Below are 141,542 nucleotides of genomic sequence, written 5' to 3' on the forward strand. Positions count from 1 at the left end.
AAACAAATTAAATGAAGAAGAAAGGAGCACAGGAGAGACAGAAACAAAGAAAGAAACAGAACAGTGGTGAGGTGTTATTGTAGGTATAACATCACATTTGATAAATTTTGTTCTTCATCATCATCATCATCAACAACAAGTATATTCAAGTTTTCACATTGGAATTCAACGGAGTGAAGAATGGATTCAATCTGATATTTTAGAAATTTTTAGTCGCCTATCAGCCATTGATCAACATCTGTTCACAACTAAGACATTTTATTTGATTTGGAAGCAAGACTAACTTGGCTTGGAAATTTTTTATTCCTTTCAGACGGCTCTCTGCATTGCTTTTCTTGACCTTCACTTTCATAAGTGGGAAAGAAAATAACATGGGCAAGGTGTTCATAAAGACTAATTGTATGCTTTATTGGTAAAAATGAAGAAAGTTCCCACGAAGACTTTAGACCTAGGAAACTTCATGCGATCTAAATCTTCAATTTCCAAAACTCATCCCTTTTTGTTTTCTTGTCTTCTTTGTCACCTCAAATAGAACAGTTAAACAGATGGTTGGATAGCTTTCTCTAATGGATAACTAATTTGCGTAAAGTGGCACAGATTTTCTTGTTAAACTCCATAGTGCCACACAAGTTATTTATTGCTCATTAATAATCGAGTGTTAAGGAGATAATTAGGAGAAAAAAATATTTTTGTTTGAATTTCATTACTTGCATTTCCCAACCCATGTGTATGTATGTGATTAACTTGGAATCTTGAGTTGACCGGCTCTCCCTTGTAGTTTGGTTTTTGAAAGTTATCGTTCATCTATAGATCATGTTCAGGAGTGTATCCATGATATAAAAATAAAGTTATTTATTAAATTATCTCTTCATAATTTAAAAAAAAAAGTAAAAACATGATGTATTTGGTTTTGATCGGTGAATCTGTCATAATTAAATTACATGAATTACCTAGCAAGGTTTTTTATAAACTAAGGAAACATGGTTAAACCCAATAAGATACTTGGGTGGCATAAATTGATCGACTTAATAGAAAGACCCATAATTTTTGATAAGTTTATTGAATTGTACTCAAATTTATCTAGGATGTTCCATATACCTAACTTTACAAGGGGACGACTCGCTATAACATGCTGGTGCTCGAAAGTCCTCCAAATTAGACTTGGAGTGTGTTATTTAGGCTAATTTGGTTTTTTTAATTTTGAATTTTCTTGTTTATTTAGGATTTTTTTTATTATATTATGATTAAAATTGTTGTTTATATTGTTTTTTTAGATTTATTAAGGAGATACAAATCTCTAGAGAAATAAAATACTTGAAGATAAAATATTTAATAATAAGATCTCAAATTAGAATTTTAAAGTGATGATTTTATTTAATAAAATTCTATATTATTTACGCTTCTAGTTTTTCTTGTTTTTCGTGTACGTCGGGAAACAGGTAAAGTTGAAGAGAGAGAGTAATCAACCGTTGACAAAGATCGGTCACGTTATGTAATTGAATCATTAAAATGTTGATCGGAAAAAGGTATCCATAGATAAATGTTGCTTCTCCTTCGCAACATCTCCCGATGAAATTGCCTGTGACTCGCATTTGCGTAGGCGTACCTGCGTGTATAGTTTACTGCTTTTGTTTTTTTGTTTGAAAAATAAAGATTTTTTAGTGTGTTGGATGCTATGGGTGTATGTATTTGCATTTATTTACATGTTAAGAATTTTAATTTTGCCTTCAATTATTTTTTTTAGGCATATTTGTCCACGTCAAAAGTACTGAAACTCCATTAGAGATTAAAAAAAAAAATTCGTACTATTCACAACAAAGAGTCACTACAGACCTCCACCAACACCGCAAACCCAAACTAACTGACCAATAACTGCTCACCAAGTGGCATTATATGGTGTGCAACCTGAAACACCTTAGATCCCCTCTCCCTTTCCAGCTCATCTCCATTAGCCACCAAGATTCTCCTCGTCTTAGCCGAGCCACTATCCACAGCCGGCAAACCCGTCTCCGGCTCTCGACGCTTAGTCGTGACCCTAACTGGGTCCGGCTCATTAGACCCAATCTTATGTGGAAAATTAAGCAAAGCCTTCGAGCCACGCATTCTATAAGCCGCCCTATCATAAGCCAAACCCGCTTCCTCCGCGGTCTCGTAAGTCCCAAGCCACACTCTTGCACCATTCTTAGCCGGGTCCCTAATCTCAGCCGCAAACTTCCCCCAGGGTCTTTGCCTCACTCCTCTATAATGTCTCCCCTTAGCCACCACCTTCTTAGAAACAGCAGCTTCATTCAATCCAGCTTCTTGAACCAGTTTCATGGGCTCGGCTTCCGGCTCCGGCTCATATCCCGGCTCGGCCTTAACGACACTTGTAGTTCTTGTTATTGTTGCTGTTGCAGTGGTGGCAGTGGGTGAAGTTAGGTCTAACGGTGACCATCCAAAACGAACAGCATCTCTGAGGGAATTGTAAATGACCATATCTTCAGAATCATCCACTCTTAATGGCAAGTCACCCCATGTCTCGGTTAGGCAAGAAATGAGAGAACTAAAGCTTGGACTTCTATGCTGACGATGATGAGACAGAGTACTAAACTCGCACAATGAGGTAACCTCGTTCATTTCTGTTTATCTTTTGTGGCAATCGAATTGAGGTAGAAGGTGTATGATTAATTTGTTGTGTTAGTTTCTGCAAGCGAGAGAGAATTGTGATTGTTTTGCTAGAGGAGAGGAGAAGGGATGAAAGAAATCATAGACTCCAATTTAGAAGAAGATGGGGGATTTGATAAGGGGGCGGTATATATATGTAGTCGGAGAAGGAGGGGGAGGGTGAGGGGGGTGAATGGCAAGTTGGTGGTGATATTTTGTCGTATTTATTTTAATTATTCTATTGCTAGTTGCCAATGTGCACTTAATTGCCTTTTTTTTTTCTTTTTTGTGTGTGTTTCGATGAAATTTCATTGCACAAGTGGGCAAATGGAGAGGGGTGGTTGTCCCTTTGTTGATAATGTGGGAGGGTGATGCCATTATCTGACGTCATCCCTTCGCCATAACCCATGCTCGAGGTCATCTAGAAAAAGAATTTTTGTGTTACACATTTGGCTGAGGTGGAGTGGTTATGTCCAAATAAAAGTTTCACTTTGGTAAGAACTGGGTTGTTTCTAAGCAATGAAGCATGAAGAACGAAGATATAATTCCAAATTAACTCATAATTATTGGGGCCATTCCTCGAGGATTATGGGGGCAATTCCATAGTAACTCATAATTATTGCTCGTTGATATTGTAGGATGAATGGAATTGACCGCAGTGGACAAGTAGGAGCGTTATCAGACCATTTGGCTTTAAATATCGCTCCGTACAAATGGCAGCAACTTGATTCATCTAAAAGAATGGACATCGCAAAAGGGAAGGGACAAAGCGTGATAGGGACGTAGTGTAGGTACATTAGCCCTAGCCATGATTCACGACTTCCTGAGGATAAGAGCTACAAAGTCAATCTTAATAGTAACCAACAACCACTATAGATTTCTGTACAATGTTAACATCCAAAATGGAAAACCATGTCCCACGTGTTTGGCTTAAGAAAACATCTTATGGTATTGTTTTTAAATTAAGAAAAAAATACAACAAATATCAATAAAAAAAAAACATGATTCTATGATTTTTACACGATTAAAGAAAAGAATATTAATCTAAGAAGATCATTTAAAGACTTTAATAAATAAATAAATAAATATTTGTTCTCATTGAATATTTATGAGGAGTATTCTTTAAAGAAAGAATTGCATGTTAGTTTATATATAATAATTCACCAAGTAATTTTAAATATCACCATAAGAAGTATAATCTTGTTAAAAAACTATGGAACAATTGGATAAATTTTAAAATCTTATTTTAATTATTTTATTTATAGTGAATTTTAATCCAAACAAAAATACAACTTAAAAAAAAACTAAGAGATCATTTAAAAAGAGGTTATGCACTTGAGCTTGAGAGAATGCCCCTGATGTTTGGGCTAAAATAAAAAGTCATAGGCGCGCTTGGCTTTATTCTTCTTTTTTAAACAAGGGATGGCAAGGTTTTTTTTAAAAACAAACAACATGTCGTTTATCAAGTCTGTTGATGTGTCCTCCACTAATGTAGTTTAAAACCACCTCTAATATCTAGAAAGTTATGGTCCGAATTTCAGGATCTTAAAAACCTAAATCTCAACCTATTTTCACCTAAAATTACCTCTAGAATATCCTAAAAACATTAATAAATTTATTTTCTTATCCCAAAACACCCCATGTCACTTTAAAAATAAAAAATCAAATTAAACAAAAACCTTAATAAATTTATTTTCTTTATCCCAAAAACACCCCATATCACTTTAAAATTAAAAAAATAAACTAAATCCAAAAACTTTAACGTATCTGATCTTATTTTCCTGGCATATTTGAAAGAAAAAATCATCTTAATTGAACATACAAGATCGATATCTTTTTTTGTCAAATTATGGCTGACCAGATTTCTCTCTCCTCTTTCTTTTTTAATGACTTTCCCTCTCTTATTTCAACATATAAGATCTAAATCGTGAAAAGAAATTGAAGTTTTGGATCAAAAGGTAAAATCTTGAAATAGCAGGTACCAAATATATAAAAAAGTCCAATTTTTAGGTACCGAACTGAATATTTTCATGCCTTTTGAATAGTAAAAACTAAAAAGAGCTCTATTTTTTAAAGGTGCTAATTTTGATCCTTATTTTTTGAATCTCTCAAACTATAATCTAAAATTTGATTTGGTCATATTAATCTTTAATTTAACGTTAAAATGTCCTTGGACACATAACACACACAAAAGCATGCAATATAAAACAAAATTCAAAAAATAAAACCATGATTGCACCACTTTTAAGAATGAAATTGTGAAGAAAGAAAAATCAATGACCGAATTGAAAAAAAAAGGGACTTAAAAGGGAAAAAGTGGCTATAAACAATAACATGAATAGGTTAATTATGGTTGATGAATAGTGTTTTACTACAATAAAAGAGTGATCAAACTTAGTTTATCAGTAGTAACGACCTGCAATCATTTAGCCTGTATTATTTGGCACAGAGGTTGGTGGCGATGGTAGTGGACCGAGTTTTTGGAGTTTTGAGATTTTAGGAGTGACGAAGCTTTTGAATTAGTGAAAAAATTGAGAATGTTTGTTTAAAAGTGAGATTTAAAATTAATGTATGGAGTAGTCAAAGTTTCTTACACGCATAAGTTATACACTATGTGATTGTGATGCTATAAAGTTCTTTTGCAAAAAACAAATATCAGTAATAAATATTTTTAGAGGTGCACTCGTATATATTATAATTATAAAAGAAACTAAAATATAAGGTATTTTTCTACAGTGTTTTGTACTGTTTACAATAAATATAAAATATTGTAAATTGCATTGTAGTGAATAGTGCAATTATGACATGAAAAGTTTAATTTGGTCCTTGAAGTTTTTTTTATTTTTTTATTCATATGATTCTTATAGTTTTAGGAGTTTATGTTTCACTTCTAAAATTTCTACCTTTATCATGTTTCATTTCTTGAATATTGAATGAATAAAGAGAAATTTGTCAAAAAAAGAAGAAGAGAGAAGGCAAAAAGATTTTGAGTGACCATATTTCATCCATAATAAAGGTAGATTTTAATGTCCACATATTCATTTTGAAAAGGAAAGTTTAATAAAAATGATTTTATCTTTTAATCGTGCCGAAAGAAAGTAGATTAAGACCCGAGCTTTTTTTTTCATTCATTTTGATTTTCAGTTATTTATACTAATTAGATAGTATTATGAAAAATAAAACATGGTTATTGATGTTCTTATGATGTTTTAGAGTGTTTTTAGATGAAATTAAATTTAAATAGGTTGTAGAAATCTAGAAACTTAAATCTTATTTATTTATTTTTAAATAAAAAACTAGGCAAACAAGTCTATTAGGCATGTCTGGCTTGATTTTTTTGGCCCCTCACCTTTATTTAAATTAATTATATTATTTTAAAAAAATAGAATAAGATTCACTTTAAGTTGAATTACTAAGATAATATTTACAAATTTATCCTATTATTCCATGATTTTTAAACAAAATTAGAGCTTCTATGGTATATTAATAATTATTTTATTAATAATTAATATATTGACTTGATATCTAGATTTTTTAATAAAAAAACATTGCTCATGAATATTCATTGAAAACAAAATATTGATGTTGTTATTGTTTTTTGTAAGTTTTTTATTTAATTGATTTAAATTAATTATTCTTTTATTATTTTCATACGGTTACATAAAAATTATTGAGACATGGTTTTTTTTGTTTTTTTTATAGAAACTTGCTTTTAAAATCATAATAATTTTATATTTAGAAAACCATGCTTTTCATAAAAAAAAATTTATCAAAACAAAAGGAAATACATGAATATAAAAACCATTATAGTTTTTATGAATATTTATCTTAGAGTTATTGAGTTTTTCTTATATATATATATATATATATGTTTGAGATTTTTATGAATATTTATTAATTGTCCTAATGTTTTATTCAAAAAACCATGCAGTTGATAATAAAAAAGGCATGGTTTTGTAAAAATAAATAAATAAATACATGAATATAAAAAAAGGAATTTTGACTAAAAACACATTTTTCAAGAATTTAAATCTTTGAATTCCTTAAAAAAAAAATCTAATTGCCACAAAATTAGATAAAAATAACCTCGCGTCATTGCGCAGGCATAATGACTAGTGTATAAAGAAAATAGTAAGGGTGATTATCAGTTTAAACGGATTGGTTTGGATAAAAAAATCTAACTAAACTGAACCAAAATGAATGAAAGAACTAAATTGATGCAGTTAGTATATTAATTGTATTTGTTAAAATCTAATAAGTTCAAGTTGTATTTATGAGCCTTTAGTTGGGCTCTTGATTTAATGTGTCTTTAGTTTATAATATGCTTTTTCAGTTTGCTTTGATTTGTTTTTTCAATTTGGTATGGGTCAGGTGGGGTTTTTTAGTTTTTAAAATCTAAAATCAAATGGAATGGATCCAAATATTTTTAAAAACATATATGTAATGGAGATTATTCAAGAAATTTAAAAAATTATTTGGTTAAATTAATCTCAAGTCAGTTTTGTGAATATTCTCAATAATTTAATTTGCTCACTCGAAACCTATTTGTTTTTACATTTTAAAAAAGCTTTCAAAAAAATTGAATTTTTTTTTTGTTTCAAATTAATATTTTTTTTATGTTTTCAAATCATTTTGATGTGCTGATATCAAAAATAATTTTTAAAAAATAAAAAAAAATTTATTATTTTGATACATTTCTGAGTTAAAAACACTTTAAAAAACAATCGTAACCACATTTTCAAACAGACAAAAGCCTCAAAGTTTCTCAATAGAATGGTGGGGTTTTGATAGTTTCGATATTAACATGGATTTGGACTTGGGTGGGATCCGAATTATTTACTTAAATTAAAAGACCCAAACTATATAAATAATAGAATGTGCTGGTAGTGAATCAAAATGATCTAATAATTTTCAAAACACAAACTATAAATAATATGAAGTCAAATGTGTACCTTCCGAGCTGTAACTTCAGAACTCAACCGTTGTTTAATGCTGAAAATTGAAGATTTGTTAAGAATTGGCATGTGGTAGATCAAGAACATGATCTTGTTCTTATTTTTATAACTAAAAAAAAGGCTTGAAATTCTAATTTCATGTTTTAAAATTGAAAATTGATGGTTTTACGTTGAAATATTAGTCGTCGAGAAACCTGGGTGCTGCGAGAGATGGGTTTGGTGGGCGACAGATTATCCATGTAATGTTATTTATACCTTTATATTGTTGAAAGCGAAAAGATAAAATTCTCTTTATGAAATCACAGCTGAAAATTTAGACTCTCCCTGGTCCTTGCATGGATCATTAATAATAATAATAATAATAATAATAATTCAGTTTGAAACATCACATCCCAGAACAAGAAGCAATATTCCAAGTTGCAAACTAATGGTTGGCGTGTCAAAACTCAAAACAAGTGAGATAGCCAATAACGTACAGCCAGATGCAATTAATTAATATTCATTTTTTTCAAACATTTGAAATTGAACAATCTTTATTATATTACATGGTCTTGATGTTTGATTCAAAAGTTTCTCTGCTTCCTGTTTCTGTATATATATTCTCGCCGTGAGTAAGATTTCTTTTTCATAAAAAAAAATATATATACAAACTTTTTCAACGTATTTTTGTAGTAAAAAAATTTCTTAATAAAAATTAAAAAATTTATGCATATATATAATTAAATAAATTAAAAATTATATGTGTTAATAAATAAAAACAAATTACAAACAATAACTAAAAAAATAAAAACTATATGTAAATCAAGATAAAAAAATCACAAATAAAAATTGCAAGCAAAACCTCAGCCACATAGATCGGCCTTCAAGCCTAGGCTTGTGTGTCTGGGATGAGTTTGCTTTTTATTTTTTAAAAGGAACAAATGACATATTTTTTTAAAAAAATATATGCAGTCGACAAGCTAAGATTTTGGCCACCACTGTGGCGGCTGGAAAATCAAAACAGTGCCTATTTTACCTAAAAAACTCAATTTCTAAGTCATTTCAACCAAAAACACCTCACTAACACCCGCGAACCAATTCATCAGCTTAAAATACCCAAAAAAGGGTAAAAAATTCAAAATTAAACTGGTTTAGATTCATCTTTCTTGGCTTAGATATGTTTTTCAGACAATATTAAAGTTCTAAACAACTACCATTAAGCCTTTATTATGTCATGGAACCCGTGGACATAAAAAAAAAGTCATTTTGGTGATAAAAAATGGCTTAAACAATAACTTTCTCTCTCATCGATGGAATACATGAACCTCTCTCTTTCCTCTCTCTAATGAGGGACTACAAAATAATACAAATAAACTTTCATAACAAAACTATTTTTTTTTAATTTAAAGGGATCTAAATACTATAATTTGTGTTATTCTTAAAATTTGAGGACCTAATTGTATTTTTCATAAAATATCTGGCACGCCATGCATGTTAGCGTCTTTTTTATTTTGACCTCTTTTCTTTCAATTTCACTTTTTGTCTAAAAAATAAAAAATAATTGATCTTTAATTAGAATTAAATCATTAAAAAATTGAACTTTGAGGACTAAAATAAATGATTAAAAAATTCAAAGTATATCCACTCTGCCTGTTATATAAGGTCCTGTTTGTTTTTATGTTTCAAAAGCACTTTTGAAAAAAATTGAAATTTTTTTATTTTTTATTTTACTTCATATAAATATGTTTTTGATGTTTTTAGATTATTTTGATGTGCTGATATAGAAAATGATTTTTAAAAAATAAAAAAAATTATTTTAATACATTTCTGAGTGAAAAATATTTTAAAAAACAACCACAAACACGTTCTCAAATAGGCTTTTATGTGTTAACAATATCAACTACAATTAAAAACTCACAAGAGTGTGTTTGGTATTGTGGTAGTTTTTGTGGTTGTGATTTAAAAAAAATTGTTTTATAAAAAGTACTTTTAGTTGAGGTTGGTTTGATATTTATATATGTTTGGTTAAAACTGTGGTTAAAATTGAGGTTGAACAAAAAATAGTTTAATATCTTTGATTAAGAATGTTTTTAAAATTGAGGTTATAAAATAAGTAAAAATACATATATATTAATATTAATGGTTTTAAATTTAAATATTGTAGATTTAATTACTACTAGTACATCATAAAATAAATAGTACTTTATATAAGATATTTTTTATTATTCTATTAAACCATCTACAATTCTATTATGTACAAAATTCATTCAACAAGAACTACAGTTTCCATGATTTTTTGAGTGTGCAATAAAATTAGATAAAATATTATTAGGAATAAAATTGAGATTACAATGCTAGTGAATTTAATTTACTCTACACTAGTTTTTCGAGAAAAAAAAATATTGTTCACATGACAGTGCAAGTAAATTTAATTCACTCTAAACTAGTTTTTTTTTAAAAAAATTATTGTTCGCATCGATATGAACAGTGCAAGTGAATATTAATTCACTGCACTGTTTTTTTTTAAATAAACTGTTCACTTAAAAAACAGTGCGAGTATAATTCACTGTACTGTTTTAAAAAAAAATTCATTTAAAAAAATATACAGTAAAGAAAAAAAGCATCCAATAGCTGCTTTGATAAAACCTGAATTTTAAACATGAAATGCACTGGTCCTCATAAAAAATAAATTACATTTTTAACTTTATCAAACATTTGTTTTGATGTAATTACTTCAAACGCAAAAGCAGCACGCAACGAAACAGCTACCACAGCTACCGTGCGGTTGGTGCTTCTACACGGTCGGTATTCCATAAGTTGTTTCGTGCCGCAGAGTTTTAAAGTCAACTACTCAATGAAAGCTGGAACCTATGAAGAGAAATGAATAATTCTCGATTCACCCAAGAACGAACACTTCTTAACTAATAAACTGAATTCTCCTGCAAACGCAACTTATTTACAAATTAATTCAAGATGAAGATTTAAAAAATAAAATTGATCTATAAAACTATTAATATCACATCATTTTGAGTAAATGTAAGATATATATCTTTTGCTATATTAGCTCCAGTAATTAGCGAGTTTGTTTTCCATATTATTACTTGGTCTGAGTTCAAGACGAGTTTATGAAAAATAAAATCTTTCTTATATTGTATTTAAAACTCGATTAAAAAAAATTCGATTTTGATTTATAAAAGCTAACTCAAAAAAGTTGCCATTGCTGGCGTGGAAAAAACAATTGTCGTTTAGGAATAGCCCAAACCACAGGGACCAAACCAAAAAATAAAAGAATAAAAAAGCCCATTATTAAAGCTAAAGGTGAGCCATATCTGTCGTTCACGTGCATTGTTTAAATTCGATTGGACAACTTGGAGGCTAAGAGCGTTTCACGTGCTGGCGCGTCTATTACACGTGCCATCCAATCTTTTCCTTTCCCCTGCCTCAGTCCCTAGTTCAATCTCCAAAGTTTAATTAACGGGAAGAAAGGGAATAAAAAAGGAAAGAAAGGGAAACAAGTCATGTGCAGAACATGCCATTCAACTTTCCAATTGCTCTATAGCCCAATGAGCCCGATGGACTACTCTCTACTACTCTCTTGCCTAAATAACAGTTTAAGAATGTATTACGATTGCTTTTCAAAATGTTTTATATTAGTATATTAAAATAATCTGAAAACATTATAAAAAATTAATTTAAAATAAAAAAAAATTAATTTTTTTAAAATATTTTTAAAATACAAAAACAAACAAAATCGAACTGACTCCAAACATAGGCTCGTCCCAACAGCTTAGGAATCGAACCCTCTTAAGTAAATTCCCAAGAAGCCCAGCAATTAGCACACACTCTCATGGCTTCTTTCAAATTATTATTATTATTATTATTATTTTAGGGGACTGAAATTATCTATAGACTTCAGTATTCCATGCCATGGGCTTCGAATTGAATACGGGCTGGGCTGAGAAGACAAACTGGGCCTTTGAATGACAGATGAGCGACAACTCAATAATGCCAACCCCATGATTATCAAATATTTTCTCTTACGTTAAGCAACCTTGGATTGGAGGGTCATTATCAATGAGTTGGTCTCCACAAATCACAGACCAGAAAGCGATTAAGCTTTTAAAAAAAAAAACATCAACCTAACCTTGAAAAATATATCTTAATTAACTAAATTTTAATTTTGTTTTTTAAAAATCACCGGTTCGAGTGCCATAAATTTTAAAGTCATTATATATTTATATAATCATTAATTTTAGAATCTTGGAAAATTAATTGAGGTGTACGTAAGCTGGTTTGGATATCTATTATTAACAAAAAAAAAAAAAAAAAACAAACACCAATGATAAGTATGGTGGATAAAATCTTAAAGAAAACATGGCAAAAAAAAAAAAACACTAATGATAAACAAAGAGTGTTTGTGTGTGTGTGTGTGTGTGCATGTCCAAGTTCATCATCGAGGGTCCACACCATGGCCACAAATTTAACACCAACTTGCTAGCAAGTTGATGTGGGTGGGGCTAAGAAATTTGCAAGTGGAAGCATGTTTGCTATGCTTGCGGCCATAAACAACAAAAAGATTATTGAAAAGCTTGCTCTTTGGGTGACCATAAAGTCAATATTCAAACCACGTGGTTATTTGAATTTGGTCTCAAGAGCCACAGTTTTGATCAGCTTACGTTTCCCTCAATCTGGTTTACATATGCATTTGGGTTGTAGATAATTTCATGAATTATTGTCAATAATTTTTCCAACTGGTAGCACACCGACTCTATAGATTATTTATTTTTCTCGAAATAATATTAATTAATTTAGTTCCGATCATTTAAAAAAATAAAAGAAATATGTAGAAATCCCCCCATTAATTGCTCCCTTTATCAAAAGAGAAATATAGCAAAGCAAATTATAACCCTTTGTGAGGAAACCTGGTTGCCTGTTCAATGAAGGAGAAAGTGTGAGATCCTCCATTGTAGCATTGTCATCTTCGCTCGGCCGATAAGTTAGAAGATTTCCCGTGCTCTCCAGTGATCTGATCAAATTAATATCAAGTATATATCTTCTCATTCCACGTGTAAATAAAAGTTAATTTGTTTTCTTCAAACGCAAGGTTAAAGCAGTCTTGAAACATTGTCGTCAAAGAAAGAGTCAATAAGTTGAAGATTAAAAGGCAATAAAAAAAAAAAAAAAGAGATTCTTACAGCTTACGAAGACGTCTATGATCAATGGACGAGAGAAAGATAAAAGTATCCATGCCTACTACTGCCTACTACTGCCTACATCAAATATTTTAATGTTCTTATCTTGAAATTGTAATTCCCCTCGTGGGATTTGAATTAATCCAATTAGCCATGTCGACATGGAATATTTTTATGATTCAATCCTGACCAGACACTAAACTGGTAAACACAAGTTTCTTTTTTTTAATCTTAATTAGCTGTTGTCATTAGGTTATACAATCCAAGAATTCAAAACGACGCTTCGAGAACATTAATTTTAAATAAAAGAGTTGTGTTTCTTTTGGCAAAGTAGTATTTATTTTGTTTTTTTCCTTGATTTTTTTCATTAATATATTTTTTAATTTCATCGTTTGTTAATTGTAAACTAAAAAAGAGGGATTTTACTATATCCTTCCTTGCGAAGACCTATTCATTAAAATAGTAATTTGTTTTTTTTATTTTATTTTTTTTAATTAATATTGTGTTTGATTGAGAATTAGACTTGATAATTTGTTTCGGTTTGTTTTTCATTAGATTATCTTGGTCTCGTGACCCGATAATAATGTTTAAAGGTTAACTCGGGCTGGCTTAACTTATTTTTATGTAATTTTTTTAATTAAGACTGTTACATTAAGTTCGACAATGACAATAGAGAATCTTAATTTTTATGTGATTTTTATGTAATTTCAAAACCAAAATCACAGATCTGACAGGTTAACTTCGATTACATCAGATCATTTTTTTTTATTTTTTTTCTATAAAGTTATTTCAGTCTAATGATCCAGGTTATGAGTTTGGTGGATTGACTTATGTTGTTTTTTATGTTTTTTTTTTAATTGATTTTTTTAAAATTTCATCGTTCAATATTGAATTGGTTTGGGATTGAAATTTGTAATTTGTTTTGATTTGCTTTCATAGGGTTATCTCGGTCTTATGATCCGAGTTACAAGTTTAACATGTTAACTCATGTTATTTTTTTGGGTTTTTTTAATTTTTTTTAATTTCATCCTTCAATATTGAATTGATTGAGAATTAAGCTTCATAACTTATTTTGATTTGATTTCTATAAGGTTATTATAGTCTCATAACCCGGGTCATAAATTTGACACGTTGACCTCAGTTATCTCAAATCAATCCAATATGTTGTTATTTTAATATTAAAAAAATATATCATCTTGAAATTTTGTTTAGTCAAATATTATTTTTACGAGTTGTATAGATTATTTTTTAACCAGTAAAGTCGATCAAGTTATATCGAGTAAACCCTCACATGATTTAATATATTTTTCTGCTAGAAAAATTTTTTAGCAACATTTGAATTTTTTTAACATTTAAAAAAAAAATTAACTTAACCCACAACTAGTTAATTGCATATTCGGCTTTCCTTATCCTATTCGTGAACAATTAAATTCTTTATTTATAGAAAAGCATGGATTTATTTGTTAGAATGGAAAATTACATTCTTCTTTTCTTTTTTCTTTTTTCTTCTTTTTCACATATTAAATAAAACAGAGTTAAAGAGTCAGATAAGCAGAGTTACAGTGAACCTCACAGTAAGAAGCCCATAGAAATGTTGTCGCTTCACGGCTTGTGGATGGAAGGAGCCAGGAAACACAGTTTACCAAAACCACAGACCCTACGAGTAATAAAAAAATACTACAACGCCCACTACAAGACAAGACGATCAACCTAGCTAGACCTCCTGCTCTAAAATTCCACTTTGGATTTTGCCATATGATGCTTCCTCTCACTGGCCAGGAACCTCAAACGAAACCTCCCTCCCCGCTGTGTCTTTCTTGCTTCTTAAAATTCTACCCTTTATATATATACGCTTCTCACTCCATCATTTCCACTCTCAAGGAAATCAAACCTTCACTTCTCTCCCATTCTTTGAATTCAATTTCCAGTTTTGCAGCTTCAACTCTTTATTTCTGATCTTAAATTTCGACCCTCCTCCAATAAGTACCCCAGAAAACAAAAGAAAATTAGTAGAGAAATTAACCCCTCTATCAATTATGGCATCTTTTGATGAAGCTTCAGCTTTGGAACTCATTAGGGAGCACCTCTTGACTGACTTTGCTTCCATGGACAGCTTAATCACCAATCTTGATGATCTTTGCAGTACTTCCAGCTCCTGTATTACTACTGACTACATCAAGACTGAATCAACAGAATTCGACCCCTTTAATCAATCAGAGCACCCACAACCTAAGCTGCAGAGTCAATCTAGCATCGAATCCAAGCCCCAATCCTCACCAAAGTCTCCAAGCACTCTAAGCCAGAGAAAACCATCCATGATCAAGAACATCGCAATTCCTCCACCAGCAACCTTGAACATGACCCCACAAGTAGTACAGCCAGTGGTGATCAAGGCAGATGTTTCAAGTGAACAAGAAAGGCATTACAGGGGCGTTAGGCGTAGGCCATGGGGCAAATATGCAGCTGAGATCCGTGACCCTAACAAAAAAGGAGCTCGTGTATGGCTTGGAACATTTGATACAGCCATTGAAGCTGCAAAAGCTTATGACAGTGCTGCTTTCAGGCTACGTGGAAGTAAAGCAATCTTGAATTTCCCTCTTGAAGCTGGAAAGTCTAATTCTCAGCAACCTGAACAATTCTTGGAAACTTCAAGCAAGAAAAGAAAGATTGAAGAAATAGAGAGTAGTATGGAAAGTACTGGTTCTGTGATCACTAATAAGGTGGCGAAGAGGGAAAGTTCTTCGCCGGAAACTGAGGTCAAAGCAGCGGCTACGGAACCATTAACGCCGTCAAGTTGGAAGGGGTTCTGGGATGGTGAAGTCATGGGGATATTTAATGTGCCACCATTGTCACCGTTATCTCCCCATCCTTCATTTGGGTATTCAAGGCTGATGGTTGTTTGAATGATTGACGGTCAACATGTCGTTTGGATGGTTGGTTTGCTGTTTACTCAATTAGGAAAAATCTGATGGCCAAAAGTGTCGCCGATTAAGTAGAGATTAGGAAGTTTCTATACATAGCTATATATAATTAGTAGGGTTCATATACGCAACTATGATTGCGTTTGTTGAAGATGATAAGTTTTGTAAGATTGCATTTCTTCTTTGATTGCATTTATTCAATGGAATGGATTTTGTATTTTGTTGTCTAAAAGTCACAAAATGATAAGTCCATTTATTTAGTTTATAATAAAAAAAAAATTACAAAAAGCTAAACTTGTAAAAGATGGAAAAGCAATCCTCAAAACACTTATTTATTCAATGGAATAAAATTTTTAGATTGAATCTAAACTTGACAATTATTAAAATTAAACTTTATCAAAATTAGTTAAGCATACTTGTAAAAAATATTCAATCTAAATTTTTTATTGTTGTGATGGATTAATCCCTCTTTTACTTGACAATTCTAACATATTTTTTTTAGATATACTTTTAAACAATGTTCAATAAATTTAAATAAATTATATTTAATATTTTTTTTATAAAAATTGAACCTAAGATTTTTTTTTTAAAAAAAGAATGAGTAGAAAAACAAATCTAAGAAAAATCAACAATAAATGAAGGAAAACATTCAAGAAAAATCTAGACTCCTTTACACCTATACAAAACACTTATTTATAAAACCCGAGAATCAAAACATTAAATACTTATAATTAATGAATCTTCATAACTAATGAATGTTTATAATTTGTGAATTAGTAGTAATTATATTTGATTATTATTATATAATTAACATATTAGTTCATGTAATAAGATATTTTAAAATCTAAAAAAATTATTGACCAAACAATAATTTAATAATTTAATAGTAAAATATTTTTTATTAATCAAACTTAAATCCAAATTCATAAACCTACAAGCTTAGAAGGTATTTTTAGTGTGAATCTTTAACTTTTGCTATTTAAATGTTTTTTTAGATAATTTTTCATTTATTTTTAATTGATTTTCAAAAATATGTTAATGTTTCATATTAAAATGCTTATATGGTTACAAATCTAATGATCTTAACTCTAAATATGAGTAGATCTTGTTTTTTTTAATTTGGCTGTAATAGACCCATTTACGTATTTTATAAAACCAATTCTAACATATTTCCCTAAAGTTAAAACTTTTTTGGCTTATCTATCAGAATATCTCAAGCTAGAATTATCTCAAGCTAGTTGATTGAAACTAACCATCTTAGTCAGGTTTTACGAAAGTGTCTCACACTGAAAAATTACATTCACAAAAAAATTCTTCACCGCTAACCTCTCCATGAATTTATTGACATTGATCAGCAATTTTCTGTATACTCTTATGCTGGAGATTTTTCTTATTGGTTTGACTGACAAGGAGAATTTCTGGAGCAGATATGGAAGCTCAGGTGAATGTTGCCTAAACATCTTGGTAATAGCTAATTGCTTTGGGAGTTTATGTATTTTGAGAAGGGAAACATGCCATTGATGATACTTGGCACAAGCAAGTATTAACTGAAAAAGAAAAATTTATCTGACTGGGAAAGTGAGGAACCAAGTTCTGCGTTCATTAAACCAGGTTCTGCACAATGAATGCAGCATAGCAGCTTTTTTGTAGCTTCATAAATTTAGCTCACTGACAAATTTACTTGACTTCCCTCAAGTATGCAAGCAACTAAAGTTTCTATTAATTCATGTGTGCCTTGTATGCTATTAAACTAGAAAGAAAAAAGAAAAGAAAAAAAGTTGACTAAAAGCTACCTTTATGAATATGTTACCAGAGAAAAGTTTGACAAAATAGTTGAGAAATTGCTAAAAGCAGAGCTCTTCCTTTTCTGTACGTTTCTAAACTAGAACTTGTTTAGCTCAATTGTAGTACATGAACATTGCTTCAAAGGACATTTTGCCTCCCCTTGCGCATCATCATCTCCTAACATTTGGGGTCTTAAAATGACCACAGATGGAGAGTCTCTTTTCCTTGTTTTGTCCTATTCTTGTAAGGGTTTCGAAGGTAGATGAACAGAGTAAATTGGACCTCAAGAAGGTAAAATTTTGGGAAGTTACTTCAACTGTACTTCGCTATTTACATCTCCATTACTCATCAACTAGACTGATCAAGAACAGAAGACTAGTAAACGGACCTAATTTATGCAGGTTCATGAATGCTTATGTTGGCCCAGATAGCTGATGAATCAAAGGGATACCATCAGCCTTTTCACAGCCTTGCATCTGGTCAATTTACTTCAAATTTGGGAAGGCTGACAGAGAGAAATGATGTGGGATCTTTGATGAGCTTAGTTCATAGTGGAACCCACCATAACTAGCCTAGTTGCTAAATCTGCCCCCCTCCTAAACAAGTCAAGACGTAAACAGACAACATGCATAATAGACACCAAGCACAAGTTGTGCATAATAGACACCAAGAACTCACACTAGACCAAAACTAGATGATATTTTCCTCCCGGCCCAATTTGAAACAAGCCCCAGTCCCCCCCACCCTCAACTTGTCCCCCTTAATGAGGATTTGGATAAGATGACCCGAATCCAGCTCCAAAACTTGGGTAAAAACCGTGTGCTATAATGCTCCACGATGCAGTAAACCTGCTGCATCTAATAAATTCAGGGAGTCCCATTTGATGTTGATTTTCCGATGCAAAGGTAGCAACTAGGATCCACTCCCTATATATAAAAACTAATTGATTGCCACCCATATTCCATATAACAACTTTTTTGGCTCATTTTTTCTGTCTCTAAAAAATGGCAACCCCGGAAGAATCCTCAACATTAGAACTCATAAGACAACATCTTCTTGGAGACTTCATCTCCACAGACGAGTTTATCAGTAATCTTGAGTCCAGTATAGCCAGTGTCTCTGTCAAACTAGAGAGCTCCCTTTCTGGGTCAGAACCCAACTCCCCAATATCCGACCAAAGTTACCATAGTACCCCAGAAACCTATAGCTTTGAAATAAAACCTGAAATCATAGACTTCACACCTCCTGAGCCCGTGTTTTCAGGTTCAAGTAATCAGTACCCACCACCTGAGCCTGTAAAGATGACAGATAAAGGAGAAACAGTAAGGCATTACAGGGGGGTCCGAAGAAGGCCATGGGGCAAGTTTGCAGCAGAGATCCGTGACCCTACCCGGAAGGGAAGTCGGGTTTGGTTGGGTACTTTTGACAGTGATACTGATGCTGCAAAAGCTTATGACTGTGCTGCATTCAAAATGAGGGGCAGGAAAGCAATCCTGAATTTTCCTTCGGAGGCTGGACTATCCATCCCGCCGCCAGCCACAGGCAGGAAGAGAAGAAGATCGAAGGGAGAAGAGGTGCTGCCGGAATCTGTTGATGTGTCAACGGAAAATTGGAATTTAAAGTGGAGTGGAGAAGTAGAGGAGGGTGTTTCAGATGAGGAGCAACTGTCACCGTTAACCCAAGAAACCATGTTGGCAAGGCTTTCTTAAAATGAACAAAAGCTCACCACGTCAGCCATGCTTATGATCAGAGAAACAAAATCTAATCCATAGTTGGCTTGGAATCAAAACTCGTCCACCTATCGAATCCCCTCAGATTGAATGTATTGTTTGTGTAAATAATCGTTTGATTAGGGTGATGTCGGAGTGTTAAAATGTAAATGTTGGCAGTACCATGAATGAATGAACAGAATTTTGTCAAAAAATCTAAAGCATGGGTGTGCCACACACGCCTGGAATCTCGTGCCTTGTTCTATCTCTTTCCATTTTGATTTTCGTTCCGTGACTCGGTCCGTGAAAATAATCGCAACGTTGTCAATTCTAATAATTCCATCATCTTTAAGTAACGCCCCATCACCTGAAAGACTTCTATGCCTAAATTCCTAATGTTAATCTCATAAATTGACTTGGATATTTTCTCAAGCGATGTTGTCTTTTTCTTTTCTATCGAGAAAGATATCTACCCAAACAGTGGTGTCTTAAAGTGAGGAATATACCTGTACGTGACAGAGTCAGATATTTTCCCTCATCTCAAGTCGTAGTAAGTACCAAATTACCATAGACGTGGACAAAAAAGTTGCGCTAAGCACTCCTCCAGACCACCTGAAAGGTTTTTGTGCAACTTGCTGACAGAATTTAAGTAAATGTTTGATATTAATATAGTTTTTGTGTGGTTGCCGTTTGATATTAATATAAACCAGGTCGGGTATACTAAAGAACTGAAACCTGCAGCTACTACAGGGGAAGATGATTGTAGGAATCGCTCGAGTTCGCTCGCCTTTAATCTTCTGCTGCACAGACACAATACAATTAGTAATCATACCTCTTCTCCAAAAAGAGTTTTATATAAATGGCAAGTGGAAATCCCCCTCCAAACTAACAAACCAACAAAAAAAAAATCTCAGTCTTGACAATTAGCTAGTAAAGTAACTGAACCTCAAGTCAATTTGCAGTAAAAACGAGGGTCCCACCTTTTTATATACAGGTTCATGCATATACATGTGTCCTATTAGGTGCCAAAGTTTTGGAACTTAATTATGGCAACAAGGTTGTGGTTGGTAATTCCTGTCATGTTTATGAATGCGTTCACAGGAAGGACTCCATGAGCAAGTTGCAAATAGGGGGCCTGTTGGGTCTACCAGCCAGAGTTTTCTTCACTAAATTCGCGTGTGACCATATACAATGTGCCAACATGAGCAACTGATACAAAACCAGTTGTCTAAGATAGGCATAGCAAGCAACTTGCAACTTTATATATGAAAGAACCAAAGATACTACATTTCCTGTTGTCGTCATCCTCTCTCAGCCAGATGATATCATTCTTCTTGGATTCGTTAATGCTGTCTGTCTTTGAATTTGGAGTTTGGCTGATAGAGCATTAGAGCAAGGACCACCGACTCTCGAAGGTTTCTCTTCACGAGAGGAACAAGTTAATTTACTACGAAAAAAAAATCATCTAAGGTGCACCATCAATCACTTGTCAAGTACGGCAGGCATGCATGTAATCATCGAAACTGTCGAACCAGTCTAATGCAAGTTTTATCATCATCAATTCACCCCACATCGAGAGTCAATCTGCTAAACAATCTCAACACAAACGGTGCAAGCATAAAAGAATATTCATTAACTGTAAATATACGTTGACATCATTTGAATTTAGTAAATATGATGGCTGAGTCATTGAGAAACAGATAGTGTCTTAAAATAGCAGACTCTATCAAAAGATACAATCTAAACTGCTGTCTACAACTTAAGAATCATCATAAATGGCAGCCACCAAAAAATATTTCTACTTGTTCTAAGGCATTGGTAAATTTAAATTGGCAGCATCTCGTTGGAATTCAAGAAACTAGGCTGATTTGTTGAAGCAAGAAGTCTGGCCCACATCCTACCTGTTACCTTCACTGTATTTTGTGCCTCTGTCACACGCTGCAATATCACAAAAGTTGAATCTATCATGCATCACAAAATTGTATAGCATTAGCTATACCAATTTTAACAGCACGTCACTTTGTGTATCCCTCCACACTGAAATTGGGTGTGTGCAAGGGAAGGACTAGGGAAGACAATGTCACCAAAAAGTAAAGAAATATTGAAGGTACTAGTACCAAAGAATTTATACACGTTTCCACAGGCTCCAAGACCTATCCTGCTACTAACTGAAAATAATTGTTGTGTTCATTGGAGTTCAATAACCGCTTAAAATCATTCATTCTGGCATATTGCAGCCAAAATAGAATCGTCACATAATTGACAATAGAAGTGAGAATTCAGAAGACACAATGGAACAGGAAATTTACAGAGCCACTGTAAGGTTAGTTCAACATCAAACAGTAATAAAAAAGGCCAGAAACAGTTAGTCATATTCTGCATCATCTGTATCAGTGGGAGGCAACATGGGAACCAGAACAGAGTCTGCACTATGGTGCAAAGAAACTAAATTATGCTTTTGTGCACTCTTGTGCAAAGAACTAAATTAAGCTTTTGTGCAAACTGAAGTAAGAGTGACGACGGATCAGGAAAGATACTAGTTTTCATTTGTCATCAAGCAGCAGGAGCACCCTAAATTAGTTTTGCATTCATGCTGCAAGGCAGTAGTTGAATTTATTCTTACCCATCTTATATGATTTTTCAAGTTGCTACTCCTTCATTGAGATTCAAGCATTTGGGACATATAATTAAACAATCAATCCTAGTAAAACCTGTATTGGCCATCTTATGATGACAGGAATTTAGCCATCATAATTCTCAATCCCCTTCTCCTTACTTACCAGGTCAGTTAGTTTTATTAATCCAGCCAAATCTATGAGAATCTAGCTTTTCCCGGTTAAATGCATAATATATAAAGGCTGTATATTGAATCTTGATGTATTGATTCACACTTGAGACATTTAAATTTGTAAAATTATAAATATAGGAGCCAAGTCTCATATTGTAAAACCAAGGTAAACCAGCAAGTGAAACTGTATTCATAGAAAGTCATGTTAGTCATAAACAAAGATTGAGAAGAGGAAGTACTTACAGCAATGGGAATATAAGCATGTCTGCTGTTTACTGGACCAACTGTGAATCCTGTGTACCCAGCCATGGCCCCATGAACAGCACTTTGTGCTAGAAGACTGCAATAAATGTTGTCTGATGCATTACTTGGGATAGCTCTAATCATGTATGTAGGATCTGCATACGAAAATATAAAAATTTAGATACATAGACCTCCTCTTTCATCAGCACAGGAGGAGATTTTCCACAAGGTTCTCAAGCATACTTTCTTAATTCTTGATCCTAAAATATCAAACTTGATGTAGAACAATTATTTGAAGAGTTACTATTTTCTTGTTTGACAAGGTTCTCAAACTTGACAAGGCCAAGCCTGAAAAGAAGTAAAAAAAAAGAGCATATGATATGAAGCTTGAAGTCACTATTTTCTTGTTTTAATTATTTTCCTAGTTAATTTTAGATTTTAATTATTTGTGTTCTACTTAGCTTAGAACTTTTAATTTAATTAGTATTTTACTATTTAGAAATCCTAATGCTAGATGTATTCTATTAATTAGATAAGTTTTGATTAAAAATCATTTCTTATAAAGGATTTTAGTTTTAATCAGAAATCATTTTCTATAAAGGATTTTAGAACTAGTGTTAATAGGAATGCCTAATTTATTTTATGAAAATGAAGACTATTGTTCAGATTTTTATAAAATTCCAGAGAATTTTCTCTAAATTTCTCTACAACTTAGGTTTGTAATTTTAATGCTTGAGAACTCTAGTTTTATCTTCACTATACACTGCATTAGGTGGTATCAAATAAGGTCAACATCCAAATTGATAGCGAATCGTGAAAAGAATCGTGGAGCAGTTGGAGGCAACCATCTTCGTGATGGTGATTAGGAGATGTAGGTTGTTAATCAACTAGATTGTCATTTAGTAGCAATAGAAGCTATAAGGAGCAAGTGCAAAATGGGTTTGGCGACATCAACACCAAATTTGATGACCTTAAAACCAGGCTTGAGACACTAGGGTTGCGCGCAAACATGAACCGGGAAAGAAAAGAGGCACGCACTGGGGATGAAGCCCGCGGCCAACCTATCATTGAACTAGTTCGTACAAATCCTCGTGGTCACTATTACTACGAGTATTCATCTAATGAAGAAGATCTATTTCGGTTGATGGAAGGCATAAATAGGAATCGCAAAGAGTAGAGGAACATGTTTGGAGATTTGCCTCGAGATCGACCTTACCTTAGACCTATTCCTAAAATTCCACCTAGACAACCACTTGTCTATATGATGGTTGTTAGTGAAGATGAACTTGATAGAGGTCGTGGAACCTTGTCAAATTAAGACAAACAACCACAACCTGAGAGACAGAAATCGATCATCGTGATTGAAGGTCAAAATAAACAACAATCTCTCGATGACGAGGATGTTCTATGTGAACTTGATGGAGATGATGAAAGATTTATATGATAATGTAGATCTTGCAAACAATGACATGGAAGTCTCAGTAATTTCTGGCAAGTCTTTTGGATATATTATGGATGATTATTTTGGTGCTCACTTAAATACAATGGTTGAAGTATTTAAGGACATAAATGATGATAAACTCCAAGTTCGAAGTAGAAAAATATTGGAAGAAACTACAAGTAGACTTCATAAAAATTAAAAAGTATATCAGATATGGATTTTTCCTTATTATACCCATATTAAATTTTGAACTTCAAAAGTCAAAGGCATGCTACTTCGTGAATAAATTAGTTATGGTATTGTACTCAAAAGTATTTTTTTTTCTATGGAGTGGAAGAGTTCAGGTTCAGTTTCTGACAAATAACTCGAGGATGAGTATTTTTCAAGTGGGGGAGACTGACGTAGAACAATTATCTCAGAGGTTTACGAACCATATTGACAAGGACAAGCCCGAAAAGAAATCCACAAAGAAACCCAAAAGCATATGATATGAAGCCTGAAGTTACTATTTTCTTGTTTTAATTATTTTCCAAATTAATTTTGTATTTTAATTATTTATTTCCTACTTAGCTTAGAACTTTTAATTTAATTAGTATTTTACTATTTAAGAATCCTCATGTTAGATGAATTCTATTAATTAGATAAGTTTTATATAGGAATCATTTTCTATAAAAGATTTTAGTTTTAATTAGGAATCATTTCCTTTAAAGAATTTTATGACTAATATAAATAGAGAAGTCAAGTTTATTTTATAAAGATGAAGACTATTATTCAAATTTTTATAAAATACCAGAGAGTTTTATCTAAATTTTTCTATAGCTTAGATCTATAACCTTAGGGTTTGAGAACCCTAGTTTTATCTTCGCTATACGCTGTGTCAAAACTCGATGAATATTACAGAATTTAACCATATGAACCTTTCTGGTCTAGCCTCAAATCAATACGTGTTTTTAGGACAAGATATTTAGCATGACCTCTCATTACCTACAAATAAGCATATGCCAAGTGCATTGTTTAATTTATATTTTCCCTAAAAACAATATCCAAAATTAGTTTTCTTAAAAAAGTCGCCCTTGAAATAGGATAGTGTTTAGCAGAAGTTAGAATCATCAGATGCAACAGTTTCTAAACCAAAGATAAAATGCTAATGCAATCATTTGGAAGGTACCTATATATTTCATATTTATCTCCATCTTCTTCACCTTTGTAAAATGATCCTGCAACACGAGATATTAAAAGTATAAATGGAATTAGCACTAACACTAATAGTGCAAAAGTAAATAGATGCGGTGACAAAAATGAAATAAATGGTCTATCTCAACAAAATGATAGATACAACAACATAACTGTATTAAAATTAGCTATTAGGCAATTGTCAAATTGCCAATTTACCACCTAACAAGGTTGCTATGTGGCATTATAGGTCCATGGAGATCATTTTGAGGCCCCGTGAGAATTAGGTCACCAAGTTTGAGATAAGCAATTGCTTAGCTTGACAGGGCAGTGGCAATCAGAAGGAAAGGAAATAAATAACAAGCTCATGGAAGAGAAAAGGTAATAAATACACTGTTCTTGAAATGAAAAACATGAGTTAAGAGAGGTGGCGACTTTTAGTACCCACCTTAACCTTTTGAGTTAACCACAGACCAACATCAAGAAGTAGTCTGTTCCCTGATGCATCTCTCTCATCAGCTGCCTGCATGGCCTGAGCTACGTATTCCTGCCCGGCTCCTTCTGCTATCACAATAACCATATGCCCATTTTCTTTGATCCTCTGTTCAATAAATTCAAAAAGACCACCAGGACCTTCTAGATAGAATGGCGATTCTGGAATCAAGCAACAATCCTGTTATATCCCAACCATGGTTAGCATATCACTCAGTTGTAATATTATGAGTGATTGCAAGCAATAAACCACGCCGTCTAAGCACATTCTGAAGCAATGTCTTCTCCAACACTTCGTTTGGAGAAGGAAAAAGAACGGTACGCTGAAAGTGAAAAAAGCGGGAATATAGTTTATATAATTACTCACACACAGACACATACATGCGCGCGTGTGTGAAGCAATATGTTTTCTAGAAAAAAAGAGCCTGCAACTTCATTACTATAAAGGGTGGGGAAAAAAGCAAGCATAAATCTACCATTTTCTGATACATCCAGTGTCAAAGACAGTATTTTGCACTACCAAATTTTTCCTAACACAAAATTCTGTTGTTAAGGAATAGAGATTAAAACAACAAATCATTGCTTCATACACACACAAAATAAGCCAAACTTCCTGAAACTGCCAAACTTGGAGGTAAAGGAACCACATTATTGTTATGACTCAATAAAACAGGATGATCATGGCTAAAGTTACTAGCCAACAAGTAACTTGCTCAATCTTATGTCCCCGCCAAGTTACTAATTAGTTTCCAATTCTCTCAGCAACTGCCTTGGATTTACTTAGCATCAAATATCACACTCTAATAATGGGTCCAAATATTTGTAAGTTCAGGAATCACTATTAGCCAACAAAAGTCTTACCACATCTCGACTTGCCAAAGTTGCAAACATTGCAATGAAACCTGCAGGATTCAAAAGGAAAGGAAGCAGGAAGGTAAGAATAAATATAGTGATAATCTTATGGCCATCAATGTGCCATCTATTAATCTATGTTCAAAAAGTTTACCACTGTATCTGCCCATCAGTTTAACAATCCCAACTCCATTTTCCACACTTTCAACCTCCACATGTGCAGCATTAATTGCTCTCTGAGCTTCTTCAACAGCGGTATCAAATCCAAAAGATTTGTCTATCACCTAGAACAACAACACAATTTACTTCATTTCCCAGGGTTCAATACAGTTCACCTCCACCACGTCACTTCCTCACTACAAACATTATTTTTTTAAAAAAAGCAAGAAGCCTCGAAAGTCAAACCTTGCTTTGAGGCATAAAATTGCAGAATGGATGACACAACTCACCGCTATATCATTATCAATCGTCTTGGGGATCCCAGCAACAGCCACTTGAAGACCACGTTTCTCAACTTCCTTCCAAAAACAAACCAAAAATACAAATTAACGTGAAGAAAAAAGCATGCCAGTGTGACAAACTTGAATCATACCATAATGCAAGCTGACTGATTGCTACAATAGAACGAAGGAAAAAGTTCTAGTTGGAGAATTAAACACCTTGTAAATTAAAGCTGCTCCTCTCTGAGTGCCATCACCTCCAATAATATATACCTAAATATCCACCAAAAAACCAGTCTACCTTATTCCATTCAGGTCGCATACCATATTCAGAAATTTTTACCAAAGAAAAAGGCATGTCAACCTGATTTATTCTCCTGTCCTGAATATTATCAACTATCTTGTTTGCGTCATGACCTCCTCGTGAAGTGCAAAGAAATGTGCCACCACGCTTATGTATATCATTCACAACTTTGGGCGTCAAATTTATGGTGTTTTTTGAATAAAAACCCCTATAACCTCCCTGAAAATACAATCATTCATTCAAAAACTCTTTCTTAAACAAAACAAAGCAAACCATTCAACAATTAAACACAACCCTCTACGTATCTCTGAATAAAACTCACCATAATGCCAAGTACATCATCAACTCCATACATATAATTCAATCCGCATACAATCTCGCGAATCACTGTATTGATCCCGGGACATAAACCCCCACATGTCACTATGCAAGCACGCACTTCATCAGGCATAAAATACACCTGCATGGCATCGCACCAATCAAAAACAATCAGCTTCTACCATTTCACACCCGATGCAGTGCTCCCTAGCTCGCATTCATGCTGTGCCTAATGTAGTTATCGAGTGGGCCCCACCTGTGGAAGCACGTGCACCTACCCACCCGTGTACTGAATAATTCCTCAAAAAATTAATCCAAAATGAATAAATAATTATTAAAATTTATGAAAGTAACATACCTTCTCTCTGGGGCCGGCTCGCCGGAAATGGACACCTCTAGGACTATCTTTATGAACAACAATCTACCCAAAAGAAAAAAATAGAGTGAGAATGATTGAATGACATGTCGTTTACAGAAGAAAAATGATATGTTAAGTGAGCTTACATTTTGTGCGACTGCATCGTCTGGTCCAACAAAAGTCTGCCTGCCCAATTCAAATTTTAAAAATAACAGCAGAAATTTTATATTAATTAAAAGAAAAAAATAATAAATTCATGTACTTGACAATCGCGTAGGCATGGCTGTGATGTAAAGGATTTGGATACGACTGCAAAAACAAAAAACAAAAAATCCTAAAATGGAAAATAAAAAGGGAAGTTTTAATGAAGGAAAAACAGAATGATTGATTACTGGTAGATGAGGGAGGAAATCAGTCAAGTGAGGCACATCTTCGAGGACGAAACCATCATCGTTAAGAGCTCTGACTCTGAATGGGCGATTTTGGCGCCAAAATAATGATTTTGTAGGGGGGTTTTTGGATTTGAGAGAGAAGTGGGGCTTAAATTGAAATAATGAGAATTTGTGGGAGTTCAATAATAGTAAGTCAAACGAAGAGGGAGAAGCAGCAAGTGAGAGATCCATCGTCGAAACGGAGAACCTGAAACTGTGTGGGAGAGAGATCGTTTGTTTCGGTAATGGAGGAATGATTAGGTGCGGACAACTTAGCTGGATCTTTAATTACGTGCCACGTTATTATTTTATATTGGTTAGTCAAAAACTTCAAACATTTCTTTGACTTCTCGGTGGCTTTGATTTGCTGACGGTTCAATCGAGGATTCTGGAGTCCTGTACAACTCTGATCTGTATACTTTGATATTTGGTTTTAATTACAAACCGACCAAATAAAAAAACAGAATTCTTTCTTTTAAATTTTTTTATTAAAAAACAACGAAAATAGCTTTTATTTGAAACAATTTTAAAAAACAAATGAGCAAACAAACAAGAACTGGACTGAAAAAACCTTATTTTTAAAATTTTATTTTTATTATTAACGTATCTATAATTATATAAAAAAAAATTAACAAAATTTTTTACTGCAAAAACAAAAACGACCCATAATCACAATCATTACACATGCTTACACGATTCAGTTTGAACTACTTAATAAAACTAATTGATTTAATTTTATATATTTATTAAAGCCAAACAAGTCTAATTTCAATTAATAAACCTTTGATCGAGCTATTTTTAAAAAACTTTGATTTAATAAGCTTTAGTTTATAGTAGACTTTTTGTTTTTAATGAGCTGTTTTTATTTGATTCAATTCAATGTAGTTCAGTTTCAAGAATTTAAAACCAAAACCAAACTGAATTTTTTCTAGATTTCTAACCGAAATTATCCAAAAAACAATTGGTAAACAATTCAGTTAATTTCAAATCAGGATTTATGAATATTTTGGATAATTCAGTTAATTTGCTCAACCCTAAGCACTAACAAATGAATAGGCCTATATTTATAGCATTCGTTTATTCATAATTATAAAGTACGTGTGCAATACATACAATACATGAATGAATAAACAAAATTTATATTAAATTGCTCATAGTTTTTGCTGAATTCACCATCACCATGATAGTTGACATTCTTCAACCTGCAACAAATGTACAGATCAATGGTCCAGAAAAATTGAATTTCAACAGCATGCTCATAATAACTTACCATATTGGACCTCGCATCCAGCTGTAATGTGTTATGTCTAAGCAGCCACTGGCTTCACAGAAGAAAATGATCGATCATATGTTGTACGACATCCGCGCCTTCTATATGCATGCTCTGATCTTTAACCTGTGAAATATACAGAGTGGCATATGGTTCCTTTAGATAACAGAGACTTGTATATTACATTTATTTTCATTTTCCAAGGTGTTTCCTTGCACCTGAGCACTGATGACACCGCCATTCTTCCTAAGAGATAATTAGCATTTTCAAATCACATGCCCAAAAAACACAGCACATCTGTGAGGATGAATGTAAGATACATGCATGCATGCACGCACACATAGGGGGGGAAGGGAGAGACCTGAATGACACTATGAGCAGCAAACCTCTGTCTGCAGGTGTGGAAGCTAGCGTCTACTTTTTCCCATGACACACGGGATAGACCTGTCACTAGTTCCTCTGCACAAATAAGGTCCAGTTAACAAACTTGTAAAATTGAAGAACTAACCATAATTAAGGACAATGGAAATTTCGAAAAATACATTCATTGGCAAAATTGGTAAAAGCAAAAGCAATTAAAACGAATAGAGCTAGCATAGCTGCTGCATTGCTTCATTCAAAATATACCTTCTAACTTGTCGAAACTATCATCATCTGTTGAAACAAGCTCAGACTGCTCAGTGTCGCAGGCCTTGCAGCATTCTTCGTATACAATATGTGGATATTCCTTGTTAATATAATCCTCCCACTAAAAGGAAAATGACATTTTAGTAAGTACATTCTAACCAACAGGCAATAATATAGAGGAAAATTACACAGTGGGAGCAGAGGTACCTTCGGCAATTCAATATTACGTCTAATGGACGATGTTCTCCAGCCCACAATATCTAAACAGTTTTCATCAAGGGAACAGAGAAATAGAGACTGTCAAGTTTTCAGATTATATATTGATGGTTAGCTGCTTTGAAGAAATAAAAAGGATACGATCATAGCAAACATTTGAATATGCTACCCGACGTTTGAATATACGCAATGCTGACCTACAAAATTAGTTAGGTGCTCTTATTAATTACATATTTGGATATCATAAAGATGGCATCTCAAGAAACTATAAAAGAAAGGAATCTGCACAAAGAACTGCTGTGTATGTGGCATACATGAAAAAACAATCACCATAATCTTCTATCATGCGTTTAAGCAATGGAGGTTTGCCCTCATCATCATCATTCAAAAAAAGGTGCCGGCCTGTTCTCTTAAATATCCAATGAATCAAGAGGTTGGCTGCTTGCTCAAAGGCAGTTACACCAAAAAGAAATGGAACCTGCAATGAAAACATGTTTTGAACAAAATACTAAGGATGCTTAATGTGAATTCAATGAGAGCTAAGATTAAGGAATCATTAACATGTGCAATTGGCATAGTAGCAGGAAACAAGTAATACTGTTTGTATGCTCAGATTTAGTAACAAGGAAGTTATAATGGAAAAATGAGTTCAAATGAATTCCACTAGCAGTCAACTAATGACTATAATCAAAATAGAGAAGTCAGGAGTCCAGCTTGTTTTTTCCTGGATAAAGTACCCTATTGAACCATGCCATGAACAACAGTATGACATGATTTTCTCTTTCATCATCATTGTCTTGGCCAGATTTCACCCTAAAAAGTTGCTTATCCAGTAAAACTATCATATACAAGTATGAGATTCTAGTTTGCTTGCAATAAAAGAGACCCATTCTATGTTCCCTACTGCTCATAGTATAAGGATAGAGATAACCCTTGGTTGCTCTCTTTTATCTGTTTGCATACAAACATGCTTTTATAACATCTAACCCAGTGCGCTATGGTCAATTCATACAGCAAACAAGAGAAATTCATCATCTTCAAGCAAACACTCTTGTAAGTATGAGAGAAGCATAAAATACCATTTCAGCACCTTATCCAAAACAATCCTACTCAATACACACAAAATTTTTCCTTACAAAAACATTTTAACAACCTGATCTTTTGCTTTTTCAATGTTTTGAGTGGATGATGATGAAATTCGAAAATTTAAATGAAAAGAAACAGTCAAAATAGAATACCTGCTTATTTCCCCTGGAACCAAGGTGTGGTGTAGCAACAGTGATAAAGTTCATAGGCTCCAAGCCACCAATTGTAGCCTTTAAGTCATCTATGCTTGTACCATCAGTTGAATCTTCTACGTTTTCTTTCTTGGGTGGTCTATACAATCTCCCAATTGCATATCTCGCCACTAATCCTCCCACAGAATGTGCAACAAATGAAATCTTCTGCAAATTTGGCTTTCTTTGAATCACTTCAAGTACCTAAAATTCAAATATTCCATCGATAATCCAGCATAGAAAATGCAACCAAATTTAGTAAATAATTACAGGTAAACCCACGAATCTAAGAACTACTGTACCTCCTCGGCCAAACGGTCACCCATCACATCAACACCATCAAGTGTCAGCCTAAACATATTTTTTTCACTACCTACAATGCAAGTAAAACCAACCTAAGCATTCCATTCTTTGTAGAAATAAAACAAATAGCAAAAGAATTGATTTAAACTCCACTCAACAAACATCTAAATACCAAACTAAAAAGGAAGGGTTTCGCTTCATATCAATATCGAAAACAAAACTAATGATACTTACAATGAACAAATACTTTATCAGGTAAAGTTCTAACAAACTGCTCTGCTCCAAACTTCCAATCAGTGTTACTGATCATTCAAGCAAAACGCCCACAATTAGCAAACAACAGAACTAATTCAATAATTAAGCCTAAAAATTCAGTTAGCTCAAAAAAAGACAAACTTCAAGAGGAAGTTGACATTTTGATCTCATAATCAACAAAAATAAACCAAACCCAGATTTTAAAAAAAAATCACTAGACTGGGGGCAATCAACAGAAGTAATTGAATTCCAAATTCAGGAATTGAGGGTGAAAATTCATCAAAATAAAAAAGGACAACTTTCAGAGAAAGTTTACATTTTTTATCTCGTATTCAACAAAAATAAACCAACTCCAGATCAAAAAATTCAATAAATAACGCAAAGAAATCATGATAACTAGTAATTATTGATAAAAAAATTGAAAAAAAATTAAAGAAAAAATCATACCTTCCAAGGATACCGTGGACCATAATGACAAGATGATCAGCAGAAGAAGAATCAGAATTTTTACAACTCCAAACATCAGAGCTAACATTCACTGATTCTGTTGAACAAACTCCGTTCTCTACAGCTCTGTTCTCCATGATTTATTAGTCCAATTCTTACTTTAATCTCTCCTCTTTCTTTATGGTTTTTCAGTTAAAAAAAAATGCATTTAAATATCGATTACAAAAAAAATGAGAGTTGCGTTTGGATATTTTGTTGATTTTCTTGGGAAAATTGGGAGTGTTGAATACCTTTGAAAAAAAAGTTATAAAGAAAAGGAAAGAAAAATGAAGGGTTTTTTTCAGAGTAGGTGCGATTATCCGTAAGATTTATCCACGTGAGATGATGAAAGATAAAAAAAATGACCTTTAGTTTTCGTTAGGCTTTTAATTAAAAAAAAAAACTGGATTTGTCATCTAATGGCAGGAGGTTAACAGGAATTTGTTTTTGATTTTTGAAAGTACTTTTAACAAAAATTAACAGTTTGCTTATTTTTTTATTATTTAAAATTATTTTTTTATTTTAAAATTATTTCAATGCACTTGTATTAAAAATAAATTTTAAAAAATAAAAAAATATTATTTTAATATATTTTTAAATAAAAAACATTTTAAAAAATAATTACTATCTCGGTACTAAATAGTCATAGATACTCTCTACTTTATCTTTGTAAATTTTATTTATAATTCATGATAAATTATAGATTTTAATTGATGCTTAAATTGATTTAAAAGATATTTAATTCAAATTAAAAAAAAAGAATTAGCAATAATAATATAAAATGATAATCATTATTTTTAATTTTTTTTTTCTTAAAATTAACTAGGTTTGGTATTATGACATATGATGTTTTTTAAAAATATTTTTTATTTAAAAATATATTAAAATATTTTTTGTATTTTTAGCAAGTATATCAAAATTATTTAAAAATATTAAAAAATATTAATTTAATTTTTTTAAGGTAAAATATAATTTTAAAATGCATGAAACGTAATTTTAAAAGAAAAACAAATTGTGCCGAAAACATTTCTTTTATTTTTAAATGTTTGTGATAATCACATCTTTATTTCCTTCAAATCTTTGTGACCTTGGTAGCTTCGTTCATTCATAGTAGTATGCATATTTCACAATAGTTTGTTGGGTGATGTAGTAATAATTCTTTTTAAAAAAAATTTTTATTTAAAAATATATTAAAATAATATTTTTTATTTTAAAAAATTTTATTTAAAAATCAATTATAAAAAAATATATATCATGAGTTAACCCGAGTTAACTTGCTATATATAAATCATGAAATTAAGATAACTTTATAAAAAAAAATTATGAATTTAAATTTTTAATCAACTCAATATTGAATAATAAATTTAAAAAGAAAAAAAAAACTCAAACAACCTAATTAACTCGCAAAACTCGTTATCTAAGTAATGAGATCTTGATAATCTCACTAAAAAATATATAAAAATAAAGCTACATTCTTAATAAATATAATAAGTTAGAATTTAAAAAAATATTATTTTAATATATTTATAAATAAAAAACACCATTCACTATCATATAATCCAACACATACCGCTGAATCATGAAACAAAAAAAAATAATAACAACTGGTAATTCGGCCATACCGCAGGGAGCACGAAGTCACCCAGTCGGCCAGTCCAGATGAAAAACAACGTCAGCGCGTTTGACTTGGGCGCGTCTAGTTTGGTATCTTCTCCATTCATGGCTGATAAAAACCTCCTTAATTACAAGCAACCATTTCGTAGATACTGTGAGAAAAACTGGATAAACTATATTCCAGTCCCTCATCATTTATTAATATTCAAATTTAACCCTTATAAATTAGTCTTCTGTTATATCATCCATGTAGCTACCTAAGAGTTTCGTATTTTTTTTTCAATAAATAGCTAGCAAAAGTTAATGAAATATTCATTTTTTTATAGTTGCTTCCGAATCCTACTCTTGAAAAAAAAATTATATTTTTTAATAATCAAAAGTATTTCCTATTAGTTTATACATACTGTATGCTACTCGCTCCTTCTGACCCACACCTGTCCATTTTAAAATTAGTTACAAATTTCCAAAAGACCCTGTTGAAATCCTGAAAAAGGACCGACTTCGTTGGACTATGTAATTGCCTTATCCGAAAGTTTTTCTTTAATTTAATTAAAAATTTTAGAAAATCACAATTTGTATCATAAAAGTTTGTATCGTAAACTTTGATGTACTCGTAACAATTTATATATATTTAGTATGTTAATAAAAAATCAACAAAAATTATTTGATTATTTATAAATTTATTATTACTTTTTGATTAAAAAACTCTTATATTAAATATTATAAATTTATCTTTAAATAAAAACAAACCCAGCAAAACTTCTTCCACTCATCTTCTTTCTTTAAACACTAAACCTAGCTGCCACTTTTCTTTTTTTTATCTCTCGCCAGCCACCATCTCCAACCATAAACCCACAACCTCACCTCCTTCAACTGTGTTTATCATATCTCTCTGGTGGCACTTTCATCTCTACCACACCAACACTTGTTTAATCAATAAAATCAACTATTAACTATAAAAAATATAACTTAAGTAGTCAGATTCTAGATTTGTTATCTATAAATCATCAGTTCAAGTCTCACAAATTTCATGACCATTAGAGGCTTACATGGTCGTTAACTTCAGGGTTCGTAGAATTAGTCGGGATGCACGCAAATTAACCCAGACACCCACACTGATAAAAAAAAAATTCGACTATTAAATCACATAGAAAACCCAAAATCAAGATTACTAGCTTACATTGCATTTACTCCTTAAAAGAAGTATGTTTCTAATTTACATATGATCTTGTTTTATTGATGAATAATACAACATTCTCCAATACTTTAGATGTTGTAGAATACTTTTTTCTCATAGACTGTAAAATGAGAAGACTGGTGAAAATATCTAGGATAGCTAAGGAAGGAAAATTGATGGTTCTTATGCTTCTCCTGCTTCACTTTCTTCTCCACAACCATGGTATTCTTCTTGTAAACTCTAGCATCATTACTATTATAATCACCATTATTGTCATTATATTGATAATTGTGCTTCGATCTATATAGATCGAATATTAAAAGATTTTATAAATTTATCTGGAAGTACATGATAAGAGGTGGATTTATAAAGAATCAAAGAGATGATTTAAAAAAATTAAGGTTCTTTCCAATCTTCAATTTGGAGTTTTTTTAGGGCTTCTATAAAAACATAACAAATTACTTTAAAAAAAAAGAAGAGATTCTAGTATTATGAGAAAACAAAAATCGATTAAAAACACTGGATTTTACTTTTGATTTGAGTTTAGATTACTATGAAAAGAGAGAGAAAATGATATTTCAAGAGGAGGAAATTATATTTGGAGGAGACATATTTTTTTTTTGTTTGTTGTTTGAGTTTCTAATGTATTATATACGAGGATAGTTTGGTCTTTTTCATTCAATTTGAAAATTTATATTGACACAGATACAAACTATAATTTTTCAAAACTTGACATGCAATTATAATTTTGACCAAACTATAGGATGCTAGAAGTAAATTTTTTTTCTTTTTTTTAGATTTACAAACTATTTTTTAATATATCATCACACTAAGCTATCTAATTTGCACTACATTGTGGGTAAAAGAAAAGGTTTTCTTAATAGTGCAAAAAAAGAATGCACAAGTATCACTAATGTGTTTTTTACATCAAGAAAAATATTAATTGTGTTTTTCCAGTAAAAATAAAAGTCACATGTTTTTTTCTACATCACAAGTTTTAATTAATTGTTACTTGGAATATTTGTTGTTTAGACAACACTCCACCATTATTACAAAAGAAAATTCTAATTAAAAAACATCTTGATATTTTTGATGTGATTGTATTAAAAACTATAAAAATAACATAGCACTTTTGCTTTTCCATGAGGAACTCTTTGCCAACATCATTAAAATTGGCTCATTGGATTAACCTTGAAACATTTTGATCCGACTCTTTAACTTACTCGGGTTTCAAATTAAACTATATGGAGGTTGATTTAATGTACCTAAGTCAATTTGCCGGGTCAAAAGCAATCAAAATAACAAGTAAAAATATGTTTTGATTTTTTTAAAATAAGATGACATCTTTTTTTTAAATACGAGGACACGTCAAATTAATCCGTGTCAACTTCGACAAACCTGTTAAGCTCGCGACCTAGATGATTAATTTAAATGGTTTTAGTAACTTTGTTTTTAAAACTATTTTTTACTTAATTGTATAATAAAAAAAATAAAAAAGCTTGCTAATATTTAAAAAATATTTCTATAATCTTATATAAAAACAAGGAAAAAATTGAATGGTACCATGTAAAATAATATATAAATATATTTTTATTTAATTTAAGAATACAATAAACATAATATATTTGTAATTAATTAACTTTATGTTGGAACAAAGTTTTTTTTATTAAAAAAATAGATAGTTGATTAAGCCCAAGTGAGTTTACACCCGACCCATAAAATAAAGAGGCTAGGCGTGTTGGTCTGCAATGTCAGGCATGCACACCTGACTTTTTTACATTTTCTTGTTGGTTGGTTGTTGCCTGTTACTCTTTTTTTTTTAGAAAAACTATTTACATCATAACAAGCTAAGGCCCCGTTTGTTTGCTGGAAAGTAGTTTCCTTTTGGAAAGTGAATTCCGGAAAAGTATTTTCCGATATTTGGTAGTGTAATGGAAAATAAGTTGGAAAACATTTTTCAGTGTTTGGTTATGTCATGGAAAATGAGCTGGAAAATAACTTATTAATGTTTTATTTTTCTCAAGTTTATTAAAATAACGAGGAACAAATCTTACAAATTAAAAAGTTGAATGAGAATGAAATTGAAAAAAAATATAATTTCATAAATTATCTCAAATAAAATAAATAATGATCAAAATAATAGAGATCAAATCTAAAAAATTTAAAAAAATGAAAGGTGAATAAATTAAAATAATAATAATTAACATTTCATAAATTATTTCAAATAAAATAAGTAACAATAAAAAAAATGAGGACCAAATTTGATAGATAAAAAATTTCAATAAAAAAATGATAAGAAAAAAGTAAATAGCAATTATAAAAATAAAGACCAAAATTAATATAAAAATTAATTTTTAAGAGATGGAATTGAAAAATAAATATTCAAAACAAATTATATATAGCATTCAAAAGGATCAAATTTGATATAATCAGCAAATAATGACATTTCTAAATTTTTCACAACTTCCGGAAAGTGTTTTCCGCCCAAATTTTTCAGGAAAACACTTTCCTGAAAACCAAGCCAAATTTTCCTTTGACTGGAAAGTGTTTTCCGCTGACCAACTTTTCTAATGGCAAACAAACACAAGAAAGTTTGGAAAATGGTTTCTTGGAAACCACTTTCCGGAAAACAAACACAGTCAAAAGGGAAAACATTTTCCTGAAAACCAAACCAAATTTTTCTTTGACTGGAAAGTGTTTTCCGTTGACTGGAAAGTGTTTTCCGTTGACCAACTTTTCTAATAGCAAACAAACACAGGAAAGTTTGGAAATTGGTTTCCCGGAAAGTGAATTCCGGGAAACAAACATGGCCAAATAACGCGTCATTTGAAAACCCATAATCTGAACACCAGATAGGTGATAAAAAAAATCAGGTTAGTGATTTTAGCTAGAAAAATTTAAAACACCTTGATAACCTAAAAAATTAGTCTTCCGACTCAAAACACCTTAAAATTGGTTTAAAAAGCATAGAATCGATTTCTAAAAAAATCTATATAAATCTAATTTATTTTTTTCAGCAAGACAAAGGAAAAAAAAATATCTAGATTAAATTTCTTTCGTCAAATGAAATCTTTTTAACACACACAAAAAAAAACTCGCATTTCATTGCTAGATTTTGACCAACCATTAACTTTCTTTTCTTTTACAGTTTTTCAATGAATTTTTCTTTTTCTTTTTTTTTTCAAACCGACAACTAAAAAAATAAACAAAATAAAATTTCAAATGTTAGTGAGAACTACAAAAACTAAACGGACCAAAATTGAACTCAGAGCAATTTTAAAGGGAAAAAACACTGAAGGGGAGAGGGAAACAGTAATCCAAAAAAAATCGCCGTCTTCCACATAATATCAAACTAGGCTCCTGCATCCTTTTTGTTTTTTTTCAAGCAATAAAATTTTTTTTTTCTTGTGAAAGCGGGCATAAATCAAATGTTGGAGTATGTTATTGTTAGTAGTAACACACAACAAGCCAATCAAAATAATTTTTGAAATTTAAATGTGAAACAACGTTCAATACAAAAAATAAAAAATAGTGAAATAAGTGGTCCATGATATTTTAAGAATGCGTGGATAATGAATATGGCATGCCTTTTATTTTATTTTTTTAATGCGGTGTAAGGTAGAATTATTATTATTATTTTTTATTAATATAGATGTTCGGACCAGCTTTCGTATATTTTAATTAATTTCACAAACTCTAAAATTAATAACCATATAAATTTTTAATTGATATTATATTAGTATTAACGGGGCTTAAACTTAAAATCATAGGAAAATAAATTTTTTGATTTAAGTTCTTATGATTCTACTACCTACTACTATATGAATGTTTAGTAGAATTATTACAGTTACCAGTGATTGGGCATTACAGCATGATTAACTTGACTTTCAAAGTTAAAGGTTCCCAATTCGGTTTTCAAGCAACAAGTAATTGACTAGAACTTCTACGATACTAATTCTCGTCGGATAAAATCTCACGAGTTTAGATGGCGGCGAGAATACGGGCCAAGGTGATGAGATCTTCATGGGATCTCTATATACTTTTAAGTTCTACAAACACGTGGCCTATGCCTAGGATCCATGTGGAACAATCAAAATAGGACTATTATTTTGAGATCTTATTACATGATCTCAAATCATCACAAATCCAACTCACCATGAAATAATTATGAAGCACTGAGGGTATTGGCGTGGCGGTGGGAGGGACTTTACTCCTTTCATTGTTCCTGGATTTGAGTTTTTATATGCATGTTTGTCATTTTCACGGTGCTTTACATGTCTATTGGGTTTGCAGGGTGTTCAATGGACCGTGGGATTAGTCGTGGTGCGCGCAAGCTAGCCCGGACACCCACGTAAATAAAAAAAAATTATGGAACCCGACATTTATGTGTATGGATTTATTAAAAAAACTAATTTGCCTAGCTATGTATTAAAAAACATTGTTTGTTAGAACGTTATAATAATTATTTTGCCTCGTCATCCAAAAAATCTTAAACTAATTATTAAAAGTATTAATTTTTTTTTACTTGATTTATTTGTCATTATAGAAAAACCTATCCCAATCAATTGATGGCCCGAATAAGCTTTTAGCCTAAGCCCTCTTTAGACATTAACTTCTAAATAGAAGTTGAGCAAATTTTGATTTTTTTTATTTAAAATTAAATTTTAAATATTTTTTATTGTTTTGATGGGTTGATATTAAAAATAATTTTTAAAAAATAAAAAAAATATTATTTTAATATATTTTTGAATAAAAATCACTTTGAAAAAGGTTGAGCAAATTTTAAAAAGTTTTCTTCCCTTTGCTTGAAATTTATTTTTTAATGTTTTTTTGATTGTTTTGATGTGCTGATATTAAAATTGATTTTTTTAAAAAAATATTATGTTAATACATTTTTAAACAAAAATCATTTTAAAAACAATCTTACTATTCTTTTAAATACCTTAATGTTTGGTACTGTAGTTGAAAAGTGTTTTAAAAAAAATTTAAATTTTTTTTATTTTTTATTTTATTTTAAATTAATATGTTTTTGATGTTTTTAAATTATTTTAATATATTAATGTCAAAAATAAATTTTAAAAAATAAAAAAAATTATTTTAATATATTTTAAAATAAAAAATACTTAAAAAAATAACTGTTACTCCAATGAGTTTTGTGTTAGAGGGTAGCTGAATTGAATTGGCTTCGGTTCTTGAAGTTCGCCCCCATCAATTTTTGACCCCCTCGCACACCCAAAACAAGTAACAAGTAACGATGAATAACTTTAAGCTAATTATAGTTTAGTGCATAAATAGTCATTTAAACCATCTCTTAACTTAATATTTTTTATTTTAAAAATTCCTCATTTCATAATCAATTTTCCTCCACTAATTTACTTCTCTTTTCTCTACTCCATTTTTCAAAAAATAAAATAAATTTAAAAGAACTACGAAAGAGGACTAAACTATAAATATATTTAAGAAAAATATAGGGATTAAACAAATAATTTCTGAAACCACAAAGATTAATTAATTAGTTTTTTCAAATTACAGCTACTAAGTTATAATTTGCTCCACCAGTTCTAGCTAGGCAAGGGTGAAATTAAAAACATTCCCTAACCAATTCCGACCGGGAAATGCACTAAAAATATCCTTCAAGAAGGATAATCAAAACCCCAAACACTAAAATTTCAAGTTTCCTAACAAGATAAAAACAGAGGCAAGATAAGAACCCTGGCACAACCTGATAATTTGCCTTTTACAGACAGAAAAAATAATAGAAGCTGGCACATTCCAATTAGCAGATTATTAAAAAAAAACTAAGTTCACTGAAAAAAATTAAAATAGCGAACCAATTTTTGTTAAAATTTCTCAAACACAAATGGGAGCCCTACGAACATACCATGTTACAGACACAAAGGGAATCAGAATACATAGTTAAACATTGATGCCCTGTTTTTATAGTACATTTTTTTTTTGTTAAGTTCGCAAGCCATCTAGACTAAAAGATGGAGACATGTCTCAATCATCTGAACTATATTCACTAGATTCTGGCATTAAGGACACAGCCGCACAGCAGAACGAGTCCTTGTCTTTGAGGAGAAGACAGCTTCCATCTGAATTCCATTTCAAATCATTTATGTTAAACTGTGGTAGTGGATTGCTCACGCAGTAAGCACCTGAAGGGGTCCACATATACAAGTGAGAGCTACCAGTGCAGAGAACAAGACGTGGGCATGTTGGGTCCCATGCTGCTGCACGTATGGGATCCTTCTGCACCAAGATGGCAGCAAGCTCTAGATGGTGTATATCCCATATCCACAGAGCAGTGGGCATGCTATCATTACGTGTATAAATATATCGGCTGTCTTTACTCCATGACATAAGACCTGTATTTAAGGTCTTGTGTTGTTAGTGCATTTTGGTTTGATACTAACAAAAAGGAAAACAAATCTGCAAGGAACTCTTAAAACAAGCACTATTAATTGCATCGATATGCTATATGAGAAAGATGAGCTTTACCAATGCCTTGTTTAGGATTCGGTTTGTCTGCAGGAGGCTTCTGGAAAGGCAAACTAATAGGTACTTCAGTAACCTCGTACATGACTCTGAAGTGTCCTTCTGAAACATCTTTTAGGAGGGGGGGATTATTAATTTGACTACGAAAAGTAGTTCAAAAGAAATAACGTAGTTGCATGAAGACATTTTCAAATTCATTTTACAGATCAAGCATTCTATTTGTCGTACAATATCCATCTCACTGTGAGATACTCCATACTTGCGCTTACCAGAATTTCCTTGGAGAAATTCATCGCTCAAACATAACTCAGACATATTGAGGTGCAATGGCTCATCCACCTCCTGTAAATTTAAGAAAGAAGACTTGTAAGTTGTAGCCAATTAAATCATCTGTGCGCCTAATGATATGAATAAACAAAGAAATCCTGTCACCTTGAAAACAGCAGCACAACAAGGACCACGAACGGTTGATAGATGCATGAATTCAGCAAATGTTTTCCAAGTTAGGTGATTCAGAACCCGCAACATCTGATCATAACTACCCACGGCTAGATATTGGCCACAAGGAGACCACGAAACACTTTTTACACCTAGCCCACTTTCATATGCTTGGTACTTGGATAGGCACCTCCCATCTGGGGAATAAATTAGAACCTGTATTGAATTGCAACAGCCATAAGCTCTAGGTCTTATAGATAAGCATACGATGTTAGAAAATGCCAAAGTTAACATGGAGTCTTGGGCACTGGCAAACCATGAGATATATTACAAAGTGGAGCTCGTGTGTAATTTCGAATAGGCATAAACCATGAGACCTAAAATGGATAACAACAGACATTTTCAATGCTTAGCAGTGTACAATCATGAAATGCTAACCGTCACCAAGAAATTGGAATTGTGCAATTCACCCCACATTTACTTCCTTTCATGCTTATAAAGTCAAGCACCCTTGATACATGGTAAATGAAGCAAAAAACGAACTCTATTACCTTGTATTCAAGTGGTGAATCCCATATTACAATAGCACTATCATCCGGTGACCACTCTATATCAGCTAAGTCCAACGTATCAACAGCAAATGCACCCATTATCTCCCATGTATGACACGACAGTAGATTTACATAATCCTTGCAATCACGCCTCGTACAAATCGCAGCAAATTTCCCATCTTTAGTAAAAGAAACCCCTTTAGAGACATGCTTTGGTCCCTGGACATGAACACATGCTGTGTTCAAAAGCGACCAAACTGTTAGCCTCAACTGAAAATCTGAAGTGGTAAGTATGTGACGGCTGTCGGGACTCCATCTAGCATAAGCAATACCAGCAGGACCTTCATCTATTTTGCATGTCCATTCAGGTTGAGTCAATGACCATGCTTGTATCATCGGTCTTTTATACAGACCACAAAGGATGTACTCAGAATCATTTGCCCATTCTACATGGCTTATTTTATCCAAGCATGAAAACAACTGCACAACCTGCAAATCATAAAACACAATTCAAGATCTCACAAAAAATCCCATCTTTAATAGCTTCAATTAATAAACTTCTGTAGTTAATACTTGAGCAGACAAAGACCAAAATAATTAACATGGTTGCAAAAGAGTTCTCTGACAAATTTTCTAAGTAACTAAACAAGCCATACGCATTATAACATCAAATCTCCTGCCCTAAAGTTTAAGGAGCGGAAAACCGCATGTATTGCTAGAAATATTTGGTGTTTGTTACTAAAATCTGGTTCTCTATGGGTTGTTTGGTGTTATGTTTCATTTCCTGAAAGGAAAAAGTATTTGGAGCATTGGTGTTCCTGCTGACAGCTCTTGGAATTGGATAAGAATTCTGAAAACCAGGCCTTTTGTTTGGAATCATTCTGGGCATGTGATTGGCAATGGGGAAGGGGCATTTCTTTGGTGGCTCAAGAATCATTTATGAAACAGGTATTCCCTAATGTTAAAGTTGCTGCTGTACACCTAACCCAAGGTCTGACTATATGGTAAAGATTCAGAGTGCTATTTGTGGCACTATTGCTCCTTCTGCTGCCAATGATAAAGAGGTATATCGGAAGCTAACTCCTAGGGAAAAATTTACTTACAGAAGCTTATGGGACTCATCCAGGTTGAAAAACAGTAGAACTGACAGGTATTATCTTTTGTGGAGTGCTCTGCATATTCCAAGGCAGAGTTTTATTGCTTGGTTAGCCATTTTGGATAGACTATCTACCAAAGCCAGGCAAGTTAAGATGGGAAAGACTATCCTTTACGTGTTCTCTGCAGTCAGGTGAATGAAGACAAACCATTTGTTTTTTGCATGCTCATACACTAAAGAGGTGTGGTGTTCCATTCTGCAATTGTGCACAATCCAAAGATAGGGAGGTGATTGGGCTGAGGAGCTTGATTATGCTAAAAAGATATTGCAAAAGAAATGCTGTCCTTCGGTCTTGCTCAGACTAGCTTGGTGTGGGGTTATCTCCTTTATATGGAAAGAGAGGAATGCCAGAATTTTTAATACCGTTAGCTCTCGTCCCTCTAATGTATTCTTGTGCGAGTCTCACTTGTTAGCATAAAAAAAGAAAAAAAATGAAAAAGGGCTATCATTTCCTTGTATTTCTGGGCTTTGTAGCAAGGATGAACCTCCTTCTTAGTTGCTTTCTAATGGATACATTTTTTTTTTTAAAAGAAAAATCTTAACAAGAAAACAAAAAAGAAAAAAAAAAATCAAAGCTATTGTTCTTGAAACACATCTCTAAGGATCCAAGCACAGCCCATTACACAAAACTCACAAAAAAAAAAAAAAAACTCGGAAACAAACTTCCATTTTCTCACAGTAACCAAACAATGAAGTCTCACTAACCAGGACTCCACATTATATTACCAAACCACATCCCCGCTCTCGCTCAATCTTACACCACTGAAACACATTAACAAGAAAAAGGAAAAGATCACGCACTAATTTTCTAGCATTTTCTCAGCATCAAAACACATCTCATTGCACAATGTACATCACGAATTTCTTAAACCGAAAAAGAAAAATGAAAAAAAAGGTAGCTGGACTGACACTAACAAGAAAAGAAGATGACCCAACAAAACCTTTTCTTGTTGCAATTTTCTCAGCATCCAAACACAACCCACCACCGAGAATTCACCACGAATTTCTTAAAACCAAACAGAAAAATCAAAAGGGTCATGCAAATACCTTAAAAGAAAGTGTGTCGCGAATCACGAGACGGTAATCAACAGCTACAGCGATGTAACGGGAATTAGGAGAGAAACAACAAGGACCCGTCTGCTTATAAGCTTCAGTAAACTCCATTTTCACTCTTTTTTAAGCTCTAACTATCGATCTAAGTTCTGAAATCAGCCAACTTCTTATCATTTTTTTGGGCGATCGAGCAATGCTAGCGCCTGTATGGATCCTTGGAGTTTAAATTTTCGAGTAGATGGGATGGGAGAAAGACGACGTCTTTTTTGTTTTGACTGTTGGAGACCCGGCAGTAAAGTAAAGTGCTTTCTTCTTTTTTGAGTTTTTTAAAAAGACGGGCATATGGTTTCGGGCTTTTCATGCATCTGATAGGCCCAGCTTTTCTCAAAAAGTAGTAACTATTTTATGGCCTATGATGAATTTAATGTATTTTAAAAAATTTCAAAATGGGAATCCCCTGGGTTAGGCCGAATTACCATCGCTAATGGAGGAGAAGTCCAGAAATATGTTGGGCTGGGCTTTCTTATTACCCATGCTTCAGGTCAGACGGACCATGGTCCCAGTTTGCCGCCTTTAATAACAAACGACGCCGTGTGACCATCAAAAGTTCGTAACAAGAAAGAACTATTTCCAACAGCCTGCCCACCATCTTCAAACACTAAAACCCTAAATCCCTCACTCAGTCTGTTAACAAAACCCGCCAGTCCGCTACTGCTTAAAACCCTAAGACCAATAACCTTCTTCTAGGGTTTTAGCCGAACGCCTCCTTAACAAGACTCTCTCCTTGTAAGCAGGCATGACGACAAGTGTAGCTTCTCAATTACAAGCAATCCGGTCAGTGATTCAAACTGGTTTGGAGTCCAAAAAACGTCCCATCACCCGACCCTCCATTTTATTCGATCCTAAAGAAGCTGCTGATCTTGATATCGATACTATACTTGACATTGCACTTTCAGGTTTGTTACTACCTTACTTTAATTACTTCAATTTGACACTCCAAGTGCCAATTTCTGCTTTGTTTTTGCTCAATTTTATGTTTTCTGGCTACATTTTGATTAGGGTTTAGTTTTTAAAACAAGCTGTGGTTGTTTTGTTGATATGTTTTCTGTTTGTTTCTCGAGCAAATTCGTATAAAGTGTGTTTCTTTTTAGCTTTAGGTTACGGAATATGAGAGAAAAGAGAGTTTCTTTGGTTGATTTTTAATTAGGATTTAGATATTCAACTTTTTTTTCATTACCAAATAGTTTTATGTTTGTTTTGCGCGAAATTGTGTTATGAAGTGTGTGTTTTTCTTGTGGTGGGCTGGTGGCAGTGGAGGTGGTTGTGATGAGGTGGTGGTTGTAATCGGATAATATTGTGAGTGGATTAATGTATATAAAATATTTTAAGGAACTTCATGAGATGAAATTATTTTACAACAAATGAATTAAGTTTAAAGATTCACGGTAAAATCTTACGTGGACAAAAACAAACATAGGAAAATCAGGAAAATGCTTTCATTTAAAATATTTTCCAGACAAATGCCTGTAAAAATTTCAGAGGTTTGTAGGTACTTGCAAGTTTTGTTAAATAGATTGATTTTATTACAAGAAGCTGCGGTTGTTTTTGGCTACTTTTTTTCCCTGTAAAATACATGAAACATACATGGGAAAATTAAGAAAACATTTTCATGTAAAATATTTTAAGTTTTGCCCCTTAAATTTCACAGGTTTGTAGGTAAGTTTTGTTCAATAGATTGATTTTATTAAAAGAAGCTGTGGTTGTTTTTGCCTCGTGATTTTCTGTTGGCTTGTCTAGATAATCGGGTATAAGGTGTGATTTTTGTTTTGTTTTTGATTGTCGAGTTTGAGAGAAAAGATGGTTTATTTAGGCCACATTTTGATCAGGGTTTGGCTATTGAGATGGCTTTCTTTTCAATTGCAAAATGAATTTGTGGTTGTTGGTTGCAAAGTTTTTTAGTTTATTCTTGAGAAAATTTGGTATATAGTGTGATTTCTTTTTGTCTTCTGGTTGCTAAATACGAGAAAGAGTTTTTTGGCTGCATTTTGTTTAGAGCTTAGTCATGAATTGTTTTTTTTTTGTTTTTTTGTTTTTTTTGCAAAATTAATTTGGCATGAAGTGTGGCCTTTTTTTTTTTGGCTTTTGGATGGTGCATTTGAGAGAAGATTGTTATTTTAGTTTATGTTTTGATTTGTTTGATCAAATGTGTTTTTTTTTTTTGTTTTGTTTGCTAAATTTCACAGGTTTGGAAGTTCTTGTAAGCGCGGATGAAAGGTTTAAGAACTATAAAAATGATCTGTTTAGTCATAAAAGTAAAGAGTTGGATAGAGAATTGATGACTGGCGAGGAAAATAAGCATATTAACTCGACCATCAGTTCATATTTGAGGTTACTATCTGGACATCTTCAATTGGCTGCATCACTTAGGACACTTGAGTACTTGATACGAAGATACAAGTAAGTATCGTTTGAGGTTTTAATTTAAGGTTATTGTTGAATTTAGCTGTTTGTGTTTTGTAATGTGGAAAATGGTTGGAATTTGCAGGATACATGTATACAATTTCGAGGATTTGATTTTATGCTCATTGCCTTACCATGATACTCATGCATTTGTTCGAATAGTTCAGTTGATTGATACAAGGTGGGGAGATGGATTCTTTGTCAGTCATTGAAAGGATACTAATAGCTTGGTGATGTTTTTTTTTAATTTTGACTTCTTCTTCCACTTCTTTTTTTTTTATCCCGGATATGGTGTAGGAATGGTAAATGGAAGTTTCTAGATGGTGTAAAAGCATCAGGTGCACCGCCACCTAGAAATGTCATGGTGCAGCAGTGTGTTCGAGATATGGGAGTTTTGGAGGCGTTGTGCAACTATGTGAGGGTTTTGATTATTTTGCATCTCTCAGGTTTTTGGTTACTATCTTATTGTGCATGTTTTAATTATAGAATGGTTTGCTGCAGGCATCTCCTGCAAAGAAGTTCCAGCCATCAAGGTCTGTTGTCAGCTTTTGCACAGCAGTGGTCATAGAGGTATTGGGTTCTATAACTACAGTCAATACAGATGTTGTGCAGAGAATCCTTCCATTTGTTATTTCTGGACTTCAGCCTGGCAGCAAAGGAGGTTCAGATCATAAGGTGAGGTTTGAAAGTGCTGTTTTTGAGTCAGGGAAGACACTGTGTTATCTCTTTCTTTTGACTTGCTCTCTTGCTCTTAATTTTATGGTGTATAATTTTTGTACCTCTTTGTAGGCTGCTGCTTTGATGATTGTTTGTCTATTAGCAAATAAGGTTTCCTTGTCTCCAAAACTTGTCAAAAGTTTGATGCGATCAATTGCTGAGATAGCTCAGAAAGATGCAAGCAAGTCAACTGATCTGCAATGGTTTCGTTTGTCAATTATGGCTCTAATAAATCTCGTTCAGGTACTATTTCGTGATCTAATGTTGTTGTGTCAGTAACGTGCTTATGTCAATGCAATGGCTGATTTCTGCATCTGTTGATGTTTTATCAATTTGTGTAGTGTTCGTTTCATATTTTGCCCTTTGTTTTTGCTGCTGTTAGTGCTTTTAAAAAGATGGATTTGGTTTAGTTCTCTTTGCCATTTCTCCATGTGTTTTCATTCATTGGTGTGTGTTACCAACAAGTTACTTTGCTTGTGGATCTTTGTTTCTGAAACTGTGCTAGAGAGGTACAGCCTAATGACTTTGGTTAATATAACTAGTTGACATTGTTTAAATTATGATTTTGATGGATATTGTGAATCATTCTAATTGCTTTCTTAGTCAGGTGGAGGCTCCTTTATGTAAATGGGCTCTCCAATGTCAAACATTTTTCTTGTGTTGTATTGTTGCATAATTTGCCTTCATTCTTATCTACTGATATCATTTTGCAAAAAAAAAATAAAATTGTCAGTTGCAATCAATCGATGTGTTCCCAAAGAAGGTACTGGAGATTTTGAAGGAAACCAGGTACATTTTTGTTGCCTTGAATGTGTGAGCATTGCAAAACTGCATTAAGTCTATGTTCTTGTATCAGTATTTTGGTAACTTTAGATATTCTGGCTGTCAATTTTTTCATTAACTTGTCTCGTCTCGTCTTTTCTATTTTTTTTTTTGTTTGGGTACTTTTTTGAAGGGAAATAGCTGGGGTTCTTATGGGACTTTCTAAGGAGTTCAATATCGATAGATTTCTTGCTGTGCTTTTGGAAGCTCTGGTTGACAACAGGTGTGAACTGTGCTGATTTTTTAAAAGTTTTGCAGATGTATTTCTTCATTTACTTATTGCTTTTGAACCTGTTGTTGTTCTTTCACAGTTCTTCTGATGATACATATCATCATGTTTTGGTATCCATATTGGAGACAGTTCCCATAAAGAATTTTGTTGATCGTGTTGTTTCAAAGGTCCTCTTGTCTTGCATGAAAATGTCTCAGAAAAATAGCAACCCATCATCTCAATCTGGTATGTTACTTGCGCATGTGCTGGAATATTTTTTGGGTACCTATTTATGCAGACACATCAGTGAAGAAGTTTTTGAACTTTAATTCTTTTTTCGGCTGTTCAGCAACTATTCAATTTCTTACCATTCTATTGTGTTTGGAGCTGCTTGTTTGAACCCATCCCATTTAGGGTCATGATTATTTTTTTGACAGTGCCACTTATCATGACTCTTTTGTTCTATTTTTCCCAGGAAGCTGGGCAAAGGACATTCTGATGGTTATTAATAAAATTTATCCATTTGAACTTCATCAAGCTGTTCAGAAGTTTTTGGAGGTCTGTGACTGGCTTCCTTTCTCCCCCACTCTCTCTTGCTCTATCTGTGTTTCTCTCTCTCTCTCAATGTTTTGTTGGTCCATTTTTTCCTGATAGGACACCAAAGTGCAATCCAAAAATGATGATGCAGTTTTTGAGATTTGCAAAATGTTGGATGGGAACTTGGATATGTCAGCTTCCATCTCTGATTCTAAAATTTGGCTTGCTTTGCACCATCCAAAGGTATTCTCTACTAGGATTGCATTTGTAGAATAGGATATGTTTGGCAGTTGTTTCCATTTTGCATATTGCTAACCCTTCTTATGTTTTTGTAATTTCCTACAGGCTGAGGTCCGGCGTGCTACATTGTCTGGTTTAAACAGACATGTTGATCTGAAAAACATGGCTGTTGATTCAAAGGTAATATTTGGTGCATTTCATTTTATTTCTTCCTTGTTGTTTCCACTGTTAAAGGTGGTGGATACATGCACTCTCTATAGTATCCCTGACATAAGTAGCTATTTTTATTTTATTTTTTGGGGATAAAGATACTTGAACCTGGACATTCCAACTCCTAGAGTTTTAATCCTTGAATTCTTAGGTACTGGACCAATACCTCATTGGATCTGCTTCTTTCCTTAATTGGTTACTTTGGTGCATTATTCTACTCTTTGCTGGAATTATATACTCTGCTCATGTGAATAGTTGATACTTTTATGCTAGAAATGCAATTTTCTTTTTTAAGTTGATACAAAGTTCTTTCTGCCAGCCTGTTTTGATCATCCTTTTAAGCTAAGCTGTGATGTTCAACATTTTGTTTCTTTTTCTATAATGTTTTGTGCAATATGGTGTTTATACATTTAGGCTAGTCTTTTCTCCCTCTAAAACCTAATTCCGCATTCCTTAAAACTCTTTACATGTACTTCTGGGAGGCACCTCTTGAACACAGAAGGTTTATTCCATTGCTAGCTAGCAGTTTCCCATTATCAACTTCCCAATTTTTTCAATATTTGGAGAGCTGTTCGTTGAATAAATCAATTTAAAACTTCTGAGTGGCATTTTTGGACATGCTGATTAAGTGGAATAATTCTTATGTGCTGTATTGGTTGGATTTGGTGAATGTGATAGCATGTGATATCCTTCTAGAACCATGCTGTCCGTCAAAATGTTACATCCTCCAGGTTGATTTATAAAAAAAGTATTTGATTTTTCTTTTGACTTGCATTTGATTCAGAGGCTTGTAACCATTCAAGATGCTGTATTGTGCCAACTTCGTGATGATGACCTAACAGTTGTTCAAGCAGCTTTATCTCTTAAAGGATTGTCTGAAATCATCAGTCCTTCTGATCTTCTCAAAGCATTAGATGGCGTGCTTAAAAAATGTGTTAGCACCCTAAGGTCAGGTATGTGTGACTAGTTCATAATGCCTTTTCTTGTACATTTGATTAACTATTTGGCCTCCTCATTCTGCATCATGTATAATATTAGTATTTTGCTCCACTAATTGAAACTCGACTACTAGTTTGAACCTTAATGGTTGTGAACAACTTAGTTTTACTCTTACAAATAGCTGCTCTAGCACAATTTCTAATCTTATTTCATTTCTGACATTGGCAGGTGCATCAGATAAAGCTGCTTTAGCTAATGACGTTGCAATTGCATTTTTGAAGACTGCTGTCTCAACATTTCATGATCAGATTGATTATTCAAAGAAACTTGCTGCCATGATGTTTCCTCTTCTCCTAATTTTTCAAAAGGTTTTTCTTTTCTCTTATTCTTATGTTAAATCGAGCAATATGGTTCCTTCTTGTCTTCCTTGTTATTTGTTGACTTCTCCAAGTTATACAAGCAGACACAGAGCCTAAATTTGGAGGTCTTGGAATTAGTGAAAGAAGTGAAGTGGCCATTTTATAATGATCTCACCGCTGTTTCCTCTGAAGTGGTGGTAAGTTTTTTCGAGCTCTTTTTTTATCGCTTTCTCCTGACATGATTCAACTTGATAATATAGCCAATTTATTTTATTCATTATCGGTGGTGTTTAATTTTGCATACCTGCCAATTTTTTCGTCATTGTAGTGGATATATAATTTAATGTTGCCAAGGAAAAGAATGGTATCCAAGAATTATCCAGTTGCCAAGTTTTAAATCTCTTTAACACGAACTCTTGATGTTATTTGTTGAAACAAATTAATACTATTGGGTCAATCAATTGGTATCTCACTGTGTTAGTCGGATGTTGACCTTTAGGTCCCTTCATGGTGTCTAGTAGGTTTCTGTGGTTGAGAAAATTGTGGTAAATGAGGTGGAAGTTCTTTTTTCTTTTCAGTTCCTGCTGTCATTTCTGTAACTTCATTATTTGAAGTTTGATTTATGACTGTATCATCTAATACTTGCATGTTACAATTTGGAGAAAAAAAATGCAGAAATTACAACAGGAAGTTATATCTTCGATCAACATGAAGATTGTTAATGGCTTGGCAGAAACATTTTCAATGCACCCAGGTAAGTATATGACCTGGCTTGTCGACAGCTCCAGTGACTGTACTGTCTCGAAGACGCTTCTGCTCTTGGTTCTGATGCAATCATTTATTAGGCCAAAGAATAGTAAGTTTCTGCTCTGTTATAAGAACATTTTCTGTTCTTGTACTTTTTTGTAAGAACATTGTCTCTCCCTTGGCTCATAACATTCCTTGAATTGTATGAACTGCTAGTTGTTGAAGTGCATTTCTATCAACTTCCACACCTCCCCAAACTGGACCTAATTTTGAGTTTGAGCTATATTGATTCACATTTGGTTTATGATCGGGCTAAATGGAGAAAAGGATCCATATAGCTGACCTCAGCTAGTTTGGGTTTGAGGCTTAGTTGTTGTTTTCACTTTTGACCTATCACTTGTCTTGCATAGAAATTTGCAAAAAAAAATAAAAAATATCAAACCTGGAATTTGAACAGCAGTAATGATGGCATCAGAATTAAGTAGATTGTACAGCTAATCCCTAAGAATGTTCTATTGAGTGGCTTGCTGTTTTGGTAGTAAGATTTCTGTATGACGTATTTGTTGATGTGGAATGAAACAGTTAGGAGGATTGAAGGCAGATTATAATGATGTAAGTGACTGTCTTATAGAAGTGCTTGCCAAAGCTCTGTACAAATGTTCTTAGGAAAGTTGTATCAGCATGTTGAGGTTTCTCCTTAGTGTTCACTTTGTGTAGGTGCTTGTTTCACATAGTTATGATATTATATGTTTTGAACCCGGAACAATTCACAATCTAAACTCTTCACAAGAAGCATGTAAAGGTTCTTAAACATGTTTTCTTAGGAAGCAGTCTTCATGTCTAGTGGGCCAAGTGTTCCCAAATTGAGGTAAATTCCTAGACAAATGCCTCAGAAATGTGGAAGATGCCAGCTACTGCTATTTATCAACTAATATTGGCATGTTTTTTGAACACTGCGCTGGATTGCGCAGGTCTTAGATTCAATATCACCATATCATGGCCTTGGATCTGCTTCAGGTCTGACAGGAAGGTCTCTTTTTGAACCCTTTTATGCCAGGCACCAAGTTGGACATTGTCTGCCCTGAAAGTCTTCAGTTACTAGTTCAATGCTACAACCTACAGTAGTTCTATTGCTGAATCCTTGGTTTGCGTCATATTGTTTGTTATCGACTATCATTTTTATATCTTGTTTAATGAGACTGTTATCACTTTCAATTTTTTGTGTCTGTATCATTTGTGCTTTTGCTTTCCAGAAATGCTGTGACAAGAATTGTTTTTTTTTTCTTGCATGATAGAAAGTGAGCAATTCTCAGCACTTTTTGAAGCTTTCTTTTCTTTTCTGAAGACCGAGTGGGAGCTGCAGTCTGCAGTTGTTTCTGGGAATGAGGTTGGTTGACATGGTTTCTTACTGTGTATCCTAAGTTTGATTTTGATTTTGATTCTGGTTGTGCTATTCCCTCATTTTTTGGTATGTGCCTGCTGACAGTTCAATAATGAAATGCTTCAATGGGATTGTGGAAGGTTCCTAGATCAGCTGTTTGACACCGATCTTAAGGCATTAAATATTAATATCCTAATCTGCACCTTTTGGAGGTTACTGGAGGCTTTTACTTCAATGGTAGGCCCATATATTTTTTGGTTGGTGGTGCCTTCCCCCTTCCGGCATTTTTTTGTGGCTAGTTCTTGAATCCTTAAAACTTTTACCTGGATACAAGACAATCATTGAAAATGTTAATTTTTACATTCTCAGGAGGACAATCAGCAGTTGATTAGCAGCAGACATACAGATTTATTTGTCTTTTTCTCGAACTCTCAGTCCAAGCATTTTTTCAAGGAGCATCTTCATTACCTTGTTACAAAATGCAAGATCTCTCCTATTGATTTTCTGTCTGGTTTTTACACTAATGAAGGTAATTTTTTGGCTGGCTTACTGCATTACTCGATATATCATTCTTACTTAATCTAGAAGTCATTCATAGCTCATTTATGGATTTTCTTCTGATGTTTCTCTTCTCACATATTAAATTTAAAGGCTGATTATCAAGTCTTTCTTCCCAGCTATCATTCTCTCTTTCATTTTATTCACTTGTTCACTTTTGTTTTCTTTCCAATGATGTTCACAAATTCAATAGTTGTCTGTGGGATTGGGGTCTTTTTGGAGATTTGCTGTTCTTGATTTTGTTGTACGCTGACCATTGATGATGAGACTTCAGTGAGGTTTAATTAGTCCCGCCAAGTTTCTTTGAAGTATGGAAGTATATTGTGCATAACTCTGTGCTGAATCCTTTGTTAATAGAAAGAATAATGGGGTGAAAACATGAACTGAAAGATGAACTCCTGTATGGATTGTGTAAGATTTATAATTTTAATGGAAGGGAGAGATGCAGGAAAAGGAGAGATGGAAGGTAGGGTATAGAGAAGAAGCTACAGAAATCCTACTAGATATAGTTTGCAGAGGCTGAGATGGAGGTTCGAATATGTTCACTTCAATTGCTGTATAACAATTCAAATTATGTCATTGTAACTGTTTAATTAGAGAAATAGGTAGTAGGAAATCCTTGAATGTAATATAATTTGTCAGAAGAAAACAGAAAAGTTAGGTGGTGTTGAAGTGAACTTAATTTGTTTTTGCACATGCTGTTAACTCATTGATGATTAGTCAGGTTCCTTTTGCAATTCGATCTGGAACTGTAATAAAAAAGAAAGGTGATAATGTGATTTTAGTTTCAGGATGCCAATTGTATCGTTTTCCATTGAGAAAGTTGTCCATATGTTATGTATATTTCTCGATTCCTGGTTATTGAATCTGGTGGTACATTCTTCTTCTATTTGGTAACTCATTTGTGTGATAATGATGTTATACATGTACGGTTCACTGATCAAGGATGTGGTGCCATTACTCTGTTATGGTCCCACCATCAAGACTGTTACCATCCCATGAACCATTTTGGCACTGTTTTATGTCTTGCTTCTCTGTTCTGTTTGTCAAATAGTTCCCTGATGGATTGATTTTTCTGGTTGGTGTAAATTCTTGAGGTTCTATGACAGTCTAATTGTTGAATGAGCTGAATCTCTAGCAGCAATGACATGTTCTTATCCTGGATATTTCATCTTGCAGACATTTCCATTACTGTCCAAGTTGAGAGCCTTCATTGTCTTGCATTCCTTTGCTCAGAACCCGACGATAGATTGCTGCTTCAGCTTCTATTCAGTTTCCCCTCACTTCTTGTTCCTCTTGCCTCTGATAGCCAGGTTTTTTCTCGAACCTTTTGGTTCTTTGATGCTTCTCATGCATTCTAATTATTGTTCTGAACATGCTGATTACCATTTGAATCTTTTGCTGGGTTAGCGGTATATACATTCATAGTCTGATTCCATAAGACCAATGCCTTTATTTCAGGATCTCAGGATTGCTTCCATGGGCTGCATTGAAGGGTTATCTGCTCTGTCACATCGCGCTGACTATTTAAGCAAGAAAAATGGTATTTCTGGTGATATTAAATTTCATATAGGCTGTCCTTGTCTTTCTCAGTTGTACAGATATATTCTGAACAGAATAAATAACAGGGAACAATGCAAATTGGAGTCATTTTCTTGATGAGTTATTGGGCCTGATTGTGCAACAAAAAAGGCTTATATTATCAGACAGTAATTTTCTACCCTCGTTTTTGTGCTGTTTGCTTGGCTCATCCAGGAATAGCCTTCTGGTACCACAAAATGTTGAACAAAGGTAATTCATCCAGTGTATTATTTCTTCCCCTCATGGTGGTATGCCTGAATTTTCTGTATAAATTTGATCCTTTGCACAGAATAACTGCAATAGATTTATGTCGAGAAGCTGGTAAATTGTAAGGGCAGGCTAAGGTGAGCCTGTGGATGCTTGGCTGACATAGAAGCAGCCCTGTCTGGCTGTTTTGGCATGAGTTGACCTGGCCTCTTCTGAATCTTCAAAACTTATCATTTCCCCCTAGTAGTCTTCCCCCTTTCTCTTAATGACCAGATGTGTTTACCATTGACTAATAAAACATTCCACTTCTGCCATCTCTTTAAGTGATTTGTAAATGAAGTCAGAAGTTGTGGTTTTGAACCTTTTTATGCTATAAAATTATTTTGAACAATAGCCTGAGCACCTGGAATCATTTGTCAGTCTGTTTTTTATGCTGTATCTTTGATATTTAAATATTGTGCGCCAAATGCTATTGCATAGATGGCCGCTGTTTTTTGCATATTAAACAGGCTTAAGACTGACATAGAGTTTACATATCTTAATCTCTTAACCAGTACAATGCTTCATCTCGGCTATGAAGCTCAAGAAATTTTTCTTATCATTCTCTTTTGGTTTGTGCTCAATTTATAAGATTCTTTAGGATGTGATAGTTCTCATCATGATCATCATGCTGATTTTTATTTAATAGGAGTTCGTTACTCTCAACTTTTTACTTAACATACCATTTCAGATTTGATCAATCTACAAAAGAAAAGATTCTTGCCTTTGTCTTGGGGTCTGGACTTCAACTTTCCTCGTTTGCAAAGGTTTGCCCTGTTATTGTCTTCTTTTTTTTCGTTCTTGAACTGGTCTTTGATTGTTCTATCATTTCCAGTTTTTCTATTAAAACTCCTCAGTACAGGTGTCATAATTGTCCTCTTTTGAATAGTAGGATTTCTTAGTTGGAAAAAAAATTGACTGGGTGTGCATTTGGCAGATGATGATTATATCTTTGCTTAAAGGAATGGGCAGTGCGTTACTGCATGTTAAAGAAGCTGAGTCATTGCTGTCTCAACTTCTGAAAAGACGCCGTCAATATTATTTCGAGGTGGACCGGTCATCCCAGAAATTGTCCAAAACCGAAGTCAAGATCTTGTGCCTTCTACTGGAGGTAAATGCATAGACATGTTTCTTGAATTATTTTTTCCTGTGGTATAATCATCTCTTTTGCCCAATGCCAATCCCATTGTCTTCCTGTATTAGGTTTGTGCCATGCCTCCATCACTGGAGGGGCATGCTTGTGAAGATTATCTATTAAAGGCCCTGCAAGTAAGAAGCTGTTTATAGCTTGTTTGGACAGATGTAATTTGATATTAATGGTTCTGTCTTCTCTTTGTTGTTAATGCTTGTTATTGTTTGTTCTTCCAGCTGGATGGGCTCTCTTCTGAAGAATTTGCCATTATAGAACCTTGCATTACTGTTTTGCAGAAGCTAAGTGCCCCATTATACAGTGGATTGACAACTGAAAAACAGGTTCCTTTTTCTATTCTTTCTTTATAAGAAAAAGAAATTCTATTAGAAGTGATGGAATAAATACTAAAAAGTAGGAAGGTGAGATTTCCTGCTTAAAAACAGAAAGAGAAACTACCGACGGGCACAAAGCTAAAACTCCAAAACCCAGCTCTATCTCTTCGATGTCTGCTAGGGAGACACTTTTAATGGCTGCTCTGGCAGAGCACCAAATTGAAGCTAGAACAACTAATTACTGGTTGTCATGCTACATTGTTGTGATAATTATTTTAAGTAGGGTTGTGGAACAACAGAAGAATATATGTGTACATGCTGTCACTGGGTTATCTATTTTAAAACTGGTGTTGATTCAAGGTAATGTTGGTCAAATTGAACATTTCAAGGGGAATGTGCATTTATCTTGAGAATCCAGATTAAATTGATATTGACCATCTCTTTTTTGGAATTCACTGCTCAGTGGAAAAAATGGAGAAAATATGTTTATCTGTTGAAAACTCTTCCATTATTTAAACAAAAATATTGCAATAAGTAGAGTGTGGAGGACGGACCAGGTCTTTTGAAGTTGAGGACACTCTAGAGAATTGGAAAAGGCACCTGTCCAAACTAATAAAAAAATTTGTATTGTTAAACATATCCTGTAGCAGTTGCATATATCTTTCTAAAATGTTCTATGCAACCACGAAACTTTCACAATGAAGTGCACATAAAATATTTCTAATTTTTCAATGTAGAGAAGGTTCTTTGTTTCTCTTGTGTATCTATGAAAGGCCAATGTGGTAATCAGTTGGTTTGCCTAGTGATTTTTATGAAGTAGAGTAGAACCTTATGCTTTCTTTTATTTACTATTTTTTTTTGTGTGTTGAGCAGGAGCTTCTATTTCGTGAGCTTGTGATTTTGTTTCGCAATGCTAATGGTGATATACAAAATGCAACAAGAGAGGCCTTGATGCGCTTAAATGTTTGTTCTCTTCTTATTTGCATACTTAAGTTTTTCTCCTCTCTTTTAGTGGATTGTGCTTAAACTAACAAGGCCTTGCATTTAATGTTGGTTCTTGCTACTTCTGTGAGCACACATACATCTGTATGCTGATCAGCCTTGTAGTAGCTAGAGAGTTTGATTATGAAGCCAATAACAACTGAAATGTATGATGTTGTATGAAGTTGGTGGTGATAGACCTTGTATGTTTTACAAAACCATGACCTTGTGGGTTGTTCTTTAACATATGATAGATATGTGATATATTACATGAGCTTTATGGATTACATATTTATTAATACATGCTAAGTTGGAACAAGATAAGAGTCTGTGTTTCACATTTGTTGGATTGAATTTGGTATATCTTTTGTAAAATCTAAATTTCATACAAACCTTGATGGTTGACATAAATTCTCAAGGGAGCTGGGAGTAATTACATTGGGGCCACTTGAACTCGATTGCTCATATTTTGCCAACTAGCATGTTTGCTTGGCTTTCTTTAGCTTATTTAATGCTATTTTGGGGATTTTTTCCCCGGAGATGTTTGGAACATGTGATTGTATGAAAAACAAACTGTTTTTGTGATATTTGACTGCCACATTTGTGGATAATGCAGATTACCTGCTCTACGGTAGTCCATACAATCAAATTCATATTCGAACAAGAAAGTCGTATAGGTGGTTCTGCATCCGGGAAGAAGAAAAGGAAATCTATAGTACATCAAACATCCACCTTAGATGGTGATGTGGTTTGTAAAGTAGAAACTGCATTATGCTTGCTAAGCTCCCTCCTTGACATATTGATTCTCAAGAAAGATATTGCTAGCAGGTCTGTTTAAATAATTGTACCTTAATTCTTCATAATTAGTTTATGGTCAATAATTGATGGCTCTACCATTCAATATAATGAAGTGTGTATTTTCTCGGAAATTTTATACAATGGAATGTAGGGAGCATCTGATAGGGCCCTTATTCAAACTTCTTGAGAAAATCTTTTCGGATGATTGGATGCCTGCCCGAGATGAAAACTGGATCAAAGCTTCATATGGAGTTTCCCAGACTGGGTCTAGCACAATTTGTTACACTCAGCAAACACTTCTACTTGTTCTTGAAGATATTATCGGTTCACTTAAAAATGTAATCCCATTAAAGGTATGTTGAATTCCTTGCAGTTGGAAAGATATGATGTGTCTGTTTCTGCCTGTTTGATTTCATGCTTGTTCCTTTGAAATTGGTGTAACCCTTCTTTTTTCCAGGATGACATAACAAATAAAATCAATATCAAATTGTTGATCATGTGTGCCCGGTCTGCTAAGCATGGAGTCGTCCGCAACCATGTATTTTCACTGTTATCATCCATTGTAAAGGTTGTTCCAGAGAATATAATGGGGTATATATTGGATATATTTACCGTTGCTGGAGAATCAACTGTTTCACAGGTTTGTTCATATATGCACAGGTCTTGTACAACTTGGCAATTTGTTTGAAGGAAAGGCTTTCGAAATTTATGTAGATGTAGAACAATTTCAAACTAACACGTTTTTTTGAGAAAGTTGTGGCTTCAACCTAATTTTATTGTTCGATTGCCTTATTGTGGATAAAGAAATTTTAGAATAAAATAGTAACCAAATATTATTGAGATTGTTTTGCACGGATCTGCATGCTAATCGTTGTTTTTTTCCATGAACATGTACAGATTGACAGCCATTCACAACATGTGTTTGAGGATCTTATATCTGCAGTTGTCCCCTGCTGGCTGGCTGAGACACGCAACACAGACAAATTGCTCCAGGTAATCTATAAGACTAGCTTTCCTCTGCGCTCTCCTCCTCTTGTGCATTGGATGTAGTTGCTGTGAAACCGATTATCTGAGTTGGGCTGCATTGTGTCTTCAGGTTTTTGTGAATGTATTGCCCAAAATTGCTGAGCATAGGAGGCTGTCAATCGTCGTGTACTTGTTGAGGTATTACCTATTTACCATTCAAATTTTATGATCCCTAACAGCTCTTTTCATTTTTTTTTTGTTAAATTCAAATTCTTCTCTGCAGGACTTTGGGTGAACATAATAGCTTGGCTTCGTTGCTTGCCCTTCTTTTCCGGTCCTTAGTTTCTAGGAAAGGACTCTCCCTCCTTGATGAAACAAATGATCTTACATCTTCTGCAGAGAGAGAGTGGGAGTATGCATTTGCAATTCGGATATGTGAGCAATATTCATGCAGGATTTGGCTTCCCTCCCTTGTTCCTCTGCTTCAACTAATAGGAGCTGGCAATTCATGCCAAGAAATTTTTATGGAATTGCTATTTGCAACAGAATTTATTTTACACAAGTTAGAAGATCCAGAATTCTCTTTCAAACTTGATTCAAGCGAGGATTCAGATAAAATTCAGGTTGCTGATTCTTCACTTGAAACAAATTTAATGCATAAATTTAGTAATGCTTGGAAGGAAATTTTTGAATGGTCTGTGTCTCTCATTTTGCCATCATCTGGTAATTTTGCCTGCCTTTGACTCTGGAACTGCAGGACATTCTAAACACAACATGTCTCAGTAGTTGCTGTAATATCATATGTAGGGGCCTCAGAAGCTTTCACCTTCTGTTTATTGACCTGAGATATTCTTGGTAATGTGCATGAAGGTTGAACATAGTCGTTACATCCCAACTTTTCAGTCTCATATGATAAGCATAGTCATCTAGATTTCTTCTTCTGGTGTAACTATCATTGTGCTGTGTTTTTATATCATCTGGTATGTATTTGAATGAGGAGAAAGACACTGGAGCAATTCTACACATGTTGACCTAGTAAAAATGATTTGATTTCTTTTGGTGCTAACCTGCAGGAAACCCTTCAAGAACTTTTGGAGCACGTTGTTTGCCTTTCACAACTAAGCGATTTGAGAAGAAAACAAATAAATGTGCCTGTTAGAGTCAGAAAGGAAATGAAAGAGTGTATGCATGGTGTTTTGAGGTCTACTACAGCTGTTATGATCCCCTCCGCATACTTCAGAGGCATCATTAGTTTGCTTTGCAATTCAGATGGAAATGTGAAAAAGAAGGTACTATTGATGTGCATAGCAATGTGATCTTCACACAAACAGTATTTAGGAGTTTCTAGTGCACCCGCACGCACCCCTTGGACTGTATCTCTATGTTTCTTTTTGGACTTGGATCAATAACCTGACATCTAGGGCCCTGAAAGGACATATCCAACGCTTAAATAGAAATGAAAGCATCTTCTGTTAATTCCACTGCCTCTCCTTGTTCCTTTTTTTTAGTGTCACGGGAAAATGCAAGGAAAAAAATGATTATTGTAGGTATTTGCCTAAAAATTGTGCTGAATATGTCAAACCTGTTTTATGAGTGTGGATGGGTAGGCATGCATGTGCATTATATAAATGTTCCGTTCAAGTCCTCACTTGTTACCTGTGTGCTAAATGGTGGACTCTTTAGTAACATATTTCACTGTGCTTTGCTTGCAATCAGGCTCTTGGGCTTCTTTCTGAGACGTTGAAGAAGCGTGAGTCAATTAAAACGAAACACAAGGGAAGAAGAGATTCCATTGCAAGTTCAATTACTGATTGGTTCCATGTGGATGGGAGTACCCTCGACTCTTTTCAGCAGATGTGTTTGGAAATTGCTCGGCTAATTGATGATACAATGGATGACTCAGATACCTCCTTGAAACTGTCAGCAGTTTCTACACTGGAAGTTTTGGCCCATAGATTTTCTTCTAATTATTCTGTCTTCAGCATGTGCCTTCCATCTATCACAAAAGGCATTTGTTCGAACAACTTGGCTATTTCTTCTAGCTGCCTTCGAACAACTGGTGCTCTAGTCGATGCTCTTGGGCCAAGAGCATTTGTTCAGCTTCCTCAAATAATGGAGAATGTGATAAAAACTTCTAGCAAATTCTCTGCTGCACTGTCTCTTCCTGAAGAATCTCTCATGCTCTCTATTCTTCTTGCTTTAGAAGCTGTTGTAGACAAGCTGGGTGGTTTCCTCAATCCATATCTTGAAGATATTATACGACTCGTGGTGCATGGTCCTGAGTACACATCAGGATCAAAAATGAAACTGAGACAGAAAGCTGATGCAGTACGGAAGCTGCTTACTGAGAAGATCCCTGTAAGATTTGACAAACTCAGATATTAATGTGAATTATGATCTGTTGTTGCTCAAGTAACGTCAATACTGATTTTTTCCATGCAGGTTCGACTAGCTCTTCCACCGTTGTTGAAGATGTATCCTGATACTGTGGAGGCTGGGGATTCAAGTTTGGCAGTTTTCTTTGAAATGCTTGGAAGCTTAGTCGGTACAATGGACAGATCATCTGTTGGTGGTTATAATGAAACCATTTTTGACCTCTGCTTGCGTGCTCTTGATCTTCGTCGTCAACATCCTGTTTCAATTCAAAATATTGATCTAGTTGAGAAAAGCATTATCAATGCAATGATTGCTCTGACAATGAAACTTACGGAGACCATGTTTAAGCCGCTCTTTATTAGAAGTATTGAATGGGCTGAGTCATATGTAGAAGAAAATGACAGTAAGGACAATGTTATAGATAGGGCCATATCTTTCTATGGTCTGGTAAACAAACTTGCTGAGAATCATCGGTGAGTCAATATATACATGTTTTATTCAGGCTTTTTTCACTTTCAGTCTTGACATGGATTTCTTATTCTTACTCTTGGTTTTGTATTATTTTCGTCTGTTGGTAGCTGAACTTTGAGCCATGGATCTCTACTTTGTCAATCAATATTTGTGCTCTAAATTATAATCATTCCAGGTCAACAACTCATATGACATCTTGACATGTTTTCATGTGTTTTTTAATCCAACTTCATGCTAAAATAATTCCCTAATGTTTGCTGTAATCGTAAACATGCACCTGCCTAGATGGATTTGTACGACTCTGCAAGTTTGTTGTTTTATCAGCTAGTGTTATAGTGAATTGGTCCTGGTCTTAAATGTTTGGCCATCTAAACATTAGGGAACTTTTAGGATACTTTTGTTTGGTTATTGCATGCTAAGGAAATATAACTTGCGTGAATCAAGCTCTGAATGTGTTCTATAAGTGCATTTTAATTAAAAATGCTATTATGAGATGCAAATTTTCTACTTGTTTTGATTTCTCAGCACCCAATTAATTAGTTTGGGATTGAGGATTTGTTGTATCAGAATACTGAGATGTGAAGTGAATTGTTTGAAGCGAGCACCTAAATAATGTCATCTAAAGTGCAGGTCTCTGTTCGTCAGTTACTTTGAGTACTTGCTAGAGGGTTGTGTTCGGCATCTTACCAATATTGTAAAGCCTAAAGGTGCTGGTTTGATTCAAAAGAAAAAGAAAGCTAAGATTCAGGAAGCTGGAAGTGATATAAAAGAGAACAGTGTCCTAACACTTAAAAGCTGGCATCTCAGGGCTTTGGTCATTTCAGCTTTACATAAATGCTTTTTGTACGACACTGGGAGCCGGAAGTTTCTTGATTCGTCAAAATTTCAGGTTAGCAAATCATTAAATCTCTATCCTTTGTTTGTACAACTTTTTCACTTGTACTTTGTTATTCTCAAGTACGTAAATAGATTTACCTATTTTATAACATATTATGGTTCAAGCAAATTTATTATTTATGTTTCAATTTTAATTATATGATCTTGTCAACTCGGACTTTCTCTTGTTGAATCAAGTACCCAAAGTAATTTGAATGTGAGACTGTAATGTGGTACTATCCCCCTTCATTTATGCACCAACAAAAATTTCTTTTAAGGACTGTCTGAATTATTTTTGCATCCATTCCCTTACTGTCATTTTTTAACTGATTTATACCTGCATGAATCTGTAGGTTCTGTTGAAGCCCATTGTATCACAGCTTATAGCCGAACCACCAGCATTACTGGAAGAGCATCCAAGTATCCCATCAGTTAACGAAGTTGATGAATTGTTGGTAGTTTGTATAGGTCAAATGGCAGTTACTGCAGGAACTGATCTTCTTTGGAAGCCCCTGAACCATGAGGTGATCTCTAGAACTGTTTTTTTTTCTTTCTTTGCATGCATTTGTGTCAATCCTCTGGGGTGGGCCTCAATTTGGATGATTATCTGTTGAAATGCTAAATGCAAGATGAGTTTTGGCCTTAATCACCTGATCCAATGGAAATATGCCTCTATATGCATACAAGCAAAATTCTTCAATGTGAGGGATCTAGGAGGAGTTTATTCATTACCAATGAAAGAAAAATGCAGTTGCCGGTAGTTTTTTTTTTACAGTTATCTAATCTTGTTTCCAATTAGTTTTTTGCAAGTTTTTCCTGTTCTGGATTGCTGAATAAATTGAGTAAAACTGATCAATTGTTATAGTTTTATTTTAGTGTTTGCTCAAAGAGGTAAAGCTATTAACGGGCTATGGTTTTATTTTCATGTCTTTTACTTGCTTCCAACCTTGCCTGAACCTCGTTTTCTGACCTGCTCACATGTTCTGATACCCACCTGGAATCTGAGCCAACCTCCCCTCCTTCCCTCCCTCATCAGATATATATTTACTCCTTTCTTATGTCTTCCATTCAATTCAGAGTTGCCTATTTAAATTCTTTAAGCAAGCAATGAGAACCAAATTTGTTGTCACTTTGCAGGTATTGTTGCAAACTCGGAGTGACAAGATACGATCTCGAATTCTAGGACTGAGAATTGTTAAATATCTTATGGATAACCTGAAAGATGAATATTTGGTCTTCCTGCCTGAAACCATCCCATTCCTTGGTGAATTGCTCGAGGACTTGGAGTTACCTGTTAAATCTCTGGCCCAGGATGTTCTAAAGGAAATGGAGTCCATGAGTGGTGAAAGCCTTCAGCAATATCTCTGATTTTGCTTATTCAGTGCCCAATACGATATAGTTATGCTGAGCTAATGTATGTAATGTTATGTTTTGACGGAAAGGGCACATCACAATTTTGAATTTATAGAAGATTTAGGTCAACTACCCAGCTTAATCTTTTGCTTGGTTTCTGTGAGGTTAGGAAGTCTACAGCGCCATGGTGTTGAGTACTTGGGTGCAAGAAATTTGTTATCAAGCCATGGATACTTGTCTGTATCACTGTACAAGCAACAGTGCTATTATATATGGAAGCAATTCTTTTCATGTCTTTTAAAATATGGAAATACATTGGCTGAGGAAAGTTTGGCCATGAGTTGCCCAGTGATGGTTTCCTGCAGTATTCAGGTTTTACCAGTAGTGAGAAATACTTCACTGCCATTGTATTGAAAATTTTGTTCTGCTTCTATTTGAATGTCGCCATCTCTATAACGTGATATACAGGTAAGCGATAGATATCCAAGATTGCACTCCATACTTTTTAGTCACACCTCATCTTGGTTTTTTTTTTTTTTTTCCGGCTTCGTTTTTAGCAGGGTGCTGAATGCGAGTTCGTGGAGCCTAGGTGGCGCAACAAGATTTTTGTTAATGGTGGATACCATGCTAACTTCAAGGCTAAGCCCAGAATTACTCACTTCATTCATGCGAGTAATCAACAGTGCTCCACTACTGATAACAAAGAACTCTGACTGCAAACAATACTTATCTATTGCTAGTAATCATCAATGTTGAAACCATTTTGACTTTCTTTGACAAAGTTAAGTGCCTGCAACCATCTCCATCTTCTCTAGTTTTTTTTTTTTTTTACCCAGAGTGAAAGTTATTTTCCACTGAAGTTAATTAGTATTGCAGTAGACTGTGGTATTGTGCTATGTCACAGTTCTAAACTTTTTTTTTAATGTAGATTTTTTTAAAAATGTTTCGACTCAAATAAATAAATAACATGTGTTAATCTAATATGTTATTGTATCTGTATTTAAAAAATAAATTATTCAACATATCAGCATCTCAGTATTTAAATTTTGAATTCATGGTAAAAAAAAATATTCTAACGAAAAAACATGTTAGCCAAACTTTAATATTTTTTTACATTGAAAATAAATAAATTAACTTGACATATAGCATGCTTCATTTTAAAGCGAACAATAGTATAGTTCCAAAGCTATTTAAGAATAGATACTAGGATTCCATTGACCTAGTCAAAATCATAGTTTAACTCAAATGAGTTAAAAACCGGTTTGACACAAAAAAAAAAAAATCATGCAATATCATTTTAATAATAAAAAAAAAAACTTAAAATGATACCGTTTAGCCAGCGTTTTTCACTACGTCATGGACCGCATTAGTTTAGTGAACTTTGCTTGTGACGGGGAAAATACCCATTTACAGCCCAAATACAAAATGCTGCCGTTTACAACCATGGTAGCGTTGGGTCCACCTTTGATCTCTTATCTTGAAGGGTTTATGAATGAATTAGGCTGTTTAAGCGCTGAAGTCTGAAAAAATAAAAAACAGATACTAGGAAAGTATCAAAAGAAAAAACAAAAGAAAGTTAATTGGTTCATACAGAGGAAAGGAGCTAAAAAATGTTAGCAAGATGCAGCAGAGCAGCTGCTTCTCATTTCTTTCATCAACTCAGAAACAACAACAACAGTAAAGATGCTGCCTTTAAATTTATTTCACACCAAAGCTATGCCAAGGCTGCCACAGCGGCAGCAATGGCAGCTTCTCCAATTCTCTCGTCACAGAAGGTTTTCCCCAGCAATTCAGTGGTATGTATGAGATTCTAATGCTAACCCATTTTTGGGTTTCCTTTAATTTGTTGACCGTCTTAAGCTTTTTATGATTTTGTGATCATGGGTTTTTGTGTATTGTATTTGATCTGGGTGTGCGTTTCACTTGGTAAAGTTTGCATCTTTGCTAATGTCAAGAAAATTTTTGATTTTGTTCACGATTGATTTCTATCCAGTTCAAATGATACAAGAATGAAAATGGGGCTGCGGGATTGAAGTTATTGTGAATGATATCAAGTTAGCGTATTGATGGGGATTGATTTGTTTGTTTTTCTTTAACAGGTGAATTTGGATAAAATGTTTCGGTCTAAGCCTTGTTCTTTGGCTTTGGCTCCGGACTCTCCACTCAGAATCGAAGAGCCAGAGTATGAGGGAATTAGGCGTTTTGTGCTCAAGTTGTTGCTGTTTTATAGTAAACAAAGTAAGTCTATTCGAGGAGCTAATGTGGTGTACCGAAGAATTGTGTCACAAGTAGATAGACCTGCCATTTATGAAGGTGAGAAAATTATCATGCTCTTTTTTACTGTAAGACATTTAGAATTCGGGCTATACATTTCAATTGTGTGGCATATAGAATTTACTATCCTCTTTTTTCATGCAGTATTCAACTTGGAGAAGACATTTAAAATGACATTCTCATTGCTTGTACTCCACATGTGGCTTTGCTTACGTCGATTGAAACAAGAGGGAAAAGAAGGTGTTGAATTCGGGCAATACATATACGAGATTTACAATCATGATGTGGAGTTGAGAGTATCTAAAGCAGGGGTACGGTGTCTATTTAATTGGCATTTCATATCGTTGCATTGTTAATGTTATCCTGTTGCCTGGAAAGATTATCTTTTTACCTGGCTATCTTATGAAAATTTCAGAAATTTCATGCCGAAAACATGAGTAAATAAGCATTTTGCTTTCTGTCATCTGATGGTTAAAGTAACCACCAGTCATCATATGCTACTAGATCCTTGATGTCATCTTCTCCTAAGCAGTGAAAACCACACAAAATTGTTCTGAATTGTGCATGCTCTTGAAAGTGGAGACCATGTCACTACTTGTCCCATTGTTAGAATGCCACTCCAGTTCCTAAGTAAAACCCAAAGTTATTTACTGCTTTTCATTCATTGCCTATATTCCTTCAACGTATAGGATGGGAAGCTCTGCCTATGGTTGTGGTTTTTGGGTTATGGGTGACTGTTAATGCGAATGACTCATGGAGTAATCAAAACCTTTCTGCTCGTTGTTTATGCCCATTTGTAATGGCAGGTTAACTTGCTTCTGACCAAATGGATGAAAGAATTGGAGAAAATATTATATGGAAATATTGTTGCTTATGACGCTGCCATGCTTCCCGAGGCTAAACCAGATGAGCTTCCAAAGGTGATATGGAGGTAAGACTGTCATCAGAACTTGGTGAAGGCTTTTCATTGAAAATTATCAATAGCATTGTAGAATGAGACTTGATGCTCCTTGGGTATGTTCTGTGCTAGAATCCTTATGTTTTTGTCTTCCAATGAAAATCTTGTAAATAGCCATTCGAGAGATCCTCAAATCACCTCAATATTATGCATTCCATTTGTTTATGATACTGCTTATGTTTGAGTCCAGACTGGGTTGATCTTTGGCCAGGGTGCTGTAACTTGTGCTGAGCTCAAGCTGTTCTAAACAATGTCCCGACTACCTCCTTGTCCCTTGTGTTTGGTACTTGCACCTTATGTTAATCAGCTTCATGGTCTTAGTTTTTTCTCACGAGTTTGATACTGGTGGTGATTGATGATAATTTGGGGAAAAGTATTCTTTATTTTGAAAGTACTACTATCTGGTTAGGATACTGCTTATGTTTGAGGTCAGACTGGGACTAATTTTGATGGTAATTTGTGGAAAAGTATCCCTATATTTTGGAAGTTTTGTTTTCTTCTTCCTGTCAACAAATAATGACTTGTAGTGATTCAAAAATGAACTGGTCGCTTGGAAAAGATATTACCCAAGGACAAGGAGCTCTTTATTATTATATTTTCATATTTGGGTCTTTAATTTTTTGTAGTGCTTTGACTAATTGTTATCAACTTTCCAAGATGGATAAGGTTTCATTCTTTTATAAAGAAGAGAAACATCTAGTAATGCCACACACAAGATGACCTCTTTCATCCTTTATGTGAGCAGAAAGCATCCATTCCTGCTTTTCAAGTTCAGAAAACTATTTGGCTTTATGTTTGAATATTTTCCTCCTAAGAGACCAATTTTTATATGAATGTAAACTATGAAAAATGAAAGCATAAAAAAGACTGAAGAAAGGTGATGATAATTAATGCATTTGAGCTGTGTCTCGCAGGAATGTCTTTTCAGATGATGGTACAACTGAGCCAGATGATACTGCATCACAGGCTATTCAGGCATATTCTCATCTCTGCTCTTTCATTGTGATAAGACAAGATGGATTGTGTGATTTTCTTGCCCTGGGTTTTTAGGTATTCCTTGAGAATAGAAGCCACCAAACCACCATAAGTAGTGATTTTCCATATTTGTGAGTGTCAAAGTTGTTTATCACTATGGGAATGAAGTATGGTGAAATATAATTCAAAGTAATAATAAGAAATAGAAGGCTACCATCAAAAGCATGGGAGCATGAGAAGAGATAACTTATTCTTTCTCTTTTCATCAAAACACCTTGGGGTAGCATAAACAAAGCCATAATATCTTGGTAGCTTTATCATAAATATTATTCTAAAACCATCTAAAGGCATCAATCAATAGTATAATTATGAGTTTTTCTCATCGTAAAATAGTTAATCTATTGAAGGCTTATATTTATATTTATTTTTTATTTTTTTCTACGCAATACAATTTACAGGTAATTTAACATTTATCTCCTTTTAAAAGTTTAGTATTAAACAGATTGTTACTGTACTAATATTAAATCCTATTGATTTGTTTAAAAAAATAATCAAAGCATTGAATCATCAATTATTTCTAATAAATAATTCTTCTTCAAATGTGTAATTTACTCTTTATTATTAACAAATGTTTTAATAAAAATTAGCTTACTAGTTATGATCATGTAATGTGAGAGCTAAATAATGGCATGCTAAGCAATGGATCGAGTACTGTCATTCTTTTTAAAAATATATATATTTATGTCTTATTTTTATAAAAATTTTATTGAAAAGAAAGTATACTTTCAGATTTGAATTGCTAGAACTTACCAGATAAATTCAGAAAGAACTGAACATTGGTAAAATCAATACGAAATTTAAAGTACAAAAATTATATTTAGTAATTTACTAACAATATCAGTGTCTTTATACTCTTATTCTCCATGCATTAAGGTGTAATAAATTCTATTTTTTTTCCTATTCCATCAAATAAAATTATTGAGATATTTTCCCCTCTTCAAATTATTCATATATTGATTTGAACAACAATTTTATGCAATGCCTGGGTTAAAATCCAGTTTTTTCAGTTTATTGAATGAGTTGTTGTCATCTATCCTGGACCATACTTTGCCCAGCATTTTGGCACACGTCCATCAGTATAAAATGATGGTTATGAAAGAGTTCATTTGTATGAGAAGCTCTATTTGTACAACATTTTCTTTTAAAATCTTTATCTGAAGGTTTTTTTTTTCAATGAATGCAAAGAGAAACTAATTAATTTGTTGATAACTGCAGGCAATGGCCAGGTATGTGCGCCATGAAGCTAGTTGTCTTTCCTTAACTGGTACTTTCGCTGATATGATTTGATTACTTAAGTCATTTTGTTGGGGCATATTATTGATCATAAAGTTAATTTATGTGCTTTGCTCTATGGAAGAACATGTGTTGGCCAAATTAAATATTTGGTGAGAAACACGCCTGGGAAGATGGGAAATTTTTCAGGAAAGAGGGATGGATTTCCATGCTAACTCTAGATTGCCAAAAAAGTTTACTTTTGTTTGCAAGAATCTTGAAACTGCTGATATACTCAGTGGTTCGCTAAGTTGAGCATCAGCTTGGCATGGTTTGAACTCTTGAGAACCTCCAAATAATTTTGGTATCATAAGCATGCTCCACACACACACACACACACACACAGCTCTCATCAATCCATTTGGATATATTGGATTGGCGCTTTGTTCAAAAGCTGTGTTTATCTTTATTGCCATACACCAGGTAAACTAGCTTTGACCATTGAACCAGGTAAACAACTTACATGTTGTTTCAGCATCGTAGTTTGTGAATATTGATTTATTTTGATTCTAATATAAATATAAATGCAAATGCAATTTCTTGTCACATCTTTTGTTGGGGGCTTGTACTTCCCAGTTTTTGAATGCGATCCTATTAAGATTCGTGGTAAACTACTGGAATGGGTGTTTGTATTTGTAACATATTTTTCTTTCTATGCCTATTGACTAAGTTGTTAAATTGATTGAGCAGACAAAGAAGCAATGTTTTCTGGGAATTTCATGTTCACCTCCTTGGAGAACCTGTCATCTCATGCAAGAAGATAAAATGGAAGAGGTCAGGGAAGTCCTGTTGGAGATTCTGGTGTTACAAGAAGTTTTTGTGGAAAGAAACAAAGGATGTTTTTCGCGCATCTCAAGCATTACATGGCAGAAGCTATGAAGCCATGTTGAAGTTGATTATTTCATCACATTTATCACTAATTTTTGTTACTTGTGAAAAATTTTAGAACGAATGGATTTCATATATAAGATGGGATCTTAATCCTGCGTAGAAGCCACCAGTTAGCTAAATATTCATGGTGAAGTCTCTGTATTTCGATTTCTTTGAAATAAAAAGAACTAGAAGTGTGAGGTTACTAATGATGTGTAACGTAGATAGCAAAAGAAAAGAAGAATTTCTTTCCTTTTATTTATCTTTTTCACGCAAGATAGGAAAGGAAATCTTTGGAGAGTTTTCTGAAAATAGCAGGTACCAAAAAAAAAGTGCTGGAAAAACTTTTGGAAACAGTGCAGCTCAATAGATTGCGCTGTTGGTGGCGGACGCTCCAATTTTTTTAAAATTATTGAAATTGCCACTGAGTTTCATTCTATTTTTTTTTTTTAATTTACGGTGGATTGCAAATTGAAAGAGGAACTTGAATTTTGCTTTTTCAGTTGAATATTTATGGGGTCTCTTGGCATAGCCTCACTGTGTGTTTTGTTACTCTCTATTAAAGATGTGTCTGTTTAAGAGGGGTCATAGAAAATTTTATCCTGGCCAAATTAAAGGCTAATTTTTTCAAATTTATTGAGGAAAGAAAGTTGATCATGAAAGAAAGATGATCAAGGTGAGAAAAAAGTAGAGAAAATATATGGTGATTTTAAAATTAGATAAAAAATTTAACTCGGTCCTTCTACTTCTTAAATTATAAACTTTCAGTTTCATAATATTTTTTAAATTTAATTTTGGTTCAATAATTTATTTTTTTATTTTTTAGTTCGCAGTTTGAAAAATAAAAGGGAAAATGGTCAGATTTTAATGTTAGAGAAAGAAAATCTTAATTGACATCGATTCTGATCACAAAAAAATATTAATTTAGATGTTAATAAATTCCATTTGACGAGAGGAGTTTAACGTAAGTGTTATTTGCCTTTAACCTTGCATGAAATGATAGATCTAAACTTGAAAAATATTTTGGTTTTAGGTTGATTTTAGATTTTTGAATGGATTTTTGGGTTGAGTGAAGTCACAAATAAGTTAATTAAGATTTCTATAGTATTTTCTTAGTATTTCGAGTCAAAAACTAAATTTTTAAGAAAAAAAAACTAAGGCTTAATTTCCTCATAACCAAGAGTTGTCAAAAAAAAAATATACTAGTAGATGGCACATCATAGACATTAATTTTTTTTTTTAAATAAAGGGTGAATAGTGTGTTGTTTTCATTTTAATTAAAGAAAACTAAATTGTATTAAGCTGTAATATGAGTACAAATGAAAAAGGTTTAAAGACATTAAATACATTATTGTTTTTAAACAAAAAGAAATTTAAAAATATTTAGGGATTAAGAAGAGATTTTTCTATTTTAGAATAGAAATTGAATAAATATCTTTTACAACTCTACGTGTTACGTTTTGTTTTTCTCTCCTTGGATAGTGTATATTGGCTAGGATTTATTTTATTTTATTCTATTCTTTTTTTCCCTAAAAATTTAATGTCATCGATGGAGTTAATATGTTAAACGATGCAAATAAATTGAATATGATTATTTAGTGGTGGTGTGAATTAAGGTTGTTAAAATCATGATTTAACTCATAAAAATTATATGATTTTATGAGTTAATATATGCTTAACATGCAGAATCGCATTAAAAACTCGAAAATTAATAAAATCGGGTTGAAATCGAGTGAAATCGATAAAATTAAATGAAATCGCAACATATATTTTTAAGGTGCTTGAAGTATGTATGAAATTTTATTTGAATCATGTATTTTAAGATGTTTGAACTATATATATATATATATATATATATATATATATATATATAAAATTCTTTATAATTTTATGATTTTACAATTTATTTTTATAATTCAAGTTTATTTTATATTATTTATGTTATTTTAAAAATATATTTTTAAAAACCTTGATGTGGACAGTACACCAGTAGTAGCTGACAAGATTTTAGTCTATTTTAAAAATCCCGTATTTTATAAAAGAAAAACACACAATCATTAACGAGTATGAGTGAACAATCAGCAGCCCAAGCATCCTCCTCTGCTTGCCAAAAATTGTTCCTTTTTTAAAAGACACGTCTTTGTTCCAAAAACAATATCGTAGTATATTAATAATTCGCCAAAATAATTAACGTTATATTCTCTCGGTGGGCCCCGGATTGGTTGTGAAACACGATGATTAATGGGCCTCTTCTCTTGACAGGATAACAATGATTTAGGATATCATGTGAGTAACAGTTATTTTTTATTTTAAAACATATTAAAATAATTAAAAAATATTAAAATAAAATTTTAAAATAAAATTCATTAATTTTTTTTTGAAATACAAAAATAATTTTGCTGTGAAAGTGAGACGGTGAAAATATAAGGATTTTAGAAGTTTAATTACCGTATCAAATAATCATTTCAACTTAATAATTTAAACTATTAAATAAAATATTAAAATATAATTTATATTATTTTATAACATATTCTCTTAAAGAAAAAAATTTTAAACTTAGAAACTTACACAGATTAATACTATATTATGCTTAATTTTTATCAAATAAATAGAAATGATAAGATTCGAACTAGTAATCGATTGATTATTTAAATTCTCATATAAAAAACATTTTATTTTAATAACTTAAATTATTAAATAAAATTTTAAAATAAAATTTATACTATTCAATGCTATACGATGTCATTAATTTTATAGACGCTAGTCCAAATCAGTAATGCATACACTTTGTACGCAAGCAAAGCAACCAAACTAGAGAGAGGAAAGGAGGAGAGGGCAGTAGCGTGGAAAGGGAGGGAAGCATAGCTTAAAGTGTCGGCAAACGTTCTGGTTGAAACTTCTCGAAGAGAAAAGGAGAGAGAGGGTAACTGGTGGTTAGATAGAGGAGGAGGATGCCCCCATCAAAAACTATACTCTCTCTCTTGCAGATTGCTCCTCCAAGAATGAAAACATGCTCAAAATCACCATCAGTTTTGTATATGTGTAGTTAATTATGCATCTTCCTGTAGTTTATCAACAATTTACACAGCTTGAGGGGACAAAATTAACTTGTTGATGTGCATAATCGATAATTCCTTCTAATCCATGTAAATCAAACGGGTTACAGTGATCCATGTACAATTTCTTTTTTTAGTTTAATATGGGTGTTCGGGCCAGTTTGCGCGCACCTCGACTAATCCCACGGGCCCTGAAGTTAACGACCATGTAAGCCTCCAGTGGCCATCATATGAGCAACCACAGGGCTCGAACCTAAGACTACAGAGAGAGCAAACCTCTTGATCCCAAGCTTTTATCATTAGGCCACCACCTAGAAGGTTGATCCATGTACAATATTGTATGTACACGTTCTTGTTTATCTATTTTCGAATATAGCTGAGATTTAATTTTTAGAAATTACTACTTCAAGTATTATAAATCTCGGATTATTGGAAGTTTACATAATTATTAAGTTTATAATTTTAAAAAATTTAGTTAAAATACATGTAAATTAATCCAATAATTACAATTAAAAATAAAAAAAAATGATTTGTCCGCTTTGGAAAGTGAAAGGGATGAGGTTCCTTACCATCGTTAGTTGGATGGCATCTTTTCATTCACCAACACTAAAAAATTACGATCAAAACCAACCCCACTTTACAAGCAATTATGATGTCTCCTCTCTTCCCCAAAACTGGAGGTGCTAAAGACCATGGAAAATTAATTGTAGTAAATTATTTTTAAAATGTTTTTGGTTTTGAAATTATATTAAAATAATATTTTTTATTTTTAATATTAGTTATATTAAAATATTAATTTAAAAAATTAAAATTCAAAATTTTTAAAAATCCAACTTCAAAAGTAGGTGAAGCCCTAGTCTTAATTAATATGTCAGTTTGTTTTTATATTTAAAAAATATTTTTAACAGAATTTAAATTTTATTTATTAAAATGAACAAAAAATTATTTTAATATATTAAAAAAATATTTTAAAAAATAATGGGATTAATAAACACCATGTGAACGGGTTGAAGTTCTTGGAAAGCAAATTCCATTACCAAATTCTACTTTTCTTCTTCTTCCTTTTTTTTTTTGGGCCCACTGTCTAGAGTGAGAAAGAAAGAAATACACCGCAGATTTAGCTGTTAGAAACACAGCGGTGGACAGACAGGCTGTCCTTGTCTAGTAGCGGACCGGTCACCCTCACAACCACATTTAATAAATTCAATAAATATAATTCCGTACTTAAAAATGTTAGCAAAAACGTGGAATAAAAATAAAAATAAAAACCCCAACCCAACCCAAGTTTCTCACATGATATGATACTGCTTGTTGCTTGACTCTCCACCGTCATCAGTCTCCTCTGTCCACCATTCATAATATCCTCCCGCATCCCCACGCTCCATCACTCCTCCCCACACTTGAGAAAGAGAGAGAGTAACACAGCTCGCATTTTCTTTTTGTCAATACAGTGTCGGTGGAGCTTCGAGTTCTCTGCCTTTTTGTTTTTGTTTTCGTTTTCTTGAATTGAGGGAGGATCAAAAGTAAGGTAATTTACTAAATTAATACAAGAAGAAAGGGTGAAATCTTAAGAATATGTACGGAAGAGATCCATGGGGAGGACCCCTGGAGATAAATGCAGCAGATTCAGCAACAGATGATGACAGGAGCAGGAACTTGAATGACTTAGACAGGGCAGCTCTGTCAAGGCCATTGGATGAGACTCAGCAGAGCTGGTTGCTGGGTCCAGCTGAGCAAAAGAAGAAGAAGAAATATGTGGATCTGGGCTGTATCATTGTTAGTCGCAAGATCTTTGTGTGGACTGTTGGGAGTATCGTTGCTGCTGGTCTATTGGTTGGTCTTATTACTCTTATTGTTAAAACTGTGCCTCGCCATCATCACTCTCATGCTCCAGCTGATAACTACACTCTTGCTCTACATAAGGCACTCATGTTCTTCAATGCTCAAAGATGTATGTTTCCTTTTCTTTTCCTTTTCCTTTTTTATTTTTATCCTGATCTGATCTGTTTTCGGTCAGTTGATGTCTGCATGCCTCTTGAATTCATTTATTTGTTAAATCTGGAAGATAACATCATTTTGTAGCTAGGAGGAGAGGCTTTTTCAATGAGTCTAGGATTATACCTGCTTAAGGAACATGCATCATCAATCTTAAGAAACCCAGATCATGAATTTACTTAATTTTACTATATTCAGATCATCCATAGTCAGGAAATTAGACAATCTTTCTTTCTTTTTAGTTAGTTTGAATGTGATCCCGTAGATCATGAATTATTCAAGAAGATCGTTAGCTTGCACGGATTCAGATCATTAATTTCGGTTACTGTTGCTGATGTTATTGATAATGATCATAAATTCAAAGAAATAAAGAATCTTGATTTTGTTTATGTTTGTGTATTTTGATGGAAAATTGCAGCGGGAAAGCTTCCGAAGCATAACAACGTGTCATGGAGGGGAAGCTCGTGTTTGGGCGATGGGAAAGGTAAACAAGGTAGTTTTTACAAAGATCTGGTGGGTGGATATTATGATGCTGGGGATGCAATAAAGTTCCACTTCCCTGCTTCTTTTTCCATGACAATGTTGAGCTGGAGTGTTATTGAATATAGTGCGAAATATGAAGCTGCTGGTGAGCTTAACCATGTCAAAGAAATTATAAAGTGGGGAGCTGACTACTTTCTGAAGACATTTAATAGTTCTGCTGATACCATCGACAGGATAGTTGCACAGGTGAATTAACTTCACTCATTTTATCTAAACATAGATATAATGTATCTGGACTGAATTTATTTCATAACTCCCATTCACTTTAATGTCGATGATGCTTGATTTTGCAAAGAAAACATTATCTTGCTTGGTGCACTTCATGGAGGGTAGGGCTTTTCTCAATCTTTCTAACTTACCGAGCAAGTTCTTTTGTCTGATGGTTTCTCCTTGAAAAATCAACTTCTGCTTATGCATAGAAAATTTCCCGCTTATCCTTGAATACTAAAGTGGAGATTGTTTATAGCTACTGCATTGGCCATCATCGCATTATAATCTTGTTAGTTAATTAGTTTAAGATGCATAAAACAATGCGTGCCAGTCATCAAATTATTGTTGTTATCTTTGTTTGTGGATCTTCTGTAGGGTATTTGGTCTGACATTTTGATTTCCACTCCCTGACAGGTTGGCTCGGGGGATACTTCTGGTGGGAGTACCACTCAAAACGATCATTATTGCTGGATGCGTCCTGAGGACATTGATTACGTCAGACCTGTAACTGAATGCAGCTCCTGCTCTGATCTTGCTGCAGAAATGGCTGCTGCCTTAGCTTCTGCATCTATTGTTTTCAAAGATAACAAGGCCTACTCTCAGAAGCTTGTTCATGGTGCCAAAACTCTCTTTAAATTTGCAAGGGACCAGCGAGGTAGATACAGTGCAAGTGGTTCAGAAGCCGCCATTTTCTATAATTCAACTAGTTACTGGGATGAATTTATTTGGGGTGGAGCTTGGCTATATTATGCAACTGGAAATAATTCCTATCTTCAGCTTGCTACAATGCCTGGCTTAGCCAAGCATGCCGGTGCATTTTGGGGAGGGCCAGACTATGGTGTGCTTAGCTGGGACAACAAGCTTGCTGGTGCTCAGGTTAGTGAAGCTTCTTATCTATATTCTATCATGCTTTACCTAGCCATGCAATTACCTTCAGAATGTTATTAATTTTGCCATGCCTCTATTCTTGCTTTGAATTTATTAAAATATCTTATATTGTTTCAGTATAATATACACACATGTCGAGCATCTTTAGGAGTTGATATATTCTAGATTTTGAAAGCTACTGAAATTTAAGGTAGCTATGCATATGCATGGATTTTATTTGATACTTGTTAGAGAGTAATTTAAAACTTTTATTGGGGCCTCACTCAAAAGCTTGTTCTCAATATATAATTTATATTATTTTCAAACACCCTCTCAAGTGAGAGCTCTTTGGACTTGAAACTTGCAAAGGTTCACACTCCCATGTGCTATTAATAGAGGAAAGAATGGGGTCCTAGGATTCTAACTCAGGATCTTTTGGTTAGTTAGGCTGAACTATCTCAATTCAAAAGCTTAGACTATTAAGTGTGTCCCCGAGATATGAAACTCGAGTAAGAATTATGGGCTCCTCTAATTACTTGTTTTGCTACTAACAAAGTGATATTTTATTCTAAGTTATCCATATTCAACAAAATTTGTCCCAGGGTATGTTTATTCTAAGAATTATGGCTTTTATTATTTTGTTTCTTTTTTTGTTTTTTCAAAATTCTAAAATTGCATCTATACTTGTAAATTTATCTCTTGCCTTTTCTTCTTTGTACTCTTTTCTACTTTTCTTGATTATTTCATGATTCATTTGTTTGAAACCTAATGAATTGCCATTGACATTTTGCCCAAATGTTGAATTGTCAACAATGATCTCCCATTAGGGTCCTGTTGACATTTTTGTGCTTCTACTTTTACTGTCAAATCATATTGTGGCTAGCTCGCTATTAGTTAACTTTGAAATTTATGGTATCTTTCCCGATGATTAAATTTTGTTGTGTGATAGCTACTTTTGAGCCGCCTTAGATTGTTCTTGAGCCCTGGTTATCCATATGAAGAAATACTGAGTACATTTCACAACCAGACCAGTATTATCATGTGCTCATATCTGCCAATTTTCACGAAGTTTAATAGAACAAAAGGTAAACCATCTCTTGTATGACTAGCCTGAGAGTGTTCAAGGTGGATGGATTAATTTTGGGATCCCAGTTTAACTGTGTTGATGATGTCCTACAGGAGGCTTGATCGAGTTAAACCATGGAAGGCCTCAGCCCCTTCAGTATGTCGTCAACGCTGCCTTCCTAGCAACCCTATTTAGTGATTATCTTGAAGCTGCTGATACACCTGGATGGTATTGTGGACCAAATTTCTACTCTACTGATGTGTTGCGTGATTTCGCCAAGACTCAAGTATGTCAAGCCCTATTTAATTAGATGTTCTATAGTAGATATTTTCATAATTTTGGTGGTTTATAACTTCATTTTTGCTTTGTTATTGTGATAGATTGATTACATCCTGGGCAAGAATCCTCGTAAAATGAGCTATATTGTGGGTTTTGGTAATCATTACCCAAAACATCTCCACCATAGAGGTGCATCTATCCCTAAGAACAAGATCAGGTATAACTGTAAAGGAGGATGGAAATGGAGGGACACCTCGAAGCCGAACCCAAATACACTTGTTGGAGCCATGGTTGCTGGCCCTGACCGGCATGATGGTTTCCATGATGTTCGCACCAACTATAATTATACAGAGCCAACGATTGCTGGAAATGCAGGATTAGTTGCAGCACTTGTGGCCTTGTCTGGTGACAAAACTACTGGGATTGACAAGAACACAATATTCTCTGCAGTTCCCCCAATGTTTCCAACTCCTCCACCACCACCAGCACCTTGGAAACCATGAGATGCCACAGTTGACAGTTTTTAAGAGTTTATCTGTGTGGCTTTTGGTAAGATGATTTTGCTGCAATAGAGTTTGGACTTGGAACATCTTGGGAGGTAAAGATGATGCTACTTAAGGAAGGAGGATGGTCATAGGAAAGACTACAATGCATAAGTTTGTGAAGATGACTGCGGTATACGTGCTTGGGAACTTTAAGAAATTGATATTTTGTACCGAAGATGTCTGTCTGATTTTGTGATATACTTAGTATATGTGTATGATATGTAACGTTGTATTCTTTGGGAAAACAAATTGTGAATTCAACAGTTCAAAGACTGATTAACAATAAATTCGATTTAATGTTGTAACAGATCTCATCTCATTACTGGATTTGCAATTCCCATATCTAATTGTTATCCGTGCATATGTGGATTCAGTTTGTACAATCTGTGCGTATTTTGGTTGGAACATACACCGCCAAGTGTTGCACAGGTCATTTTGGTGATTTCCAAGACCAATGCCCTGAGAATGTCTCTTTTCCCCCCTGTTTGCAACCAAATTTATGCCTCGAAGAAGACTATTGCAGTAGATGTGCGGCATCTGCCGTATGTAGCTTCTACTAAAAACGAGGTAATCAGTAGTTCATTGACATTGATCTGCTATTGAGTTAAGGAATCTGATGAGGCCATAGCCACCACTTTGAAGTGTGCTAACAGCAAAATTGGAACCTTATTCACGTGACGAACGTGAGATGTATGCTCCAAGAGAAACCTTTCAGAACTTCTGTGGTTCTGATTAGTCCTTAGCCAATCTCAGAATGTACTTCTACTTTCCCATTCTCACAATCTTTTTATGTTCCTGGCAACTTTCAAATTCTTCTTCCAGACTATCAGGAAACACGGAGTATGGAGGATGAACCCAAATCTCCGCAGTACACACCGACATGGGTGGTTGCTGCTGTCTGCTTTGTTATTGCTCTCGCCACCATTTTTGCTGAGCGTGTTCTTCATAATTAAACTGGTAAAGGTTTGTTACATTCGTATGTTTCTTTTACACTTGAGCTAGGTAAATATTTTGGTTCAATTTTTCTTCCTTCAATATTTAATTTTTTTGGTTCCCAGATTGAACATCCTCAGCTATCTATATTTAAGCTATCTTTTAAAAACTTCATATTTGGACTGGACCAAAACCGAAACTGAAGTGAAGATAAATTTAAAGCTATGCACCGCCACTGATTGCAGAAATGAATGTGCGAAATGATGCAGGTGTCGTACACTGCGCATAAAAAATGTTATTGCTTCTGAACCTGTATCTTTTCTTCCTCTCCAATAAACATTCTCAGCTTTTTATATTTATATTTATGTTATTTAAATGTTGTTTCTGCATCAACTGAATTTTTAAGCAAATAGAAAGAGCTTCTAGACGTGTGCTTGGTAATGAAAACACATCAAATTGATGTTTTCTTGAGTGTTTTTTATTTTAAGACAAAAAACTTTTAAAAGCACCTCAATCACAACGTCAAACAGTCCTAGTCTGAGGTGGTGTTTTTCACCATGTAAGAGGTTTTCTGGTGCATATGAAAATCTCGAAGTTCCTAAGGGTTTGGGTGGTTGACTTTTGTTTGAAAATTCAGTTCTTGAAGAGACAAGGTGAATTGTTTGAAGCCTCACAAAAATTAAAAGAAAGTTAGTCAATCCTTTTCTCCCCAATCTCTCCTGTACAACAAGTTTGCACTTATAAATATTTCCAGAAAATATAGATACAGTGCGCAGGATTGCAGTGGATTACTTTGAAACAACTGTATCACTGCTTGTGAGACATAATTGAGGGTGTTGCAGTACAACACTAAAATATGCTCTTTTGTAAATCAAGCATGTTACTATTTTTAGATTATCTAAAATGTGTCCCAAAGAATAATGTTTTTTAGATGTTATTTTCTGAAAACAAATTTCTCATGAAGTCTGAGGTCGCAATAGGAGTCGTAAAGTTGCGTCTAGATCATTACATCATGGAAAGAGCGGGCTACACTGTGCCAGGCTTATTATGTAGTAATTCCAAAAGGGAGATTACTACATATTTGAGAATTTTCTATGATTTTATTTTTTCTGTTTCTTCCCTAATTATCCAAGAAAACGAACATTCTCATTGCTTTATTTGGTGGATGCAGTTTGATTTTTCAAGTTCTATGCAGTTACCCCACCTTGCCTTTGTATGCTGTAGTATCCCAGGTTGGTGAACGTACACACCAAGTTTCACGTTGAGCTCTTTAATGATTGAAATGTTTCAGAAACTCATCTTCTTCCCTTTTGCTGATGGTATCTGAGTGAGTGGAGATGGGCACCAGGTTCAAGATGGACAGGCATGTTTGTTGAGGAAGTGCAGTTAGCATTTGGTCGGGAAGCTCAGGATGGACCGCGAGGGGCCCAAACGACCATCACGGAGCATATAGCCACAGAATCGGCTCACAGTGCGGGGCAAGCTTTCTTCTGCAACCCAAGCGCCTGCATCTTGAAATTTGGTTGTTCGGTAAAAAGAAAAAAAAGGACGCCCACTTACATCTCCTAAAGCCTTAAATATGAGCAGATTCATCATTCAACCAAACCATTGTTCATAACTTCACCTTTTCTGTGAATATTATTTTCACTTTGTTTCAGGTAATTTGCCATTCATTGCTGCTCTTTTCATACCACCTAAAATCCCCCACAACCTACCGAACCGAATGCATTTATGGTAAATAAAAGAAAACCAATGCCTCAATCAGATGCAGGTGATTTTGCAGCCTTATTTCTTCTTTCTTGTAACATATGTGAGACATTTAGTGGATACATCTCGGATGGCCAAAGTCAAGCTAAAAAAAAAATCTAGACACTTCAAACATGCTTTATGACAAAAAAAAAACAAGTATAACTTTTGTTCTGATTATTGGATCAGACTAATCTAGAGCTTTCTATAAACCTCATTCCGTATAGGATTGATCCACTAGCCCCAGGTTAGGAACAAGTCCACATTAATGTTTTAGATTTTACTTTATTTTCTTAGTTATTTTCATATTCCTTTCCTAGTTAAGTTTTAGAATTTTAATTTAATTTAGCTTTAATAGCTAGGTCGATTTGGCACTTCTTTAAACAAAACAATTTAACAATTATTGAATTTCAAAATATATCAAACAAAATTTTCTCGATAGTATAGGATTGCAATCTTAAAGCTTGAGAGACCCTATTTTTTGTTATACTCTGGATCACATACGGTACATAATGTCTATGTTGCTTTCATGATCATTGTTGCTATTCTTTTTATTATCACATAAATTTGCCAGTTGAAAACTGAATCTAATCTCTCACGCTACCGAATGGCAAGCTTTCTTAATAGTTTTGCAAGTATGCATCAATGCATGGTGAAAAGCTCAAGCATCATTGAAGAATGACTCTAGAAGGTTAAAGCTCATATTCTCAACAATTTGAGGAAGAGAAGCTAATGATTGCCTTATTCCATACCCAGGAGATGTTTATTTCCCTGTATTTACTAAAAATATAAGATCAATATCATTCAGAAGATAATAAACAAAAAAGTTGTTTCTTGAATGGTAAGAAAGAAAACAAGCACGGAAAAATATGCTAAGAAGTTTCACCTTTTACGTCCAGTAATTTTCCTTCTGAATTCTATTTTTGTAGTTACAAACATAAACCCCCCTCAAAAAAAAAAAAAAAAAAATGAACAAGGAAGTTACAACGATCACCTAGCCTACAACTGCCATCTAACATATCAATTTCAACAGATACATATATTTTCCTCCTACGTATTCAGGCTATAATGAAAAAGATGACAAACCTGCACGCTTAGGTCTTTCAAGTGGAAGCTTTCCCATCTCATGACTTTCTTGGTGGGAGGGCGGAACTTCTTCAGTAGCCTCTGCCCTTTCAAGCTCCTTCAGAGCTCGTTTCGCATAAATAGTAAAGGCAACAGTAGTAACAATTGCAATGATGAAGGAGATGATGTTGTATATTATTTCCACAGTAGTCAAGTGATAGTTCCCATACTTCACATCAGCAAATGTCCTTATTAACCTACCACTGCACCGAAGCACAAACATGAGGTTGAGATGGGCCAAAAATGTTCCCAGATATCTATTTTCCTTGTATATTTCATTGGAAATTTGGAATAAGAACCAATAGTGACCAAAAATAGTATAACCAAGGAACAGACCTGTATATGTAGATAAAAGCTTCTGGTACCATTCCGGAAACTGAACCCCATAAGTAGGGCCAAAATCTCATACTTGTTACCACTATTGCATAGTTGAAAATTGTGTAGGGAAATGGTGAAACCCTAAAGATGGCAACCACTTTAAATTGATGGAACCAGCTTCCCTCCCCAGCAAGTCTAATCATAGAAGCTTTCTGGGGCCATCTCTTCAACCATTGCTACACATTCAACAGGAGATAATTCGCACAGATGGAGATGCAGAAGTAAGATCCAATATAAACACCAAGTTATATCAGTGAAAAATCATTTGCCTTACATGGATGCGATCACGGAAAACTAGCCCGATCAAATAGGGCAGGACCATCCCAATAGTGGTTCCAACCATGATTATCACGAAACCAATACCATATCCAAAGATCATCCCAGCCAACCACATAGAAGGACCGGAAGGAATTAGGAACACTGGGAACAAGGCAAGAGAAGCAGTAAGCACAAGGGAGAGGACCGGACGGCCAAAGGCAGTTGCTTCCCATTCCATCATTGGCAAGAGAACCTACAACAAAATTGATTAACCTTTGGCATAACCAAACTAAAATACCAAGTTGATCCTTAAGTTAGCCAAACTCGATCAAGCTTATCAACCACAATGCTGTATTCATGAATCTAATTTGATACCAAAGAAGAACCATCTCGAACAAATCAGCCCAAAAACAAAAAGTAACAGGATGCGGTTTATGCAATAGTTGTTGATTAAAGGTGCAGAGAAAGCACCAATGCAGGGAAGGCAAAGGGGTAAAAACAAGAGGAGAGGAGAGAAATGAGGAAGTACCTTGTCAAAAAGAAATGAAACGCCCCATTTCAAGAAAACAAGAACTAGTGTGGCAATAACAAGGCACCAAATTAAAGCTTTGATCCACCGTATGAAAGCTTTAATCCTCGCTCTGGATTGAACTTGTGAAATGTCGAAGTCACCAACTCTTGGTTCGTCAGATATAACAAGCCTAACATATTCGCTATCTTCCCTAACATTGTGCTCCAACTTTCCACTGTCTTTTCGCGACTCCACCGCTGTCTCTGCCATCTTCATTCATAATTTTGAAAAAACAAAACAAAAACCCATCAAATGTAAGGAGAGGTGAAAGGATTAAGCCGAGTTAGATTGTTTCTAGATTTAAGAATTCATCCATGGAATTGTTCAGGGGATGATAATAAGCTGCGCTGAAAATGGAATCGGAAGAATCTTCTTCTCTTCTTATTTTGATCAAAAGAAGAAAGTAAATTGATTTCCTCTTTTGCTAACAACGATACAGAGAGAGAGAGAGAGAGAGAGTAAAAACAAAATAAAAAAAATTCTTTTTTTTTCAAAGAGAGATGAAACACGGAAATGATAAGCTACTTTACCTTGGGTTGAAAGGTAATCTGAGCAATTTTGGACGCCGGTCCGAGATGTGGCGGACAACCTCGTCTACTTTGTTTGTTTTTATCGTTGGAAGAGAGAAAGAAAACTGACAAAACAAGAACAAGAACAAAACTGAGGAATTTTTTTTTGTAAAAAAAAATCTCAGCTTGATCTTTCTATGTTGTTGGTTTTTGTTCTTGTTACTTGTTTATTTTTATTTTTTTTAGGGGGGGAGGAGAAGAGAAGAAAGAGTTGTATAGTGAAAATTCAAAGGCTTAATGGTTAAACGATTGTTTAGCGAAGCCACTAGTTGCGAGTAACAATAGAGGAGTGCCTGGGCCATGCTTAAAACAAAATATTAAAAAATGCCTGCTTGCGTGTTTTAGAAACAGAAGCTTCTTCCTCTTCCTTCCTTGATCCACCAAACCGATCAGAACCAAACCTAACCTTTTAATTCTTTCCCTTTCCTTTTCTTTTTGTTTTCGTTTTCGTGCGTAGAGAGAGAGAGAGAAAGAGAGCATCAATTCCTCCCGAGCAATGGAAAACAGTCATAAATGGATCACGCACCACCACCACAGGGACCAACGCCACCCTTTCTTAAATTGACCACCACCTCGACGGCTCGACCCTCCCCTGCCCTGCCCACCACCACGTCTGTGTTAAAACACACTAATTTTGCAAGAATTATTTGTGCGTACAGAATATGCTTCCCACTCACGCCAAAAAAGCACGCACCTAATCTTCTTTTTATCCCCTCATTCTAACGTTTCAGGATATCTTCCTTTCCAATTGGACAGACGGACTGGAGCTTGCAATTTCCATGATTGCCCACAACTAACAAATCTTAGTTAGAGCCACTGGCCTTCCGTTTGTCCTAAACAACAAAGTTAAGCGGATTCTTTGGGCAACTAAGTGTGTGCGCGTGTATATATTACCAAAAAAAGAAAACCTTCAAGCGAATGGAGAATTCATTGCGTACAGAATATACAGTCTTGATGTCCAAACCTGCATGTGGAAGTTCAAAAGGACACAAATGCTAGATTCTCCCAAACTCCCAAAAATCATATACCTTCCAATTGCCAACCCCGATACTAAATTTATTATTACACCCCTTATAAAGATTATATATTACCTTTTTAAAAGAAAAAAAATATTAAACTTGTATTTGAGATTTTTTTATCTTTTCATATTGAATTTTTTTTTTTTATAACAGAGGAAGAGATCTTTTGCTTAATATAAATATTATTAAAAAAACTGCTGTGATACCTGTGCCCTTCGAGAGACACATATGGTGTTGTTTCACTTATAAACTCTGTCTTTTGAGATGGCGTTTTGAAAACGTTTGGAAATGTGGTTTAACCTGTATTTTTAAAATAATTGAATTTTTTTTATTAAAATTTAATATGATTTGTATGTTTTGGATCGTTTTGATGTGCTAATATCAAAAATAATTTTTAAAAAATGAAAAAACATCATTGATATATATTTTAACACGAAAAGTTATTTGAAAAGCACCACACTACCAAACAAAAACAAAAAGTATGCTTAAAACAAAATATTAAAAAATATCTGCTTGCTTGTTTCAGAAACATAAGCTTCTTCCTTTCTCTTTCTATCAAACTAAACCGAACCGAACAAACTTAACCTTTTCCCTTCCCTTTTCCTTTTTGTTTTCGTTTTCGTTTTCGTTTTCGTGCGTAGAGAGAAAGAGAGCATCAATTCCTCCTGAGCAATGGAAAACAGTCATAAATGGATGACGCACCACACCACCACAGGGACCAACGTCACCCTTTATTAAATTGACCACCACCTCGACCCTCCGCTGCCCTGCCACCACCACGTCTGTGTTAAAACACACTAATTTTGCGAGAATTATTTGTGCGTACAGAATATGCTTCCCACTCACGCCAAAAAAGCACGCACCTAATCTTCTTTTTATCCCCTCGTTCTAACGTTTCAGGATATCTTCCTTTCCAATTGGACAAACGGACTGGAGCTTGCAATTTCCATGATCGCCCACAACTAACAAATCTTAGTAATATATACACTTACGAGAAGAAAGTAAATTGATTTCCTATTTTGCTAACAAAAGGACACACATGCTACATTCTCCCAAACTCCCAAAAATTATATACCTTCCCGATACTAAATCTATGATTACACCCCTGATAAAGATTATATATTACCATTAAAAGTAGAAAATATATTAAACTTGTATAACAGATTTTTTCAAAAAAAAAGTTATCGAGATCAATAAGGTAAACTTACAATTATTCTTACAATTTTTTTTTCTTGGAACCTCATGATTTTTACAGTCCCCGCGAATAAAAGCAGAAAAATATATTCAACCATGAAGAAAAGAAAAATGGCAGGAAAAACAAAATCCACGAACCTGTTCCAGTTTAGATGTACCAATAACTGATTGAATTCAATTTAACATAGAAGCAAAATCGGAGTTGCAAATCACAACATAATGGAAAAGACAAATCCCAAAATACCCCACAAAGTGTCAAGGCTCTGACAAACTAAATCTCATCTAACTCTATTTTCTCAACGGCTTACGTACAGAACTGGCCAGCCAAGTGGTATGTATATGCATGTGCAGATAAAAGCATCCATCTCTTCCCCAAACACAATCCAGCCAGTGGGCAAGCAAATCGATAAATATATTGTGCTCAGAATTTCGGGTTTACCGGTACATGCCATGATTTTACTACTGATTATGCAGCTCATAATCTGTTCAAAGATCCTTACGTTTCCTATGCTCTATTGACCATTACTTCAACCGTTCCAAAAGCTTCTTAACAGGTAGCAGCGGATAATGAATCTTCAGAGTCAATCTTCACCTGGACACAACATAAATGATTGAAAACCAATTCAGTTCACACAAAACAGTGGTTACAAAATCTTCTCCTAAACAGTAAGGAGTTTCTGCTAAATTTGGTTCTCTTTCTTCAGTTGGTTGATGATCAAAAGATTCACAAGTTTCTTTTTTACGAGGCAGTGCTCTGATATATACCTGCACTTCTCTATCCGTATAGGGTTTTATTTGCCATCTTAGTCCTTGTTTGGGTGCAGCCATTTCACACCTTCCTGCTACCTTGACTTTCTACTAATAAGTAAATCATTTATTTAAGAGAAAGAAAGAAATATTGATTACCTGCTTGAGGTGGTTCTGCAAAGCTTCCTGCTACCTTGACTTTCTACTAATAAGTAAATCATTTATTTAAGAGAAAGAAAGAAATATTGATTACCTGCTTGAGGTGGTTCTGCAAAGCTCCACGCAATATGGAAACCATGCTATTTTGATCAACCATGTGACCCAAATTAATCAATTCCTCAAGCTGGTACCATAGGCGCTCTACCCAATTCCTCAAGCTGGTACCATAGGCGCTCTACCGTTGCGTATGGAAACCATGCTGCAAATGGCTTTTTCCAAGTCGGATGGTCCCTGCACAATGCTGATAAAATTAGCATCTCAAGTGAACAGCCAGCCAGCAGATATCATTGGTAGACAGTTTTAACAACGACCATGTTGCCCAGTCTAGAAAGAAAAGAAAAAAATGGCAGCCAAACAATAGTGATGCCTTCAAACATCTTGCGGAAGTTGTATCATCCAACTCCCTCCCATGCAGACAATTTGAGGTCATGCCCACCATTAAGGCAGGTCACAGATAGGACCACGAGAAACAAAACACATCAATGGTGTTTCCGGGTCAGTTATAAATGATAATGGTCTACCATTGCCTTCAGAAATGTTGATGTATCCTGGCATATCCTGTAAGCAAGTATCCCTGTATATACTATTTGAATTTAAATTCCTAAGAGATAAGGATTAGGATAAGGTTGTAGGTTGATAAGATTGTAGTAGAGTTAAACTCTACTTGCTGTAACTGACTGCAGATTCTCTGCAACATATATATATATATATATATATATATATATATATATATATATATATATATATATACACTGCTTGTAGTTAATTGACTACGTAGTGCTTCACACAAACCCTACAATATCTTACATGGTATCAGAGCAATCTCATTAATTTTTTTTTCTTCTTTTTCTGTCATTGCTTTCAATCACAATGAGTGATTCCTTAACCACAAATCTGGTGACTATCAATGTCACAGCACAAGCTCCTCTCAAACTAAACAGTTCCAGTTACCTGTCATGGAAACTACAGTTTCAAACACTTTTTGTTGGCTATGATTTACACGGGTACATAGATGGTACCAAGCCATGTCCATCAGAACATCTTACCACCAGCAACAGCAACATCACAACCGAACAATTGAATCCAGCATATATCACATGGATACGTCAAGACCAGCTTATCCTCAATGCTATCATTGGATCCATTACACCTACAATCATCCCATTTATTGCTAGAGCAAAATCTTCTCGTGAAGCATGGAGCATTCTTGCTGCCACATATGCTACTCCATCCAGAGGACGAATCAAACAAGTGAAATCGCAATTTAGATTGCTAACCAAAGGCAGTCTCAGTATAACAGATTTTCTACAATCTGTCAAAGCCAAAGCTAATGAACTTGCAGTATTAGGTGTGCCAATTGACAATGAAGACTTGACAGATAAAATTCTTGATGAACTTGGTGATGAATACCGAGAACTGGTAAGGGCTGTGCAAGCCAGGGAGAATGCCATAAGCTTTGATGAGCTTCATGAAAAGCTCTTGATGTTTGAAGCCTCTCTGCATGCAGCTCGCAAAGCTATTAACTTTTTCCCACCAACAGCCTTACAAGCCAGTCGCAACCAGCGCTCTCCCTTTCCCAATGTCAATCGTAGTCTGCCTAATCACTCAAGTTATGGTCGAAACTGGCGTTCACATAACAACCAGCACTCACGCCACACAGGTCCAAATCAGTTTCATTTTGCTCCACCCACACATAATAGCAGTCGGCCGACACCAAGGCCATACCTTGGTTATTGCCAAATCTGTGGCATTCAAGGTCATACAGCAAAAAAGTGTCCTTCCTTCCGACTTGTTCCTCTCAACAATCCAAATCCAACCACCACTTCGTGGCCACCACAAGCCAACATGGCAACCTGCACCCCTCCAGTTTCCTCTCCGTGGATGATGGACAGTGGGGCATCCCACCACATCACATCTGATCTTCAAAACCTTGCTCACCATCTACCATATACGGGCACTGATGATGTTTTGATAGGGGATGGTAAAGGTTTAAAAATTACGCACCTGGGGTCCAATCAACTTTCCTCCTCCACTCACTCATTTCATTTAAATAATATCCTTTGTGTTCCTGACATTAAACGCAATTTAATTTCCATATATCAATTCTGTGTTGATAATAATGTCTCAATTGAGTTCTTACCATGGTGTTTTCTTGTGAAGGATCTATTGACGGGGGAAATTCGCGCAAAGGGCAAAACCAATGAAGGTGTGTACGAATGGCCGTGTGTTGTCGCTCCTCATGCTTTTCCAAGTGTCAAACTCGCTCCAATCAATTGGCATTTTAGATTAGGCCATCCTGCATTTTCTGTTTTAAATACCATTTTGTCAAAGCATCATTTAAATTCACATTCAATTTCTAAAGATTTTGTTTGCAATGCATGTCAATGTAATAAAAGTCACAAATTACCGTTTTCTATCTCCAGCTTAGTGTCTCATAATCCTCTTGAATTAATATTTTCTGATGTATGGACCTCTCCTCTCTATTCTCTCGATGCATTTAAATATTATGTTATTTTTGTGGATCACTTCACTAAATACATATGGTTTTATCCACTACGAAAAAAATCTGAGGTCAAAACGACATTCATCCGTTTCAAAGCTCTTGTGGAAAATTATTTCAAGACAAAAATTATGACTATATACTCTGACAATGGGGGTGAATACATTGCGTTGAAAGAATTCTTTGCTACACATGGCATCTCTCATTTAACAACACCCCCACACACTCCTGAACATAATGGTTTTGCTGAGCGTCGTCATAGACATATTGTGGAAACCGGTCTCACACTTTTAACTCATGCATCATTACCACTTTCTTTTTGGTCATATGCCTTTGCCACCGCAGTTTATCTAATTAATCGCATGCCCACTCCAACGTTGAATACTCATTCACCTTATGATGTTATTTTTCAACGCTCACCACATTATGAAAAACTTAGAGTTTTTGGTTGCTTATGTTATCCTTGGCTTCGTCCTTACAATGCACATAAGTTAGAACCCCGGTCCAAACCATGCATTTTCCTCGGTTATTCCTTGTCGCAAAGTGCATATTTGTGCTATGAACCCACCTCCTCAAAAATTATGGTGTCTAGGCATGTAACATTTCATGAGCATATTTTTCCTTATAATTCTTTCAATACTACAGACACTACATTGAAATCCACTGCCATAGACATATGGATTCCACCGACAATCTCAGTTCAAACGACACCTCCTGCGCCTTCTACACACTCTTCATCGGCTGCGCCTGATATCTGCACTATCAATGCCACATTTCCTCCGCCAATTATCATTCCACCAACACCAATACCTGCAACCCAATCAACAACATCTTCCCTGCCTACCGTGTCCACTGCCATTCCTCAACCCCAAACTTCCACCCAAACACTGCCTATCTCCTCACAAACTAATACTCTATCCAGTCATTCTATGACTACCCGATCCAAAAACAACATTCGTAAACCAATCCAAAAACTCACATTCACCACCCAACTCACCCGTGACATCACAGAACCAACCACCCTTGCCCAAGCCACTCGTGACCCCAGGTGGTGCTCTGCCATGGTTGAGGAATATAGTGCTTTGATAAGTAATGGAACTTGGACTTTAGTCCCTCCTGCTTGTGCTTCTAATGTGGTTGGCTGTAAATGGATTTTCAGGCTCAAAAGACACACTGATGGAACCGTGGCTCGCTACAAAGCCAGACTCGTGGCGAAAGGATTTAATCAACGTCCTGGCCTTGACTACCACGAGACTTTTAGCCCTGTGGTAAAACCAACAACAATTCGCCTTGTTCTGAGCATTGCTGTCAGCAATGGTTGGTAGCTTCGCCAACTAGACATCAACAACGCCTTCCTTCAAGGCACCCTTACTGAAGATGTTTACATGGCCCAACCTCCAGGTTTTTCTGATCCGGACAAAGCTGACTTTGTCTGCAAACTTCGAAAGGCTATCTATGGGCTAAAGCAGGCGCCTCGTGCATGGTATGAAGAGTTAAAGGGGTTTCTGACTGCCTCTGGTTTTTCCAACTCCCTCGCAGATACTTCACTCTTCATCTACAAACACGGCTAATGTCTTATTTATATGTTGGTGTATGTTGACGACATCATAGTTACAGGAAATCATGCTCATAATGTTAACCAGTTCATCAATAGTCTGGCAGCTCGCTTCTCGTTAAAAGACTTGGGTTCCCTCACTCATTTCTTAGGCATTGAGGTTCAGACTCATTCTACAGGTGGTTTGCTCCTTTCTCAAAAAAGATATATTATGGACCTCCTACAACGCAACAATATGGCTCTTGCAAAACCTACTTCTACACCTCTGCCTCCTGGCTGCACCTTGACATTGCACATGGGTGTTCCGATGGATGATCCGACCACCTATCGTGCCACACTTGGAAGTCTTCAGTATCTATCTCTCACTCGGCCAGACATCTGTTTCGCTGTCAACAAACTTTCACAATTCATGCATAAGCCAACAGACATTCATTGGCAAATGGTGAAACGTGTCTTACGCTATCTGCAGGGCACTGTACAAGAATGTCTGCTACTACATCGTCATTCACCACCTTCAGTCCATGCCTTCTCTGATGCAGACTGGGGGGGGAACAAGGACGACTTATCTTCCACCAGTGCCTACATAATTTATCTTGGTCGGAATCCTATCTCCTGGTCGTCCAAAAAGCAACACACAACCGCCCGTTCTTCCACTGAAGCAGAATATCGCGCGGTAGCTGACACAGCAGCAGAAATCAGCTGGATCTGCTCTCTCCTGTCAGAGCTACATTTTCCAGTAAATAATGCTCCAGTAATCTATTGTGACAACATTGGTGCTACCCAGCTGAGCTCAAATCCTGTGTTCCACTCAAGGATGAAACATGTTGCTATTGATTTTCACTTCATTCGTCAGAGAGTACAATCGGGTACCCTAAGAGTGTCTCATGTGTCTTCACAAGATCAATTAGCTGATGCGCTGACAAAATCCTTACCTCGCTCACTGTTCTAGCTGCTCAAAGACAAGATTGGACTCATCAATCCCCGTCCATCTTGAGGGGGCATGTAAGCAAGTATCCCTGTATATACTATTTGAATTTAAATTCCTAAGAGATAAGGATTAGGATAAGGTTGTAGGTTGATAAGATTGTAGTAGAGTTAAACTCTACTTGCTGTAACTGATTGCAGATTCTCTGCAACATATATATATATATATATATATATATATACACTGCTTGTAGTTAATTGACTACGTAGTGCTTCACACAAACCCTACAATATCTTACATATCCGACATGGATTAAATACAGGAATAGGGGGGGGCTCTCTTACTAGCCACACCTTATAGTTTCCAATTTTTCCTATGAGCGCCTGCAGAGTAAGGTTTGGGACATTTTAATAACAGTTACAGTTCCTAATATTAAGGCTGTGCACTGACTGGTTCGAACTGGAAAACCAAACTGAACCTCCATGATTCGGTTTGCTGTTTGGTTCAATAATTCGATTTTCATTTTGGTACAGTTTGAAAACCACAAAAAGGAAAAGGGAAATTCTTTCTTTTCACTTCCATTTTTAATTTTCAAAAATAATAAAATTTTATATGAAGAGAAAGTTGAAAAGCAGAAACCGAACTGAGATATGGTGGTTCGCACAATTCGGTATTTCATAAATTGTTGCTTTGTTTTTTCAAAAACAGAGCCGAATAAAACAAAACCAATCTGAACAAACCGTTTGCTCACCCAAAGAATCCTTAGGCTTGTGCATTCATAATGTACGCCACAAGATTCTTGCTAAAAACCAAATCAGGGACCATACCCGTTCTACAACATTTACCAGTTGATCTCGAGTGCAGGGGAAATGTTATGAGATGCTGAGAATGAGATAACCTTGAACAAACAGAGAATTCAGAACTTAAGTAAATGCTTTTGAAATGGTTGCAGCTTACCACTGATGTAAATGATTCAGTACACTCGAGCAACAGATTTGTAATTTATTTGTTTCATAAAAAAACACGGTGAAATCAACAATTTCTGGGGAATAAAACCATCCTTTTGTTGTTCGTACTTTTTAAAAAATATTAGCGATGTCATATGTGCAACAATATTTAAATTTAAAATCTAAACTATTTGTGACATTTAAACTGATTTTTTTTTAAAAAAATTAAAGTATAAGACTTTTGCGTTAAATAATTAAAATATTTTAACTTTGGAAATGGACATAAAATTGATTTTTTTTCCTTATATATTTTAGTTTTTTTTTTTTAGTGATGTACATCTTTGATATGTTTATTTTATTCTCCTACGGAATGATAGATCAGAGCACAATCTGTTAAGAATATCGATTTGGCCAAGTAAACACTCAAATGGCATTCGGCATCAATGCAGGGTATCGCGTAAAAGTTTTTTTAAATCTATTTTTATACAGTTTTTTTCTTGTTTCAATAGATATTTATATGAAAGATCACAGTTTAAATCCTCTCTAATGACCTGGGACTGAGACTTAAGTGTTTTTTTGTTAGGTAAAAAGTGATTTTTAAAAATTATTTTTTAAATTTTTATGTGTTTGTTTGTCATTAAAAAAAATTGATTAATGAAAAATACTTTTCGGTCAAAGAAAAATTTGGTTTGGTTTCCAGAAAAGTATTTTTCTTTTATTTTGGGCGAAAATACTTTCCAGAAGTTGTGAAAAATTTAGAAATATCATATTATTTGCTGATTATAACAAATTTTGTCCTCAAACTTTTGATTGCTATATATTTTATTTTGAATATTTTTTTTTTCAATTTCACTCCTTAGAATTTGATTGTTATATTAACTTTGATCCTTATTTTTATGATTATTATTTTCTTTTCTCTTATTATTTTTTTAATTAAAATTTTTTATCTATCAAATTTGGTTTTCATTCTTTTGATTGTTACTTATATTATTTGAAATAATTTATGAAATTATAATTATTGTTATTATTTTAATTTCATCATCTTTTAATTTTTTTTATCTGTTAGATTTGATCTCCATTATTTTGATTGTTATTTATTTTATTTGAGATAATTTATGAAATTAGATTATTTTTTTCAATTTCATTCTCATTCAACTTTTTAATTTTAAGATTTGTTCCTCATTATTTTAATAAACTTGAAAAAAAATATTAATAAAGTTATTTTCCAGTTCATTTTCTATGACATAATCAAACACTGGAAAATGTTTTCCAACTTATTTTTCATGACACTACCAAACATCGGAAAATAATTCATTTTTCAGGAATCCACTTTCCAAAAAAAACTACTTTCCAACAAACAAATTGAGCCTAAAACAAACTTCTCCAATCGCTTTTTTTTTTATTATTAATTTTAGGTGTATTGCAGTTTTAAATTTCAGCTTCAGTCTCTTTATGTTAAATTTTATATAAGAAATATCAATTGACAAGTTATTTATTTTTCATTAGCTTATAAAGTATTGAATTGAAAATCTCAAACTTGCTTTGTCAACATAAGTTGTATCAATATAATTCTTGAAAAAATCTATGTTTTCAATAACAGTAAACTTGTAATAAAAAAAGATCGATATCATCTAAATTAATAAAAAAATTTTTGTTGAGCACATTTCATGTTTTCTTTGCACTCAACCTCTACCTTGTCCATGAAGAAACCATCGATGACATCATTGCTTCCATTACTGTCATTGTTTATGTCATGGTTAACATTATAATCATCCTTAAAATAAATATCATACATGATTATCCTCAAAATAAAACATAATACATGGTTGATTCCAATAATAAAAAAACTAAAATTATCAAAAATATCAATTTTAATAATATATTCATCTCAATTAAAAGGTTACCTCATCTGCTCACACCCTTGAAACGAATTCTTAAAACTGGCTATAAATTTGTAATTACTCTCATCATGATCCTTCAAGTTGTCTATCTCTACTAATTGACGAGTTAATTTTACAATCTATAACCTCCTTAGCTCCCAATACACAAGCACATCACATGTTGCATCCTCTTCTAACCATGATTATCTCATTGCATAAGAATAACCATCAAGAATCATTAAACTATATATGATGCCAATTGACGTAAATAAAATAAATATATAAGAAAAATAGTAAGCATAAACAACATAAAATTCTACCAAATAAGATCACCACACAAAACCACTAATTTAAGATTTTATTACGGAATATATTTATCTTCAAATAGAAGATAAACAACTCTATTTATATTAATAAGCCTAAACTAAATAAGAAAAAATAAAAGTTCTAAACTAAATAGAAGAAATAAAATTATCAAGATTAAATAGGGAAAAAAATCTATAAAGGAGATTTAAAAAAAAAACCTAGATAAAAATAAGTAAAGAAACAAATAATAATAAAACAAATCCTGAATCGTTTTTCATCAATTATATGGATCAACGGAGGAATAAAGAGATTTTATCTGAAAAATCCTTGCATGGTCGGTAACCCCTCGTCACGGGGAAAATATTTAACTTTGTTATATATAGTATCACAATACAGAAAGAGCGCTTGAAAATAACGCTGGGATGGTACTGCGTACGTACTAGAAAAGCAATACATAAAAGCAAGCGGCATATATAGGAGCCAGGAAACAGGGTTAACGTGCTAAATCTTGTTCTTTTTTCTCGTCGGGGAGCTTGCTTTTGCTCGCCATTAGTTCCCTGAAACATAATATTTAACAAACGAAAACGTTAGTAAATCAAATCATTCTGGAAAAAGAAGAAGAAGCATAATACTACAGCTCAAGTTTTAGAAGGGATCATATCGTGATAACAGATTCTAAAAACTAAACGGAGGAGGGTCCAAAGATTTGGAGAATCACAAACCGCAAAGTTTGCGTCAGTACGGCGTCCCTGGCAGTATCGTTCTCTGATCTTGCTTTGACAATCTGAAACATAAGATTAAGCCTGACTTGATTCGCAGCGCTCTGCTTGGAGATTAGATTAGTTTCCTCCTTCAGCTTGGCAGCCTCTTTGCTTATTTCTTCAAATCTTCCCCTCACTTCTTCTTGCCCCTCTTTAATACGTTTATGCCCCTTGCTAATCTCCACCATGTCAGCTCTTATCCTTTTGATGCTCCTGGATAGTTTTCTGTCCCTTGATTTTCTTTCCTGCCGACAATAAAGTTGAGGAACAATACATATGTTAGACATGCATTGATTATAACAGTACTGACAGCTAATTAATATAAGCCAATTACTATACAGTATCCATTTATCAAACAAGCACAGAAAACTTAGAACTGAGGAATGACGTTGAAATTTATTCCAGACCTTTCTTTGAGTTGCTCCTCGGCCATTCCTGATCATCGCAACTATCTTTGTATCCATACGTGCAGCTTCTGGCTTGTCGCAGCTGTGTAGCTTGCTTAACGACCAATTCTGTATATATATATATATATATATATATATATATATATAGACATGTATCAAAAAGACGCCGACTTCAGCAAGTTTTTCTTAAATTTTTTTTATACTTGTCATTTTTATTATTTTATACTTGTCCTATTTACCGCCATTAATTTATCTCTTATCTTCATTTTTTTAATGTTTTTTTAGTTTTTTTTTTCTTTACCCATTTTTTTTTTGAAAAAAAAAATTTTATTTTATTTTTTACATTTTGAATATTTATTATTCTATATTTGGTCTATTTATATCATTTTTTAGTTCTTATCTTTATTTTTTTGTAATTATTTTTTATTTTTTTCTTTACATTTTTTTTTAAAAAAATTATTATACAAAAACTAAAAAAATAGTATTACACTGTAATAATTGCAACATTATTTCATTATTTTACTATGTTAAAAATTAGTTTGAAATCTTACATGTTTTTATTAACGCATGCACATGTCACTCTTTATTATATTTTATTATATATAAACATCGATTTTTTTTATTCATGGTTATATTTTTTACTCGATGTAAAAAAACACGCTAATAACATCTATATATTAATTCTTTTGTGTTAGAAAAAAATTATTCGACTTGCAACAAGACGAGTTGAATAAATACGTTAACACTTTGTTCTTCGTATTTATTAACATAGATAATTCTCGATGTGTTTAATTAAATATATACATGTGCTTTTAGATTTAAAAAAAAAACAAAACATACATTTATAAAGCTTGTGTTAGGATTATGGATGATTGAAGAAGTATACGTGAACTGGGATGAATGGAAAATTGTATTATTCAGCAAGAACTCTTGGCTTTATATAGCCTCTAATACATGATACCAGAATAACAAAAAAGTAACAAACTCTAACAGAGAGGTTGCTAACTATAATTTGCAATGCCCTGTAAAACTAGGACTCTCCCTTCTAGTTTGTTATTTATTCTAACAGACTCTAACAACCAGAATATGGTTCACGAGAAGACTCCTTCATTCCATCCCTTAAACTAAACGCTTATGAAGCAGTTAGTTTATTTTATGGTAGTATTTCATATACTCCCAGTAACTTCCGAAGCTTTTGAAACACTTCGAGCTTTAATGGCTTGGTCATTATATCTGCGATTTGATCCTGACTCCCACAATGAATTAACTCAATTGTACCCTCCTTAGTAAGGTTTCTTAAGAAATGAAACCTCACATCAATATGCTTACTGCGACCATGCATTACGGGATTTTTAGACAACTTAATAGTTGAACTATTGTCGCACATTATAGTTGTACAACCTTCATCTGAGTGTCCCAGTTCCTTTAAAATTCTCTTCATCCATACTCCTTGACAGGCACATACTGCTGCTGCCACGAATTCAGCTTCCGTTGTTGACAAAGTCATAATAGGCTGTTTCTTCGAACACCATGAGACAACACTTGAACCCATCAGAAAAACATAACCAAATGTGCTTTTCCTGTCTTCCATATCGCCAACATAATCACTATCCGTGAATGCTAACAACTCTCCTTCTCCCCCCCTTTTATAATGAATCCCATAGTTCACAGTTCCTTTTAGATATCGAAGAGCTCTCTTAGCTACTTGTAGATGAATCTCCATAGGTCTCGTCATGTATCTACTTATGAGGCAAATAACGAACATCATGTCGGGTCTTGTAGCAGTAAGATACATTAAGCTACCCACTAACTGTTTGTAGTAGGTTTCATCAACAGTATTTCCATCTTCATTTCTGCTTATCTTGAATCCTGGAACTATTGGACTTCCTACCGAATTACTTTCCATCATACCAAATCTTCTCAAAACCTCCAAAGCATACTTCCTTTGACATATATAAATGCCATCAGACTTTTGTAACACCTCAATTCCAAGGAAAAACCTCATTTTTCCCAAGTCAGTCATATCAAACTCCCTTAACATAGAGTTTTTAAAATCAGATAGCATTACCTCATCATTTCCAGTAAAGATTAAGTCATCGACATAGATACTCATAATGATGATTCTTCCTTCTTGGGTTCTTCTTGTAAATAAGGTCTGCTCACTTTCGCATCTCTGAAATCCTTCGCCAATGAAATGTGCTTCAATTCGACTAAACCAAGCTCGTGGAGCTTGTTTCAAACCATACAGTGCTTTGTGCAGTTTGTAAACCAGATGCTCGCTCCCTTTCTTTTCATATCCTCTTGGTTGCTCTACATAAACATCTTCACTTAACTCGCCATGAAGGAAAGCCGATTTGACATCCAGTTGAGAAATCATCCAATTTTTATGCGCAGCCAAAACGATAATCATTCGTACTGTATCCATTCTTGCTACTGGGGCAAACACTTATGTATAATCTACACCATATTTTTTAGAATACCCTTTTGCCACCAACCGAGCCTTGTATTTATCGATTTTCCCATTCTCATCGTATTTGGTTTTATAAACCCACTTCACCCCTATTTTTTTTGTTCCCGCTGGTAATTCAGTGAGTGTCCATGTTTTATTCTTCTCAATAGATTCAATTTCACTGTTCATAGCCATCCTCCAATCTGTACTCTTCACAGCTTCTTCATAAACCGAGGGATCTGTTGACACCTCAAGTGCCATATTTGTTTCATCCTCATACAGCCATTTACCACTAACATAATCTCTCATCCACGTGGGAGCCTGCCTACCACGTAATTGTCTTGAGCTTCTTTCTTCAAGTTGCATGATTTCACTGTCCCTCACTCTCTCGTCACCTTCTCTGGAATTTATTATGTCACCCTCTTCAATTTCACTATCTCTTACTCTCTCGTCACCCTCTCTGCAATTAATTGTTTCAACTCCCGTATCACAGGCTTCTTCATCACCCTCTCTGCAACCTTCTCTGCAATTATTTCCACCAGGTTGTTCTGCATCATCGATACCATCTCCTCTGTTTCTATTTTCCCTCGCCCTTTCTTCATCCTCATCACCCCAGTCTAAATTTTCCACTGATTGTTGGTCACAGCTCTCACCCCATTTCCACAACTTTTCTTCTTCAAAAATTACGTCTCTACTCACGATAATTTTCTTTGCAACAGGATCAAAGAGTCTGTAACCTTTTGACTCCTCACTAACCCCCAATAATACGCAAGTAATGCTTCTGTTGTCAAGCTTTGTTCTTCTCTCTTCTGGAACATGAACGTGTGCTATGCAACAAAAAACCCTAAAATGATCTACCGAGGGTTTCATCTCACTCCAAGCTTCCTCTGGTGTAACATCCCTTACTGCCAACGTGGGGCACCTGTTAAGAACATAAACAGCCCAGTTTACAGCCTCTGCCCAAAAGGTTTTGGGAATGTTTTTGTCAGATAACATGGATCGAACCATGTTCATTATGGTTCTGTTCTTCCTCTCCGCTATACCGTTTCATTGCGGGGTATAGGCAGTTGTCATCTGCCTCTTAATCCCATTGTGTTTGCAAAATTCGTTGAATTCATTGGAAATGAATTCTCCTCCTCTGTCAATGCGAAGACATTTAACAAACAAACCTGTTTGTTTTTCAGCCATGGACTTAAAGCTTTTAAATGAACTGAAGGCCTCTGACTTCTCTACCAGAAAATATACCCAGGTTTTCCTACTATAGTCATCTGTAAATAGCAGAATATACCTCTTGTTGCTGTTGGATGTAGGGGTGATCGGCCCACAAATGTCAGCATGAATGAGTTCCAGTTTCTGAGATGCTCTCCAGGTGCTTTTCTTTGGAATGGGATCACGGTGTTGCTTCCCTTTTAAGCAATCAGTGCAGGTGACATTTGAGGTTGAGAGTTGAGGAAGACCACGCACCATGTTCCTGTATGATAGAGTTCTTAAGCCCTTGTAACTCAAATGTCCATACCTTCGATGCCAAAGATGGCATAAATTTTGTGTTCCTGTGTGGAAGCATTGATCAGCTTGTTCTTGAGAAGAAGATTGGGAATCAGGCAACAAAATGAACATCTGATTTATGCTCATGGTGGTTTGAATTATTAATCCCCTTTTTGGATGGAATATCTTGCAGGTTCCACCTTTAAATAAGATATCTAACCCTCTTTCTTGCAACTGGCCTATGCTCAGAAGGTTATTTCTCAAATCGGGGACATAATATACTTCAACAATAACATGATTGATTCCAGTCAGCAGTATCTTCACACTTCCTTTACCCATTACATTCATCCTTGTGTTATTCCCCAACTTCACAGAATGTCGAAATTCTAAGTTGAGATCACTGAACATGGCTTTATAACCACACATGTGGTTAGAACATCCTGAATCAAGAAACCATGCATCTTCTCTTCTGGCTTGATGTTTCTCCACATAAGCCATCAAAAGCATTTCCTCCTCCTCATCAAGCTCTGCATAAAGTGATTCTTTGTTCACAGTGGGACATTCATATTGGAAATGTCCAAGTCGATGACATCTGTAACATTGAATTGTTGCTTTATTGAAGTCTGTTCGTCCTCTGCCTCTTCCTCGATAGGAAATTCAACCACGACCTCTGCCTCCTTCATATGTCACCTTCAGAGCTTGTTCCTCACTCTTATGTCTCACAAATTTCTGCTCATGGACGATTAATGAACTCTGTAATTCATCAATAGTGAGAGCATCAATGTCCTTTGACTCTTCAATAGAACATACAACATAGTTGAATTTCTCAGTCAACGAACATAAAATCTTCTCCACTACTTTAACATCCTGCATGTCTTCTCCATAAATTCTCATTTTATTGGCCACTGTCATGACTCTAGAGAAATACTTTGTCACTCCTTCACCAGACCTCATTTCAAGTGTTTCAAACTCTCTGCGGAGAGCTTGAAGATGAGATCTCTTAACCCTTGCATTTCCTTCGAATTTCTTCTTCATTGCATCCCATATATTTTTGGCAGTATCTTTCTTGAGAATAGTATCAAGAATTGTTCGATCAATTGCCTGAAAGAGATAATTTTTTACTTTCAAATCTTTCAGCTTCATCTCATCGTTCTTCTTTTGTTGTCCATCAGTTTGCATTGATCCACTTGCCTCAGTATATCCAATCTCCACCGGTTCCCACATTTCCTTGGATCGAAGAAAATTTTCCATTAACATGCTCCAATGGTCATAATGACCATTGAATCTTGGAATAGCTGGCTGGACAAAACTTCCCTCTGTAGTCATCTTGCTATGCTGCTGCAAAGGATTTCAAAGTCTGCTGCTTTGAATTTCAGGCCTAGTGGAGGCTCTGATACCAATTTGTTAGGATTATGGATGATTGAAGAAGTATACGTGAACTGGGATGAATGGAAAATTGTATTATTCAGCAAGAACTCTTGGCTTTATATAGCCTCTAATACATGATACCATAATAACAGAAAAATTACAAACTCTAACAGAGAGGTTGCTAACTGTAATTTGCAATGCCCTGTAAAACTAGGACTCTCCCTTCTAGTTTGTTATTTATTCTAACATACTTTAACAACCAGAATATGGTTCACGAGAAGACTCCTTCAGCTTGCGTATTTATTTATTTTTTGTAAAAAAATAATCTAATACATAGCAAAATACCATGCAAATAAATAGTTTTAAGCTGAAAAAGAAAACTAAAAAAAGTTTGAGATGAACTGCAATGATTAATGAAATGAAATCACTTCAATATTCCTATGTTCCTTTTTAAACTAAAAAAATAATTTAATATCAGTTTAAAAGGATGTTTGAGAATGTGATTATGATTGTTTTTTTATTTAAAAATATATTAAAATAATATATTTTTTTATTTTTTAAAATTATTTTTAATATTAACATATTAAAATATCTAAAAATATATAAAAAAAAACTAAGAAAATATGGTTTCCACAGCATTCCCAGACGATGTCGCCTCTGTTCTTTTTCTATTCTGCAGACCTGTAGCTTGGTTTTAACGTTTCCAACAATCATTTAAGACTTTGAAAATTCAAATTAAAAGTTGTCGGTTTATATATATCATCAACGAGCGTTCCGATGTTAAAAACTTAAAATCGCTCACTTTCGCGCGATTTCCTTCCATCACGCGCGAGGAAGACCTCTCTCTCTCTCTCTCTCTCTTCGATGAATACTCGAGAGTTCTCTTAACCGGAGTCTTGAGAATGTTACAGAAGAGATGTAATTTCCCACTAATGTCTAAAAATGTTGTTGTCGTGGGGAAATGATGTTGGCATAGCGTTCTCGTTTTTCTATATCAGAAACCTAAAATGTCCTTACATCAAGAAAAGTTAATTCAAGAGTCATTATATATAATTCTACTACTTTCAAATCATGAACTATAAAAAAATATTTATTATATTATAACAATTTATATATTAAATCAGTCAATAAAATAACTAATCGTTCCATAATTTAAATAGCTACCACTACAAAAAATATTGTCACCGTGAACAAAACGATCGGTTTATAACACAAGAAAAAGATTTGCAAATTTGAGCTTGCAAATCTTTACCAACTGAAGAATTGATTGGTAACATTTCACCTACTGCCACTGTTTTATAAAAAATATTAAAAGACGTGGGAAAATACTATAATCTAATGCTATTATTACTCCTCTCACATTTTACTATAGATTTCAATAATGATTTTGTTTTTATTATCAAACTTTTTATAATTTGGACGATATCATCAGAATTTGTGTCCAGATTAAAGGTTAATAATTTTAAATTTGTTAAAAAATGACAAGATTTAAAGGAAGATGACCAAAGTGAGAAAAACAATGATGGTAATTTTGGAATTAGAGCAAAACATTCACTTTGATACATCCACTTTTCAAATGATAAACTTTCAATCCCTCAAGGTTTTTAAAAAATTAATTTTGATCCAAAAATTTTATTTTTTTTATTTTTCAATTCTTGGTTTGAGAAAGGAAAAATGGATATTGGAATCGGGTGGAAAAGACAGAATGTCTCAATTAACAACGATTCCAACCATGAAAAAAGATTGATTTTGATGTTAATAGGTTTATCTATTCGATAAGGAAAATTTCATCTAGGTGTTTTTTTTTTCCTTTTCCATTACTTGAGATGGTAAATCTAAACTTGAAAAGTTTTTTTTTTATTTCATGTTGCTTTCAAGTTTTTAGGCCTTTTGTTTTGTTAGTTGCGACCATATATAGGTCTAGGAAGGTGTATAGGGTGTTTTATATGTGTTTTGGATTAAAAAAAAGGCTACAGATCTAGTTTTTAGACAAAAAAACCTAAGGCCTAACTTTCTAGCGACCCTCTAGCTACCAAAAACTAAGTTAGTAGACAACGCGTCATCTATAAAAAAAATAACTTGCAAAAACAATCTTGTTACTGCAAAAAATATGTTGCTAATAGCTATATATTTTTAACAAATATTTTAATCTATATCACTACCAGAAAATTGATAAATACAAACGGAAATACCGAGGGAATATTTCCGTCGGTAAATTTCCGAGGGATTTTACCGATGGAAATATTCCCTCGGTATATACCGAGGGAATTACCGTGGGAAAAAAAATTAAAACAAAGCAAAAAAAAAATGATGACGTGTCATTTTTACCAACGGAATTACCGACGGAATAAAGTCCGTCGGTAATTCCGTCGGTACTGTGAACACTGTTCATCATGTTAATTACAAAGGGAATCACCGACGGAATTTTCCGTCGGTATTTTCCAGAGAACTCCAGAACTGTTCACTTTCCACTTGCACTGTTAATTGTTGTTCTTTACGGACAAAATCACCGACGGATTGAAAAGTCGTCGGTGTTATTTGGCGGTTTTTTGAAAAAATTCAATTAATTTAAAATTTTCATTTAAATATTACAGACAGAATCACCGACGGATTGAAAAATCGTCGGTAATTTTTTGGTGGTTTCTGAAAAAAAATTATGAAATTGAAAATTTAAATTAAATATTACCGATGGAATAATTAAAAAATATTAATATTTAATTATTCGTCGGTAAATCCGTCGGTAAAACGTCCCAATAAAAAACCTGAATGCCCTTATTTCACAAGAGACAGACCCGTTTCTTATTATTATTCTTCTTCTTCTTGTTCTTCTACTTCTTCTTCTTCTTTTTCTTCTTCTTCACTATATGTAAAAAACATCATTAAGGTATGTCTTCTTCTTCTTCTTCACTATATGTAAAAAACATCATTTCTTATCTATTTCTTTCTCTTCTTTTCTCTCCTCATCTCCTTCTCTTTTCCTCCATGCTTGGGTATGTCTTCTTCTTCTTTCTTCTTTTATCCTCTTAGTTTTTTTTTTAATTAATATGCTTAATGAAATTTTTTTCTCTCCTTAGCTTCACTTGCAACTACATTAAGGTAAGATTTTTATTTTTTCTTCTTTTTTCATGATTTTTTTCACTATATTTTTTTTATTTTATTTTTAATTGTTTTTGTTCTTAATAATTGTATAAATGTTGTTGTGAGATTTTTTTTTTCATATAAGATCAATTTTTAGTAGATTTATTTATAGGATTTTTAAATTTTTAGCAATTGCAACTTCATTTTTTTCATATGAATTTTTTTAGTTGAATTTATTTTTTTATTTTATTTATTTGTTGCAAATTTGTTGGAGTTGATTTTCTTATTCTTTTTTCCAAGAATTTTGAGTATATATTATACAGTGTTAATTTATGTTAATTTAATTATTTTATAATTTTATAAAATGAATTTTTTTTAAATGTTTTTCAATAATTACCGACAGAAATTCCATCGGTAAATCCGTTGGTAATAAAAAAAATTATTATCGAGGGATATACCGATGAAATAAAGCGGATAAATTTATTTTTTTATTACCAACGGATTTACCGACGGAAAAAAAATTACCGACGAAAGATTCACCGACGGAGCATTTCCATCGGTGATTCCGTCGGTAATTAATTTACCGACGGAATTTGTGTCTTACGCCGATGGAAAAATTCCGTCGGTAAAACTGTTAAATCTTGTAGTGTATCTATCTCTTGATTTTTTTAGTTATTGTTAATTTTGTATTTATTGGCACAAATAAATCTCATTTTATTTAATTAAATTCATACACAAGTTTTTTTATTTATGAATATAATTTTTTTTTCTTAAGGTACACATTAAAAAACCAGCATATTTTTTTGAAAAAAAACCCTACCCGACCAGTCAGATAGCTATAGATAACTCATACTTTTGTTATTCAATTATTTTGGCTTTGGTTTTGTTAGCGTACTGCTGATTTTAAAAGCTTGCATGGTGATTGGTGAGGATGGACGCTTTAGACACGCTGACGCTGCGCTTTAGTACTTGACATGCATTGGGTCTTTCGATTTAAGATATGAAGGAAATAAAGAGTTTGATAAGTTGCTGTGTTGGAAAGTTTAAGACATGAAGGAAATAAAGACGTGTTGGGAAAAAAAAGTGGAGAAACTTATGTCGGATGGCTGGAAGTTCAAATCAGATCAAGAAATAAATCTCTGAAAATAATACGAAGCAGTTGATAAGTGATGATAGCTGACGAGGAGAGGGAAGAAAAGAAATAGAGAAAGTCATGTGCACCACCGGCTTGTCGTTTTATTTATGTTTTTCCTCCTTTTTTTTTTTGTAATTAATGTACTTTTATTTAGGTTAAAGACAATGCTTTAGTTTTTAAAATACAAGGACAATTTTGGAATTCAATGTATTAAAGACAATAAACTAGTTGCGCTACGATACAGATTGTTTTTTTTTTAATATAAAAAAAATATTTAGATATTATTTGATATTGTTATTAAATTCAACTTAACATGTTAATTTTAAAATTTTTCAATTAAACTTTTTGTTTAATCTAAATTTAAAATTAAAATGTATGAAAATTATTCTGATAGGATACAATTGTCTAAACTAGGTTAAACGTATGATTTGGATTAAACTAAAGAGAAAATATAAAATAATTAGACACGTAATAGAACTAAATAGTTATAAATAAAACAAAACTAGAATAATAATCTAATAATTGTTATTGAATTTTCCAATATATAATAACTCAATTCAATCACATATAAAACATAAATGTTTTTTATGTAGTAAAAAAGAAAATTAAAAATGAGAAATGAGAAAAACCACAACATATTAGAACCTCAAAGCTACAAAGATTAGCAATCTATTGAGAATTTATTATATATAAAATCTGCATCCTGCAACAAGGATATATCATCAAGTAAGAGACCAATAATATATTTGATAAACCAACTCTGACCACAAGAATGTGCGTAGAGCATTTGATCAAATTAAAATATCATATGCAAAAAAATAAAAAAAAATGGGTTACAAGTGATTACTCCACTTGTATACTAGTTTAGCAACATAAATTGAAAGAAAACTGGTGAGCATGTTTAATTAGTGAGATCCATGGATACAAACTCTTATTATTATTATTATTATAGTTCTTAGACTCGACTCGGTTCAAGATTCGGGTTTAAGGTTTTGACCAGGTCGCTCGGATCAATTCTTTTTTTTTTTAATTTTTTTTGACCGGGTCACACCGGGTTTTTCCTTCTCCTATTTTGTCTTCAACCCAGCCCGGTTCCAACCCCGGGTCAACCCGCCGGGCCTGGCCGGGTTTTAAAACTCTTATTATTATGTCCATATTCTTATTTCCATATTTCTACGAGATAAAAATGCAAATTCTGTATTTGAAATTAGTTAAAGTAATCTATCATAAAATTGGTTAATGTTCTAATAGAAAAATCTAATTTTACTATATAATTAGCAGTTTAGTCTTATTTATTTTTAAGATCATAATATTTTTATTTGTTTTTAATCTAAACCATAACCAACGGGGTAAATTTTTATTTACCCATGGTTTAAATTTGCCACTTTTATTTTTAAATTTAACGTGACATTATTTATGCATTTTAATAGAAAGCGAAAAAATTATTTTTATCAGAATATTTGGAGAGGAGTTTATTAAACGAAATTTTAAAAGTTTAAGAATTGAAAAAACTTTATTCAAATCCATGATGGTTGTTTGCTATTGTGTTTTCAACTATGTTTAAGGGCTTTTAAAAGTATGTTCTTTTTAAAAAAAATATCAAACTTGTATTTTTTTTTTAGTGTTTTTTAATGATTTTAAAATAACATATCAAAAAAATATATATCTAAAATTATTTTAATATATTTTAAAATATTATAGTCACGTAACCAAACACAAACTAGACGCGGAGGAATTGATTGAATTAAGAAATAGAAAGAAAGCCGTTGAACTACCTGTAAACTTCCGAGGCAAGTTAAAATTAAAATTGACCCAATCTACTATGGTCTTTCCTGTGCACTTTCTTCGTCTTCTTCTTTCTTTCTTTCCCTCCATTTTCCCTCGTAATTTCTGAATAAGACTAGATTCCTCACCCAAGGGGTTCATTTCTGAACATTTACGAGGCAGGAGCACTCGTCGAGTTTGGGTCCTTTCTTTAAGGTATAGATTCGATTTCCTTTTGTGGTCACCAAGACGGAGAAGCGATGGTTTATTCCACTGCTAAGTGCTAACCGGGCAGGGTTTCCGATTCTTGAAATCTGCTTCCTTTAATTATTTGAAAGTATTGGTGGGCTCATGCTGCGTGCATTTTCATGGATGTGTTTGTCAGATCTTGACGCTTGCTGATCGATATCGCTCAAAGACAACACACGGAAACGAAAGACATCGTCCGACCATAGCACGAAGTCGCTCGATTTGCCTTATCCAATTGGCTTGTAAAGAAGGCTGACCCCGCCCGCCTTGGTACTTCAATAAACGTTGGCCAAAGACACGCTGGTTCCGTGACTTTTTATTTTTTATAAATTAAAACATGTAGATCCAAAAACATGTAGATTTGCCTTCTCCAAGTACCTAACTTATATCAATCAAAACATGAAATTATAAACTTCCACCTATAATTTGTTGATTTTTTTACTCATATAAAATATTTTTTTTCTAATTAATTAAATACCAATTAAAATGGTGGATCCAAAAATGTCTCTTAATGGGATCATTTAATGTTCCGTATTACCATTTTAGAAATAGATAATTTCATATATTAAATCCTCTTTTGAGGATTTTGATATTAAACTAATTAAGAAAGTAAGCAAAATATACAAGATTACAAGTAAAATAGTACTAATGATATTTACTCTTAGTGATCATTTTCTTTTAATAATTAGCATTAATTATAAAATAATTATCGTCACCGTTGGATAGTCTCTGTTTGCTTGTATTCCTTTAACAGGTGCGACTTTATTCATTAATTCACTATCAACAAAAGGAAAGGAAAAAAACCAACAAACTAAGATTAGTTTCATACATAATTATTCGAAAAAAGTTGATGTATATAATATTATTGATGGGTCAATTTATTTTTTGATGTCTTTGCTTAAAAGCTTATGATATCTTTGGTTTAGCTATACGCTAAGTCTAAGTACATGAAATCCTGACGAGGTGTCAGATCTAATCTTTTTGGGTTCAACTATGTGCTAAGTCTAAATGCATATAGGTCTAGTAAAATGTCATACCCAATATTTTTTAGTTTAATTACATGTTGAGCTCAAATACATGTATGTCTGACAAAATATCAAGCATAACACATTTGAGTTCAGCTAGGCGATGAGTCTAGGTGCATATAGGTCTGCAAGGTACTAGACCCAACACCTCTGGGTTCAGCTATGTACTAAGCCTAAGTACATGTGAATTTGACAAGACGTCATACCTAACATCCTTAAGTTCAGTTATACGTTGAGTTCAAGTACATGTGATTTTACTAAGGTGCCAGACCCAAACATCATTGGGTTCAGTTACGCGCTAAGCCTAATTACATGTGGGTTTAACAATGTGTCAGACCCAACATCCTCAGGTTTCAGCTACACTCTGAACCCAAATGTATGTGGGTCTGGAAATGTGTCAAATCCATCACCCTTGCAGGTGTCAGATTTTCTTTCACCAACCATCAGCTTTGTGAATTATAGAAAAAAGAATATTAAAATGAACTTGTGATAACCCATTATCCAAATACTAAAAAAAAATCTCATTTCTTAAAATGTAAATTTGAAAAACTTGTCAAAGCCAAAAAAAGATATAAAAAAAGCCTCAAGTGAGCCTAACAACCAACCCAGCTTAACAAATCAAACACATGACCTAGGACATGAGATTGAGATGATGCTATAAATAGGAAAGCTTAAAAAATACTGGTAAAAAATATTAAAAAAAAAAAGTTGACTTGGGCTAATCTTTTAGATTTATGACCTAGGTCATGAGACTGGTATGACCTCATCAAAAGCAAACCCGAAAAAACAAAATAGCTAGATTCTTAACCAAACAAACATCGAGGGATAAAATTGAGAAAACAAATCAATAAAAAAACAATGTAAAACAAAAAAATAGCAATTAAAAGAATTAGAACTAAATTCGACATAAAAATCAAATGAAATTAAATATTCAGGGATGGAATTGTAAAAAACCAATCCATTAAAAAAATGATTAAAAAATAGCAATTAAAAGAAGCATAACCAAATTTGACACAAAAATTAAATGAAAATAAATTCCTAGGGGTGGAATTGTAAAAAAACAAATCAATCAAGAAAATAATTCAAAACAAAACAAATAGCAATTAAAAGAATGAGAACCAAATTTGAAAACAAATTTTAAAAATCAAATGACTAGAGATGAAATAAAAAATAAAATCTAATTAGAAATAATCAATGTAAATAAAAAAATTGCAAATAACAGAAAAGAGACTGAATCCAAAGAAAAAATAAATTGAAGGGCCGGTATGATTTTTGTATGGTCAACACACAATCCCAAAAAGAAAGAGAAGGAAAAAAAAAGTTATTTTCGGTCAAACCTCGTTGAACCATCATACATGCATCATCTAGAAAGGAAGAGGACACCAAGACAAATAAAATGATGCATTGGAAGCGCCGTTACAATCATCGGTGTCAACCGCACGTGCCACTCGAAGTCGACGAAGCGACTAACGCGTGATTTGCACACGTCTGCTTTTATTTGTATAAAACCAAAAATGACACCAAGACCAATCAATAATAATAAACAAACATGAGGAAATTATTATCAAACCCTTGAATCCAAGGTTAAAAAATTAGAGAGATATGGGTAATGTTGTAATTCTAATATTCTAACAAACATGAAAATATAAAAATGCGGTTTTGCAACACAATTACCAAAATAACTCTACTTAATTCTAAAAAAACATTTATATTATGTGGAAAAGACCATCCTACCTCCAAAGCAAAGGCAAAAGAGAAAATGATAAAAGAACAATATAGTAATTACACTATTTTAATTAACAGTAAACTTGTGTCTTGAAGAACAATAATATCACCATGAGTTTTACCTTTCTTATTAATTTTTATACAACTATTTTTTTAATATTGCAGCATGGTTGATTGGCTTCCCAGCTCTGAAATTAGAACTCTTCTAATTTCTCGGTTTCTAATAGAACTTTATCTTGCAGACCAGGAATACAATTAAACACAAGGCACAAAGATTTGGAGGATGACTGACCGTAAGGTTTGAGTGAGCAAGGCGTCTTTGGCATGATCATTCTCTGCTCTTGCTTTGACTATTTGAAACATTAGATCAAGCCTGAGTTGATTTTCAGAGCTCTGCTTGGAGATTACGTTAGTTTCCTCTCTCAGTTTGGTAGCCTCTTCGCTTATTTCTTGAAATCTTTTCCTGATTTCCTTCTGTCCCTCTCTTATGCGTTTTTGTCCCTCGCTGATCTCAACCATGTCAGCTCTTATCCTTTTGACGCTCCTGCTTAATTTCCTGTCATTATTTTCTCGTTTCTGTTTCAAGTAATCTTTAGATTGTTAGAAATTAAAACAAAAAAGAAAAAGAAAATGACAGTCACAATTTGAGACGTACAATCTAATTATAAAACAGACAAGTCCAAAAACAATAAAATGAAGAAGGGCATGCACTTCTAAATTATATAAATGCACCAGTTGATCTCGAGTGCAGGGGAAATGTTATGAGATGCTGAGAATGAGATAACCTTGAAGAAACAGAGAATTCAGAACTTATGTAAATGCTTTTGAAATGGTTGCAGCTTACCACTGATGTAAATGATTCAGTATACTCGAGCAACAGATTTGTAATTTATTTGTTTCATAAAAAACACAGTGAAATCAACAATTTATGGGGAATAAAACCATCCTTTTGTTGTTCATACTTTTTTAAAAATATTAGTGATGTCATATGTGCAACAATATTTAAATTTAAAATCTAAACTATTTGTGACATTTAAACTGATTTTTTAAAAAAAAAATTAAAGTATAAGACTTTTGCGTTAAATAATTAAAATATTTTAACTTTGGAAATGGACATAAAATTGATATTTTTTTTTCTTATATATTTTAGTTTTTTTTTTTTTTTAGTAATGTACATCTTTGATATTTATTTTATTCTCCTACGGAGTGATAGATCAGAGCACAATCTGTTAAGAATATCGATTTGGCCAAGTAACCCTCAAATCGCATTCGGCATCAATGCAGGGTATCGCGTAAAAGTTTTTTTAAATCTATTTTTATACAGTTTTTTTCTTGTTTCAATAGATATTTATATGAAAGATCACAGTTTCAATCCTCTCTCATGACCTGGGACTGAGACTTAGGGTTTTTTTTTTTTTTTTTGACGGAAAATGATTTTTTAAAAATTACTTTTTAAATTTTTATGTGTTTATTTGTTATTAAAAAAATTAGTTAATAAAAAATACTTTTTAGTCAAAGAAAAATTTGGCTTGGTTTCCAGAAAAGTTTTATTTTTTTTATTTTGGGCGGAAAACACTTTCCAGAAGTTGTGAAAAATTTAAAAATATCATATTATTTGCTGATTATAACAAATTTGGCCCTCAAACTTTTAATTGCTATATATTTTATTTTGAATTTTTTTTTTCAATTTCACTCCTTAGAATTTGATTTAATTTGATTGTTATCTTAACTTTGATCCTCATTTTTATGATTGTTATTTTCTTTTCTCTTATTATTTTTTTAATTAAAATTTTTTATCTATCAAATTTGCTTTTCATTCTTTTGATTGTTACTTATTTTATTTGAAATAATTTATGAAATTATAATTATAATTATTTTAATTTCATCATCTATTAATGTTTTTTATCTGTTAGATTTGATCTCTATTATTTTGATTGTTATTTATTTTATTTGAGATAATTTATGAAATTAGATTTTTTTTTCCAATTTCATTCTCATTCAACTTTTAAATTTGTAAGATTTGTTCCTTATTATTTTAATAAACTTGAAAAAAAATATTAATAAGTTATTTTCCAGTTCAATTTCTATGACATAACCAAACACTGAAAAATGTTTTCCAACTTATTTTTCTTGACACTACCAAACATCGGAAAATAATTCACTTTTCAGGAATCCACTTTCCAAAAAAAAACTACTTTCCAACAAACAAATTGGCCCTAAAACAAACCTCTCCAATCACTTTTTTTTTAATTAACTTTAGGTGTTGCAGTTTTAAATTTCAGCTTCAGTCTTTTTATGTTAAATTTTATATAAGAAATATCAATTGACAAGTTATTTATTTTTCATTAGCTTATAAAGTATTGAATTGAAAATCTCAAACTTGCTTCGTCAACATAAGTTGTATCAATATAATTCTTGAATAAATCTATGTTTTTAATAACAGTAAACTTGTAATAAAAAAAGACCGATATCATCTAAATAAATAATATTTTTTTTTGTTGAGCACATTTCATGTTTTCTTTGCACTCAACCTCTACGTTGTCCATGGAGAAACCATTGATGACATCATTGCTTCCATTACTGTCATTGATTATGTCATGATTAACATCATAATCATCCTTAAAATAAATATCATACATGATTATCCTCAAAATAAACATAATGCATGGTTGATTCCAATAATAAAAAAACTAAAATTATCAAAAATATCAATTTTAATAACATATTCATCTCAATTAAAAGGTACCTCATCTGCTCACACCCTTGAAACGAATTCTTAAAGCTGGCTATAAATTTGTGATCACTCTCATCATGATCCTTCAAGTTGCCTATCTCCACCAATTGACGAGTTAAATTTACAATCTGTCTATGGATGTCTATTTTCCAAAGTTGAATTTCCTTATCTCCCAATACACAAGCACATCACATGTTGCATCCTCTTCTAACCATGATTATTTCATTGCACAACAATAACCATCAAGAATCATTAAACTATATATGATACAAATTGACGTAAATAGAAAAAAATATATAAGAAAAATAATAAATATAAACAACATAAAATTCTACCAAATAAGATCATCACACAAAATCACTAATTTAAGATTTTATTACGGGATATATTTATTTTCAAATAGAAGTTAAACAATCCTATTTATATTAATAAGCCTAAACTAAATAAGAAAAAATAAAAATTCTAAACTAAATAGAAGAAATAAAATTATCAAGATTAAATAGGGAAAAAATCTATAAAGGAGATTTAAAAAAAAAACCTAAATAAAAATAAGTAAAGAAACAAATAATAATAAAACAAATCCTGAATCGTTTTTCATCAATTATATGGTTCAACGGAGGAAGAATAATCCTTGCATGGTCGGTAACCCCTCGTCATGGGGGGGAAAATTTAACTTCGTTATATATAGTATCACAATACGGAAAGAGTGCTTGAAAATAACGCTCGGATGGTACTTCGTCCGTACTAGAAAAGCAATACATAAAAGCAAGCGGCTGGAGCCAGGAAACAGGGTTAACGTGCTAAATCTTGTTCTTTTTTCTCGTCGGGGAGCTTGCTTTTGCTCGCCATTAGTTCCCTGAAACATAATATTTAACAAACGAAAACGTTAGTAAATCAAATCATTCTGGAAAAAGAAGAAGAAGCATAATACTACAGCTCATGTTTTAGAAGTGATCATATCGTGATAACAGATTCTAAAAACTAAACGGAGGAGGGCACAAAGATTTGGAGAATCACAAACCGCAAAGTTTGCGTCAGTACGGCGTCCCTGGCAGTATCGTTCTCTGATCTTGCTTTGACAATCTGAAACATAAGATCAAGCCTGACTTGATTCGCAGCGCTCTGCTTGGAGATTAGATTAGTTTCCTCCTTCAGCTTGGCAGCCTCTTTGCTTATTTCTTCAAATCTTCCCCTCACTTCGTCTTGCCCCTCTTTAATACGTTTATGCCCCTTGCTAATCTCCACCATGTCAGCTCTTATCCTTTTGATGCTCCTGGATAGTTTTCTGTCCCTTGATTTTCTTTCCTGCCGACAATAAAGTTGAGGAACAATACATATATATGTTAGACATGCATTGATTATAACAGTACTAACAGCTAATTAATATAAGCCAATTACTATACAGTATCCATTTATCAAACAAGCACAGAAAACTTAGAAGTGAGGAATGACATTGTAATTTATTCCAGACCTTTCTTTGAGATGCTCCTGGGCCATTCCTCATCGTAACTATTTTTGTTTCCGTGCAGCTTTTGCTTCTCGCAGCTGTGTAGCTTGCTTAACGACCAATTCAGCATATATATACATGTATCAAAAAGACGCCGACTTTAGAACACCGACAATTGTTTTCTTTTGTTCGTGAGGATTTCAAATTGAAAATGATATTATTATATTGTAGTGGTGGTAAAATTATAATTTTTAGTTTTTTTTATTTGTATTATATAAATACTAAAAGGAAATGTTGGTTTCATTGTAATTTTTTGTTTTATTTTAGAAAACTAGTTTTTCTTATATATATATTTTTTTATACTTGTTATTTTTATTATTTTACATTTGGTTTATTTACCGCAATTTATTTCTTATCTTTATTTTTTCAATGTTTTTTTTAGTTTTTTTTTTCTTTACACATTTTTTTTGAAAAAAAAAATATTTTTTTATTTTTTACACTTTGAATATTTATCACCTACGTTTGGTCTATTTATACCATTTTTTTGTTCTTATCTTTATTCTTTTATAGTTTGTTTTTAAATTTTTTTTCTTTACACTTTTTTTTGAAAAATTATTATACAAAAACTAAAGGAATGATATTTCACAGTAATAATTGCAACACTATTTCATTTTTTTGCTATGTTAAAAATTAGTTTGAGATCTTACATGTGTTTATTAACGCATGTATACGCTCTTTACTATATTTTATTATATATAAGCATTGATTTTTTTATTTATGGTTATATTTTTTATCTGATGTCAAAAAACACGCTAATAACACTTGTATATTAATTTTTTTGCATTAGAAAAAAATTATTCAACCTGCAACAAAACGAGTTGAATAAATACGTTAATATTTTGTTCTTCATATTTATTGGCATAAATAATTCTTAATGCAGTTATTTAAATGTATACATATACTTTTAGAATTTTTTTTAAAACAAAACACGTATTTGTAAAGCCTGCATATTTATTTTTTTTTGTCAAAAAAACAATTATCTAATACATAGCAAAATGCGATGCAAATAAATAGTTTTAAACTGAAAAGGAAAACTAACAACAGTTCAATTAATGAAATGAAATCACTTAATCGCTGCCAATACTCCTCTGTCCCTTTTCTATTCTCCAGACCCCTAACTTGGTTTTAACGTTTCTAACAATCATTTAAGACTTCGAAAATTCAAATTAAAAGACGTCGGTTTATATATATCATCAACGAGCGTTCCGATGTTAAAATCGCTCACTTTCGCGCGATTTCCTTCCATCACGCGCGAGGAACACCTCTCTCTCTCTCTCTGATGAATACTCGAGTTCTCACTGGAGTCTGGAGAAGGTTTCACGAATCTATTGGGACAGAAGAGATGTAATTTCCCGAGAAACTAATGTATAAATCTACTGTGACAGCCTTCTCGTTTATCTATATCGGAAACCTAAAATGTCCTTACATTAAAAGGATGAATGGTATTGAGGTTGCTGTTATAGTTATGATTTTAAAAAAATTATTTTATAAAATATAATTTTAGTTAAGGTTGGTTTGAAAAAATATATGTTTGGTTAAAACTGTGGTTGAAATTGAGGTTAAACAAATAGTGATTTAATGTGTTTGGTTAAAAAAATGCTTTTTGAGATTATAAAATAATTATAAAATATATATATATATATATATATATATATATATATATATATATATTAATGATTTTTAATTTAAATATTGTAGATTTAACTACTGTTATTACATCATGAAATAAATAATATTGATATCAAATATTTTTTATTATTCCATTAAACTATGTGCAATGTCATCACATACGAAATCTATCCAACAAAGACTATATTTTCCATGGTTTCTTAAGCGCGCAACAACAAAAACTGAAGTTTTTGTTACGTCATCAAACAATCTCCTTCTAATGTTTTGAATAAAACACAATTAAAATAAAAATAAAAACTGATTTTTTTTAACTGGGTTGGACCCGGCAAGAACATAATTGGAATTGCGATCAGATTCCACAAATGTTACGTCATCATGCGATATCCTTCTAATTTATGTAGTGTTGTTAAATAATATTAAATACTAGTTTTTCGAGTAAAACTCAATTTTTTTTAAAAAAAATTACAATTTCATTACATACAAAATTCATTCTACAAGAACTACAGTTTTCATGATTTTTTGAGCGTGCAATAAAATTAGGTAAAATATTATCAGGAATAAAATTGAGATTACAGTACGAGTAAATTTAATTCACCTTAAACTAATTTTTTTTTTAAAAATCAAAAATATTATTCACGTTCACGTGAATAGTGCGAGTGAAATCACTTAACTGCACTGGTTTTTCAGAAAAAAAAAACTAGTGAAACTTTTCATGTGAACAACACTCGCACTAGTTTTTCAAAATTTGAAAAAAAAAACTGTTCATTTTAGTGAACAGTTCTACAGTGGAGCATTGATGTTTTTCCCAGACGAGCAGCTGCTTCTTCAAAACCTGCGGTGTCATGTGGTCCTACCCACTGAAAACACTTTTATTTTGGTTACCAAACGGCATCTGAGAAAAGTTAATTCAAGAAGCATTATAATTCTACTACTTTAAAATCATGAACTATAAAAAATTATTTATTATATTATAACAATTTATTAAATCAGTCAATAAAATAACTCTAGCCAACATTTTTTTATATATTAGCAAGTGCTCTTCAGTACCGTAAATTAAATATGTTTTTCATGAAATGTTATCACATTATTTTATATAACTGGGTCTTTCGATTTAAGATATGAAGGAAATAAAGAAATGGAGGAAATAAAAGAGTTTATAGTTGGTGTGCTGGAAAGTTTAAGACATGACGGAAATAAAGAAGGGTTGGTAAAAAAGGGTGAAGAGCCTTGTCGGATGGCTGGAAGTTCAAATCAGATCAACAAATAAATCTCTGAAGATAATACGTAGCAGTTGATAAGTGATGGCTGACAAGGAGAAGGAAGAAAAGAAATAGAGAAAGTTATCTGCACCACCGGCTTGTCGTTTTATTTATGTTTTTCCTCCTTTTTTTTTGTAATGTACTTTTATTTATGTCAAAGACAATGCTTTAGTTTTAAAAATACAAGGACAATTTTGGTATTCAATGTATTAAAGTGTGTTTGGTATTGCGGTAGCTGTTGTGGTTGTGGGTTGAAAAAAATTATTTTATAAAAAGTACTTTTAGTTGAGGTTCGTTTGAAAAAATAGGTGTTTGGTTAAAACTGTGGTTGAAATTGAGGTTGAAGAAAAAATAGTTTAATGTGTTTGGTTAAAAATGCTTTTGAAATTGAGGTTATAAAATAATTTAAAAATATATATATTAATATTGATAGTTTTAAATTTAAATATTGTAGAATTAATTACTCCTATTACATCATGAAATAAATAATACTTTATATAAAATATTTTTTAATATTTCATTAAACTATTTATAATTCCATTACATACAAAATTCATCCGATAAGAACTACAGTTTTCATAATTTTTTGAGCATGTGTAATAAAATTAGATAAAATATTATCAGGTATAAAATTGATATTACAGTGCGAGTGAATTTAATTCACTCTATACTAGTTTTTCGGGGGAAAAAATATTATTCACATCACAGTGCGACTAAATTTAATTAACTCTAAACTAGTTTTTTTTAAAAAAAAAAAAAACTATTAATAAAATTAACACACTGAAAAAAAAACAAAAATTGTTCACGTGAACAGTGCAAGTGAATTGCACTGTTCATTGTTTTTAAGTTAACAGTGCAATTCTCTTGCACTGTTCACTTGAATATACACTGTTCATGCTAATTGCATTGTTCAGTGAACAGTGCAATTAGCATGCACAGTGCGTGAAAAACAGGATTTCCTTGCTTTTCATTAACAGTGTTTCGAACGTAAAAATTATGTGAGTCCCATGAACAGTAAATCATTTTTTTTCATTATCAAACGACTGCAAACTACGTTTTAATTAAAACGCAGCCACAGCCGCGTAAACAAACGGCCTCTAAATAAGGAAACATTAAGACAATAGACACATAAACTAGTTGTACACATAATTTTTTTTAATATAAAAAAATATTCATGTTATGAGATATTATTTTGTATTGTTATTAAATTTAACATAACAGATTATTTTAAAAAATTTTAAATTAAACTTTTTGTTTTAACCAGATTTAAGATTAAAACATATAAAAATTATCTTTATCATGTTGTCTAAATCAGGTTAAATTTATGATTTGGATTAAAATAAAGAAAAAATATTTAATAATTAGACAAGTAATAGAACTAAATCGTTATAATTAAATAAAACAAAACTGGAATAATAATAATAATATAATAATTGTTATTGAATTTTCCAATATATAATAACTCAATTCAATCACATATGAAACATAAATGTTTTTTTATGTAGTGAAAAAGAAAATTAAAAATGAGAAATGAGAAACGAGAAATGAGAAAAACCACAGCATATTAGAACCTCAAAGCTACAAAGTAAATTGAAAGAAAACTAGTAAGCATGTTTAATTAGTGAGATCCATGGATACAAACTCTTATTATTATTATTATTATAGTTCTTAGACTCGACTCGGTTCAAGATTCGGGTTTAAGGTTTTGACCAGGTCGCTCGGATCAATTCTTTTTTTTTTTAATTTTTTTTGACCGGGTCACACCGGGTTTTTCCTTCTCCTATTTTGTCTTCAACCCAGCCCGGTTCCAACCCCGGGTCAACCCGCCGGGCCTGGCCGGGTTTTAAAACTCTTATTATTATGTCCATATTCTTATTTCCATATTTCTACGAGATAAAAATGCAAATTCTGTATTTGAAATTAGTTAAAGTAATCTATCATAAAATTGGTTAATGTTCTAATAGAAAAATCTAATTTTACTATATAATTAGCAGTTTAGTCTTATTTATTTTTAAGATCATAATATTTTTATTTGTTTTTAATCTAAACCATAACCAACGGGGTAAATTTTTATTTACCCATGGTTTAAATTTGCCACTTTTATTTTTAAATTTAACGTGACATTATTTATGCATTTTAATAGAAAGCGAAAAAATTATTTTTATCAGAATATTTGGAGAGGAGTTTATTAAACGAAATTTTAAAAGTTTAAGAATTGAAAAAACTTTATTCAAATCCATGATGGTTGTTTGCTATTGTGTTTTCAACTATGTTTAAGGGCTTTTAAAAGTATGTTCTTTTTAAAAAAAATATCAAACTTGTATTTTTTTTTTAGTGTTTTTTAATGATTTTAAAATAACATATCAAAAAAATATATATCTAAAATTATTTTAATATATTTTAAAATATTATAGTCACGTAACCAAACACAAACTAGACGCGGAGGAATTGATTGAATTAAGAAATAGAAAGAAAGCCGTTGAACTACCTGTAAACTTCCGAGGCAAGTTAAAATTAAAATTGACCCAATCTACTATGGTCTTTCCTGTGCACTTTCTTCGTCTTCTTCTTTCTTTCTTTCCCTCCATTTTCCCTCGTAATTTCTGAATAAGACTAGATTCCTCACCCAAGGGGTTCATTTCTGAACATTTACGAGGCAGGAGCACTCGTCGAGTTTGGGTCCTTTCTTTAAGGTATAGATTCGATTTCCTTTTGTGGTCACCAAGACGGAGAAGCGATGGTTTATTCCACTGCTAAGTGCTAACCGGGCAGGGTTTCCGATTCTTGAAATCTGCTTCCTTTAATTATTTGAAAGTATTGGTGGGCTCATGCTGCGTGCATTTTCATGGATGTGTTTGTCAGATCTTGACGCTTGCTGATCGATATCGCTCAAAGACAACACACGGAAACGAAAGACATCGTCCGACCATAGCACGAAGTCGCTCGATTTGCCTTATCCAATTGGCTTGTAAAGAAGGCTGACCCCGCCCGCCTTGGTACTTCAATAAACGTTGGCCAAAGACACGCTGGTTCCGTGACTTTTTATTTTTTATAAATTAAAACATGTAGATCCAAAAACATGTAGATTTGCCTTCTCCAAGTACCTAACTTATATCAATCAAAACATGAAATTATAAACTTCCACCTATAATTTGTTGATTTTTTTACTCATATAAAATATTTTTTTTCTAATTAATTAAATACCAATTAAAATGGTGGATCCAAAAATGTCTCTTAATGGGATCATTTAATGTTCCGTATTACCATTTTAGAAATAGATAATTTCATATATTAAATCCTCTTTTGAGGATTTTGATATTAAACTAATTAAGAAAGTAAGCAAAATATACAAGATTACAAGTAAAATAGTACTAATGATATTTACTCTTAGTGATCATTTTCTTTTAATAATTAGCATTAATTATAAAATAATTATCGTCACCGTTGGATAGTCTCTGTTTGCTTGTATTCCTTTAACAGGTGCGACTTTATTCATTAATTCACTATCAACAAAAGGAAAGGAAAAAAACCAACAAACTAAGATTAGTTTCATACATAATTATTCGAAAAAAGTTGATGTATATAATATTATTGATGGGTCAATTTATTTTTTTGATGTCTTTGCTTAAAAGCTTATGATATCTTTGGTTTAGCTATACGCTAAGTCTAAGTACATGAAATCCTGACGAGGTGTCAGATCTAATCTTTTTGGGTTCAACTATGTGCTAAGTCTAAATGCATATAGGTCTAGTAAAATGTCATACCCAATATTTTTTAGTTTAATTACATGTTGAGCTCAAATACATGTATGTCTGACAAAATATCAAGCATAACACATTTGAGTTCAGCTAGGCGATGAGTCTAGGTGCATATAGGTCTGCAAGGTACTAGACCCAACACCTCTGGGTTCAGCTATGTACTAAGCCTAAGTACATGTGAATTTGACAAGACGTCATACCTAACATTCTTAAGTTCAGTTATACGTTGAGTTCAAGTACATGTGATTTTACTAAGGTGCCAGACCCAAACATCATTGGGTTCAGTTACGCGCTAAGCCTAATTACATGTGGGTTTAACAATGTGCCAGACCCAACATCCTCAGGTTTCAGCTACACTCTGAACCCAAATGCATGTGGGTCTGGAAATGTGTCAAATCCATCACCCTTGCAGGTGTCAGATTTTCTTTCATTAACCATCAACTTCGTGAATTATAGAAAAAAGAATATTAAAATGAACTTGTGATAACCCATTATCCAAATACTAAAAAAATCTCATTTCTTAAAATGTAAATTTGAAAAACTTGTCAAAGCCAAAAGAAGATATAAAAAAAAGCCTCAAGTGAGCCCAGCAACCAACCCAGGCCAACAAATCAAACACATGACTTAGGACATGAGACTAAGATGATGCTATAAATAGGAAAGCTTAAAAAATACTAGTAAAAAAATATTAAAAAAAACAAACAAAAGTTGACTTGGGCTAATCTTTTAGATTTATGACCTAGGTCATGAGATTGGTATGACCTCATCAAAAGCAAACCCGGAAAAACAAAATAGCCAGATTCTTAACAAAACAAACATCGAGGGATGAAATTGAGAAAACAAATCAATAAAAAAACAATGTAAAACAAAAAAATAGCAATTAAAAGAATTAGAACTAAATTCAACATAAAAATCAAATGAAATTAAATATTCAGAATGGAATTGTAAAAAACCAATCCATTAAGAAAATGATTAAAAAATAGCAATTAAAAGAAGCATAACCAAATTTGACACAAAAATTAAATGAAAATAAATTCCTAGGGGTGGAATTGTAAAAAAACAAATCAATCAAGAAAATGATTCAAAACAAAACAAATAGCAATTAAAAGAATGAGAACCAAATTTGAAAACAAATTTTAAAAATCAAATGACTAGAGATGAAATAAAAAATAAAATCTAATTAGAAATAATCAATGTAAATAAAAAAATTACAAATAAAAGAGATTGAATCAAAAAAAAAATTGAAGGGCCGATATGATTTTTGTATGGCCAACACACAATCCCAAAAAGAAAGAGAAGGAAAAAAAAGAAGCTATTTTCGGTCAAACCTCGTTGAACCACCATACATGCGTCATCTAGAAAGGAAGAGGACACCGAGACAAATAAAATGATGCATTGGAAGCGCCGTTACAATCATCGGTGTCAACCGCACGTGCCACTCGAAGTCGACGAAGCGGCTAACACGTGATTTGCACACGTCTGTTTTTATTTGTATAAAACCAAAAATGACACCAAGACCAATCAATAATAATAAACAAACCATGAGGAAATTATTATCAAACCCTTGAATCCAAGGTTAAAAAATTAGAGAGATATGGGTAATGTTGTAATTCTAATATTCTAACAAACATGAAAATATAGAAATGTTGTTTTGCAACACAATTACCAAAATAACCCTACTTAATTCTAAAAAAACATTTATATCATGTGAAAAAGACCATCCTATCTCCAAAGCAAAGACAAAAAAGAAATTAACAAAAGAGCAATATAGTAAATACACTATTTTAATTAACAGTAAACTTGTGTCTTGAAGAACAATAATATCACCATGAGTTTTACCTTTCTTATTAATTTTTATACAACTATTTTTTTAATATTGCAGCATGGTTGATTGGCTTCCCAACTCAATCATGCTGAGTTAACACAAAAATGCTATAATATAGAAAAATGGTAACATATTTTCTGGAAAATTCTGTGGATAAATGAAATTTTTTTGAGAAATAACAAAACTTCCTCCGGAAACAAACTTCAAAGAAAGGAATACTGTAACAAATGTGACAACATCGATTATTTGGTTAAAGTCACTGTCAGAAGAGAAAAAACATGTTTATTTTTATGTTTTAAATTAATTTTTTAATAATTTTAAATTATTTTAATGTGATGATATCCAAAATAAATTTTAAAAATAAAAAAATATTATTTTAATATATTTTAAAATAAAAACATTTTAAAAAATAATTATTAAGAGAATGGCAGGCCGGATTTCATGAACTCCAACAATTGTTTTGCCGTGCTATAAAACGAGGGGTAATCCATGCGTTGCTAAACAGCAATTGAAAGTGCAATCCTTATAATCAGACGATCAAGTGGCAGATGCTCTAACCAAATCTTCAAGTAGAGATCATTTTGAGTTCTTAAGAGGTTCAGACTCTTATACACAGAAATGCTACATCTTGAAGGGACGGTTGAAATGCTACATCTTGAATTTGTTTGTGTATTTTTCGAGGACAGGAGTCTTGTAAGTTGTAACCACTGTAGTGTATAAAGTGTGTTATAATCTAATTTTTGAATAAATAATAAAAAATTAAATGAATAAAAATATATTTGAGAGTGGGGTTAAGACAACACAAAATTTAAAGTTTGAGGATGAAATTATTAAATTTGAGAGTCAATTGGTCAGAAATTGAAGAATTAATAAGTTTGGGAATTTAATTAAAATTTAGATTATTTTAATTAATGAAATCAAGAGCTTAATTGAAAAATTAATGAGTTTGAGGACTTAATTAAACTTTGATTCAATTAATTAAAGGAATCAGGGATTTAATTGAAAAAATACCAAAGTTTGGAGCTGATTCAAGGAAAATTGCTAGAAAATTAAAGTTCAAGGACCAAATTGAATAGTCCAGAAACCCATGACTGTTGTGTAAATAGCGCTATAACTCAGGGATTCAAATTGAATTTAATCCAAGGGCACAATTAGAAATTAATTATTACTGATTAAGATCCCAATTGTTGAGTTTAAAACGTTTAGGGGCCAAAGTGAAAAATAGCCATTCCCAAGGACACAAACGGCGCCGTTTGGAAGCACTGTTCATCATCCCTTTCGTTTCGCACGGAGAAAGCCGATTCAACAGGAAATCTGCAGGAAATCGTGGACCACGTCTCCTGCCCACGATCCCGTTCGTGATTTGAATAACAGTCCTGCAAAGACAGGACTGGTTTTGAGGCTCTCTGGCTCTATAAAAGGCAGAGCAGAGCAGAGCAGAAGGGGGGGGGGGGGAAGAACCAGAACAAAAAACCGGGAACAAAGACTCAAGCAAAACCCAGAAAAAGGCCTCAGCAACAGAGGAGGAGGGGCCGAAAATCAGGGGAGGACAGGGATTAAAGAGAAGACCGAGAGAAAAACAGGAGCCAAACACAAAGACTAAAACGAAAAAAAACCAGAGGAAAAACAGAGAGCACGAACGAAACAGAGAGGGGACTAAAAACAGAGAAACAGGGAGAGAGCAAAAGGACAGCATTCCCAGCTTTGCCTTTGCTCTCAAAACGCAAGTGAAGTGCAGAGAAACTGCAAGCGTTGGTCAGCCGCTCGTCTCCAGCTTCACCACACCAAGTCAGTAGCAGCCAAAGAAGCAAAGCCAGAAGAACAGAAGGGAAGTTTGAAACGGATCCTTTGCTAAGTGTCGCCCAATCACTCAGGAGGAGCATCACTGTCGTCTTCATCGTCTCTGGCAAACCAGGTAAGCCAGTTTTTTTTCCTTTCGTTTTTCTTCGCCTTATTTTGAGAACATTGCACTGTGCGAAGGTAAATTAATTACCTTCGCACTGTGCATGCACGCGTGGAGATACTCCACGCGTGCCTCTTGTTAATTTGGGCCCAGCCGGGTCACTGGCTTGGGCCAGTGACCTGGCCGGGCTGGCTGGGTTTAGCCCAGCCCCTATGGGCTGAGCTGGGCCCTGCCCAAAAAAATTATGCTGGGCCGGGCCGGGACCAGCCCAGCCCAAAAAATAAAAAAAATAAAAAGCACAAAAATAAAAAAAATAAAAAAATATGTATGCATGAATAAAAATAAATAATGTAAATTTATTGGTTTATTCACTGACGCCAGAGTCAAGAATAAAAACACCGGTTTAAATTTATATTATTTTTATTCGTGGTATTTTATTTTATTTAGCTAGAAAAATAAAAAAATATGTGCATGCGTAAAAATAAATTTATTTTTATTTATTTATTCACTGGCGCTAGAGTAGGAAATAAAATTTATTTTATAGCTACGTAATATTTACCAACGTCAGAGTTGGAAATATCCGTAGTTGAATATTCACTGGCGTCAGAGTCAGGAATATTATAAGCAAATTTTCATAGTATAAATTAATAAACATTTAGCAATTTAAAATGAAACTAGCAATGCAGCCTGCTTCAGACAGGACGTTTAAGGGGTGATAATATCTTTCCTTTTACGTAATCAGTCCCGAACCATAGAATCTCTGTTGATCAGTTAGGGTTCCTAGTGACCATAATACTAGGTGGCAACTCCTTAAACAAGACCGTTCCCCATCAAAGAACAGGATGCCAGAAATCCGTTCTTTCTAAAAAAACAAATTTTTAAGGCCGCCGCGAAGTGCAATTGTCAAACACCGACAACCTTAATACAGTCATACGCAAATAATATTATTAACTCAAGCCTGCAAATATTTATTCCATTTCAATAACTGAAAGTAACATTCTATAGTGTGTTGATGTTTATATGAGTTGATTATCATGTTTCCTTCTTCATTTTCATGCACATCATACGCATAATTTTTCCTAAAACAATTGACCTGCAAGTAAAAAAAGATAAAAACCAACACAAACATAATAATAAGTTACGCAGATGTAAATGCACTCGAAGTTTAAAAGCATTCTGTCTTCCACAGAGCGACAAGATTCAGAACCAGAATGGAAAATTCATTATTTGGGATGTTATGTTTCATCAAATGGTATGAATCCAGATGGAATCAGGGGAAAGACATGAAAAATAGCATCGATCCGGGCAGCACGCAACCGACATCTTGATTCCAGATCCTCTGCGAATCTCCTGCATGATCATAAGCACCGTTAGTAATTAGGAAACCCTTAAACAGATTTTAATTTCACAAGCAAAACGAAGGAAAGATGGAAGCATGAAAAAAGATTGACGCTTTGACTCACGTTAAGTAATGTAGCATATCATTCACTAAAATTTGTTACAATAAAAGAAGTTTAGTTTTGATCTTCATGATCTATTAATTTGGGTTATTTAAGTTTAAGGGCTTTTTCAAATAGTAAAGGATATAACAAAATTAATTTACTAATTGATTTTAATACAAGGTAGGGATTTTTAGTACAGGTAGAAAAAAAGACAGCAGTTGGGATTGAATCGTAACAGTTTAGTTTTTAAAGTTTTAATATATCAAAAAATTATTTTAATTAAAAAATTTAAGTTATGAGACAAGATTTCAAGAATATTTTATATTAAATTTCTAACAAAGTTGGACTTGATGCATGGTATTTAACGTCAGATAACTATCACTCCGAGTTGTGTTACTCAACATATAAAACCCATCATTATGTTCCCTGAAAATTTTTGAAAATTTAGGATTAAGTTGTTTTGGTATGGTTAATTGCAATGAATGATAAGTGAAGAAATTTATAATATGGACAAAACCGTATAGCTTCAAGTAACAGCAGGAAAGCCTATTGTTTTCTAGAAAAAAAATATACATCTTGAAGGAATGACCAATGGAGGACAACTCTAATACGGAGGAGCATAATTCATACATCGGTAACAATATTGCAAAGTCAAAAACTCAAGAACAAGAGAAGATTAAGAGGAAGATATACTTTTATTAAGTATATCTTTTTAAGCTCCTTTTAGTTATTCTCTCTCTTTTTGTACTTATCTATAATGTTGAATTGCAAGCCTTTTATAGGTATAAAGTCCTGGACAATTAAGGAATTAAACTAATATAAGAAAATCTTAATCTAAAGAGAAAAAGTATTATGCCAGCTGAACCGGTCAACCGATTCAACTTATTCTAGCCAGTCGACCGGTTCTCAACCGGTAGACCGATTCCTCTGTTTTTTAGAATCAAAATCTGGTTTACTTTCAACACGATCAATTGTTAAAAACAACCATTTTGCTCTAATACGATATCAAAAATTAAGGATCTAGAATAAAAAAATATATGAGAACAAAGAAGATATAACATGTTTATTAATCTAGATTTTAGAATTCAAAATCAACAATTCAATAGTTAGGATTTTATACAACGATACAAAACTAAACATGTTAAAAACCAATTACCTAGCATGAATAGAAATTCTAACCGAAAATCAACGTTTATATTCAAAGAACATGACCTGGGAGGATTTGAATCCAACTTGATAAACCAAGAGTGGACTAAGATTCGTTGGACAAAAATGAATTAGCTTGTCAAGATCAAGAATGAGAGACACGGAATGGGACCTGGAATGTTGATCCAAAGTCACCAAGATACAAAATATGAGAGGAGGTTCTACGGATTCGGAAGGTCTACAATATATAGTTGGGTGTCAAGATCAAGAATGAGAGACAGGGAATGGGACCTGGAATGTTGATCCAAAGTCACCAAGATGCAAAATATGAGAGGAGGTTCTACGGATTCGGAAGGTCTACAGTATATAGTTGGGAGATTGGTTCTGGGCATTAAATTCGTTTTTTTTATGATCTTCACAGATTGAAGACTACAGTTTCTCTCACTCTGCAATTTACTGCTAAACAATTTTGAACTTAAATCACCACTAAAAACATTTAAATATACTTGCATGCATGAATGACATCATGCAAGTTCAACTTTTGGAATACAATGCACGCATGATATTAGTTTTAAGCGAAAAAAACAATGGATGGTACCTTTCAAGCTTGTCATCCTGTCAAGATTTTGCATAAAACTTCAATCTGCTTAACCGACATCTTAGAACGATGTTTCAATTCAACGATGCCATCCTCGGATGGAATCCTATCATCCGAATTGGCATTTGGAGAAAACATAACACATTGTGCAATTTCTAGCTGGTTAGATCCCGCCTGTAAGAGAGATCATAGCATTATCCATAAGTACAAGAAATTAAAAGAAGTTGGAACTAAATTCAATAATATACATATATCCTAACATAGATGGTAATAAACAATGAGTTTTGTCTAAATTCTCACTGACCAGTAAGTTCATCTTTTGAGATTTTGTTTTATTTCGTTTTCCTTTATAGTTATTAAAATACCCTTTAAATAAGAAATTATCCCTTTATAATTGGTCAACTCTTTTTTTTTAAGAAAACTCATTAGATTTGGCTCAGTTCTCCATCTCCTGCCTTTTTTTAAGCAGATTCTTTGACTCTTTTTGTACATTTTTCCTCACTGTTAAAAACAAATTAACTTGAGAAAATTAACATATAACTAAAAAATTGATGGGAATTTCCTGTTGAATAGCTCTTATACCAATGGTTTAAAACACTAAACACTAAGTATTTAACCTTTCAGGCTTTTCTTATTTTCTTCCCAGCTTTGATATCAATTGCTGAAAACTCTAATACCAATTATTAAAAACATTATGCACACAAATATTTAATCTCCCAATCTTTTATTAATTGGTTTAACACTTTTTAAATTCTGAATACATAGACCGATTACAGCATTTAGCTATCATAATCTAATAAAAATTATAATAGACTAGTTCAACAAGGATTATAGACACAAATTCTTTTTGATCATTTTTTATCAAAAATTCTTACTTAGACTAAAATTTCAACTAATATCTAACATATTCATCATGCATGCTTTGACAATTTGTTTTATATATATTTTTATCGTAGCTCAAGAACTCTATGTGCTTCAATTTAGCATAACGCCCTAAAAAATAAATTTAAAATGCTGTAATGTTACAATTATAACAATGAAAGTAAAAAAAAACCCAATAAAAATCGTTCATAAATCCTCAATTAACTAAATATCGCAAATCAATTACAAATCTTACAACATGATCATACAAGGAATTATCGGAAGTGATTTATTATGATTAATATAAAGGATTAAATACTTGGTCATGATATTAGTCAAATGACCTTTTTTACAAGGTAATCATCCCACTTTCATCGAATTTGTAAAGAATTAATATTCCAAATCAATGACAGTACAACACCAATGTGAAAAGGCTCTTCTACATTATCAACACAAGCTTTTTTTCTAGCTTCTTAAGAGAAGCACGGAATGGGAGAGTGTTTTCACATGATAAATCATGGTTATTGAATTCAAATAAATGATTTATAATCCTAAAAATATTTAACTTGTCAATCTCAATATGTTTGGAAAACAACCGACTTTCTATTATGTATCAAAAAACCATCTCAATCTAAAGACTTAAATTATTAGGTGAGGTTTCAAGATATGATTTATATTGTTTTCTAATACACCTCCTCAAATGAAAGCCTTTTGGGCTTAAAACTTACACAAACTCACATTACCTTGTGTTTAATTTTTATCAAATAGAATAGGGGTGGTGAGATTCGAACTCATGACTACTTGGTAAACAAGGTTCTAATACCATGTTAAAGAATCATTTCAATCTAAAGGATTAAGCTATTACATAAAGTCCCAAAATATGATTTATGTTATTTTCTAACACTATGCACCAACGAAAATCCTTCCACTGTACAAAAATAGTCCATTATATCTTCAAAACCAGTAAGCATCTTAATTATAACTAGATTACGAGGAAGATAAAGCAAGTGCTAAAGCACATTTTCACCACAATTAAACTTCATCTTTCTAAAATTCCATTTACTCGACATATTCTAAAGCACATTGTTCTCTATTTAACAAAACAAGTAGAGAAATTAAAAGGAAGACGGAGAGAAACTCACCATGAGGTATTGGACTAATAGCTCTTGCAACAACGCACCTACACAGTTTTCATGTGCAGTGATTATTTTGTTCTGCGAATCACAGAAGTCAGCTTCCTGCTGTTTGATCTCAAGCTGCTTTCGTTGCAGCATCTGAAGAATGGAACCATTTTCCTCCTCGTTCTCCTCAATTTCCTCACCAATAGCACGTAAGGAATGCTGAATCATCTTCGTTTTCTGTCAAATCAAAGACAGTATCATGAAAACAAGGAGAGGGAAAAAAAAGGAGAAAAAATGAGGTGCTTTTGCTCCTCAATCAAGAGCTTTGATTAATATGAACATTTGTTGTTTACCTTTGCATATTTCGTACACTCTCTGTTTTTTCTCTTTTTCACTTTCTGATCTGGAAAACGATTTGAGTAAGAAACAGAAAAGAAGAACAAAGACACACAAATAATAATAACAGTAACAATAATAATAGATAGATGCATGAGAGGAACTTGAACGAACAGAGCATCAAGACAATATATGAGGAACTTGAATGCCATGGACTTCAATAGCTACCATAAAAAAGCCAAAGGGAAACAAAACTAATCTCAACGCATAAAAGAGTGACGGGATTGAATCCCTTGAAAATTAACTAGAATATTAATAAAAATAAATAAACAAATAAATAGCGTAAGACATTAAGCATAATAATGCAATTATCCACCTCTCAACCAATAGGCTTTCAGGTGGACTAATTATACCAACCTCCCATCAAGGAGAAGCCTGGGGGTTCAAATCCCTTCAAGGGATTCAACCTCTATTTGCCCATAAAGAAGGAGGCCAAGTTAATTCTTCAATCTTACAATAGTGATCAGCTTAATCCATGTTGTAATTGTACAGACCCAACATCCTTTTTTTGTCAGCCAACTACTAATTAACTTGTATTTCTATGGAAAGAGAAAGAAGAATTGAATGATGTTTTACTACGTTAATCGTATTTCCATATTTGACCAATCGCCAAGTTTTATCTTCACATCAAACTCTTCAATTGTGATAAAAATTTAGGACCTTTTCCCGGAAAAAAAAAGAGAGAGAAAGAAAAAGAAGAATCTAATTATGACAAACCCTTCGATCCTCTTTGCAATAAAAATATCACTTTGCTACGAAGAGACAGGTAAGAACTAGGGCATAAAGTTGGGAATAATCTCAATAAACCAGACGTAGTTTGAAATTGCAGGCTGAAGTTGAGCTTGAAATATCTCAGATCTGGACTGAACAAGAAACAACATATACCAACCGGAAAAAAAAATGAAGAAAATTAGCAACAATATTAATCTTCAATATACTTACTATTAGCATCCTTCAAGTTCGCAGACAAAGTTGTACGGTCCATCGACGATCAGTTGATTAAGAAACAGGGAGATTTGTAGCAGTAAAGAACAAGTCTTGTGAAAGAAATATCATTTTCGAGAATCTGAAAATTTTTATAAAGGTACTGATGTCTGCAAATCGCGCGAAACCTTCGTTATCCTGCGCGATTGCTAGGGAGCGAAAGGAGCCAGATAGATACTTCTGTAGTCAAGTTTCCCTTTTTGGCTTTACCGTTGAACACGACCACTATACGTCTTGTTTCGGCTTTTGACTGTTGAGGATCGAAGTAAGTCCCTACTCATCGTTAAGTTAATAATTTGTACGGAGAAAGATGTCACCGGTTGCCATTGAGTTTGTAACTGCGTTTCATCAAATTTTGAAATTTTTTTTTTGTTAAAATTGAGTGCGGTTTATACTTTTTGGATCGTTTTAATGTGCTGATGTCAAAAATGATTTTTAAAAAATGAAAAAACATCATTGACATGTATTTCGGCACGAAAAGCTATTTGAAAAATACCCACAACCACACTGTCAAATACGCTTTATAAGTCGAAATTGCACTTTTCAAAAATATGTGATGATACAGGACTTTCAGGAGAAAATGTGTTTTTTTTAAAAAAAAATTATGATGTTTTTATTTTTTCTATTTATAGGTCGAGATTTGATTTGAATTGAATAAATAATTGAGTTTTTTTATTTTAAAATAGAATTTAGGTGAATTTTAATATCGTGAAGCCATCCATATCCGAGTCTGGTATATTTTTTCCAATCTCTTTCTCTTAGCTTTTAGCTATTGCTGGACTCTATCTGCTTTTATTGGTCCACGTTGCAACTCTAGTCAATTAATCAGACCAGGCGCTGATAAAATGATAGCGTCACTTCGTTAAAGATTATTATTATAGCACACTTGAATGGACATGATAACATGGCTGCAAAGTAACACTCTTATGCCCTTTTAGGGCATTTACTTGATAAAGCCACGACCCACCATAGATTTTGGTTGACAAAAAAATCTCTCCCAGACGACTTCTTCTTTTTCTTCTTCTATTGAGAATATTTATTTTCGTGTTTTTTTATGAAAAAATCTAGAAGCTTTTTTATATATATTTTTACAAATTATTTTGATATACTAATATTAAAAATATTTTTTTAAAAAATAAAAATATTTTAATATATTTTTAAATAAAAAACACTTTAAAATATAATTACTACTACAATATCTAAATATCAAAAGACACGGGCCTGGATTTCTTTCTGGAATATTGTAAACAATTTGGCCCCCACTTTTCATTGCGTGTGTAGAATAATTAGAGTTTGTTTGACTCCTTGAGTTTGTTTACTACTTTGCTTTGCTTTGCTTTAAAGAATAACATTAAAGATATATTTGATTAAAATTTTAAAAAATAGAATAAATGTGATTTTTATGATAAAAGAGTATTTTAAAAAACAATTTAAAAGTATATTAGTTTTTCATTTCAAAAGCCAGAAAGTGATGCTTATAGATGAGTGTTTAATTATTTTACTAATAGTATATCATAACAATTCATTAAAAATAATCCGATAAGTTTAATTTTACAACACAACACAACACAACAAAAGTCAAATAAACTCTAAATGGTAATGCACGTAGAAGTTTACTAGTTAGTTATCAAAGCATTTAGCGTGGACGTACTTATATCCCTCAAATGATTTTGGGGCAATTTCATAGTAAATTTATTAAATTGGGTTTGCCCCAAGGTATAGATTAAAGTTCAATCTAAAATAATGTTGTTTTTTAAAAAGTAAAAAAAAAATTAATTTAAAGATTTTTTAAAAAAATAAAACTGAATTTTAACTTAATAAACCGAGTTAAACCGAGTTAACTTCAAATCAGGTTAAACAGAATTAATTTAAAGATTTTTCTAAAATAATGCAGCGCCCGGAACTCTTCTAATTTCTCTGTTTCTAATACGATATATTCCTCATCTCCTACATAGTAGAACTTTATCTTGCAGACCAGGAATGTTAGAGAATAATATAAATCATATCATGGGACCTCACCCAATAGCTTAAGCTATTGAGTTGAGATGGTTCTTTGACATGATATTAAAGCCTTGATGACCAAGCGGTCACGAGTTCGAATCTCACAATCCCTATTTATTTGATAAAAATTAAGCACAAGGTAATGTGGACCTGTGTAAGTTTCAAGTCTGAAAGGCTTTCACTTGAGGGGGTGTGTTAGAAAATAATATAAATCATATCATGGGACCTTACCTAATAGTTTAAGTTATTGAATTGAGATAATTCTTTAATTTCACAAGGAATACAATTAAACACAAGGCACAAAGATTTGGAGGATGACTGACCGTAAGGTTTGAGTGAGCAAGGCGTCTTTGGCATGATCATTCTCTGCTCTTGCTTTGACTATTTGAAACATTAGATCAAGCCTGAGTTGATTTTCAGAGCTCTGCTTGGAGATTACGTTAGTTTCCTCTCTCAGTTTGGCAGCCTCTTCGCTTATTTCTTGAAATCTTTTCCTGATTTCCTTCTGTCCCTCTCTTATGCGTTTTTGTCCCTCGCTGATCTCAACCATGTCAGCTCTTATCCTTCTGACGCTCCTGCTTAATTTCCTGTCATTATTTTCTCGTTTCTGTTTCAAGTAATCTTTAGATTGTTAGAAATTAAAACAAAAAAGAAAAAGAAAATGACAGTCACAATTTGAGACGTACAATCTAATTCTAAAACACACAAGTCCAAAAACAATAAAATGAAGAAGGGCATGCACTTCTAAATTATACCTGCGGAAGTTTTCTTCGAGTTGCTCCGAGAGAAGTCCTCTCGCCAACTAATTTTGTATAAATGCAGCTCTTCATCATCAACCTGCATATGCATGAGAGTTTTGCTACGGTGATGGTGATAACTTCGTGAGCTAAGTATTTAATGATCGCAAAATATATAAATAAATCTGTGAAGGAAACGGAGGTCGGTCCGTGGATAATCGAAAGCAAGTTGCCCACTCTTTTCCTCTGGGCCCCTCGCTATAAGTTGGCATTAAAAAAAGAATAAGACAATATTATTGTGTCTTATCTTTGATCGTGCGATACCACGCGAAGGATGCTGCCCGATCTCAAGCTTTCGCACGATGATGGCCTTGTGAAGAGCGAAACCGAACTTTGTTTTGACATCTGTACTTGTGATGCAGTTAAGTCTGACTTAGTTGGGAATCCATATAATTTAAGGATTTGGAAAATGCAAGTCATCTGTATTCGTTCTTCTCGGAAGCATTAATTGTGATATCTCCGCCAGTTAGATTTGCAAATATTAGGACGTAACCCATGCATCCTCTTAAACATTGATCACACCTGAGACAGCCGAGAGAGAGAGAAGTTGAAACTCCACCATGAAAGGTGGTGTCTGGTCAGCGGAGGAACCCGCGTGAAAGGCACAGGCTCTTCCCATTTTCCAGTGCATTCGTTACATTCACCAACTAATTTTTATTTTTAAATATCTTTTATATATGTTAAAATACTTAATTACCCTTGAGTGTATTTGATAATTACAAAAAAAAATCATAATAAAATGATGAAAACACCCTTGGAAGCAAGTTCAAGGAAATAAAATGTAAAGAGTAATTAAGTAATTATATTGTGAAAAAAAAAGATAAAAAGTCAAAAACACTTCTTGCCTCCAATACATTTTTTTATTTAAAGGGTAAATTAATAACCGTAAAAAAATATATATATAAAAAAACCAATTTATCCTTATTTAATTTGATAATACAAATTAAACTCCATGAAAATAAAAATTGCCCCTTAATTTGTTATTCGTTTACTTGCATTTTGAATGTCAAAAAAACATCTTTACACGCTACAATGAATCTTGCTCCACAATGCATTCTTAGTTTTATTTATTTTTATATAGTTAAAGCATCATTTTTTTATACTCACTCTTCTAGAAGAACCTCTGTCGCATTTATGCTGATACCAAACCTAAAAATATATGCTCAAATAGGATAATTGGATTTTTATATATTAGTTTTTCAAAAAGCTAGAGGCAAAAACTTGAGACATATCATATACAATATTATTCAATGCGAGTAACATAAATCAATCAAAACCCTTAAGTTCATTCAATAGATCAACAAATTAATGAAGTGCTTTCGCTTGCTAATTCTTTGAACTAAGCCATCACAAAGGAAAAGGAGAAGGAATCAAGACATCTACCGTCACTTGCACCTCTATTAGATCCTTTCCGGAGAAAGAAATCAAATCATATGCGAAGAAAAGGTGGAATACTTTTAGCCATGTCGAGGGAAATAGCCATTCATTTGTAGGGTTTTTCTTTTTAAAGAACCGTAGACCGATAAAAGAAACATCAAAAGATATGATGAAAATATATAAAAACAAAAAGATAAAAAAAGAGTCTCGAGTGAACCTGATAGCCAACCTAAGTCAATAAATCAAACATATGATCTAGGACATTTAATTGGGATGACCCTATAAATAGGAAACCGAAAAAAATTATGACAAAAGAATATTTGAAAAAAATGATTATAAAATATCAAAATCGGCTTAGGCTAATATTTTAGATCTCTAACCCGGGTCATGAGACTCAGGTGACCCCATTAGAAGTAAACCCGAAAAAACTAAGAAGCAAGATTCTTAATCAAACAAATATTAAAGGATGGAATTGAGAAGGAAAAAAAATCAATAAAAAACAATGCAAAACAAAACAAATATTAATTAAAATAATTATACATGACTAAATTTGACATAAAAAATAAATGAAATTTAATATTTAGGGATGAAATTGAAAAAAAATCAATTAAGAAAATGATTAAACAAAATAGCAATTAAAAGAATTGGAACCAAATTTGACATAAAAATTAAATAAAAATAAATCCTTAAGGATGGAATTCAAAAGAAATCAATCAAGAAAATGATTAAAAACAAAAAAAATTAACAATTAAAAAATAAGGACCAAATTTGATTAAAAAAAATAGAAAAATCAAACCACCAGAAATGAAATCAAAAATAAAATCCAATTAAAAATAATCATTGTTAATAAAAAAAAATTAATTAAGAGAAGAAGGAATGAATTAAAAGAAAAAGAAGTTGAATGGCAAGTATAATGTTTTACATGGCCAACACGTAATCCGAAGAAGAAAAGAAGGAAAAGAAAGAAAGAAAAAATAAAAGTGAATTGGCATCAAACCATACCCAACTACCATACATGTGCTACCCAGGAAGGAAAAGGATGATGAGACGGATCAAATGATGTGTCATAATTATGATCAAAACGAAGGCGGCGGAGTGGTTGACTCGTGTGAGGCATGCGTCGACAACTCTCTCTCTCTCTCTCTCTCTCTCATTTGTACAAAAACAAAAATGCCCATAATACTAAACAATAATAACAAAAGACCATTATGAAATTACAACCAAACCCTTGAAGCTAAGGCTAAAAAATCTAAATGTCAAGGGTAATGGAGTAATCATACTGTTTACTAATTTGTAAAAAAACAAAAAAATCCCTAGGACTAAACAACAAGAATAACAATAAAAAAACTATTATGAAACTACAATTTCTGGATCAAAGGATATTATTGTTAACTTTTTAAAAGCAATATAATAATTGTTTTGTTATAAAAAATAAAAAAAACATTCTTGCCCCCAAACAAGTAAAGAATGAAAATTATATACGTGTAAAGATTATTTTACACCTCAAACAAAGCTTATAAATAAAAAAATAAGAGTAAAATGATAATTTATAACTTAAAATACATTTTAATATTTTAATATGAATTGAACTACTTTAAAACAGTAAAACATTCACATAGTTTTTAGCTGATGGTTTTCTTGAAGGCTTTTTTTTTCGCGTTGAAACCGGCTTCGGCAGCCCAAGGCTTCGGTCAATATTCCCATCACTTACAGCCATGCAGCCCACGATTCTTTGTTCTACTTTTCTCTTAAAAAATGACCAAGCGTAAGCGTGAGCGTCATGACCTACGTTAGTAAATAAATAAAGAACCGAAGAGAAGAAAAGGATAAACTCGCTATGACGTTGTTAATTGTTTTTTTTTTTTTGGTAAAGTTCAAATTCGTAATTTGTTCATTATCAAATAAAAAAAGAAATTCTTAATTTCTTCTCATCATAAACAAAAAATATATCAATTTGTTTCTTGTAATAATTCCAATTACCGAAACCTCATGTATTGTTTTTCTAAATGTTAATTTTTAACCTCTTCATTTTTTTTTTTCACATTTTCCTCCATAAAAAACTTGATTGTAGGAATGCATGTGAGCTAGCTAATCTTTTTTCTTCTGGCATAATTCAATATTATATATTAACACTTTATTAAATATTAACTTTTTAATTATGATTTAATTTCTTTAACGCCTTCCATTTGGGTACGTACATGAAGCTGGAGAAAGGTCCCAATAAGCCCTTGTACCTTTTTATTGCAAATTCTTTTGAACTTGGAGATAGTTAGTTAGTTTGGAAATGTGATTATGTTGCTTTTTAAATAATTTTTTAAATTAAAATATATTAAAATAATATATATAATTTTTTTAATTTTTTTTTTAGATTACCATATTAAAATCATTCAAAACATATAATTTTTTTTTTAATTTTTTACAAAAAAAAATTAAAATTTTTGAAGGACACGATTTGCATCCTAAAATAATATTTTTTTTTATAATCATGATAATATATATTAATATAAGGACTAGAGTCATTGTGATTATTGCGATAATAAAACTAGAAAAAAATATTTCAGTACAAAGTAAACAAACGATAACGTAAATATCATTAAACTGTAGCATTAATATCGTTCTCATGGTTTGAATATATCACAACTACAACTCAAAAGAAACACGGGGATAGCACTTTTATTAAACATGGTTTGTATACAACTCATTGTTCTTCTTGTTTCTCCTCGGAAGGATTGCTTTTGCTCAAGTTCCGTTTTCCCATCAAATCCCTAAAAAAAAATATTGAAACAAATTAATAGACCGTCAGTAAACCCTATCACATGCATAAAACCACTAAGAAAAGAAAATTAACGTGCAGATAACTGCAGCGCCTGGAACTCTTCTAATTTCTCTGTTTCTAATACGATATATTCCTCATCTCCTACATAATAGAACTTTATCTTGCAGACCAGGAAAACAATTAAACACAAGGCACAAAGATTTGGAGGATGACTAACCGTAAGGTTTGAGTGAGCAAGGCGTCTTTGGCATAATCATTCTCTGCTCTTGCTTTGACTATTTGAAACATTAGATCAAGCCTGAGTTGATTTTCAGAGCTCTGCTTGGAGATTACGTTAGTTTCCTCTCTCAGTTTGGCAGCCTCTTCGCTTATTTCTTGAAATCTTTTCCTGATTTCCTTCTGTCCCTCTCTTATGCGTTTTTGTCCCTCGCTGATCTCAACCATGTCAGCTCTTATCCTTTTGACGCTCCTGCTTAATTTCCTGTCATTATTTTCTCGTTTCTGTTTCAAGTAATCTTTAGATTGTTAGAAAGTAAACAAACAATAATGAAAATGACAGTCACAATTTGAGACGTACAATCTAATTCTAAAACACACAAGTCCAAAAACAATAAAACGAAGAATGGCATGCAATTCTAAATTATACCTGCGGAAGTTTTCTTCGAGTTGCTCCGAGAGAAGTCCTCTCGCCAACTAATTTTGTATAAATGCAGCTCTTCATGATCAACCTGCACATGCATGAGAGTTTTGCTACGGTGATGGTGATAACTTCGCGATCTAAGTGTTTATTTAGATCGCAAAATATATAAATAAACCTGTGAAGGAAACGGAGGTCGGTCCGTGGATAATCGAAAGCAAGTTGCCCACTCTTTTCCTCTGGGCCCCTCGCTATAATGGTTGGC

At 33.1% G+C, this 141,542-nt stretch overlaps 12 protein-coding genes and 3 long non-coding RNA genes across 33 annotated transcripts in view; 7 read left to right on the forward strand and 8 right to left on the reverse strand.

Annotated features, from left to right (window-relative positions):
- Positions 1 to 1,749: 1,749 nt before the first annotated feature.
- Positions 1,750 to 2,827, reverse strand: LOC7465355 (ethylene-responsive transcription factor 2). Its single transcript, XM_002304556.4, has one exon. It carries the CDS (start codon positions 2,614 to 2,616, stop codon positions 1,858 to 1,860), a length of 759 nt encoding a protein of 252 aa, XP_002304592.4. The 5' UTR covers positions 2,617 to 2,827; the 3' UTR covers positions 1,750 to 1,857.
- An 11,407-nt stretch (positions 2,828 to 14,234) lies between these two features.
- LOC18097072 (ethylene-responsive transcription factor ERF105) lies at positions 14,235 to 15,907 on the forward strand. The gene has a single exon (XM_006385763.3). It carries the CDS (start codon positions 14,806 to 14,808, stop codon positions 15,670 to 15,672), a length of 867 nt encoding a protein of 288 aa, XP_006385825.1. The 5' UTR covers positions 14,235 to 14,805; the 3' UTR covers positions 15,673 to 15,907.
- Positions 15,908 to 18,277: 2,370 nt separating this feature from the next.
- Positions 18,278 to 19,595, forward strand: LOC18097074 (ethylene-responsive transcription factor ERF106). The gene has a single exon (XM_006385765.3). The coding sequence runs from the start codon at positions 18,480 to 18,482 to the stop codon at positions 19,182 to 19,184; it is 705 nt and encodes a 234-aa protein (XP_006385827.1). The 5' UTR covers positions 18,278 to 18,479; the 3' UTR covers positions 19,185 to 19,595.
- A 1,199-nt stretch (positions 19,596 to 20,794) lies between these two features.
- LOC18097075 (ATP-dependent 6-phosphofructokinase 4, chloroplastic) lies at positions 20,795 to 28,328 on the reverse strand. Of its 2 annotated transcripts, XM_006385767.3 has the most exons (14): positions 27,986 to 28,326; positions 27,856 to 27,902; positions 27,740 to 27,779; positions 27,594 to 27,656; positions 27,240 to 27,377; positions 26,978 to 27,136; positions 26,833 to 26,886; positions 26,623 to 26,691; positions 26,328 to 26,457; positions 26,183 to 26,223; positions 25,278 to 25,502; positions 24,825 to 24,873; positions 22,216 to 22,370; positions 20,795 to 21,122 (listed from the first exon to the last, which is right to left on the reverse strand). In XM_006385767.3, exons 1-14 carry the CDS (start codon positions 28,214 to 28,216, stop codon positions 21,009 to 21,011), a joined length of 1,515 nt encoding a protein of 504 aa, XP_006385829.2. In that variant the 5' UTR covers positions 28,217 to 28,326; the 3' UTR covers positions 20,795 to 21,008. The 2 variants fall into 2 exon arrangements, with proteins under 2 accessions (XP_006385829.2, XP_024453669.2); XM_024597901.2 differs by lacking the exons at positions 26,183 to 26,223; positions 26,328 to 26,457 and having other exon boundaries at positions 27,986 to 28,328.
- A 738-nt stretch (positions 28,329 to 29,066) lies between these two features.
- LOC18097076 (lipid droplet phospholipase 1) lies at positions 29,067 to 32,809 on the reverse strand. 3 transcript variants are annotated; one of them, XM_052451090.1, is made up of 12 exons: positions 32,420 to 32,809; positions 31,952 to 32,019; positions 31,717 to 31,787; positions 31,376 to 31,618; positions 30,452 to 30,615; positions 30,279 to 30,334; positions 30,129 to 30,181; positions 29,922 to 30,042; positions 29,656 to 29,753; positions 29,513 to 29,540; positions 29,295 to 29,420; positions 29,067 to 29,226 (listed from the first exon to the last, which is right to left on the reverse strand). In XM_052451090.1, exons 1-11 carry the CDS (start codon positions 32,554 to 32,556, stop codon positions 29,416 to 29,418), a joined length of 1,044 nt encoding a protein of 347 aa, XP_052307050.1. In that variant the 5' UTR covers positions 32,557 to 32,809; the 3' UTR covers positions 29,067 to 29,226; positions 29,295 to 29,415. The 3 variants fall into 3 exon arrangements, with proteins under 3 accessions (XP_052307050.1, XP_006385831.1, XP_052307051.1); XM_006385769.3 differs by lacking the exon at positions 29,513 to 29,540 and having other exon boundaries at positions 32,420 to 32,806; XM_052451091.1 differs by lacking the exons at positions 29,513 to 29,540; positions 30,279 to 30,334 and having other exon boundaries at positions 30,540 to 30,615; positions 32,420 to 32,808.
- An 8,243-nt stretch (positions 32,810 to 41,052) lies between these two features.
- LOC18097078 (uncharacterized) lies at positions 41,053 to 45,252 on the reverse strand. 2 transcript variants are annotated; one of them, XM_006385770.3, is made up of 6 exons: positions 44,940 to 45,252; positions 42,737 to 43,225; positions 42,180 to 42,401; positions 42,017 to 42,089; positions 41,751 to 41,849; positions 41,053 to 41,617 (listed from the first exon to the last, which is right to left on the reverse strand). In XM_006385770.3, the coding sequence occupies exons 1-6, from the start codon at positions 45,054 to 45,056 to the stop codon at positions 41,250 to 41,252; spliced, it is 1,368 nt and encodes a 455-aa protein (XP_006385832.1). In that variant the 5' UTR covers positions 45,057 to 45,252; the 3' UTR covers positions 41,053 to 41,249. The 2 variants fall into 2 exon arrangements, with proteins under 2 accessions (XP_006385832.1, XP_006385833.1); XM_006385771.3 differs by having other exon boundaries at positions 41,751 to 41,858.
- Positions 45,253 to 45,560: 308 nt separating this feature from the next.
- LOC18097079 (uncharacterized protein At3g06530) lies at positions 45,561 to 65,541 on the forward strand. The gene is made up of 39 exons (XM_024596409.2): positions 45,561 to 45,901; positions 47,189 to 47,402; positions 47,491 to 47,586; positions 47,703 to 47,820; positions 47,907 to 48,080; positions 48,195 to 48,365; positions 48,856 to 48,911; positions 49,078 to 49,167; positions 49,256 to 49,401; positions 49,631 to 49,713; positions 49,810 to 49,935; positions 50,038 to 50,112; positions 50,927 to 51,095; positions 51,310 to 51,449; positions 51,545 to 51,637; positions 52,116 to 52,296; positions 53,483 to 53,574; positions 53,674 to 53,805; positions 53,938 to 54,097; positions 55,306 to 55,439; positions 55,588 to 55,669; positions 55,755 to 55,917; positions 56,645 to 56,720; positions 56,891 to 57,064; positions 57,157 to 57,222; positions 57,322 to 57,426; positions 58,291 to 58,380; positions 59,015 to 59,226; positions 59,348 to 59,549; positions 59,654 to 59,836; positions 60,094 to 60,189; positions 60,293 to 60,360; positions 60,446 to 60,785; positions 61,236 to 61,451; positions 61,879 to 62,520; positions 62,605 to 63,011; positions 63,640 to 63,898; positions 64,239 to 64,409; positions 65,023 to 65,541. Exons 1-39 carry the CDS (start codon positions 45,742 to 45,744, stop codon positions 65,251 to 65,253), a joined length of 6,393 nt encoding a protein of 2,130 aa, XP_024452177.2. The 5' UTR covers positions 45,561 to 45,741; the 3' UTR covers positions 65,254 to 65,541.
- A 1,154-nt stretch (positions 65,542 to 66,695) lies between these two features.
- On the forward strand, positions 66,696 to 71,856 carry LOC18097080 (uncharacterized). The gene is made up of 7 exons (XM_006385774.3): positions 66,696 to 67,034; positions 67,338 to 67,551; positions 67,657 to 67,823; positions 68,319 to 68,443; positions 69,385 to 69,445; positions 70,721 to 70,769; positions 71,468 to 71,856. The coding sequence occupies exons 1-7, from the start codon at positions 66,849 to 66,851 to the stop codon at positions 71,539 to 71,541; spliced, it is 876 nt and encodes a 291-aa protein (XP_006385836.1). The 5' UTR covers positions 66,696 to 66,848; the 3' UTR covers positions 71,542 to 71,856.
- A 3,913-nt stretch (positions 71,857 to 75,769) lies between these two features.
- Positions 75,770 to 80,515, forward strand: LOC18097081 (endoglucanase 25). Of its 2 annotated transcripts, none has more exons than XM_006385775.3 (6): positions 75,770 to 76,654; positions 77,117 to 77,427; positions 77,866 to 78,327; positions 79,268 to 79,403; positions 79,498 to 79,670; positions 79,765 to 80,515. In XM_006385775.3, exons 1-6 carry the CDS (start codon positions 76,279 to 76,281, stop codon positions 80,164 to 80,166), a joined length of 1,860 nt encoding a protein of 619 aa, XP_006385837.1. In that variant the 5' UTR covers positions 75,770 to 76,278; the 3' UTR covers positions 80,167 to 80,515. The 2 variants fall into 2 exon arrangements, with proteins under 2 accessions (XP_006385837.1, XP_052307392.1); XM_052451432.1 differs by having other exon boundaries at positions 75,956 to 76,654; positions 79,501 to 79,670.
- Positions 80,516 to 81,842: 1,327 nt separating this feature from the next.
- On the reverse strand, positions 81,843 to 86,813 carry LOC18097082 (uncharacterized). Of its 3 annotated transcripts, none has more exons than XM_024598038.2 (6): positions 85,750 to 86,813; positions 85,178 to 85,429; positions 84,665 to 84,901; positions 84,349 to 84,566; positions 83,974 to 84,215; positions 81,843 to 82,652 (listed from the first exon to the last, which is right to left on the reverse strand). In XM_024598038.2, exons 2-6 carry the CDS (start codon positions 85,427 to 85,429, stop codon positions 82,528 to 82,530), a joined length of 1,074 nt encoding a protein of 357 aa, XP_024453806.1. In that variant the 5' UTR covers positions 85,750 to 86,813; the 3' UTR covers positions 81,843 to 82,527. The 3 variants fall into 3 exon arrangements, with proteins under 3 accessions (XP_024453806.1, XP_024453807.1, XP_052307393.1); XM_024598039.2 differs by having other exon boundaries at positions 81,843 to 82,646; positions 85,750 to 86,812; XM_052451433.1 differs by lacking the exon at positions 81,843 to 82,652 and adding an exon at positions 83,636 to 83,658 and having other exon boundaries at positions 85,750 to 86,808.
- A 434-nt stretch (positions 86,814 to 87,247) lies between these two features.
- On the reverse strand, positions 87,248 to 89,520 carry LOC18109356 (uncharacterized). The gene is made up of 2 exons (XR_002980917.2): positions 89,002 to 89,520; positions 87,248 to 88,593 (listed from the first exon to the last, which is right to left on the reverse strand). It is a non-coding gene; the product is annotated as an uncharacterized LOC18109356 (long non-coding RNA).
- Positions 89,521 to 97,412: 7,892 nt separating this feature from the next.
- LOC112326894 (uncharacterized) lies at positions 97,413 to 116,890 on the reverse strand. 3 transcript variants are annotated; one of them, XM_052451236.1, is made up of 4 exons: positions 116,732 to 116,890; positions 116,282 to 116,565; positions 116,036 to 116,116; positions 97,413 to 97,552 (listed from the first exon to the last, which is right to left on the reverse strand). In XM_052451236.1, exons 1-3 carry the CDS (start codon positions 116,762 to 116,764, stop codon positions 116,053 to 116,055), a joined length of 381 nt encoding a protein of 126 aa, XP_052307196.1. In that variant the 5' UTR covers positions 116,765 to 116,890; the 3' UTR covers positions 97,413 to 97,552; positions 116,036 to 116,052. The 3 variants fall into 3 exon arrangements, with proteins under 3 accessions (XP_052307196.1, XP_052307197.1, XP_024453089.1); XM_052451237.1 differs by lacking the exons at positions 116,036 to 116,116; positions 116,282 to 116,565 and adding an exon at positions 97,803 to 98,086 and having other exon boundaries at positions 97,413 to 97,637; positions 116,732 to 116,853; XM_024597321.2 differs by lacking the exon at positions 97,413 to 97,552 and having other exon boundaries at positions 115,608 to 116,116.
- A 9,798-nt stretch (positions 116,891 to 126,688) lies between these two features.
- LOC112326895 (uncharacterized) lies at positions 126,689 to 132,671 on the forward strand. Its single transcript, XR_008058716.1, has 2 exons — positions 126,689 to 127,153; positions 132,299 to 132,671. It is a non-coding gene; the product is annotated as an uncharacterized LOC112326895 (long non-coding RNA).
- The window catches only part of LOC18097083 (uncharacterized), a 13,707-nt gene continuing 434 nt past the window's right edge, over positions 128,270 to 141,542 (reverse strand). Inside the window, exons 1-7 of one of the 10 annotated variants that reach the window (XM_052451230.1) lie at positions 141,287 to 141,542; positions 136,014 to 136,297; positions 133,648 to 133,939; positions 132,663 to 132,712; positions 132,331 to 132,546; positions 130,328 to 130,501; positions 128,270 to 128,491 (exon numbers count right to left, since the gene is read on the reverse strand). The exon at positions 141,287 to 141,542 is cut by the window's right edge and continues 427 nt beyond it. In XM_052451230.1, the coding sequence (XP_052307190.1) occupies positions 130,340 to 130,501; positions 132,331 to 132,546; positions 132,663 to 132,712; positions 133,648 to 133,690 (471 nt within the window). In that variant the 5' untranslated portion in view covers positions 133,691 to 133,939; positions 136,014 to 136,297; positions 141,287 to 141,542 and the 3' untranslated portion in view covers positions 128,270 to 128,491; positions 130,328 to 130,339. Of the gene's footprint in view, positions 128,492 to 130,327; positions 130,502 to 132,330; positions 132,547 to 132,662; positions 132,713 to 133,642; positions 133,940 to 133,987; positions 134,028 to 136,013; positions 136,298 to 136,432; positions 136,860 to 140,432; positions 140,630 to 140,857; positions 141,142 to 141,286 lie in introns of those variants that run through there. The other 9 variants (XM_052451231.1, XM_052451232.1, XM_052451234.1 and 6 more) reach the window with 9 other exon arrangements.
- LOC127905061 (uncharacterized) overlaps positions 136,907 to 141,542 on the forward strand; it is a 5,003-nt gene continuing 367 nt past the window's right edge. The window contains exon 1 of the long non-coding RNA XR_008058717.1: positions 136,907 to 136,975. This is a non-coding gene — a long non-coding RNA (uncharacterized LOC127905061). The remainder of the gene's footprint in view (positions 136,976 to 141,542) is intronic.

Source organism: Populus trichocarpa, chromosome 3 (assembly GCF_000002775.5).
Source record: "Populus trichocarpa isolate Nisqually-1 chromosome 3, P.trichocarpa_v4.1, whole genome shotgun sequence".
Taxonomy (NCBI): domain Eukaryota; kingdom Viridiplantae; phylum Streptophyta; class Magnoliopsida; order Malpighiales; family Salicaceae; genus Populus; species Populus trichocarpa.

Excerpts from the sequence above, each read along its gene's own strand:
- LOC18097082 (XM_024598038.2), bottom strand. The coding sequence starts at position 85,429 with ATGGCAGAGACAGCGGTGGAGTCGCGAAAAGACAGTGGAAAGTTGGAG. Across the intron at positions 84,216-84,348 it reads GCTTTTATCTACATATACAG|TGGTAGGTTAATAAGGACAT; the intron begins GTCTGTTCCTTG and ends GCTTCGGTGCAG. Across the intron at positions 82,653-83,973 it reads TGAAAGACCTAAGCGTGCAG|ATGCAGGCGCTTGGGTTGCA; the intron begins GTTTGTCATCTT and ends CCAAATTTCAAG.
- LOC18097075 (XM_006385767.3), bottom strand. The coding sequence starts at position 28,216 with ATGGATCTCTCACTTGCTGCTTCTCCCTCTTCGTTTGACTTACTATTA. Across the intron at positions 27,780-27,855 it reads CATGCCTACGCGATTGTCAA|GCAGACTTTTGTTGGACCAG; the intron begins GTACATGAATTT and ends TGAATTGGGCAG. Across the intron at positions 26,224-26,327 it reads ACTGATGGGCAGATACAGTG|GTTTCATTGCAATGTTTGCA; the intron begins GTAAACTTTTTG and ends TGAATCCTGCAG.
- LOC18097079 (XM_024596409.2), top strand. The coding sequence starts at position 45,742 with ATGACGACAAGTGTAGCTTCTCAATTACAAGCAATCCGGTCAGTGATT. Across the intron at positions 56,721-56,890 it reads AACTTTCCTCGTTTGCAAAG|ATGATGATTATATCTTTGCT; the intron begins GTTTGCCCTGTT and ends TGCATTTGGCAG. Across the intron at positions 57,223-57,321 it reads ATCTATTAAAGGCCCTGCAA|CTGGATGGGCTCTCTTCTGA; the intron begins GTAAGAAGCTGT and ends TTGTTCTTCCAG.
- LOC18097072 (XM_006385763.3), top strand. The coding sequence starts at position 14,806 with ATGGCATCTTTTGATGAAGCTTCAGCTTTGGAACTCATTAGGGAGCAC.
- LOC18097076 (XM_006385769.3), bottom strand. The coding sequence starts at position 32,556 with ATGGAGAACAGAGCTGTAGAGAACGGAGTTTGTTCAACAGAATCAGTG. Across the intron at positions 30,043-30,128 it reads GTAATATTGAATTGCCGAAG|TGGGAGGATTATATTAACAA; the intron begins GTACCTCTGCTC and ends TTTTCCTTTTAG. Across the intron at positions 29,754-29,921 it reads TAGTTTCGACAAGTTAGAAG|AGGAACTAGTGACAGGTCTA; the intron begins GTATATTTTGAA and ends TTATTTGTGCAG.
- LOC18097074 (XM_006385765.3), top strand. The coding sequence starts at position 18,480 with ATGGCAACCCCGGAAGAATCCTCAACATTAGAACTCATAAGACAACAT.
- LOC18097080 (XM_006385774.3), top strand. The coding sequence starts at position 66,849 with ATGTTAGCAAGATGCAGCAGAGCAGCTGCTTCTCATTTCTTTCATCAA. Across the intron at positions 69,446-70,720 it reads CTGCATCACAGGCTATTCAG|GCAATGGCCAGGTATGTGCG; the intron begins GCATATTCTCAT and ends TGATAACTGCAG. Across the intron at positions 70,770-71,467 it reads TAGTTGTCTTTCCTTAACTG|ACAAAGAAGCAATGTTTTCT; the intron begins GTACTTTCGCTG and ends TTGATTGAGCAG.
- LOC18097078 (XM_006385771.3), bottom strand. The coding sequence starts at position 45,056 with ATGGAGTTTACTGAAGCTTATAAGCAGACGGGTCCTTGTTGTTTCTCT. Across the intron at positions 42,090-42,179 it reads GTTGTGCTGCTGTTTTCAAG|GAGGTGGATGAGCCATTGCA; the intron begins GTGACAGGATTT and ends TTAAATTTACAG. Across the intron at positions 41,859-42,016 it reads ATTTCTCCAAGGAAATTCTG|ATGTTTCAGAAGGACACTTC; the intron begins GTAAGCGCAAGT and ends CCCTCCTAAAAG.
- LOC7465355 (XM_002304556.4), bottom strand. The coding sequence starts at position 2,616 with ATGAACGAGGTTACCTCATTGTGCGAGTTTAGTACTCTGTCTCATCAT.
- LOC112326894 (XM_052451236.1), bottom strand. The coding sequence starts at position 116,764 with ATGAGGAATGGCCCAGGAGCATCTCAAAGAAAG. Across the intron at positions 116,566-116,731 it reads CAGGAGCATCTCAAAGAAAG|GAAAGAAAATCAAGGGACAG; the intron begins GTCTGGAATAAA and ends TATTGTCGGCAG. Across the intron at positions 116,117-116,281 it reads GTACTGACGCAAACTTTGCG|GGAACTAATGGCGAGCAAAA; the intron begins GTTTGTGATTCT and ends ATTATGTTTCAG.
- LOC18097081 (XM_006385775.3), top strand. The coding sequence starts at position 76,279 with ATGTACGGAAGAGATCCATGGGGAGGACCCCTGGAGATAAATGCAGCA. Across the intron at positions 78,328-79,267 it reads ACAAGCTTGCTGGTGCTCAG|CTACTTTTGAGCCGCCTTAG; the intron begins GTTAGTGAAGCT and ends GTTGTGTGATAG. Across the intron at positions 79,671-79,764 it reads GTGATTTCGCCAAGACTCAA|ATTGATTACATCCTGGGCAA; the intron begins GTATGTCAAGCC and ends TTATTGTGATAG.